Source organism: Nomascus leucogenys, chromosome 18 (genome assembly GCF_006542625.1).
Source record: "Nomascus leucogenys isolate Asia chromosome 18, Asia_NLE_v1, whole genome shotgun sequence".
Lineage (NCBI taxonomy): Eukaryota > Metazoa > Chordata > Mammalia > Primates > Hylobatidae > Nomascus > Nomascus leucogenys.
Window position 1 is genome coordinate 44,258,712 of NC_044398.1, and position 129,558 is coordinate 44,388,269.

The 129,558-nt window shown below is 43.5% G+C and overlaps 3 protein-coding genes, 1 long non-coding RNA gene and 2 pseudogenes across 4 annotated transcripts; 4 read left to right on the top strand and 2 right to left on the bottom strand.

Moving 5' to 3' along the window:
• Positions 1 to 2,020: 2,020 nt before the first annotated feature.
• On the top strand, positions 2,021 to 4,302 carry ADIRF (adipogenesis regulatory factor). The gene is made up of 3 exons (XM_012502931.2): positions 2,021 to 2,210; positions 3,774 to 3,836; positions 4,048 to 4,302. The coding sequence occupies exons 1-3, from the start codon at positions 2,150 to 2,152 to the stop codon at positions 4,152 to 4,154; spliced, it is 231 nt and encodes a 76-aa protein (XP_012358385.1). The 5' UTR covers positions 2,021 to 2,149; the 3' UTR covers positions 4,155 to 4,302.
• A 13,425-nt stretch (positions 4,303 to 17,727) lies between these two features.
• On the top strand, positions 17,728 to 59,337 carry LOC115831158 (annotated as a pseudogene).
• Positions 59,338 to 69,115: 9,778 nt separating this feature from the next.
• Positions 69,116 to 71,859, top strand: LOC100585562 (annotated as a pseudogene).
• Positions 71,860 to 91,475: 19,616 nt separating this feature from the next.
• On the bottom strand, positions 91,476 to 103,319 carry LOC115831159 (NUT family member 2A-like). Its single transcript, XM_030797767.1, is given in 17 exon segments — positions 91,476 to 91,515; positions 92,705 to 92,884; positions 92,961 to 93,070; positions 93,803 to 94,130; positions 94,542 to 95,329; positions 95,661 to 95,777; positions 96,255 to 96,511; positions 96,514 to 96,594; positions 97,035 to 97,150; positions 97,152 to 97,172; positions 98,138 to 98,266; positions 100,224 to 100,279; positions 100,281 to 100,600; positions 100,603 to 100,870; positions 101,822 to 101,840; positions 102,909 to 103,097; positions 103,099 to 103,319. Coding segments are annotated over 17 exon segments (3,240 nt in total).
• A 15,561-nt stretch (positions 103,320 to 118,880) lies between these two features.
• On the bottom strand, positions 118,881 to 123,170 carry GLUD1 (glutamate dehydrogenase 1). Its single transcript, XM_030797768.1, has 5 exons — positions 123,138 to 123,170; positions 122,537 to 122,650; positions 121,209 to 121,384; positions 119,747 to 119,888; positions 118,881 to 119,658 (listed from the first exon to the last, which is right to left on the bottom strand). The coding sequence occupies exons 1-5, from the start codon at positions 123,168 to 123,170 to the stop codon at positions 119,506 to 119,508; spliced, it is 618 nt and encodes a 205-aa protein (XP_030653628.1). The 3' UTR covers positions 118,881 to 119,505.
• Positions 123,171 to 123,985: 815 nt separating this feature from the next.
• Positions 123,986 to 128,282, top strand: LOC100601417. The gene is made up of 4 exons (XR_004026722.1): positions 123,986 to 124,121; positions 125,646 to 125,855; positions 126,746 to 126,936; positions 128,199 to 128,282. It is a non-coding gene; the product is annotated as an uncharacterized LOC100601417 (long non-coding RNA).
• The last annotated feature ends 1,276 nt before the right edge of the window (positions 128,283 to 129,558 follow it).

Here is a 129,558-nt window from a genome sequence, read left to right on the forward strand (position 1 = left end):
TGCACCCCAGCCTGGGCAACAAGAGCAAAACTCTGTCTCCAAAAACAAAAAAAGGAAAAATAAAAAGTGACACCACAGCAAACTGGGGTGGGGGTGGGGGAACGGTAATGCGGTAATAACGCTCCCTCCTTCTGCCTCTCCTTGTCTGAGAAGCCCTGGTGCCCTGCACCCTCTCACAAGGTCCACTGCTGAGTCCTGGGCACCCTTCAGCCAATTTAATCTTCACACACACACACTTTGGGGAGATGCTGTGATGTGATGGGGACGTTGAGGCTCAGAGAGGTGAGGGGCTTGCTCTAAGAGTATCTGAACCCAAGAGGTTTGACTGTAGTGCCTGCCGCTAGGGCCATGCGGAGCTCTCTCTACCATCATCTGCTGGGAGCTGGCTGTCTCTTCCTGTCCAGCTGCTCCCTTCCTGTCCAGCTCACAGCTCATTGCCCATGGGTCCCGGAGCCCAGTGGTACCACCAGCCTGTGATAAACTGGAACACTCAAAGGCCTGCCTGGCTATTGGGCACTACCGGTGGGATTTCAGGAGGGCTGGCAGGGCTGCTGCCAGCCAGGCAGGGCAGGGCTGAGCTGGTCTCCCCAGAGTCCCCCAGGCATCCATATGGCCACTCCCAGGGCAAGGCCTGGCTCTGGGAGAGGAGGGGCAGGGGCTGGGAAGACTGTTGCTGCCGCTTTGTTTTGCCTGAGACCCGCTCCCTCCCCCTTCCGCCACCTAATCTCATCGCCTGCCTCTTCCCTTTGCCCAGGGTTGACCTCATATCCATTAATTCACACCGTGTGTGTGTGTGTGTGTGTGTGTGTGTCCAGACACCTCCCTCTAGGGGCTGACCCCGCAGCACTAGAAGCAGGGTATGTACCAGCAGACCAGGCCTGCGTGGCAGGGGCTTCCCAGCGCTCCAGAATAGAGGAGACACCAGCAGAGGTGCAGGAAACAGCCCCGGACAGGAAGCGTTAGAGATACCCAGAAAGGCAGGGTGGGTGTGCACTGGCCTCCAGGTCCTGAAGGCCGACTCTGGAGTGGGAGTACACCCAGCTGGGTGGGGCCTGACCCACGCCCCTTGTGTGCCAGGGGAATGTATCTCGCAGGCTGTTTTGCTGACCCCAGGGATGACCTTCTCCACTCAGGCCCAGGTTCCTAAGTCCCCTCCTAACAGCCACAAGTCGTACCCTAGTGCCTTGCCCGCCCCATCTCAGGAAAGGTGACCTGAGAGGCCCAAGCTTATTCCTGCCTTCCCATGGCCCAAGCCATGCTTCCTGCCCAACTTCCTAAGGCTTTGGTGACGGACGGCAATCTCCTTGCCTGGGCTGCACAGGCACACTGCCCTCTCCCCCTTGGGGTTGCATGGTCTGCAAGTGCACACACCTATGTCTCGCCCTCTCAGGGGAAGGATTTACCAGGACCTCTCCATCTGCATCCACTGGGTCTCAGTGGCTATAGGCACACAGCCAGTCAGCAGCGCCCCTGCAGGTATTTGGGGCTGGGGGCTCCGACGATGCCAGAGCCCTAGGGTTTACAGGCACCTAGGCAGATTCAAGGATCCAAGTCCCTGCCACGTGAGTCTGGGTGAGACCGACCTCGCTGCCTCAGTTTCCTCCTATACACTGATGCTATTAATAAAAATATCCATTTCAGGAGGTGGTTGTAAAGATCATACAAGAGACTGCAGAGTGTTAGGCAGCATCTGGCACAAGACAAATGCTCAGTAAAAGACCGCTGCTGTCATTAATGTCAACACCAGCCCTGAGCTCCTGCCCTGGAGCTGACCCAGCGCTCACACCCAGGATCAGAAAGGGAGGGCTGGGGCTGATGAGCTAGGAGGAGGTGTGCACCCTTCTCCTGCCCCCAGCTCCTCTCTACACCCCTGTCCTAGCACCTCTTCGGTCCCTGGTTCCGTCTGTCCCTTTCCCACCGCGGCCCGTCTTAGGCCAGGATGTGCTCCCTGGCCTGCGGACTCTGGAGCAGGGCCCGGCCACTCCCCGGAGCCTGTATGACGGGAACCGCCCCGTGCCCTCTCCCCTACGCGGGCCAGGCCGGCCCTGGGGCGCCTTAAAAACCGGAGCTGGAGCTTGGCATCGCCACTCTGGGCAGGATCCAACATCGCTCCGGCTGCTCTTGACGACTCCACAGATACCCCGAAGCCATGGCCAGCAAGGGCTTGCAGGACCTGAAGCAGCAGGTGGAGGGGACCGCCCAGGAAGCCGGTGAGGATAGCGCGTGACCCAGGGCCCAGGCAGAAACGGCGGGTCTGCGCGGTCCGCAAGTTCGCGGACCGGCAGCTTGGCCCGGAAGGCTCGGTCCTCCACTGACACGCAGGGGCGGGCAGAACACCCACCCCGGCCAGCGGAGAGGTGGTGCCCGGAGGGAGGCAGCGAAACAGAGGCTCGGGAGCCGGAGCTGCGCTGCGGGCACTGCGGGAGCCCCTCCAAGGTGGTTATGGGGCGGCCCGCCCAGGCCCTCAGGAGAGGGTGAAGGTCCAGGACCAGGACCGGGCGCGGCCCGCCACCACTTCCACCTGCGCGCCACCAGAGGCTGCCCCAGACCCCAAAGGGCTTTGTTTCCATCCCACCCCCATCGCCGAAAAGTAATCGTCGCCTTACCTTTAAGTCCCCACCTGGCAAAGAAGGTCCTTAGTTCCTCCACCTCCAGCTCTCTCCTCCTTATTCCAGAGGTGACCCAGCTGTGGTGGGGGCATGGGAGATGTGAGGAGACCACTGGGTGGGTTCTTCCTGCACCTAGCCCAGGCTTTGTTAGGACTCCAGCTCCCTATCAGTCCTGCCCATATCCCAGTCAGGAGACAATATCCAGAACAACCCCTTCCTTCACCAGTGCTCCAGGGGAGGCCCACAGTTCTTCCCTTGAGACCGGAATGCTACCAAGGAAGCCTCCGTGTCAGGTCCCTTCCTTCTGGGCTTCACTTTTCCATCTGAGAGCTGGGTGCAAAGGATGGGCTGCTTTCTGATGGGTTAATCGAGATGAGGTTCCCAGGGGCCTCTCAGCAGCACACTTGCCTGACTAACCCTTTCCGGAAGATGGGGTCTGGGTAAGGCAGGCCCTTTCCTGTTCAGCAGCAGGGACGAGTTACAGCTCTGCAGGCCGGAGCCACCTGTCAGCCCACCAGGGGCTGGTGACTCCATTCCCAGCAGGCCGAAACTCTGGTCCAGAGGAGATGGTCCGGCCTTGGAAGTTTTGCCTCCTTCCTTCACTTGTCTCCTAATGTCTTAAGCTGCCTGTCCACAGAGGCACTGGCTTTGCTTGTGTGCCCTCCAGGGCAGGCCACAGGAGGGAGGAGGCAGTAAGAACCTGGCAAAAGTCCAAGCCCCAGGGCCAAGTGCATGGAAGGTGGGAATTCAGGCATCTGGACCAGGCTTCTAGGGGAGAAGCTGTAAATGGGGGCAGGGGTCTTCTGGGCCATGCTCAGCATTAGCCAACAGTCCAGATGCTAGCTGCAGCCTGGCCCTGCCCTGCCCTGCCTTCCTTCTTCTGTCCAACATTTTCTCAGCAGCCCTGGAGATGGAAAGGGAAGCTCCTCCCCTACAGAGAAGGAGCTCAGAGTTAGAAATAAACAAAAACATCCCAGAGGCATGGAAAGGACTCCTGCCCCTCGGGCTGGGGGGCCCTGGGCCAGGGACTTCATCTCCATGGCATCCATCCCTTGGACCTGTACCACCAAATACTCAAGGACAGATAAGAGGCATGGCAATGGTGGGGCACCTGTAGTCGGTGGTGCCTCAACAGGGGCTAAAAGCCACATCTCTCTGTTCCAGTGTCAGCGGCCGGAGCGGCAGCTCAGCAAGTGGCGGACCAGGCCACAGAGGCGGGGCAGAAAGGTCTGGTGGGGCTGGAGGGAGGCGGGCAACCAGGCACACCTCCCACTCCTCGCCCCACCCCGGCCGGGGCCCAGGCACCTGCTCTCCTCTGCAGAGCCCTCTGTCCACAATGCCCCAAGCAGGTCCCCCGGGAGACCCAGGCCAGGCTAAGCCTACGTGCACTGGTTCCCGGGGCCCTGCCTGACCTGCACTCTCTCCCGCCCTTCCCCAGCCCTGGACCAGCTGGCCAAGACCACCCAGGAAACCATCGACAAGACGGCTAACCAGGCCTCTGACACCTTCTCTGGGATCGGGAAAAAATTCGGCCTCCTGAAATGACAGCAGGGAGACTTGGGTCGGCCTCCTGAAATGACAGCAGGGAGACCTGGGTGACCCCCTTCCAGGCGCTATCTAGCAGAGCCTGGCCCTGATCTCCGGGCAGCCACCACCTCCTCGGTCTGCTCCCTCATTAAAATTCACGTTCTCACCCTGTGTCCACTTCATGACTCCTCGCAAGCTGGGCCCAGTTCTCTCATCCCAACAGCAAAGCCACCGTAGCCGGAGTCCTAGCCTCCCAAATCCGGAAATCCAAGCCAACGGTCTCAGGAATGTTTTCCATCCCGCCACGCGCCTCCCGAAGCTCCCAGACCGGAGGCTCAGCCCCCATCTCGGTTAGTGCCCCTCCCCCGCCCGACTCTGGAGCCAGCCCCTGCCCCTCATTCCCTGCCCCAGGATCCCGGCCCCTCCTGGGAGCTAGGCTGGACTCGGTCCTCAGATCCCGGGAAGGCTCAGCTCTGGGCGGGGCAAGGGACCCTGCAAGGGCGGGGGCCTCGGGAACTTCTCTTCGCCAGCTGCGACTGGAGGCTGGGAACAGGGGAGACGACCCAGGGCCACGGCCCCTCAGGACTTCAGGCGGCCGGAGGTTGTGGGGGCGAAGGGGAGTCGGGAGCCGGGCTTCCGGCCCTCGCTACCCCGTCTCGGCTCGCGGGTCGCCTGCGCGCCTGCCCCACCCAGCGGTGAGTCATGGGGCAGGGCCCGCGGGACGCTTTGTTGAGTGGGGCGCTGCCGCCCGGCGGGGTCTCGCCCCGACACTCCCCGGGGAGGGGCTTCGGGGCACGGGGCCGTGCACGTGAGAAGGAAGCACGGGGGCCGCGCACGTGCGCGCTCGCGTGAGGGAGACCCCTCCCTTCCACACCACTTCCCTTCGGGACAAACCGGTAATCTCCCGCCCTGGGCGGTTTTGTCTATCGGGTTCCGGATGGACTGGTGTTCCCAGCACCCCCTCGGCACGTGTCCACGCGCGCGGCCCCGGTACGGAGTATGCCCTGCCAGTAGGTGACTCAACGTGGCAGTGGTTGAGCGCGGGATGAGGCCCGGCCCTGGCACGGGGCGCGGGCTGCTGCGGCCCTTTCCTCCTCACGCCCTAGCGGGCCCCTATGTTCCTGTCCAGCCGCTCCATGTCTTTACCCCGGTACTACCTCCACCCGCAATCGCCTCCTCTCCGGACTGCGCACCCGTGGCCTCTGCGTTTCAGTTCAAAGGTACCGACTACGTGGTGCTTCCCAGTTCTGAGGCGATTTGGTCAGCGGACTCAAGGCGCACTCGCTGCCTTCCCCGGTCTCCCAGCAGGGGACGAAGTCCCCAACCTGGCTGCCAGCCCAGGTGCTGCAGTGCAGGTCTGCGTAGGAGGCCGTTCCCTTCTCCAGTCTGAGATCTCCGGCGCGGGGCACGCGTCTACCACCCTTAACCCAGGGCTGCCCCGGTTCCACGATCGGTTACTTGTTGCTGACTGTCCCCAAAAGGTTTCTTTGTAAAATGTGGGAAAGTTCTTGAAGAGACACCTGGAGCAGTGTCAGGGGCGCTTCCGGGAGCCCTAGCCTCCAGGAGCAGATCCTAGGGTCTGGAGAGCCGGCCTCAGGGCCACTCCAGGAGGCTGGTGGGGCTGGACTGGCAGAGCCCAGCATCCTTCTGGTGTGCATCATTCCCCTTTGACTCGGGGATGAATCCCAAGGGACTTTTCACTTGTTTTTGTGAGTGATCGCCTTAAGCGCGACCGAGGTGCGGCCAAGGAGAGAGGTCAGGCCTGAGGCCAGGAGTCTTCTAGAAAACGCTTTTCTTGTCTTGAAGGCAGGGCATGGTGGCTCAGTCTGTAATCCCAGCACTTTGGGAAGCTGAGGCGGGAGAATGACTTGAGCCCGGGAGGTCGAGGGCCGCTGCACTCAGTCTGGGCAACAGAGTGAGACCCTGTCTCAGAAAGAAAAAAAAAAAAAGCCGCCCTTCATCTTTCTCTGGACATCTTGTAGCCAGAAAGGAACCCTAGAACCAGCCACTTGCAACCACAGGAGGAGCAAGTCTGACGAAAAGCCCACCTGCTGATGAGGGCAGAGCTTCCCAGACCTCCAGCCTGTTGCCACAACACCCCCTCCTTGTCCACCTCAGCTACCTTGACATTCCCATCATGCTCCTGCTGCCTCGGTATCTTCACACCTGCCGCATTTTCTGCCTGGCATACTCTCCATAAATCACCCATGCCTATTGCTCTTCCAAACGTCAGGTCTCAGCGGCCTTGGGTGTGCCGACAGACACACACACACACACACACACACACACACTGCATCAGGCCCCTGGTGACACATTCTCACACCCCCTGTACCTCCTTTTTAGAGTCACAATGAGCCTTCATGTGTGCTTCTCCATAGTGGTGGTTCATGGGGCTGTAACCAGTCCCTTTTTAGTGCATGCCCAGTGTCTTCCGCGGTGCTCGGGCAGCACTGGCTAAATGATTGCATGGAGGGCCATCCTTTTGTTCTCCTGCTGGATGACAGTGAGTTCTCATTTTCAGGTTTACCATGGAGCCATCTCTGCAATGCAGCCCCTTCCACATTGCCCCAGCCCCATGGAGCTGGCGCTCCCGTGGCGCTGTGCAATTGCCTGTTCCTGTGTGCCTCTGCTCCCCCGACACTAGGAGCCCTGGAGGGCAGGGCCAGGTGGGACTTGCCTTTTGGACCATGTCTGGGACACAGAGGGCACAGAGCCACTGTCTCTGTAATAGGTCCCTTGCCTGATTGCAGGGCAAGTCCATACACCCGAAACACCGGGTCGCAGCAGAAGAAAGAGGTTTAATCGCAGGGCTGCCAGACAAGATGGGAGAAAACCTCAAATCTCTCTCCGAGAAGTTTGGGGCTAGGGTTCTTAAGAGTTTTAGAGCAGGCCAAAGTGTGGAGATTGTTGATTGGTTGAAGAGTGCAGAGTAAAGTCATGGGGCCAGGGAGAAGAAAAAACTGTATTCTCATGCTGATTATGTTCTTCTGGGCTGTTCAAACTGGTTGGGGTCACTTGTTTCACTGGAATTTGGAATCTGAAAAACATTTTAGGCTGGGTGCGGTGGCTCATTCCTGTTTTCCCAGTACTCTGAAGGCCAAGGTGGGTGGATCATCTGATGTTAGGAGTTCGAGACCAGCCTGGCCACATAGTGAAACCCCGTCTCTACTAAAAATACAAAAATTAGCCGGGTGTGGTGGCGTGCGCCTGTAATCCCAGCTACTTGGGAGGCTAAGGCAGGAGAATCACTTGAACCTGGGAGGTGGAGGTTGCAGTGAGCTGAGATGGTGCCGCTGCACTCTAGCCTGGGCGACAGAGTGAGACTCTGTCTTGGAAAAAAAAAACTGAAAAAACAAACGAAAAAAACGTTTTAAGCAATTCCTAAACAAAAGCCTGTGATTCTAACAACAGAAAGCCAAACTGTAGGAACAGTGGGGATGCAGATGGTCAGTATCCAGTGCCACGGGAAGTTCTATAGAAGGAATTTAGTCAAAGCACAGCCTCATTAATGCTTAATTATAACTGTTAATGCTTAATTATAACTATATTTCTGTGTAGAATGCTTGTTAACCCTGTGACGACAGCTTCACCAGAGGAGCCCTTGGGAGCTTATACTGCCCAGGCCTGTCTCCGCCAGGTTCATGGAGCAAGTACAGCCCAGACTGGCTGAGGAGGAAGGACTGTGGCCACACTACACCTATTGGGTGTCAGTCAACTCTCCAGAGATCAATTCTTCCATTAGCAATGCCACAAATAATTCCTAATTCTCCAAAATTCCAGTTTCCCATCTAGCCAAACACACAGTCACTAACATTACATTGTGGTTCCACTTACAAATGACTGCATTTTCAGGTGGAGGTGTTCCTTAAACCATTCTCTCTGGATGGCATTCCTTCCTCCCTCCTCTTCTTCATCCCCATTTTCAGTCCGTAGGATGAACTTCTTTGTATGTAATCTCCCAAACATCTACCGCTGGAGTTCTCAGCTTTGACCCCCATCAGACTACGCATGAGGCAGGGTGCAGATTCTTCCACTTGCACCTCCTCTCCCCTTCTCTCCCTCCGCCGCCTTTTAAAAAAGTTACTTGTCCCATTTCTACATTGTGAAAACACGTAGATTTGCATTCCATTCCTTAGCCCTGAACCACACCTTTGTTTTTGTCTTGGATCTGCAATTGAAGATATTAAAAGCTGTTTGCCATTCCTTCTGCTGAATATTTTCTGCTATCTCTTGGTTGGTTAGAATTAGTCCTGCAGAGTCTTCTCTTTTTTTTCTTTTTCTTTGAGACAGAGTATCACTCCTGTTACCCAGGCTGGAGTGCAATGGTGCGGTGTCCGCTCACTGCAACCTCCACCTCCCGGGTTCAAGCAATTCTTCTGCCTCAGCTTCCGGAATAGCTGGGATTACAGGTGCCTGCCACCACGCCTGGCTAATTTTTGTATTTTTAGTAGAGACAGGTTTTCACCATGTTGGCCAGGCTGGTCTCAAATGCCTGATCTTAGGTTATCCACCCGCCTTTGCCTCCCAAAGTGCTGGAATTACAGGCATGAGCCACCGTACCCAGCCCAGAGTCTTCTCAAGAATGAAATAGTTACAGATGATAAGTGTTTACAGAGATAAGACATCTGATATCTGAGTTAATAATTTTTATAGCTGGGTAATATCAGGGTTCATTTTATATTTATGTGTGTATATATATATATATATATATATATTTTTTTTTTTTTTTTTTTTGAGACGGAGTCTTGCTCTGTTGCCCAGGCTGGAGTACACTGGCATGATGTCAGCTCACTGCAGCCTCCGTCTCCTGGGTTCAGGCGATTCTTCTGTCTCAGCCTCCTGTCTCAGCTCATGCCTGTAGCTGGGATTGCAGGCATGCGCCACCATGCCTGGCTAATTTTTGTATTTTTAGTACAGACAGGGTTTCACCATGTTGGCCAGACTGGTCTCGAACTCCTGACCTCAGGTGATCCTCCCACCTCAGCCTCCTGAAGTGCTGGGATTACAGTCGGGAGCCACCGTGCCCGGCCCATGATATTCTATTTTTGTGTATGACATTTTCTATTTTTAAAAAGGTAAAAAAGTTAAAATAAAAATTTTATAAAAAGAAGGGCTATGTGAACAGTATTCTGATTTTTAAATGTTTGGTTGGTATTGTTAGTCTGTAGCCTTTAGACTTTATCCCTGGCTGGGTTTGAGGTTTGTGGCTCCCTCTTCAGCTTCAGTGTCTTCTAGGTGTGGCTGCACTGCCTTCTGGCATAGAAGGTTGAGCAGGCCCTACATGTCTGATGCACATTGGAGTTTCTTTTTTTTATTTTTAATTTTAATTTATTATTTATTTTGAGATGAGGGTCTCACTATGTTGCCCAGGCTGGTCTCAAACTCTTGGCCTCAAGCAGTCCTCCCACCTTGGCCTAACAAAGGGCTGGGATTACAGGTGTGAGCCGCTGCACCAGCCCCCTACTGGAATTTTTTTTTTTGTAGAGACGGAGGGTCTGGCTCTGTCACCCAGACTGGAGTGCAGTGGCCTGATCATGGCTTCCTGCAGCCTCAAACTCCTGGGCTCAAGCAGTCCTCCTACCTCAGCCTCCCCAAGTAGCTGGGATTACAGGTGTGTGCCACCATGCTCAGCTAATTAAAACAAATTTTTTTTGTAGAGATGGAGTCTCACTATGTTGTCCAGGCTGATGTCAAACTCCTGGGCTCAGGTGATCCTCCCACCTCAGCCTCCCCACAGCACTGGGATTACGGGTGTGAGCCACTGTGTCCGGACTCCCACAGGAATTTCTATTAAGCAACATGATATTTCTGGCTTGTTCTCTTTCTTTATGTTTAAAGTACAATAATTTTTCTAGAGTTTGTCTCAGTGATTATGGTTCTGGTTCACTGTTGCCTGGTGTGCAGTTTGCCCTTTGAATACTAATTCAAGGCTGGGCGTGGTAGCTCAGGCCTGTAATCCCAGCACTTTGGGAGGCTGAGGTGGGAGGATAGCTTGAGCTCAGGAGTTTCAGATCAGACTGGGGGACAGTGATACCCCATCTCTACAAAAAAATAGGAGAAGTATCCAGGTGTGGTGGTGCACGCCTGTAGTCCCAGCTACTTAAGAAGGCTGAAGTGGGAGGATCCCTTGAGCCCAGGAGTTGGAGGCTGCAGTGAGCCATGATTGCGCTACTGCACTCCAGCCTGAGTGGCAGAGTGAGATCCTATCTCCAAAAAAAAAAAGTATATATGTATGTGTGTGTGTGTGTATATATGTACCTGTGTATGTGTGGGTATATGTATACATATACATATATACCCAGAAGACAGATTGTTGGATCATAAGTTAGCTCTATATTTAATTTTTTGAGGAATCCCCATAGTGTTTTTCTTTCTTTCTTTCTTTTTTTTTTTTTAGACCGGGTCTCATACTGTTGCCCAGGCTGGAGTGCAATGGCACGATCTCAGCTCACTGCAACCTCTGCCTCCTGGGTTCACGCAATTCTCCTGCCTCAGCCTCCCAAGTAGCTGGGATGACAGGCACACACCACCACACCTGGCTAATTTTTTTTTTTTTTTTTTTTAGTAGAGATGGGGTTTCACTATGTTGGCCAGACTGGTCTTGAACTCCTGACCTCGTGATCTGCCCATCTCGGCCTCCCAAAGTGCTGGGATTACAGATGTGAGCCACCATGCCTGGCCTTCCATAGTGTTTTTCATAATGACTATATCAATTTGCATTCCCACTGATAGTGTACAAGGGTTCTCTTTTCTCCATTCTCACCAACACTTGTTATCTTTTGTCTTTTTTTTTTTTTTTTTTTTTTTTTTTTTTTTTTTAGAGATGAGGTCTCCCTGTGTTGCCCAGGAAGGAGTGCAGTGGTTATTCACAGGTGTGAACATAGCACACTATGGCCTCGAACTCCTGGGCTCAAGTGATCCTCCTGCCTCAGCCTCTGGAGTAGCTAGGCTATAGGCGTGCACCACTGTGCCCAGCTCCTGCATAATTGTATTTTAAAATATTTGCTCTGTTCCATTGCTCAGCTTTCTTCTTTGGGAATTCTAAGTGTGAGTATGAAGTTCTTTTCTTCCTACTTTCCATATCTACTGTTGTCTCCCAAATACTGTGTATCTTTTTCATTCCTTTTTTTCTTTATTTTTTCCATTTCTGTTCTATAGGCATCTACTGTGGTATCTACCTTCTTGTGCTTCTTATCTGCGATGGTTTGTTTAGTCTTTTTTCTTCTATTCATTTCTGAGATATATTTCTCTTCTGCCTGCTCTTGCTGTCTGGCCATCTCCTCTCAGAGTTCTGGCAACTGCTTTACAGTCTTCCTTCATAACAACTGTTGTTTATTAAGTGTCTTCTTTTTTCCTAAAATTCATGTTGGAATGTTGACTGTTCTTTTTCCATATTTAAAAATAGTATGTTTTTACTGTTAACTAGAAAAAAGGGAAGGGCAGAAGTACATATCCTTTCTGTAAGAAAGAGAGGATGGGCTGGGCACAGCAGCTTATGCCTGTAATCCCAGCACTTTGGGAGGCCGAGGCGGGCGGATCACAAAGTCAGGAGTTCAAGACCAGCCTGGTCAACATGGTGAAACCCCATCTCTACTAAAAATACAAAAATTAGCCGGGCATGATGGCACACGCCTGTTGTCCCAGCTACTTGGGAGGCTGAGGCAGGAGAATCGCTTGAACCCAGGAGGCGGAGGTTGCAGTGAGCTGAGACCGTGCCACTGCACTCCAGCCTGGGTGACAGAGTGAGAATCCATCTCCAAAGGAAAAAAAAAGAAAGGATTAAAGAAAATACAGTGTCTCTGTTTATTTGTAGAAAGTGGAGGAAGGCCAGTCACAGTGGCTAACGCCTGTAATCCTAGCACTTTGGGAGGCCGAGGTGGGCGGGTCACTTGAGGCCAGGAGTTTGAGACCAGCCTGGCCAACATGACAAAACACTGTCTCTACTAAAAGTACAAAAATAAGCCAGGTGTGGTGGCACATGCCTGTAATCCCAGCTACTCAGGAGGCTGAGGCATGAATCGCTTGAACCCAGGAGGGAGAGGTTGCAGTGAGTCAAGATTGTGTCACTGCACTGCAGCCTAGGTGACAGAGCAAGACTCTGCCTTAAAAAAAAAAAAAGTGCAAGAAGGATAAACTAGAAAATAAAGGGATCGGGGGATTGATTACCTATAGGGGGCAGGTGGGAAAGGGGTGGAAAGAGGGAGGGAATGGGAACAGGCTAACGGGAATAAGAAGAGAGTGACACTTATCTGAATATATCTTTTTTTTGTGGTTCTCAGAACCATAGTAATGTTCATATACTCAAAATATAGACAAAACAATTAAAACCAACCAGAATATAGGGGAGGGAAGTACCCAAAATGGAATACAAACACTAAAAAGTGAACCTAACTCTACTACAAATGAAAATAACCACACTCCAAAGAAAAAATCCAAGTAACCTTGAAAATCAGTGTGTTGACTGGATTCTGTAGGGTTAAATGCAGCAAGCACTCTCCATAAATTCTGTAATCTAGTCAGTAAATATATTCTTTCTCATAGGATTGTGGGTAAGCAATTCTGAGACAACTTTATATAGTAGAATTGAATGCATAAGTAAGTGTATCATAAATAATAAGAACTGGATTTGTCACTACTGGAGAAAGAAATTAAAAATAAAAAACAGGGAACCCTCTTCCAACACCCCATGTGGTGTTGCATTGGAATCTGAGGTATCAATATAAACTCAGGATTTTTAATTTTTATACTAATAAATGCAGAAATATAGCTGGGCACAGTGACTCATGCCTATAATCCCAGCACTTTGGGAAGCCTGAAGTGGGCGGATTACTTGAGCTCAAGAATTGAAGACCAGCTTGGGCAATATGGTGAAACCCCATCTCCACAGGAGTGGAGGAAAAACCAGGCAGAGGGAACCCCAGGACATTGAGGGGCTCTGGCTGCTGTATGGGACACGCTTCTGGAAACTTGTCCCTAATAGGGCATCAAAGCCAGGCAGGCAGGGGCTCCTGCTCTGTCAGAGGTTGGAAGCCAGGACTGCATCTTCCCATCTTACTCTTGGGATGCAGGTCAGCTGTTTTCCTTCAGATGAGAGTCAGGTTCCAATTTTTTTTTTTTGTTTAGTTTTTGAGACGGAGTCTCACTCTGTCACCTAGGCTAGAGTGCAATGGCGCTATCTTGGCTTAGTGCAACCACTGCCTCCCTGGTTCCAGCAATTCTCCTGCCTCAGTCTTATGAGTAGCTGGGATTACAGGCGCACACCACCACGCCTGGCTAATTTTTGTGTTTTTAGTAGAGATGGGATTTCACCATGTTGGTTAGGCTGGGAGGTTCCAATTTTATAAGATGAGAAGAAGGCCTGAAGTCATGCCCATTCTGCCACTTTGCTGAGTCCAGAGCCATGATGAAGTGAAGAAGAAGGCACAGGGCAGGACAAAGAAGGGGGCTCAGGGACTCAGGAGTTTTCCTTGGCAGAAGTCAACTTGCCCCACCCCTGAGAAAACTCTGACCGTCTCAGCTGCCAGGGAGGAACACAGGGACTGAGGAGGAGGGGACAGGGAGGGGAACAGTCTGCTGCTCTGTGCCCTGGGAGAGAAGTCTGATGACAGCAGTAACTCAGGAAGGGTTAAGAATATTCCTAAAATAGCCAAGCCACAGTCTAAGCCAGTCCATGAATGCCTCTTCCAGAGAGCAGATCTGTAGCAGGAAAAGTCAGCCTGATCTTTGCCCTACTGCCTGCTGCCTAGCCCTGGCTGCTAATTAAGCCTCCCACCCTGCCCACTTCACCAATTCCTCTTGTCCTAGTGGGGATGGGGTAGTAGTAGTCAGAGGAGCCAAATCACCCCAATCAACAGGGAGCGACAGCTGGGACCAGGAGCACTGGGCCCAGTGGCCCCCCATCCACACTCCTGGGCTGAGTCAGGTAGGGGGACATAGGGAGACAGACAGGCAAAGTGCAGGCTTTGTGCATGGGATGGAGGCTGCCAGGAGAGAGCAGCCAAATTCTCCCACCCACACACATGCATCGCCAGCCATGATCAGGTGGGACCTCCAAGATCATCATCAAATACCGCCATCTCCTAGCTCCATGTTCCCCTACACTTAGGGCATCTTGGAGTGAGACAGGCAGGGAGGGGTTGAGGGTGCCCCTACATGAACAAACCATATCTTTGTTTCAGGGGCAGGACCAGGTACATAATTTGCAGGACCCAATGCGAACTGAAAATGTGGAGTCTGTCGTTCAAAAATTGTTAAGAATTTCAAGGCAGTGACAACAGAGCATTAAACCAAGTTCAGGTCCCCTCTGAGTGTGGGGCTTTTGCCACTGCACAGGTGGCACCTTTATGAAGCCATCCTTGTGCAGGGATTTGGTTTAATGAACATTTACTAAGCTCCCACTACTCAGCTCTTCTGGCTCTGTAATGTGGTCTGGCTGTGTGTCCGCACTCAAATGTTAATTTTGAATTGTAATCCCCACGTGCTGGGGGAGGGACCTGTGGAACGTGATTACATCACGGGAGTGGTTCCCACATGCTGTTCTCGTGATAGTGAGTGAGTTCTCCTGAGATCTGATGGTTTTATAAGGGGCCTTTTCCCTCTTCATTCTGTACTTCTCTCTCTTGCTGCCATGTGAAGGACGTGTTTGCTTTCCCTTCCACCGTGATTGTAAGTTTCCTGAGGCCTCCCCAGCCATGTGGAACTGTGAATCAATTAAACTTCTTTCCTTTGATTAACTTCTAATCTATAACTAAGGTCTGAGTCCTGAAGACCTTCCTCTGGAGCCTCAGTACATTTAGTTAATCTAGATGGGTCCAGGTGCTGCAGGTGATTACCCTTATCTTGTCTCCTGCAAAATCATGGAGGTTTGGGGAGTTCTTTAGACCTCCTCTCGTATGGAGGTTTGTTTTCTTCTTTTTTCTTTCCTGCAAGGACAAAGTGAATTCTTTGATGGTTTATGTATCATTTTTTAGTTTATTGCCAAAAATTGAGGCTTAAGTTTGTAGACTACATTTTTAAATAAAATAAAACTTTCTAGACACAGAAATGTAGGTGAAGCTGTTCCTTTGGTATCATTTTCCGAATTTACACAGAGTTGATAGCAAATTTTTCTCTTTATCTTTCCTTGAATTGTATATATGCATATAAATGCTCTTAAATTCTTAGTGCAACAGGGTGGATTGTCATAACAGGGAACGTTCTTAGCATAGAGCACAAATCTTCCCACTGCTGACTAGGCTGTGGTCACATAGCACTCCGAGCTGGCCTTCAACTTCCACTTCTCGGTTCTTTTGCTTACCTTCTCTATTTCTAGAATGGCTTTGTCATTTCACTTGTCTGTCTGGTAATATCCTACTCCTGTAAGAATCAGTGAGTTCTTGTACATACTGATCTAAATTTGCCTCCGGTTTGAACCTTTTTCCAGTTTTCCAGGCAAGGTTGATTTATCTGTCTTCTATGTTTCCATAACAATCTTTCCAAGCATAATACAGTAAAAAGAGAGCTGATTCATCATGTCCTGTCTGTTTCCCTCTGGAGACTTCGGAGCCGACGTGAGGGTATACAGGTGTGCCCCTGTATAAGATCTTTGGTCGCCTTTGTCAAGTTTAGCACAGTTCTCAGTATGTAATTGTTCTCAGGTGCCATTAAACTGGACCTGAATAATTGAAGGATTGAAAGTGTTCAGGAATCACCCAGGATGCTTCAATACTTCATCCTAATTAGGGATATGGGGAAAGTTTGCATGAGAAAGAAGTTTTTTTTTTTTTTTGAACTTTAAGGATAAGTTAAAATTCAGTAGGCAGAATGATAATCTTGATAATTTTTTATTTTTATTTATTTATGTTTTTTTTTTTTGAGATGGAGTCTCGCTCTGTCGCCCAGGCTGGAGTGCAGTGGTGCCATCTCGGCTCACTGCAACCTCTGCCTCATGGGTTCAAGCGATTCTTTTGCCTCAGCCTCCCGAGTAGCTGAGACTACAGGCACCCGCCACCACGCCTGGCTAATTTTTGTATTTTTAGTAGAGATGGTGTTTCACCATATTGGCCAGGCTGGTCTCAAGCTGCTGACCTCATGATCCGCCTGCCTTGGCCTCCCAAAGTGTTGGGATTACAGGCATGAGCCACTACGCCCAGCCATTTTTTATTTTAAAATGTTCATTTTTTACTATTTTGATACAATAACTTATTTTTTAAGAAAAGGCAGAAATCACTGTTTATTAGAAGGCAGATTTTACTGATTTTTATACCCCTAGATTTGTTGCATATCAAACCTATATAAAACATCTATAAATCAAGTCATTAATTGCCCCTAGTGTAATAATTCTATATATGGATGTAATGTTTGAATCTTCAGGAGCTTTAATAACTTGAAGGCCTTTTGATTGCTTTAAAATTAATTCTCATTGTATTTGTTTATATTGTATCATTAAGCAAAAGTACAGAGTAAGCAATTAGTGTGATTAATTCCTCTTCTGTAATACAGTAAAGCACTGCCTCCCTAGACCAATTCTCTGGGATCCCTGGAAGACACCTGGCATCCAGCAAGTCTTTTTTTTTTTTTTTTTTAATTTTTCTTGTATTATTTATTTATTTATTTTTTGAGACAGAGTCTCGCTGTTTTGCCCAGGCCGGACTGCAGTGGCGCTATCTAGGCTCACTGCAAGCTCCGCCTTCCGGGTTCATGCCATTCTCCTGCCTCAGCCTCTCGAGTAGCTGAGACTACAGGCGCCCGCCGCCGCGCCCGGCTAATTTTTTTGTATTTTTAGTAGAGACGGAGTTTCACCATGTTAGCCAGGATGGTCTCGATCTCGTGACCTCGTGATCCGCCCGCCTCGGCCTCCCAAAGTGCTGGGATTACAGGCGTGAGCCACCGCGCCCGGCCTGGCATCCAGCAAGTCTTGACCCCTCTTTAGAAAGCCATGGAGAAACTGGAGGCAATTCTGTTAATTATTCGCCCTCTAGAGGCAATTCCATTAATTACCTTCCCTCACCTATCCATGACACAATTTCTCCAGTTACATGTAGAAGGCTGTTATGTGTCTCTTGGCCAGACCCTTTATTTCATAGATGTGGAAATTGAGGCCATGAAGGATGAGGTGAGTGTTCAGAGTCCACATGACTAGTTAGTGCCCAGAACCTGGCCTGGACTTCTCTCTTGTTCTGGGGCCTTGAGTTCTCTCCCTCTTCTTTAGTACACATGGCCAGGGGTAACATAATCTGCACATCACATTTGCATTTGGAGTGCATCTGTTTTGCATTCATTTAATCTTGTTGAGATGGTTTGCTTGTTGACCTACTCAGTCAGTTATCTTTTCACCTTTGTGAGTTGAGAGCTTTGTGTATTAAGTCTGTAAAACTTTGCATCTTGGAAAGTGACATTATCTGTAGCAGACCCATGGTGTTTTCAGATGCATCTTAATTGTGATAGTGATAGTGATCCAAGAGATCACATGTTTTTCTGTGCTATTTCAGAATACGCCTTCTTAATCCAAATTGAGATGGAGTCAAAAACAACAGAATACTATATTTTTGTTTCTTTTATTTAGGTAAAATACCTGTTTTCTGACAAGACTAGGACTCTCACATAGACTGCCATGAACTACAAGAAGTATAGCATTGCCAGAATAACCTGTGGTAAGTGTGTTTATCACTTACCGAACATTTTACTTGCATTCTTTCTACAAAATGAGTTTATTTTTAGCTATTTAGTCAAATTATCTTGACTTTCTGATGTTTTGAAAGAATATTTATAATAGATTTAGGTATTTCATTAATATTGAATGTTTTTAAAACTAAATGCGTCCCCAAGGAAACTGAACAGTTAAAACATGATTTACTTTTGCAAATATTAACCTAATGAGAAATCCCAGGGAATCTGCACATTTGTGTTTTCTATCTAACCATTATTAATTTCTTAGTGTATGTTTTGATCGGACTTTTTTTAATATATGCTAGCAGATTTTTCTAAGCTTTCTTAAAACTGTCATTATAAAATATTTGTAATACTAAGGTCAATAATTTAATTTAGTATCATAGATCTAACTCATTAACTGTATTTATTTATTTATTATACTTTAAGTTGTAGGTTACATGTGTACAACGTGCAGGTTTGTTACATATGTATACATGTGCCATGTTGGTGTGCTGCACCCATTAACTCATCATTTACATTAGGTATATCTCCTAATGCTATCCCTCCCCCTCCTGCACCCCATGACAGGCCCTGGTGTGTGATGTTCTCCATCCTGTGTCCAAGTGTTCTCTTTGTTCAGTTCCCACCTATGAGTGAGAACATGAGGTGTTAGGTTTTTCTCTCCTTGCGATAGTTTGCTGAGAATGATGGTTTCCAGCTTCATCCATGTCCCTACAAAGGACATGAACTCATCCTTTTTTATGGCTGCATAGTATTTCATGGTGTATATGTGCCATAGTTTTTTAATCCAGTCTATCATGGATTAATCCAGTCTATCAACCCAAATGATGGACATTTGGGTTGGTTCCAAGTCTTTGCTACTGTGAATAGTGCTGCAGTAAACATACGTGTGCATGTGTCTTTATAGCAGCACGATTTATAATCCTTTGGGTATATACCCAGTAGTGGGATGGCTGGGTCAAATAGTATTTCCAGTTCTAGATCCTTGAGGAATCGCCACACCGTCTTCCACAATGGCTGAACTAGTTTGCAGTCCCACCAACAGTGTAAAAGTGTCCCTATTTCTCCACATCCTCTCCAGCACCTGCTGTTTCCTGACTTTTTAATGATTGCCATTCTAACTGATGTGAGATGGTATCTCATTGTGGTTTTGATTTGCATTTCTCTGATGGCCAGTGATGATGAGCATTTTTTCATGTGTCAGACTGTCTTTTGATCACAGTTTTGTGACCACTCTGTTTTCCCTCTCTCTGGCAGTCACTTCCCAGAATTGACAAGGAATTCATCCTCAGGTGATTTCTGCTAAGTAAATCCTAGCACTTCTTGACACTTTAGAAAAGGCTTTGGAATAATTTTATATTAGCATTTCTCACCTGCATATTTTTACATGTAAATACAAGTTGCATATACATTACTTTAAAAGAGAACCAGGATAAAATTTAAAGAAACATGGTTTCAGAAGTCCAATGGTAGTATAAGACGTCACAAAAAACAGACTGCTCTTGATTCAGTACTTCCTACTTACTCCCCAGATGCAGCCAACTTCAACAATTTTTACTTAAAAAAATCAATTTTTATATTTCAAAATAATATGTTTGTGTGTGTGACCTATCTCTCCCCATCCTGCCCCACTCTGGCTTTACCCCCTTTAGAAGCATTTAAAATTTTTTGCATATCCTTAGCAAATACTGTTGCAATTATGGGGTAGGCTTTTTTTTTTTCAATTTGTGCGTTTAATGAACCCCTAGTGGTACATGTCTGTTTTTCTTGTTAATTCTTGGGAATGTCTTTCTGTTGTTTCTATAATAATTTTCTTCCCCTCCAGCTTCCCTGTTTCTTCTGAATCTCTTGTTATCTTGTTAGATATTGAACCTCTTGAGTTGATCTAATTTTTGTCATCTTTGTCTCTCATTTTTTGTATTTTGTGTTTAATTTTCTGGTATCTAATTCACCTTGATTTTCTATCTTTCTGGCGACATTTTCATATGCTCTCACTTTTCAGCTGTCAAAAATGTTCTCTTGACCTTGCCCTTGCATTCTGTTTTCTCTGCCCACCTCTTTGATTCTCCCCATTGCCGTCTGGTGTTTTGGTTTCTTAATTTTATTTTATAGGCTTTCTTCAAAGGCCTGGTGATCATTTGCTGTGTGCTTATATATTTTTAGTTTTTCACTGGGCAAAATACATGTAACATAAAATGTATCATATTAACTATTTTAAGTGTACAATTCAGTTGCTTTAACTATATTCATAATGTTTTGCAATGATTTCCACCATTCTATTCTAGAACTTTTTCATGTGAAGCTCTGTACCTGTTAAACAGTAATTCCTAACTCCAGTCATCTTCCAGTCCCTGTTAACCACCATTCTACTTTCTGCCTCTATGACTTTGCCTATCTTAGGTACCTCAGATAAGTGGAATCATACTGAATTGTCTTTTTGTGTTTGGCTTATTACCCTTAGCATAAGGTATTCAAGGTTTCATTGTTCATCCACATTGTGGAATGTGTCAGAATCTCCTTCCTTTAAAAAGGAATAATATTCTAATAATATTCCATTGTGTGCATATATCACATTTGTTTATCTATTCATCTACCGGTGGGCATGGTGTTGCCTCCACCTTCCAGCTACTGTGAGTAATGCTGCTGTGAACATTGCTATACAAATATCTTTTTGGGTCCCTGCATTTAATTCTTGGGGCTATGTACCTCAAAATGGAATTACTGGGTCATATCATAATTCTGTGTTCAACTTTTTGAGGAACCACCATGCTGCTCTCTAGAGCAGACCACCACTTTACACTACTATTAGTAATGCACAAGGGTTTCATTTTCTCCTTATCCTTGTCAACACTTGTTATGTTCCATCTTTTGTTTGTTTGCATTATAATAGCCATTTTAATGGGTGTGAAGTTGTACCTCATTGTGGTCTTGCTTTCCATTTCCCTTATGACTTGTGATATTGTCTGCACATAGTTTAAGGTTTATACACTAACAAAGCTGATTACTAGCGGTGTGTGTGTATGGGGAACTGTGTGGCTGCCGAGTGGCTTCCCTGTGGGATGATCAGCCAGAACTCGCTATTGTATTAGGGGATCCCCAGACATCAGCATTTATAGGTCTTTTTAGTTTTTACGGGTACATAGTAGGTATACATATTTATGGGGTACATGAGATATTTTGATACAAACATGTAATGCATAATAATCACATCAGGGTAAATGGGATATCCATTATCTCAAACATTTATCATTTCTCTTTATTATAAACAATTCAGTTATACGCAGTTATTTTAAAATGTACAAAAAACTATTGCTGACTATAGTTACCCTGTTATGCTACCAATTAGTAGATCTTATTTATTCTAACTATATTTTGTACCTATTTACTATCCTCACTTCCCCCCACCAACTACATTTCCCAGCCTCAAGTAACAACCATTCTACTCTATCTTTGTGAGTTTGTTTTAATGTTTAGCTCCCCAAAATAAGTGTGAATGTGCAGTTTATCTTTCTGTGGCTGGCTTATTTCACTTAATATCCTCCAGCACCGTTCTGTGTTGTCACTAATGACAGAATCTCATTCTTTGTTATGGCTGAATAGTACTCCATTGTATATATGCACATTTTCTTTGTTCATTCATCTGTTGATGGACACTTAGGTTGCTTCCACATCTTGGATATTGTGAATAGTAATGCAGTAAACATAGGAGTGCAGCTATGTCTTTGATATATTGATTTTCTTTTTCATGTATATATCTAACAATGAGATTTCTGGATCCTATGGTAGCTCTATTTTTAGTTTTTTGAGGAACCTCCAAATTGTTCTCCATAGTGGTTGCACTAATTTACATTCCCACCAACAGTATGCAAGGGTTTGCTTTTTTTCCATATCCTCACCAGCATTTGTTATTGCCTGTCTTTTGAATAAAAGACATTTTAACTGGGATGAGATGATATTTCCTCATAGTTCTGATTTGCATTTCTCTGATAATCAGTGATGTTGATCACCTTTTCCTAAGTCTGTTAGCCTTTTGTATTTTTTCTTTTGAGAAATGTCTATTAAGATCTTTTGCCCATTTTAAAATCAGATTATTAGATTTTTCTCTATACAGTTGTTTGAGCTTTTTATATATTCTGGTTATTAATCCCTTATCAAATGGATAGTTTGGAAATATGTTTCCCCATTTTGTGGATTTTCTCTTTGTTGATTGTTTCTTCTGCTGTGCAGGAAGCTTTTTAACTTAATGGGATCCCATTTGTCCACTTTTGCTTTGGTTGTCTGTGCTTGTAGGGTATTGCTTAAGAAATCTTTTCCCAGTTTAATGTCCTGGAGAATTTCCCCAATGTTTTCTTGTAGTAGTTTCATAGTTTGAGGTCTTAGATTTAAGTCTTTAATTTGTTTTGGTTTGGTTTTTATATATGATGAGAGATAGGAGTCTTGTTTCATTCCTCTGCATATGGATATCCTGTTTTTGCAGTACTATTTATAGAAGAGATTGTCCATTCTCCAATTTATGTTCTTGGCACCTTTATTGAAAATGAGCTCACTGTAGATGGATGGATTTCTTTCGGATTCTTTATTGTGTTTCATTGGTCTCTGTGTCTGTTTTCATGCCAGTAGCATGTCATCTGGGTTACTATAGGTCTATGGTATAATTTGAAGTCAGGTAATCTGATCCTTCCAGTTTATTTCTTTATGCTCAGGATAGCTTTGGCTATTCTGGACCTTTTGTGGTTCCATATAGATTTTAGAATTATTCTATTTTTGTGAAGAATGTCATTGATATTTTGACAGGGGTTGCATTTAACCTGTAGCTTTCTTTGAGTTATATTGACATTTCAACAGTATTGATTCCTCCAGTCCATGAAGGTGGAATATCTTTCCATTTTTGGTGCCCTCTTCAATTTCTTGCACCAGTATTTTACAGTTTTCATTGTAGCAATCATTCATTTCTTTGATTAAGGTTATTCCTCATTTTATTTGTAGCTATTGTAAATGGGATTGCTTTCTTAGTTTTTTTCAAAATGTTTGATGTTCACATATAAAAACGCTACTGATTTTTTTATGTTGATTACGTATCCTGCAAATTTCTTGAATTTGTTTGTCAGTTCTAATAGTTTTTTGGAGTCTTTAGATGTTTCCAATTATAAGAGATTGTCTGCAAATAATTATAATTTGATTTATTTCCAATTTGGATGTGTTTTATTTCCTTCTCTTGTCTGATTGCTGTAGCTACGACTTCCAGTACTTCCAGAAAAAGCTCAATTAATACTGAATTAACAGTGGTGAAAGTGGGCATCTCTTGTTCTAGATCTTAGAGGAAAGGCTCTCATTTTTTTTACCATTCAGTAAGATACTACTTAATGGGTGTGTCTTATATGAGTTTTATTGTTTTGAGGTGTGTTTCTTCTATACCCTGTTTTTTAAGCATTTTTACAATAAAATGTTGAATTTTATCAAATGCTTTTACAGCATCAGTTGACATGATTATATAATTTTTGTCCTTCATTCTGTTGATACGATGATTTGCATATGTTGAACCATCCTTCTATTCCTGGGATAAATTCCACTTGGTCATTATCAATAATTTTTTAATATGTTGTGGAATTTGTTTTGCTTGTAAATTTTCTTGAGGATTTTTGCATAAATTTTCCTTAGGGATATTGACCTGTAGTTTTCTTTTTTAATGTGTCTTTGGTTTAAGTATCAGCCATTGAAATACTCCTCCCTCCTCTATTTTTTGGAATAGTTTGAGTTGGATTGGTATTAGTTCTTCTGTAAATATTCGGTAAAATACAGCAGTGAAGCTATTGCTTTTAGGATTTTCCTTGTTGGTACTTTTTATTAAGGCTTTGATCCCATTATTTGTTATTGGTTGGTTCAGGTTTTGAAGCTTTTCGTGGTTCAATCTTGGTAGGTTGTGTGTATCTAGGAATTTATGTATTTCCTTTAGGTTTTCGTGAGTCTTTTTGGTGAGCTGGTCAGCTTTCTTCTCATGAAAATAACTTAGTTTTCTGCTAAGGGCTACACATTTGACTGCAACTGTTATGGAAGCTGAATGGAAGCAGAGCGTTGATAATTGTGCCTGTCAGTGTATGTAGAACTCACTTTAAAACCCTATTTGGGGAGGATACTGTAGCCTATCCATATGTGTACCTGTGAGCCCCAGTGTCCCTGGGCTCAGGGCTACTGTGGTTTAATTTCTCTAAAAGATAAACCTTCCATTTATTTCTGCTAGTGGAAGGTTTAGTTGTCTGGCTGCATAGGATGAGGGAGGGTTCTTAAAGGTGGAGTGCTCCTCAAATGGACTGGCAACTTGATCTTCTGTCCTTCATAGTGAAGTTTCTGTATCATCTCATGTTATTTTCAAAAGCATTTTCCTACCCTTGCCTTTGCATTGGCTCCGCAGTCTTCCACCTTCCCTGTACCTCACAGTTACCTCATGTGCCTTACAGGTACCTTGTGCTGTAATTTCTTCAGGTTTCACAGGGTTATGTTAGGAGAACAGAAACAGAAGGAGGTAATCTAAGTAAACCTGTACCTATTAAATAAATCAAAAACTGATAATCTTCCAAAACAGAAAGCACTTGACCCAGATGGTTTCACTGGTGAATTTCATCATTTAAGGAAGAGGTGGAACCAACTGTCTGCAATCTCTTTCAGAAAATAAAAGTAGAAGGAACACTCCCTAATGCATTCTATAAGGCTAGCATAACCCTAATACCAAAAGCAGATAAAAACATTACAAGAAAGGAAAACGATAGACTAATATCCCTTATAAACAGAGAAGCAAAATTCTCAACAAAATATTGGCAAATTGATAGCTGGGTGTGGTGGCTCATGCCTGTAATCCCACCACTTTGGGAGGCTGAGGCGGGTGGATCACCTGAGGTCATGAGTTCAAGACCAGCCTGGCCAAGATGGTGAAACCCTGTCTCTATTAAAAATACAAAAAATAGCCAAGCGCAGTGGCGGATGCCTGTAATCCCAGCTACTTGAGAGGCTGAGGCAGGAGAATAACTTGAACCCGGGAGGCAGAGGTCGTAGTGAGCCAAGATCATACCACTGCACTCTAGCCTGGGTGACAGAGCAAGACTCCATCTCAAAAAAAAAAATATATCTCTCTCTATATATATAGATATGGGCAAATTGAATGAAATATTGTATAAAAAGAATTATAAATCACAAGAGAGATTTATTCCAGGTATGTGAAGCTAGTTCAACATTTGAAAATCAATAAATATAATCCATCATATCTAAGAAGAAAAATCACGTGGTCATATCAATAAATAAAGAAAAAGTATGTGATATCTAACACCCATTCATGATGAAAACTCTCAGCAAACTTGGAATAGAGGGGAATTTCCTTAACTTGATAAAGAATACATACAACAGCAACCCTGCAGCTAACATAATACTTCATGGTGAGAAGCTAGACGCCTTTCCCCTAAGATTTAAAACAAGGCAAGAATGTCACCCTCACTACTCCTATTTAATATCATACTGGAAGTTCTAGCAAATGTGATAAGAAAATAAAATGAAAGGTAAGAAGGGAGCAATATAGATGAGAAAGGAACAAATAAAACTGTTGTTGCTCACAGATGACATGATTGTCTATGCAGAAAATCTCAAAGAATCAACGTATACATCATCTCTTCATAATGAAATATATGAAATGTACTGTTTTTCCCTGGGTATTGGCTGGATTGTAAAATGCTTCTCCCACCTTCTTACCCCAGCCTTCTTCCTTGTAGGCTAGAGTTACTTGTTATTGGTAAATAGCCACTGTGGAGACTAAGGACCAAAGGAAACACAGAAAGAAATTTTACAGAAGAAAAACAGTGGGCCCAAAGCTGAAAAGAAAAAGAAGCGGCATCTGCAGGATCTCCAGCTAGGGGACGAAGAAGATGCCCGGAAGAGAAATCTCAAAGCTTTTGCAGTTCAGTCTGCTGTGGGGATGGCTTGATCCTTTCACAGGTATGTATAGCTGCAGTCTGATGCTTCTTCCATTGATTCTTTTTAAATAGTAGGAGCCTCTCACAGGTGACATTTGGATTCACAAGTTTAGTCACACTCCAAAGGACATGGAGATGCATGATGTGTGGCTTTTACTAAAATGTGAGAAGACTTCCCATAGAAGCTGCCTTGCCTCCAGCATCTGCACACTGGTTGGTGTTTCTTGCCCAAGATACAAGAATTTATAGAATTTGTTTATTCCTAAACTTTAAACTGTTTCTGTGGTGATAAGTGTGCTTTTTCCTTCTGGATATGTTTTACAAAGTTGTAATATAAACTACAAAAATTACAGTATGTAATGCTAACATAGCTTTAGTGAATCCTTGTGATGTGCCTAGCAGTGTACTTTAAACATTATTCAACTAAATACTTCCAGCAGCCTTACCAGAGTAGGAATCATTCTTGCCTTCATTTTATGGATAAGAAAACTGAGGTCAAGAAAACAAGTTACCTCCAATCATATAACCAGTAAGTAGGAGAGCCAAATTTAACTCCAGAGCCTCTGCTCTTACCTATTATGATGCACTGCCTCGGTATTTACCTTTTGTTTTTTAAAAAGCTATTAAGATCACTCATAAAACAGATTTAAGGAGTGTTTAATTTTCAACTCTCTGTACTGTTGAAGTCATCTTGTTACATCTTTATTGAACAGCAGTTATTTGGATGGGGGCCAGTAGTTAACAAATTAATAATTGACAAGTTAATTATATTTATATATTGTCTGTTGTACTCTCTATAAAATATACTAAAGTACTCATATCTATAAGTAAACTAAAAAAAGTCTACTTATAAGGTTGATACCTTTTACTCTATTTTGAAAATGAGTTTACTTTTTTTTTTTTTTTAATGAATAGGACTCAGGATTTGAAGACAAAAAAGCATCATATTCCAGTGGTTGATCAAACTCCACTAGAGCCACCACCAATAGTGATAGTGATGATGGGGCCTCCAAAAGTTGGAAAGAACACTTTGATATAATGCCTCATTCGGAACTTCACCCAGCAGAAGTTGACCAAGATCAGAGGCCCTGTGATGATCGTGTCAGGTAGGAGATGCCACCACAGACACAGAGTTGGCGTGGCTGTTGTCATCTGAGGAACATGCATGTGTTTCTTGTTTTCTTGAGTGGAACATGTTGAATTTTGTCATATCATGTTACCTCTCTTATACTTTTACTAAGTTAGCTATAACTTCAGAAAAGGGTAAGTTCCCAGAGATAAGGATGTGATACATATCTTATCCTGACTGCTCTATGGCTTTGCCAGGCATGTTCCTTGGAAGGGCCTAGCAGGCCTGGTCACTGTGAACACATCATTTAACAGACAGCATGTACCTCCTATGTGCCAGGTGCACGTGCTTGCCCTTATGAAGCCACATGCTCGTGGAAGTGTGCGTTTTCTCTTTTTCCTGTGAGAATTTGTCTACTTTGGGAGATGGCGACCTTTCCAAGTTTGAGGGAAAATGAAACAAACTTCCAGTGGTAGAATGGCAATGTACACTCTGAAATCTCTTGCTATTGCAATAATATAGTTGGATTCAGGCTTTTCTTTATCTTTGGAGCATCCATGTTTTCCTTTTGTTGAGACAGAGTCTTACTCTGGCACAGGCTGGAATGCAGTGGCGTGATTAGTTCACTGCAGCCTCAACTTCCCAGGCTCAAGCAATCCTCCTACTTTAGCCTCCTGAGTATGGCTAATTTTTCTTTTTTTTCTTTCTTTTTTTTTTTCTGTAGAGATGGGGTTTCCCCATGTGGCACAGGGTGGTCTCAAAACTCCTGGGCTCAAGGGATCCATCTGCCTTGGCCTCCCAAGGTGCTGGGACTACAGGCATGAGCCACTGTGCCCAGCCCATATTTTCTTGACTGTTTTCTTTTTACCTTAATTTAGAAATAATTATTGTTATGAATATTCTGTTGCATAATATTTGAGGATGTTTTTAGCTATAGTGGGAATATGGGAAGTTTTGATAGAGGCGAAGACATTGGCCTGCAGCTGAACAGCAGGATCATGGTTATCATGGAGCCTGTCCAGTCAGAATTTTCCCTGTTTGAGCACTTGTATTCATCTGGGTAGACTTTTGATATTATTTAAATTTAGAACACAGCAAGAAAAACAGGATGGAATTTATTTTATTTTACCAGTTTTTGCCTATAAAAATGAACTTCTGGCACACTCTTGTATATGGTGTTTTACTGGATGCAGTTAAAAAATGAAAGTTAGTGTTGGGGCTTAGAGTTTTTTCAGGGTCTTTTTAAAGTAAAATTTTTATCTTTTCACTTATAGGTAAAAAACACAGACTCACCATTATTGAATGCGGGTGCGACATTAACATGATGATCTATCTGGCTAAAGTAGCAGATCTGGTAAGTCAGCAGGGGCAGCCTGGGCTGCTGGTGGAGACTTACAGCATTGTGATAGGTTATTTACCCCGTGATGAAGGGAATAGAGTTTTATGATTATTAAAGAAATCATGGTCTTCATCAGAGATACAGTAGATGTGACTGAATTGATGATGACAATAATAATAGTAATAAATGTTGTTATATTAATAATACAAATGGAATGTGCACAGTGAAATGTATTCCAAAATCTAAAAGCAAATCACCTTTAATGAACACAGCTAATAAGAGCACATTAACATGCATACATATATACGTACAAATATATCATAGTAAGCACCATTTCTTCTTGGACCCTTCCTGGCACTGTGCTAACTACTTTCTACAAACTTAGCTTACATAAACCCTTGATATACCCTTGAGGTGAGTAGGTATTATCTGTAGTTTACATAAGATGAAATAGAACCTCCCAGCAGTTAAGTAACTTGTGTGAAGATGGGACCCTTGTTCCTGATAGTTCTAGAACCTTCATCCTTAATGATAATGCTAAAGTAAGTACATGAATTGCCTGAAGAAGTGGTCAGAGTTTATCATAGAAAATCTAGATAGTACTCAGTGTGTGGAAAATGTACACACTCTTGCATTTATGGAAATGATAATGTTCACTATTTCTGATAGTCTATTATTTTTTAAATTAGTAAAAATAAAATACAAATTTGCAAAAAAAAAAAAAAAAAAATAGTCCGGGCACTGTGGCTCACAGCTGTAATCCCAGCACTTTGGCAGGCCAAGTAGGCGGATCACCTGAGGTCGGGAGTTCAAGACCAGCCTGACCAACATGGAGAAACCCCGTCTACTAAAAATACAAAATTGGCCAGGCGAGGTGGCGCATGCCTGTAATCCCAGCTACTTAGGAGGCTGAGGCAGGAGAATTGCTTGAACCTGGGAGGCAGAGATTATGGTGAGCCGAGATTCCGCTATTGCACTCCAGCCTGGGCAATAAGAGCAAAACTCCGTCAAAAAAAAAAAAAATTAGCAAAAAAATAAGCCATCTTGATTAGGAAGTGTGGGGTGACAGATACCTTATTTTTTTTCATTTTTATATATTTTTTGTTTTGTTTTGTTTTTATTGGAGACGGGGTTTCACCATGTTGGCCAGGCTGGTCTTGAACTCCTGACCTCAGGTGATCTGCCCACCTCAGCCTCCCAATGTGCTAGGATTACAGGCCTGAGCCACTGCTCCTGGCCTTTTATCTAGTATTTTCTAGAGCTACAGTTTTTATACTTTGGCCCAGGAAGACCCCTAAAATATAAAGTGAAAAGTAATACAGATTTTAAAGTTGTGCCATTGTAATGTCAGAAAACTAAATAACCTCAAATTTTGAATCTGTAATGCTACTATTAGTAAAAATAAGTGTTATTATTAATATAAAGTTGTGTATAAATCTTGTGTACTTGAAATAGTTCATAGAAGTCATTTGTTTCTCTTTTAAGTGTAGCAAGTTTCTAATTTTAAAGACATACATATTAAGAGATGCCTTTACTTTTTTATTTTTAATTATTATGGATACATAATAGTTATACATATTTATGGGGTACACGTGGTATTTTGATAGAAGCATAAAATGTGTGATCATCAAATCAGGGTAATTAGGATATCCATCACTTCAAACATTGATCATTTCCTTGTTTTAGGAACATTTCAATTTCATTCTTTTAGTTATTCTGAATTATATAATAAATTATAGTCACCCTAGTGTGCTGTTGGACACTAGAATTTATTCTCTCTAACTGTATTTTTGTACCTGTTAACCTTTCCCTCTTTGTCCCTCCCTCCCTGCTCCCCTTCCCAGCCTCTTAACCATCATTGAGAGAGATGCCTATGTAAGTCTTTTTAAGATTTTCAAAAGGAGCACACACATTTAGTAAAGCACTCTAGCTACTGCAGGATACACACAATGCTCATTTTCTTATTCCTTGCTCTAACCGCTGGTCTCTCAGATCCCTGCAGAGCAGTATCCTCCTAGATACATATAAACCCACATGCCACCCTTTAAAAACACAAATGGTAGCTTATTTTACACACTGTTCTGTGCTTTGCTTTTTTTGTGTAATATATCTTGAAGGTATATAATCAGTAAGTACTGTAGCTCTGCCTCCTTCTTTTTAATATAATATTCCATTCTGTGGATGCACCATAATTTATTTAGCCTAGCTTATGTTGATTGCTCTGCTCTGGGTTGTCAAAGCCTCCTGAGTACAGCAAAGGCACAAACTATGTGGATTTGGGTGTGTACATGCGTGTGTGGATTATAGGAGTAATACTGGCTTAGATGACAAAGATTGGCAGCTGAGGGACTGTTTGCTCCCTGTTTTTCCTGACCCTACAACCAGCTGCTTGCCCCTTGGCACTCTGTGGCATCAGATGTGGTGTGAGGATATTCCACCTGTTCTTTGAGCTGGTCCAGTGTTGCTGGAAAGCTCTGCTTGCTGCCTTGGTCCGCAGTGGCAGCTGTGCTTTCCTACAAGCCCACCTTCATACATTCTGTGGTTTCAGATTATGGATGTTTCCTAGTTTAATCAAAGATGGGCATTTCTGTTTCCATTTTTTGTTATTTTTAGTTATCTACGGAAAGATAGGAACAGAAATGTCTTTAATATTAAACCTAGAAGTTTCCAGGAATCAATTCTGAAATTATTTTGCATCTTTGAAGTGTCTTAAAATTATAGAAATTGGTCTTATCTGCTTATATTTTCTTATAGAGTACCATTCATCGTAATCTTACTGTTTTTTGACTTAATTCTAAACTGGTAGCTATTTAAAATAAAATTCTGAGCTATTGAGTTATATAAATTACCATATAAGATAGAGGTGTACACTGCATACTTCCCAGCAAAAAACAGATTGGTTTTTTTTTTCTATGAGGAGATTGAAACAAGAGGTTGATTTTCTGTACATATTTAATATATTTCATTGATTATCACTTTCTTCCCATTCTTTGGATGTCAGAGACCTATTATTTGGCTTAAAAATATCTTACAGAAAACTTCATTCCTTTAAATTAGGATTTCTTAGGTAAGGGCCAGGTTAGACCCAGCTTTTTCTGAGTTACTTCTCATGCATTAGAATTCTTAAAATGGAAGTTTATATCCTAGTGGGCCTTGTCTTATGGTTGCCTTTTAGAGCAAGTCAGAGGGTGGTGGTTTCTCTGGGTGATGCCTGTGTAGTCATTTGATTTAGTCTGGAGAGGGACTTTTCTGTCGAGGGCCAGATAGTAGATATTTTTGGCTTTGTGGATCATATCTTCTGCAGCTACTTAGCTCTACAGTTGTAGTGCACAGGCAGCCATAGAAAATATGTAAATGAATTAATGTGGCTATGTTCCAATAAAACTTTAGTTACAAACACAGGTGATGGGCTGGATTTGGCCCATGGGCCAGTTGCCAACCCCTAGTGTAGGTGGTCTGTTTTGGTAGTTTCTTTGAGAAATGATGTGTTCTGCTTTTAAGTACTGATGCTTATAGATGCCAGCTTTGGGTTCGAAATGGAAACCTTTGAGTTTCTCAACATTGGTCAAGTACATGGCTTTCCTAAAATTATGAGAGTTCTCACTCACCTCTACTCCTTCAAGCATAATAGGCAACTGAAGAAGACAAAGAAGCAGTTAAAACACAGGTTCTGGACAGAAGTTTACCTGGTAGGAAGAGAAATAATTGTTAGATACTAACAGTATAATCCTTTAAAAACAGACTAAAGAGGCCAGGCACAGTGGCTCATGTCTGTAATCCTAGCACTTTGGGAAGTGGAGGCGAGCGGATTGCTTGAGGCCAGGAGTTTCGAGCTCAGGGCAATATGGCCAAACCCCGTCTCTAATAAAAATGCAAAAATTAGTCGGGTGTGGTGGCGGTGCATGTAATCCCAGCTACTCTGGAGGCTGAGATGTGAGAATTACTTGAACCTGCGAGGCAGAGGGTGTAGGGAGCTGAGATTGTGCCACTGCACTCCAGCCTGGGTGACAGAGTGAGACTCCGTCTCAAAAAACAAACAAACAAAAAACTGAAGAGACATTACTTAATGTCTCTCTAGGATTTGCCTCCTGAATTCCCTTTGTGTATGTGTTCACAGTCCCTGACCTCCTGAATTCCCTTTGTGTATGTGTTCCCAGTCTCTGGAAGGTTTCCCTCAAGAGAGTGGTTATTCTGGGCCTCTTGGTGTATCTCATTTGTCTCTGTACCTGCTGCACCAGGCAGTGTCTGGCTGTTTTGGGGTCGGGACTTAATAGAGTACATCAGAAGTTTCTCCCAGTTACAGGACCAGGCACTGCCCCTTCCTTTCCATACTGCTGTGGTCCATCAGCCACAGAACCGTTTCTGTGCTCAGAGGCCTCACCTCCCTCTCCTCACCATACTCAGATGGATGTCCCTGCTCGGCTACAGAGCAGTCTGCCTCTGTGGGGTTCTAATAAGTCCTGAAGGAATCCATCAAGGCTCTGGAAGCCTCAGGACAGTGGCTTTGCTGGAAGTCTCCCTTCTTAGGATTGCTTCTTGTTTGGAGCTTTTATTTTGTTGCAGTATTGACGAGAATTTAATTGAAATTTAATTTTTAATATTCCTTTAATGTTTAGGTTGCCAAGCTGTTCTGCCTCTCTGGAATGGTGCATGGAGAATATCAAAACCAAGAAATCCACAATCTGGGCTGTTATATTACAGTTATGAAGTTTAGGCTTCTCACATGGCAAACTTCTCATCCTTATATCCTGGCAGACAGGTAAAGAGTGATTGTAAACTTTTTATTCCTGGACCATATATTTCAAAGCTAAAAAGGCCAGAAAAAGAACAGTGGTAGGATTTATTTTGTGCCTGTTTGAATAGTGGGGGTAGAAGTGTAGTTGATAATGTCTACTTATATCATTGCTCAAAGATGCTGCGCCTTTGGGAGTAAATTAATTATGAGATGTTTAGGAAAGTGGGAGGACTTGGGAGCATTTAAGGCTACAGAATGTGGCCCCATCCTATGTTCAGCCTCAGTTTTCAATGATGCTGCCTTCGTGCCCAGATGCTTGAGTCCTTTGTGTGTGCCTTGAGTTTCCTTCCTTTGTGCTCTTCTTTGTGCTGTGGTTTTCTCAGCCTGGAATACCCTTTTTCCACCTGCCAGAATCCAAGCCACAGTAAAAATCCCAGAGCACAGGCTCACCCTCTTCCAGAAAGGGATTTTCTGAATATGTTCTTCACTCATCCCTGACCCCAGGTGGACGTCATCTCCCTGTCTGGTGTCTTACGGAATGAATGTCACTTTCAGCCTAGAGACACAGTTGTGTGCCTGCCCCTTTTCCTCTGCTGGATAGTGAATGGTGCTTCCTTATTTCTGCATTTTCTAGTTTTCTAGATGACGTGCTTAGTGGACAAGAGTGTGATGAGTCATTGACACATGAAAGGAGGTATAGGAACTTTGGCATTCATTTCTGCTGTATGATTGAGTTTCTTTTTCTTTATTTTATTATTATAGTTTAGATTTTAGGGTACATGTGCACAATGTGCAGGTTTGTTACATATGTATCCATGTGCCATGTTGTTTTGCTGCACCCATTAACTCGTCATTTAGCATTAGGTATATCTCTTAATGCTGTCCCTCCCCCCTCCCCCCACCCCACAACAGTCCCCGGAGTGTGATGTTCCCCTTCCTGTGTCCATGAGTTCTCATTGTTCAATCCCCACCTATGAGTGAGAACATGCGGTGTTTGGTTTTTTGTCCTTGCTATGGTTTACTGAGAATGATGTTTTCCAGTTTCATCCATGTCCCTACAAAGGACATGAACTCATCATTTTTTATGGCTGCATAGTATTCCATGGTGTATATGTACCACATTTTCTTAATCCAGTCTATCGTTGTTGGGCACTTGAGTTGGTTCCAAGTCTTTGCTATTGTGAATAGTGCCGCAATAAACATATGTGTGCATGTGTCTTTATAGCAGCATGATTTATAGTCCTTTGGGTATATACCCAGTAATGGGATGGCTGGGTCAAGTGGTATTTCTAGTTCTAGGTCCCTGAGGAATTGCCACACTGACTTCCACAATGGTTGAACTAGTTTACAGTCCCACCAACAGTGTAAAAGTGTTCCTATTTCTCCACATCCTCTCCAGCACCTGTTGTTTCCTGACTTTTTAATGATGGCCATTCTAACTGGTGTGAGATGGTATCTCATTGTGGTTTTGATTTGCATTTCTCTGATGGCCAGTGATGATGAGCATTTTTTCATGTGTTTTTTGGCTGCATAAATGTCTTCTTTTGAGAAGTGTCTGTTCATGTCCTTCGCCCACTTTTTGATGGGGTTGTTTGTTTTTTTCTTGTAAATTTGTTTGAGTTCATTGTAGATTCTGGATATTAGCCCTTTGTCAGATGAGTATGTTGCAAAAATTTTCTCCCATTCTGTAGGTTGCCTGTTCACTCTGATGGTAGTTTCTTTTGCTGTGCAGAAGCTCTTTAGTTTAATTAAATCTGAGTTTATTTTTCTAGGATGGAAGATTTGATAAACCCAGAGGATATCCGAACAAAATGTGACTGGTAGGTGTCACTTTATGGTTATTTAAGAGGAGCACACTTGAAAAATAAAAGCCAAATTCACGTGCCAGGTATTCTCTTGTTGTAGAACATACTAGAATTACACATAGGATTTTTGGGATGGCTTCATTTCTCAGGAAAACTGAAAAATGACCAAACAAGGGAAGATGGCCTTGCTGGAGGTTTTAAAAGTAAGCCAGCTATGTGTAGGTCTGTAAAGGTGTTACTGAATCCCCTCTTCTCTGACCTTTTGTCTTGTAGCTAGAGAAGCACTGTTCCAGTGTGGCACAATGTCCTTCTTTAGGGTCATAGTTTAAGCCCTTGGACTGTGCATCTTTTTTTTGTTGTTGTTGTTGTCATTATTGGTGACTGACCCCATGAGTCATGCTCTTTACAAAGCATGCATTTGGATGTTTCTTTCTTTTTATTATTATTATACTTTAAGTTCTAGGGTACATGTGCACAATGTGCAGGTTTGTTACATATGTATACATGTGCCGTGTTGGTGTGCTGCACCCGTCAACTCGACATTTACATTAAGTATATCTCCGAGTGCTATCCATCCCCCCTCCCCCCACCCCACGACAGGCACCAGCGTGTGATGTTCCCGACCCTGTGTCCAAGTGTTCTCATTGTTCAATTCCCACCTATGAGTGAGAACATGTGGTGTTTGGTTTTTGTCCTTGCAATAGTTTGCTCAGAATGGTGGTTTCCAGCTTCATCCATGTCCCTACAAAGGACATGAACTCATGCTTTTTAATGGCTGTATAGTATTCCATGGGGTATATGTGCCACATTTTCTTAATCCAGTCTATCATTGATGGACATTTGGGTTGGTTCCAAGTCTTTGCTATTGTGAATAGTGCCGCAGTAAACATACGTGTGCATGTATCTTTACAGCAGCATGATTTATAATCCTTTGGGTATATACCCAGTAATGGGATGGCTTGGTCAAATGGTATTTCTAGTTCTGGATCCTTGAGGAATCGCCACACTGTCTTCCACAATGGTTGAACTAGTCTGGACTGTGGATCGTTTTTAACCCTAGGTCAACAGTAGATACTTAGTGACTTCTTGTCAGCTGAAGCTGGCTTTTTGGGTCCTGTCTTCCAGGGTAGGAGATTTCGTCGTGAATGACGTCAGTTTCCTCCAAGAACCTTGTGTCCTTCCTGAACGACAAAAGAAGCGCTGTTTAAATAAGAAGGAGCAGCTGGCTTATGCCCCTCTTTCTGGAGTTGGGGGTGTGCTGTATGACAAAGTCTATTTTGACCTTGGTGGAGCCACGGTTTTCAGGCATCGGTGAGGCGGGAGCCATTGCTGTGAACTCTCATTATTCTTTCTAAATCTATTTTTTCATCACAAAAAGTAGTGTACTCAGCTTTTATTTATTGAAGATTTCTCTCTTGTACTTATAATAAAGGCCCAATGCATATTGTACATATGTAGAATAGAAAGAATACCTTGTTTTCATTGTACCAAGCAGAATAGTGCTGTCCTCCATGCCTCCTTGATCCATGGCCCCAGCACGGCCGCTGCTGCCTGTGTGGTGCCTGCACGGCCCATCTCCGTTTGTACAAAATCAGTGTATTTTCCAGCTCTCGTTGGTCTTTTCCTCATTCACAATGGTCTCCTCATTCTGTATTTTAAAGTAGATTTCAAATGTTTATTTCATAGTTCTGAAGTGGAATTTTATTGGGTTAAAATCAGGGTTATTTTAAAATGTTAGAAAAACTAGCATTGTTGTAGCCCTGGAACTGAGGTTTTTCTAGTTAGGTGTTCAGGTTATCAGGTTATATACTCCCTGAACTTTGGAAAAGTTTAATGGAGATGCAGACCCATTTCAAGCTTTGTTTGAAGGATTTTCTTCTCTGCTTCTTTCTTTTTTTTTTCTTTTTTTGAGATGGAGTCTCACTCTGTTGCCCAGGCGGGAGTGCAGTGGTGCCATCTCGGCTCACTGCAAGTTCCGCCTCCTAGGTTCACACCATTCTGCCTCAGCCTCCCGAGTAGCTGAGACTACAGGTGCCCGCCACCATGCCCGGCTAATTTTTTTGTATTTTTAGTAGAGACGGGGTTACAATGTGTTAACCAGTATGGTCTCAAACTCCTGATCTCGTGATCCGCCCACCTCGGCCTCCCAAAGTGCTGGGATTACAGTCGTGAGCCACTGTGCCCAGTCTTTTCTCTGCTTTTTGAGGCATTAAAAAGGTTCTCAGGAAATGTGTCTAAGTTAATTTTGAGAAACAGAGTGAAACCAGTGTCTCTCCAGGATCTTTGTGCTTTCCTCACGTGCCCTTTCTTGATAGTCTTGAGAGGACGAGGTGGGGCCCAGCCATGAGCTGGTCCAGAGTCTCATCTCTACCTACTCCACCATTGATGCCAAGATGGCTTCAAGTCGAGTGACACTGTTTTCTGGTTCCAAGCCACTTGGGTCAGAGGATACAGATAATCAAGGGTAAGTCCGCTTTTTTTCTACTTTTAATTAAAATATATATTACAGAAGATCATATCACCCATAATTCTGCCATCATAACACATTTTGGTGGGATTCATTTGATGTTGTTTTGTTTTTCTTTGTGTGTGCATGTGTCTCTGAGGGCTCTTCACTTACCTGACATTACGAGAGAGTCTTTTCTAGAAATAAAATACAGGATGCATTTTTCCAGAGACCCCAAATGTCCCTCAAATACCATACCATCTTCCATAGGTTGCTTTTTGTTTTTTCAGAGACCTGAGGCCACTTGGCCTTCTTTTGGTGGCCAAAACACTAGAGCAGAGTCAGGGAGTTTGTGGCTGTCCAGAAGCCACATGCCTTGTCTCTGAAAGTTTTATTTAGATTATGTTGTATTATCTCCCATGGGTAGGTTTCCACTGATGTGTGGCTTATGTGAATTATTTTTCAGCCTGGGTTGGGAATTTGTATACCTTTATACATAGTGGATGTTTGCAAAACATTGGTTTTGTTGTATTAGTTTATGACTCCTAGTAAAATTTATCTGAAAATTTTGAGATAGTCTAGTATGTAATTTGTTACAACGTGCATAAACTACCACAGTGCCTAACATAATGAGTGTTATTAGCTATTTTCATTTTTGCATATCCTTCTAGTCATCCTTATCTACAAGAATACTCTCTTCTAATATAGTTACAGGTAAAATACATAATTTTATTTCTATATTCTCAGCATTTCCTTTTTCTTTATTATTATTATTATTATACTTTAAGTTCTAGGGTACATGTGCACAACATGCAGGTTTGTTACATATGTATACATGTGCCATGTTGGTGTGCTGCACCCATTACCTTCGTCATTTAGCATTAGGTATATCTCCTAATGCTATCCCGCCCCCCCTCCCCCCACCCCACAACAGTCCCTGGTGTGTGATGTTCCCCTTCCTGTGTCCATGTGTTCTCATTGTTTAGTTCCCACCTATGAGTGAGAACATGCGGTGTTTGGTTTTTTGTCCTTGCGATAGTATACTGAGAATGATGGTTTCCAGCTTCATCCATGTCCCTACAAAGGACATGAATTCATCCTTTTTATTGCTGCATAGTATTCCATGGTGTATATGTACCACATTTTCTTAATCCAGTGTATCATTGTTGAACATTCGGATTGGTTCCAAGTCTTTGCTATTGTGAATAGTGCCGCAATAAACATACATGTGCATGTGTCTTTATAGCAGCATGATTTATAATCCTTTGGGTATATACCCAGTAATGGGATGGCTGGGTCAAATGGTATTTCTAGTTCTAGATCCCTGAGGAATTGCCACACTGACTTCCACAATGGTTGAACTAGTTTACAGTCCCACCAACAGTGTAAAAGTGTTCCTATTTCTCCACATCCTCTCCAGCACCTGTTGTTTCCTGACTTTTTAATGATTGCCATTCTAACTGATGTGAGATGGTATCTTTGTGGTTTTGATTTGCATTTCTCTGATGGCCAGTGATGATGAGCATTTTTTCATGTGTTTTTTGGCTGCATAAATGTCTTCTTTTGAGAAGTGTCTGTTCATATCCTTCACCCACTTTTTGATGGGGTTGTTTGTTTTTTTCTTGTAAATTTGTTTGAGTCCATTGTAGATTCTAGGGATTCGCCCTTTGTCAGATGAGTAGGTTGCAAGAATTTTCTCCCATTCTGTAGGTTGCCTGTTCGTGCTGATGGCGGTTTCTTTTGCTATGCAGAAGCTCTTTAGTTTAACTAGATCCCATTTGTCAATTTTGACTTTTGTTGCCATTGCTTTTGGTGTTTTAGACATGAAGTCCTTGCCCATGCCTATGTCCTGAATGGTATTGCCTAGGTTTTCTTCTAGGGTTTTTATAGTTTTAGGTCTAACATGTAAGTCTTTAATCCATCTTGAATTAATTTTTCTATAAGGTGTAAGGAAGGGATCCAGTTTTAGCTTTCTACATATGGCTAGCCAGTTTTCCAAGCACCATTTATTAAATTGGGAATCCTTTCCCCATTGCTTGTTTTTGTCAGGTTTGTCAAAGATCAGATAGTTGTAGATATATGGCATTATTTCTGAGGGCTCTGTTCTGTTCCATTGGTCTATATCTCTGTTTTGGTACCAGTACCATGCTGTTTTGGTTACTGTAGCCTTGTAGTATAGTTTGAAGTCAGGTAGTGTGATGCTTCCAGCTTTGTTCTTTTGGCTTAGGATGGACTTGGCAATGCGGGCTCTTTTTTGGTTCCATATGAACTTTAAAGTAGTTTTTTCCAATTCTTTGAAGAAAGTCATTGGTAGCTTGATGGGGATGGCATTGGATCTATAAATTACCTTGGTCAATATGGCCATTTTCATGATATTGATTCTTCCTATCCATAAGCATGGAATGTTCTTCCATTTGTTTGTATCCTCTTTTATTTCATTGAGCAGTGGTTTGTAGTTCTCCTTGAAGAGGTCCTTCACATCCCTTGTAAGTTGGATTCCTAGGTATTTTATTCTCTTTGAAGCAATTGTGAATGGGAATTCACTCATGATTTGGCTCTCTGTTTGTCTGTTATTGGTGTATAAGAATGCTTGTGATTTTTGCACATTGATTTTGTATCCTGAGACTTTGCTGAAGTTGCTTATCAGCTTAAGGAGATTTTGGGCTGAGACGATGGGGTTTTCTAGATATACAATCATGTCATCTGAAAACAGGACAATTTGACTTCCTCTTTTCCTAATTGAATGCCCTTTATTTCCTTCTCCTGCCTAATTGCCCTGGCCAGAACTTCCAACACTATGTTGAATAGGAGTGGTGAGAGAGGGCATTCCTGTCTTGTGCCAGTTTTCAAAGGGAATGCTTCCAGTTTTTGTCCATTCAGAATGATATTGGCTGTGGATTTGTCATAGATAGCTCTTATTTTGAGATACATCCCATCAATACCTAATTTATTGAGAGTTTTTGGCATGAAGGGTTGTTGAATTTTGTCAAAGGCCTTTTCTGCATCTATTGAGATAATCATGTGGTTTTTGTCTTTGGTTCTGTTTATATGCTGGATTACGTTTATTGATTTTTGTATGTTGAACCAGCCTTGCATCCCAGGGATGAAGCCCACTTGATCATGGTGGATAAGCTTTTTGATGTGTTGCTGGATTCGGTTTGCCAGTATTTTATTGAGGATTTTTGCATCAATGTTCATCAAGGATATTGGTCTAAAATTCTCTTTTTTTGTTGTGTTTCTGCCAGGCTTTGGTATCAGGATGATGCTGGCCTCATAAAACGAGTTACGGAGGATTCCCTCTTTTTCTGTTGATTGGAATAGTTTCAGAAGAAATGGTACCAGCTCCTCTTTGTACCTCTGGTAGAATTCGGCTGTGAATCCATCTGGTCCTGGACTTTTTTTGGTTGGTAAGCTATTAATTATTGCCTCAATTTCAGAGCCTGTTATTGGTCTATTCAGAGATTCAACTTCTTCCTGGTTTAGTCCTGGGAGAGTGTATGTGTCGAGAAATTTATCCATTTCTTCTAGATTTTCTAGTTTATTTGCATAGAGGTGTTTATCGTATTCTCTGATAGTAGTTTGTATTTCTGTGGGATCGGTGGTGATATCCCCTTTATCAATTTTTATTGCGTCTATTTGATTCTTCTCTCTTTTCTTCTTTATTAGTCTTGCTAGCGGTCTATCAATTTTGTTGATCTTTTCAAAAAACCAGCTCCTGGATTAATTGATTTTTTGAAGGGTTTTTTGTGTCTCTATTTCCTTCAGTTCTGCTCTGATTTTAGTTATTTCTTGCCTTCTGCTAGCTTTTGATTGTGTTTGCTCTTGCTTCTCTAGTTCTTTTAATTGTGATGTTAGTGTCAATTTTAGATCTTTCCTGCTTTCTCTTGTGGGCATTTAGTGCTATAAATTTCCCTCTACACACTGCTTTGAATGTGTCCCAGAGATTCTGGTATGTTGTGTCTTTGTTCTCATTGGTTTCAAAGAACATCTTTATTTCTGCCTTCATTTCGTTATGTACCCAGTAGTCATTCAGGGGCAGGTTGTTCAGTTTCCATGTAGTTGAACGGTTTTGAGTGAGTTTCTTAATCCTGAGTTCTAGTTTGATTGCACTGTGGTCTGAGAGACAGTTTGTTATAATTTCTGTTCTTTTACATTTGCTGAGGAGTGCTTTACTTCCAACTATGTGGTCAATTTTGGAATAGGTGTGGTGTGGTGCTGAAAAGAATGTATATTCTGTTGATTTGAGGTGGAGAGTTTTGTAGATGTCTATTAGGTCCACTTGGTGCAGAGCTGAGTTCAATTCCTGGATATCCTTGTTAACTTTCTGTCTCGTTGATCTGTCTAATGTTGACAGTGGGGTGTTAAAGTCTCCCATTATTATTGTGTGGGAGTCTAAGTCTCTTTGTAGGTCAATAAGGACTTGCTTTATGAATCTGGGTGCTCCTGTATTGGGTGCATATATATTTAGGATAGTTAGTTCTTCTTGTTGAATTGATCCCTTTACTGTTAAGTAATGGCCTTCTTTGTCTCTTTTGATCTTTGTTGGTTTAAAGTCTGTTTTATCCAAGACTAGGATTGCAACCCCTTCCTTTTTTTGTTTTCCATTTGCTTGGTAGATCTTCCTCCATCCCTTTATTTTTAGCCTATGTGTGCCTCTGCATGTGAGATGGGTTTCCTGAATACAGCGTGCTGATGGGTCTTGACTCTTTATCTAATTTGCCAGTCTGTGCCTTTTAATTGGAGCATTTAGCCCATTTACATTTAAGGTTAGTATTTATGTGTGAATTTGATCCTGTCATTATGATGTTAGCTGGTTATTTTGCTCGTTAGTTGATGCAGTTTCTTCCTAGCCTTGACGGTCTTTACAATTTGGCATGTTTTTGCAGTGGCTGGTACCGGTTGTTCCTTTCCATGTTTAGTGCTTCCTTCAGGAGCTCTTTTAGGGCAGGCCTGGTGGTGACAAAATCTCTCAGCATTTGCTTGTCTGTAAAGTATTTTATTTCTCCTTCACTTATGAAGCTTAGTTTGGCTGGATATGAAATTCTGGGTTGAGAATGTTGAATATTGGCCCCCACTCTCTTATGGCTTGTAGAGTTTCTGCCGAGAGAGCCGCTGTTAGTTTGATGGGCTTCCCTTTCTGGGTAACCTGACCTTTCTCTCTGGCTGCCCTTAACATTTTTTCCTTCATTTCAGCTTTGGTGAATCTGACAATTATGTGTCTTGGAGTTGCTCTTCTCGAGGAGTATCTTTGTGGCGTTCTCTGTATTTCCTGAATTTGAATGTTGGCCTGCCTTGCTAGGTTGGGGAAGTTCTCCTGGATAATATCCTGCAGAGTGTTTTCCAACTTGGTTCCATTCTCCCTGTCACTTTCAGGTACACCAATTAGACATAGATTTGGTCTTTTCACATAGTCCCATATTTCTTGGAGGCTTCATTTGTTTCTTTTTATTCTTTTTTCTCTAAACTTCTCTTCATGCTTCATTTCATTCATTTCACCTTCCATCACTGATACCCTTTCTTCCAGTTGATCGCATCGGTTATTGAGGCTTGTGCATTCGTCACATAGTTCTCGTGCCGTGGTCTTCAGCTCCATCAGCTCCTTTAAGGACTTCTCTGCATTGGTTATTCTAGTTATCCATTCATCTAATTTTTTTTCAAAGTTTTTAACTTCTTTGCCATTGGTTCGAACTTCCTCCTTTTGCTTGGAGTAGTTTGATCTTCTGAAGCCTTCCTCTCTCAACTCGTCAAAGTCATTCTCTGTCCAGCTTTGTTCCGTTGCTGGTGAGGAGCTGCGTTCCTTTGGAGGAGGAGAGGTGCTCTGATTTTTAGAGTTTCCGGTTTTTCTGCTCTGTTTTTTACCCATCTTTGTGGTTTTATCTACCTTTGGTCTTTGATGATGGTGACGTACAGATGGGTTTTTGGTGTGGATGTCCTTTCTGTTTGTTAGTTTTCCTTCTAACAGTAAGGACCCTCAGCTGCAGGTCTGTTGGAGTTTGCTGGAGGTCCACTCCAGACCCTGTTTGCCTGGGTATCAGCAGTGGTGGCTGCAGAACAGCAGATATTGGTGAATCGCAAATGCTGCTGCCTGATCATTCCTCTGGAAGTTTTGTCTCAGAGGAGTACCCAGCCGTGTGAGGTGTCAGTCTGCCCCTCCTGGGGCGTGCCTCCCAGTTAGGCTACTTGGGGGTCAGGGACCCACTTGAGGAGGCAGTCTGCCCATTTTCAGATCTCAAGCTGCGTGCTGGGAGAACCACTACTCTCTTCAAAGCTGTCAGACAGGGACATTTAAGTCTGCAGAGGTTATTGCTGTCTTTTGTTTGTCTGTGCCCTGCCCCCAGAGGTGGAGCCTACAGAGGCAGGCAGGCCTCCTTGAGCTGTGGTGGGCTCCACCCAGTTCGAGCTTCCCAGCTGCTTTGTTTACCTACTCAAGCCTGAGCAATGGCGGGCGCCCCTCCCGCAGCCTCACTGCCGCCTTGCGGTTTGATCTCAGACTGCTGTGCTAGCAATGAGCGAGGCTCCATGGGCGTAGGACCCTCCAAGCCAGGTGCAGGATATAATCTCCTGGTGTGACGTTTGTTAAGCCCGTTGGAAATGCGCAGTATTAGGGTGGGAGTGACCCGATTTTCCAGGTGCCATCTGTCACCCCTTTCTTTGACTAGGAAAGGGAATTCCCTGACCCCTTGTGCTTCCCGGGTGAGGCGATGCCTTGCCCTGCTTCGGCTCATGCACGGTGCACTGTACCCACTGTCCTGTACCCACTGTCTGGCACTCCCCAGTGAGATGAACCCGGTACCTCAGTTGGAAATGCAGAAATCACCCGTCTTCTGCGTCGCTCATGCTGGGAGCTGTTCCTATTCAGCCATCTTGGCTCCCTAGCATTTCCTTTTTCTATACGGTCTTTATGTAGTCATCATTTTGTTTTTATTGGTGTTTTTTTTTTTTTTCTTTTTTTTGAGAGAAGGTCTCACTTTGTCTCCCAGGCTGGAGTGCAGTGGCATGATCTTGGCTCACTGCAGCCTTGAACTCCCAGGCTCAAGTGATCCTCCCGCATCAGCCCCACAAGTAGCTGGGACTACAGGAGTGTGCCACCACTCCAGCTAATTTTTTTCTTTTTTTCTAGAGATTAGTTCTCACTGTGTTGCTCAGGCTGGTCTTGAATGCCTGGGCTCAAGCAATCCTTCTGCCTTGGCCTCTGAAAGTCCTGGGATTACAGATGTGAGCCACTATATCTGGCCTATTATTGCTGTATTCGAACTTATCCATCTCTTATGGTACGATGTTTAGTTTTTTCTAATTTACGTTTTCATAGTTTTGTGTATTGTGCTATGTTAAATAGCTTCATATTGTTTTCTTTCATCCAATGATTTTAGCCTCCTGATCATCTTCTTTATCAGTTATGGCACTGGTGACTTAAAATGGATATTCTTCCTCTGTCCTTCCTCGTATGTTTGTTACCTGGCATTTTTAACAAAGAGCTTTCTCTTCTCCCCTTTATTTCAGTATCACTACTGACTAATGCACTTGCATTTTATTCCATGGGTTATTTTCCACCACTATCATTGTTATTTCTGATGCCTATGCTGTCCCAGATTCGGCCGCAGGAGCCTTCAGCCTGTCTCCTGTGCCCTTTCAACTGTCTGTTAGTCTTTAGCATTTCTTACTTTCTGACAGAACCAGAGGATCCAGGCTCATTTTGTCCTCTTCCTGCCTTGGGCCTGGACTCAGCCATTTCTCTTAAGGATCATGTGTTTTTAGCTTAGAAATTAATCAGCTTTCCAAAAGATCTACAAAACACTAACTTCTCTTTTGAGCAATTTTTTTCTAAAATTAGATTTTTTTAAGGGTTATTCCTTTATTCTTGCTGTAAGTTCTTTTGAAGTGTGGTGTTAGGGAACCATGCCTGAGTTTGCTTATTAACTCTTCCAGTGTTTATCAGATTATTTTTTCCCCTATGCTATGTCATCTTAAACATCTTAAGCAATTCCTTCACATTTTTCTATTTCTTTGTATTTTCATTGACTATATTGCCATTTCTAGATTAGCTGGTTAATGTACAAATTAAATTATTTTGCATTTCCTTGGTAATATAGGCTGTTGATGCTAAAGGAGGAAAAGCAAATGGACTTGAAAACTGGTCGAATGTGTTGGATAGCCATTTTTGGAGATGATTCTGTGCGAACGTCTTCTCTCCTTTCTTGATCTCTTAATTTTTTTTTTTCTTACCCAAGTATATACAGGTTGATTTTGTCTTTCTAGAAGATCCAAGATCTTTCTTTGGTTTAGAGCTATATTCTCTTAATGTTAACTGGTATTAGAATACTCTTTTCTGTATTTTATTTCAATACATTTTGAGAATAGAAATGCTTGTATTTTCTTTTAACTTGTGAAGTAGAGCGTGGCATACAAATGTTGTATTCTCAGTATTTCAAAAAATGACCTTCTTACTGTACAAGTTGTATTCAGCATATAAAGTCTATTCAGCTTTGTTGTGGATGCAGTGTGATTATTACATGTTGATAAGGTATGAATTGGAGATGGGATCCAAAATTACTGTACTTACTGTAATTTTTAAGCTAATTGTAGGGTTGGTGGTGAATATTTTACTTCTGCAAAACAAAAACAGTATTTCATCAGAAGTTGTTTTATGGTCTTTCAGACATTTTGTTGTGTATCTTTGGTGCTTTTTGCCCATAAAGTATCTGTTTTGTTTGTTTGTGTGTGTGTGTGTGTATGTGTATTGATCTGCCTCTAAATTTCGCAGTGCTCTTTGTCAGGGATCATCAGAATCAGGCCTAGACAGAGAGCTGAGCAGTACTCTCAGTACGTCTCTGTGTCCTGGTTGCCACATTATCTCTGTTGTTTATTTATAAATTGGAGAACTGTCTGACCTGTAACAAAGGTTGGCTAGGTCAGAGACAATTGGAAGAGGAATCCTCTGCTCTATTGTCACCTGTGCCCCACTCCAAAATATGCTCTGAAATCCATATTTAAATATTAAAATTGTGTGGTGAATGTATTCTTTTTTAATATTAAAAAATTAAATGATCCGCCCACTTAATATTTACAATGCAGGACTTACTTTGCATATTCTCTGTCTTGTATTTTTCTTTATATAAGGTAGGCTAGCCTCCAAAGCTGGAAGCTGAGTTGACAGTTGAAAAATAATGACATGTATACAAGGTCATGACACATGACATACAATGACATGAGGATTGCAGATGCAGGGGCACCATACTGCTAAAGGAGTGTTGGAAGCTCACTGCAGAAGACGATAAAAGCAGACTGATGTGTATTACTTGCTGAAATATAAGCTGGAGGCACAGGTGAAGATTGCCAAACCTAATGAGCAGTTTGGCCGATAAGACAGGCTGTCAGGCCATGGCAGTTCAGCAGTGGGCGTGATGCCTGTGAACCAAGTCATTTGTTCCAGAGGACTACACTTAAATACCACAAATCAAATCTTCCTTGTCACTGATATTTGGTATCACAATGACATAGATGTTATCTTTCAGATTTCTGGTTGAAATACCAGCCATTAACATCTGGTGATTTGAGTTGTAAAATTAGTTTTGCCTGTTTACATTTCTTCCATAAAGCACAAACAAGATATATTTTCCCACATAAGAATGTAAGCAGTATAAGACTTTAAAACACACAAATGAAATATACATGATTACATGCTTCAATGAACTTAAACTTTCATCTGTGGTCTTTATTTTGCAACACTCTGAAGTAACATTACAGTCTTTTCAGTGTGCTGTGTCATTTATATGCCTTACTTTGCCTTAGGAATCCTGTATTGCCATTGAGCATATGCATATTAAGACATGTGCATAGCTTCTCCCCATTGAGCCCATCAGTGGGGAGGAGCTATGTACCAGGGACATTTGGCAAAGATTTTCTTGAGTCTGTTGGAAGTAATAGCTCCTTAAGGAAACCTCACAGTTTACCTTCCCTGTTTGTTACCATTTGTAAACTAAGGCTCAGTGATGTAAAATATAACACATTCTGTGCTGTGGCATAACTGCAGCTTAGGTTTTTATATTCAAGACAAGCAGAGGTATAGCTGAAAATGTATGAATGCTTATTATGCCTCAAGATCCCTTTGTTGGTTTAGTTGTGGCATTTCCAAACACCTGACCCTGACTTGGGGCTAAAGCAACTTTCTATCTGGCATCAGTATTTCTAAGTTGCCTTTAAGCTGAATAAACATTTGTTTTTTTTTTTTTTTTTTTTTTTTTTTTGAGACGGAGTCTTTCTCTGTCCCCCAGGCTGGAGTGCAGTGGCACGATCTCGGCTCACTGCAAGCTCCGCCTCCCAGGTTCACGCCATTCTCCTGCCTCAGCCTCCCGAGTAGCTGGGACTACAGGCGCCCGCCAACACGCCCGGCTAATTTTTTGTATTTTTAGTAGAGACGGGGTTTCACCGTGTTAGCCAGGATGGTCTCGATCTCCTGACCTTGTGATCCGCCCACCTCGGCCTCCCAAAGTGCTGGGATTACAGGCTTGAGCCACCGCGCCTGGCCAAACATTTGGTTTTTATATTTAATTGCTTCATTGTGAAACACTGTAATTTAAAAAATTACACATATGTAATATAGTATTTTACACTAAATAATAGTGACTGGCAGTCCATTGGCCGAAGAAGTATTATTTTTCAGATATTCTGCTCTGTGTCATCACCTGTAGACACTGACCTGGTATTTATCTGGAAAGGCTTGCTATCAGGGGTTCACAGCGCTGCCTGTGGGTTATCTCTAGACCCTTTACATATGGCATTTTAGGACAGCGTGAGTCACAGGTTGCACTAGAAGTTGCCTTTGAAATTAGACCTAAACTATGTGGAACTGGAACCCTTGTATACAAAGCTCTCTATCGTCCAAATCCTGCTGAACTCTTAGGAAAGAACAGTTTTACAGATTCATTCTTTCCACACACAAGATTTCACCACTGCCCAGTTACTGTCACCTTTTTATTTTCTTGACTGTTATGTTTTACTTGACTCCGGAGTCTTACCTTGTACTCTCACATTTACATGGAAGTATAGCTTATTTCACCAATTATACTGTCTATCAAAAGCAGAAGTAGTTACTTACACCTGAAAATCTGTACTGAGAATGTATCTGTGAATATGTTTAAGAAAGTATACTTAAAGCAAGAAATCCAAGGAAGTATATTTAAATCAAAGCAAGAAATCCCATTTCCGAATGTCAATAAAGCATGTGTTACATAGAATCAGTGCATGAAAGTGTTTCAGTAGCCCAGATTAGATTGTACCCTGGTGAATAAGCAAGAGTTCTTTTTCATTTTCATCTTGCAATTCAACTGGGTATTTGGGTTCTTTTTCTATTCACTCATGTCAGATAGAGACATGCATGTTGTAAATTATTTTGTCAGAATGAAAGCCTGGCAGATTAAATGCTTTCTTCTCTTCTTGCTCTACTTGATATCAATCTCTTGTTTGTTTCTTGATAATATGTTTGGTTATTTTTGTTTTCATTGCTTTTAGTGTCAGAGATGGCTTTGGATTCCCCGTTCTGTGTGCTCCTGTCTGGCTCCTGAACCCAGCTGGAGAGGTGTGTCAATCCCAACTGGTGAAGTACTGAAAGGAAGCTACACAAAAGGCAGCAAAGTATTAGTAAGTGTACCTCTGACATTTTAACCACCTCTGACTTTTCCATGGAATGGACAAGTAGTAGTCTCTGTCAGAGCTACATTTTAAAGGAGAAAAAGAAACGTGAAGTCATAAACTGTTTATTTATGCTGTTATTTTTGTGTTTACTCACCTCATTTATATTGACTTGTAAATTAGTAATTTGTGAACTATTATTTATCAATTCGTTGCCTACATGTCAGCAAACAAATTTTCTTCTTAATAAAGAATCCAGTGGCTGGGCACAATGGTTCACACCTGTAATCTCAGCACGTTTGGAGAGCAAGGCAGGAGGATTCCTTGAGGCCAGGAGTTCAAGACCAGCCTGGGAAATATAGCAAGATTTCATCTCTACAAAAAAATGAAAACATTGGCTGGGCATGGCGGCTCATTCCTGTAGTTCAGGCTACTGAAGAGCCTGATGTAGGAGGATCACGTGAACCCAGTAGTTTGAGGCTGCAGTGAGCTATGATCCTAACACCGCTCTCCAGCCTGGGTGACACACCGAGATGCCGTCTCTTCAAAAAAGGAATCTAGAAGCATCAGTGTGTGCACGAGCATGGCTTGTGAATTTGGAAGTGCATGTGTGCATAGTTGTGCTCGACAATGTGTTGATAATTATACCTTCTCAGAATGAAGGTAATTTTTTTTTCTTTTTTTTTTTTGAGATGGAGTCTTGCTCTGTCACCAGGCTGGAGTGCAGTGGTACTCTCAGCTCACTGCATCCTCTGCCTCCCAGGTTCAAGCAATTCTCCTGCCTCAGCCTCCCAAGTAGCTGGGACTACAGGCACATGCCACCACTCCCGGCTAATTTTTTGTGTTTTAGTAGAGACGGGGTTTTATCATGTTGGCCAGGATGGTCTCGATCCCCTGACCTTGTGATCCGCCCACCTGGGCCTCCCAAAGTGTTGAGATTACAGGTGCGAGCCAGTGTGCCTGGCCTGAAGGTCATTTTTATAAAGATCTCTCCACGTCTTAGATTTGATTCTTCCTTTAAATATTTTTCTCATTGACATTTGAAAGCACCTGACCATATATAAAATGAAAAATTTTGATAACTCCATAACAGAATTATGGCATCATCTACTCTTTCTGTCTCTTGTCTCATAAATCTAAACTATCAACCTGCTTATTTTTCTATACTGTCACACTGTATATTCCCTGCATTGAATGCCTTTGTATTGATATTCTCTGTAAAAATTGTGGGAAGTTTTCTGCACCCTGAAATTTCTGTTTTGGGGATTAAATATCCACTATCCATGTTTTTCCAAGTCTTACAGCAGAAAAGGTAAATATAGCCCTCACAGCAGCCTGTTGTTTGTCCTGCAATTGTGTTTCCATCACATTACACAAAGCCTCTTTGCCTTCATGGTTGTACCCTACTAATAAGTTTTTTTTAAATTATGTAATGTGTGTATATACAAATACCTGTATGTATGTGTGTACACATACAGCTGATATCTACTGAGATTATGTATGCATGAACTATAGAATTAGCTTTTAATTTTAAGAAAATAAATTATTTTGTAAAGATAAATCTCATGTTTAAGAAGGGGAATTACGATTGAATCATTTAGGGATGCCTCAGCCTAAACATATTATGGAAAAAGCCATAACCAAAAGTCATTTTAGAGTACTGCTAGGTTACTCAACCTATCATCACATTTAATTAAAATGTCAGTTTGAACCATGGCCAGTCTGTTTTCGTTAATATGTTATTTAAGTCAACTTGTGAAGTCTTCATTTTAAAAATAGAATTTGTGTTAATGAACTGGAAAATAACATTCTATTGCTTGGAAGATGTGTTAAAAAGATTTATGACTTTGTAAAAGAAGAAAACCAGCTGGTGATCAGTTGGCATTAGTACATGAGGATGTACTCATATTTGGTAATAGCCATTTTTTTCCAACTAGAGTAAGGGAGTTGGGAATGGGAGGCAGAAACAAGGACACAGGTAAAACATCATAGAACAAAACTGTATTGAGTTCTGAGTATGGGTCTGTGATCCGTGGTTCAGTTTGAGAGGTTCCTGTGTCCCTTATGAGAAGGGACAGGAAAGCCAGGAGGACAGGAGTATGTTTGGGCCTGTGCCTGTGCTTCCACCACAGAAGTCAGCAGCTCTACCTTTCTCTTTTCTTCTCTTTATCTAGTAATTGTCTTCTCTTCAAATTTGGGAAATGAGCTTAATCAAAGATTTGTTGTGTTTTTTGTTTGTTTGTTTTTGAAATGTGGCCTCAGTATGTTTGCCCAGGCTGATCTTAAACTCCTGGGCTCAAGTGATCCTCCCTCTCAGCCTCCTGAGTAGCTGGGACTACAGGCATGTGCCACCACACCCAGCTAAGTTAGTGCTAATGTATAGTTTGTCTGCTTCAATTTTGAAGGGCAGGATATATATAGTTACGTGTGTGTGTGTGGTGGGGGGGTAGTGTTTGTGTGTGTGTTTATATATATATTTATATATTACTAGTCCATTGCTGCTACAACAAACTACCACTATGTCAGGGCGTAAAACAAATTTATTACACTCCTGTATGTCAGAGTGTGATGTGGATCTCACTGGGCTAAAATCTAGGTGGTGGAAAGGCTACCTTCATCTCTAGAGGCTCTAGGGGATCTTTTTTCTCACCTTTTCCACATTCTGGAGTCTGCCTGCATTTTTTGGCTTTGGGCTTTTCTCCACTCTCACCATTAGCAGCCTTGCATCTCATGGACCCTTCTTCTATGGCCACATGTCTCTGTGGCTCTTTCCTTCCCCCTTCTCTTCCACTGTTAAGGACTCATGTGCTTACTTAGTCCTGAATGGAGACACCGTCATCATCCACATGAGCCCACTGTCCTAATCCATACAGGCTGCTACAAGGAAATGCATTAGACCAGGTAGCTTATAAACAACAGAACTTTGTTTCTCACAGCTCTGGAGGCTGAGAAGTGCAAGATCCAGGTGGCAGCAGTTTTGGTGTCTGGTGAAGGTCTGCCTTCTCACAGAGGCTTCCTTCTTGCTGTGTCTTCACATGGTGAGAGGAACAAAAAAGCTCCTTTGTGCCTTTAATAAGGGCGCTAATCCCAGTCATGAGGGCAGTCTCCCCTAAGGCTTAACCTCCTAATACCATCACCTTGAGGGTTAGGATTTTAACACATGAACATCGATGGAACACAACGTTCATTCCATAGCATCAGAGTAGTCTCCTCATATCAAGGTCTTTACCTGAATCACATGCATGATGTACCGTTTTCATGTAATGTTCTAGGAATCTGTGGACATCTTTGGGGGGCCATTATTTTGCTGATCACATATTACACATATTTTAATATTCTAGACTAGTATGAAAACAATGCCACTTCCATTGCTTTATATATGTATATATATACACATTGTCTAATGCTATAATTAAAAAAAAGTTGTAGACACAAATATACCCATTTAAAAAAAAACATTTTTTGCTATTTTACTTCATACTGCCAACTCCTTTTTCCTGAAACTGCTTCAACTCTGGAATTCTTTTTTGCTATTAGTTTTATTTTAATGAAATATTCATGAATGAGCATACACTTGTATATGGATTTAAAATTCACAGCAATGTTCTCATGAATTCATCTGTGAATAACATTTTATAGACAAAATGTCTGCACTAGGACAAGAGAAAGATGTATAATTCCCTTGTTCTAAGGTACCGCCATTCATTGTTATTATTTTAAAATAGGAGTGTTGACTGATGTTAAAACACAAAATGGGGCTGGGAGTGGTGGCTCCTGCCTGTAATCCCAACAGTTTGGGAGACTGAGATGGGTGGATCACCTGAGGTCAGGAGTTTGAGACCAGCCTGGCCAACATGGTGAAACCCCGTCTCTACTAAAAATACAAAAATTAGCTGGGCATGTGTTGCGCGCCTGTAATCTTAGCTACCCGAGAGACTGAGTCAGGAGAATCGCTGGAACCTGGGAGGCAGAGGCTGTAGTGAGCCGAGATCACACCAGTGCACTCCAGCCTGGGTGACAGAGCAAGACTCTGTTCTTCCCCCCACCCCCCCAAAAAAAACACAAAAAGGGATAATTGGCCGGGCACAGTGGCTCACGCCTGTAATCCCAGCACTTTGGGAGGCCGAGGTGGACGGATCACCTGAGACCGGGAGTTCAAGACCAGCCTGACCAACATGGAGAAACCCTGTCTCTATTAAAAATGCAAAAATTTGCCGGGCATGGTGAGACATGCCTGTAATCCCAGCTACTCAGGAGGCTGAGGCAGAAGAATTGCTTGACTCTGGGAGGTGGAGGTTGCTGTGAACCAAGATCGCACCACACTGCACTCCAGCCTGGGCAACAACAGCAAAACTCTGTCTCAAAAAAAAAAAAAAAAAAAAAAAAAAAGACGGATTTATAACTGGGCAGTGGAATTGAAAATCATTTAAAAAAATATCCAAAATACCTAAGGAACTTGTATAAATAAATAGGAAAAAAAAAGAGAGAAACATCAAGAAGCCCACAAAAAAGCAGATTTGTAAATGGGCAATGGATTTGAATAGACATTTAGCCAAAGAAGACATCCAGTTGGTGAAAAGGCATATGGAAAGGTGCTCAACATCACTGATTATCAGGAAAATGAAAATCAAAACCGCCACGAGTGCTTTAGACCGTAGCAGCATGCGTGAAAGTTTTCAGGCCTCTAGTTGTTGGGAGTGGCTGAGGAGATTGGGGAGCTTTTGTCTGAGTTGGAAGAGTGGAGTCTCAATAAGAATCAGTGTATTCTGGACATGTGTGGGCCCTGGAGTGTGCATGGCTGGATGCGTTGTCTGCCTGTGCCTTACAGAGTGACACCATTGTGGTGTGGTCGATCAGAGGGGCAGGTGGCTTTCAGAGGGAGTGGGAAGTGGTGGGGCTTGGTTTGTCTGCCCACGGATGACAGCAGAAGTGAGTTGGCTCCCCAAGAACTTTTACCAGTAGCCTGTTTTGCTACAATTCTAGACCCAGACTGGGGTCCCAAGGCATCTTAGCCCACAGCTTCTTAGCAAGTGCATGTTCAGTTGGCTCCCGCAGCTCAGCCTGGGTCATCCCCACCTTCTGCCTCTTGGGCCATAGCTCAGCTCTGCACACTGAGCCATCATCCTATGGTGAGCAAGACCCCATTCTTGGGCTTCAGTCTCTTTCCCTGCAGCAGGCAATCAAGGTGGTGTCTGGAAAGGGCCAAGGAGCCACATCGCACAGTGCCCTGCTGTCTGAACAAGGACCAGAGGCCTGTGGAACACATGGCTCTCAGATTTCTCCCATTTGATGACTCATCAGCTGCCCCCACATGGCTTTCTAGCTCACAGCAGATCTAGCCTTCTCTGAGCAGTGAAGATGGGATGTTTTATGGTCATTTTCCCTGGTGTGCAAAGCCCAAGTGGAGTTCTTCAGCACACCCTAGACCATCCCCTCACTAACACCCCCACCTGTCCAGTCTTACCTGCCTTCATATCAAAAGCACTCAGGTAACCCAGAGGGCTTCAGCCCTGCCCTGCCTGACTTTCTGGGAAACCCCCCTCTCCAACCACCCTAATCAGGACACTGTCTGAAGGTTCCCCCTCATCATTTTAAAAGGAAGAGAAATTTTTCTGACACAGAGGTTCTGGTGAAGTGGCCAGCTCCCACATCACAGGGTGATGGCGGTTTGGGCTGGACCAGGATCAGACAGTGCTGTCCTGGGGCTGGCTGGCTGATAAGGGGCTCCAGAAAGGGCAGTGGTGGACCCCTGGGAGGCTTTCTGCTCTCCTGATCGCAGGTTTTTGGTGAGAGGACCTATTGGCCACGAAGGTATCTGTGTGTGTGTGTGTGTGTGTGTGTGTGTGTGTGTGTGTGTGAGATGTGTGTTTACCTGGATTGACTTCTTTCAGCATGAAGCCCACTGTTTTGCTGAATGTATCTCACTGTTTCCTGAAACTCAGTACATTGAGCTGGCTTAAGGGTCCTGGGACCTCGCTGTGTCATATTTGCACAAGCCTAGTGTCTGTGCAGACTGTACACTGGAGTTCAGTTGTAAGACCCTTTTGATCCCTTATTCTGTTCCTGTAATAGAAAAGCCGTTTCACTCAATGGAATAGAAACCCAGATCTAATGGAGAGATGTTCTAATCTGCCATACACTGGGGCAATGGCCAGTGATTTGGACTTTGTGGCACAGATGGAAATTTCCAGGTTCTCTAGGTGGTAGGCAGACACCTCACTTCTTAAGAAACTCCCCCACTCCACCCCTGCCAATGATGATGTTGCTTAGAGATATTTCTATCAGTGTTGAGTAGAAGAGATCATTTCTTGATGTTGAATTTCAGGTAAGGATGCCAGCTTCTGCATATCAGGGTGGTGATGCTTGGGCTGAGACAGGTCTAGATGGCACTGTCTGAAAGGGGGCTCAAGGAAGTAGCTGTGAAAGGCTCCTGGGATGTTTTCTGCTCCCCTCTCTGCAAATCCCCTGGAGGGAGATCCTGTTAGTCACTATGGGGTGTGTGTGTGTGTGTGTGTTCATCACTTGTTGCCTGGGGGTGGAAAGAGACAACAAAAGCCTACAGAATCTGTAGTTCTCAGTTCATCTCCCATCCTAGTCCAATCATGGCCTAACATCCTTAGCTACCAATCGCAGAGGAGACTCTGCGCATTTGTGGTCATGTGGCCTTGGATGTTGGCAGATTCAGATTGGTGCCCCAGGCATCTGTGCCTGTAACTGCAGTTTCAGCAGGCTCAGGACCAGGCTAAAGGGCCTCCAGGCTTCCTCCAGTTTCCTGGTGCATGCATGTGCAATATACTCCCCTGGCCTGGGTCTTTCCTGCCTCTTCTTGCCAGTTGGGTCAGAACTAGCTTATTAACCCGCTTTTTCTGAGCTTTAATCGAACTGGCTCCAACCAGTTGGAGACTTGAAAAGGGCTACATGATAGTTGTAGATTTTTAAAGATATATTATTATTTTAGAGTAGTTTTGAGTGTACAGCAAAATGGAGTGCAGAGTCCAGAGATCTCATATGGCCTCAATTCCTGTACACTCTCAATTCCTGTCTCATATGGCCTCAATTCCTGTCAGTCCACGAACAACCTCCTACACCAGAGGCACTTTGAAACATTAGAAAATATATTTGAGCATCAGAAATTTATAAACTAGGCAGCCCCAGACTGCAAGCAGCTCAGGGGTCCAACAGAGAGGCTTAGGGAGGGTGGGGGAAGAATTTTATATGGTGAATGTGGAAGAAAAATAAAATACTTGATTGGGTAAAGTGGAGCAGTGGCCTCATTTGGAACATTACAGTGGAAAGTCTCTAGTTAGATGTTAGTTGGTGGTTTCTGATTGGTTAAGCTTAAGTTTCCTTTTATTATTTACACTGAGTCAAATTTTGGTTTATTTAAGGAGGAATTGAGTGCACTGCCGCCACCTCAGCCTCATGGCCACCTGTTTATTTGATTATTTTTAACAGAGAAGATCCTTTTAAAAATATCTGTTGCCCTGGCTGGAGTGCAGTGACGTGATCACGGCTCACTGCAGCCACAACCTTCCAGCTCAGGTGATCCTCCCACCTCAGTGCTCCCCACCCTGAGTAGCTGGGACTACAGGCATGTGCCACTACACCACCATGCTAGGCTAATGGTTTGTATTTGTTTGAGAGATGCAGTTTCCTAAGTTGCTTAGGCTTCTTTCGAACTCTTAGACTGAAGTAATCTGCCTGCATTGGTCTCCCCAAGTGCTGGAATTACAGGCCATCTAAATCTTTTATCTCAGATTTGCGTTGTGACAAAAGGAGGGGTACTTTTTCTGACATGATGAGGCTGAGAAAGGTGAGGTGGGCGCATCCTGTGCATATTATTTTCTCAGGTGATGGGAATATATATTCTCTTTGAGAGAATGGGATATATATTCTCTTTGAATGATTTGGCAAGATATCAGATGAGAGAAGTTGAATAAATGTTAGAAGAACATAGGAAAAATAGATTATACATGTTCGGGTTCTGAAGAAATGATGTCATTGGAGAAACACAACTTTTATTGATTTCTGGAAACATTTAGGGCCAATTTTTTGTGTAAGTAATTTGAATTTATGATGATATCTCTGACCACTTTTTGATATTTTTTCTGGTTCAGCTGAGTGGTGTCATTGAGCAAACACAAAGTGGGGCTCATCGAGGGATGGGATTTTGCCAGAGAAAGGACGAGCAGCAAGTCAGGGAGCTTAAGGTAATTATGAGAAAGTGACTATCTAAAATTCCTTTGGTAGAAGGAGACAGATTGGATTTTTGTGTGTTTGGTATTCGGGGTAAGAGGGTATTTGGTATTTGGGGTAAGAGGGCATTTGTTCATCACTTGTTGCTTGGGGGTGGGTGTGTACGTGAGATGTGTTGTTTATTCTCTCTCTTTTTTTTTTTTTTTTTTTTTTTGAGAGGGGGTCTCGCTCTTTCGCCCAGGCTGGAGTGCTGTGGCACAGTCTTGGCTCACTACAACCTCTGCCTCCCGGGTTCAAGGGATTCTCCTGCCTCAGCCTCCCGAGTAGCTGGGATACATCAAATTCTTTTTTTTTTTTTTTTTTTTTTTTTGAGACGGAGTCTCGCCCTGTCGCCTAGGCTAGAGTGCAGTGGCGCGGTCTCGGCTCACTGCAACCTCCGCCTCCCAGGTTCAAGCAATTCTCCTGCCTCAGCCTCCTGAGTAGCTGGGATTACAGGCGCCCGCCACCATGCCCAGCTAATTTTTGTATTTTTAGTAGAGACGGGATTTCACCATGTTGGTCAGGCTGGTCTTGAACTCCTGACCTCGTGATCCACCCGCCTTGGTCTCCCAAAGTGCTGGGATTACAGGCATGAGCCACCGCGACCGGCCCAAATTCACTTTTGATGGCAGAAGTGATGATATATTTTTTTAAAGTAACCTAGCCTAAAGTACGTCCTTAACCACTATCATTTAGACAATTTTTTACAAGCCCTTGAGTTGTGTACAGTAGCAAGCTCATAAGTGGAAACTTATTCGGCATTCAGAAGTAAACTGGTGATACGGAATTTGATTCTCTTTTTTTCTGTTTTTATTCTAAACAAAATTTTACTTCTACCTCCTACTAAGAAAGATCTGCTTATATTCATTTCCTGTATGGTTTGCTATATGAATAAAGTGTGATAACAAATATAAACTAAAAGATGGGTAAATTTTTACATACACTGCCATAGCATTTATAGGGTAAGAAAAATAAAAGCAAAAAAAACTACAAACAAAACAACTGAGAAGTGAAAAGTCAAGGGCTTTGACTCAGAGGAGCAGAATGCTGGGGTGAGAATCCTCATGACATATGAGAAGAAGGAACCCAGGACACACAGTAGACAATTGGCAATTGAGAAAAGGAGAAACATCTCCATGGAAACAGTACAGAATGATTCTTTCCTTGACCTTACAAGAAAGAAATCTACCTTAATTTTGTCAGATTAAGTAAGGATTTCTGTGGCCATATAAAAATGTGTAATGCAATATAAGAAAGTACTTTCCTCACATGTAGTTAAAGATGGATGATTATTCTGATAAAAAATATGCTCACAGCTAAACTTGCTGCCAGAGTTTAGGAAAATAAATGCCAGCCACTAGACTAAACCAAGGTGCTCATGCTATCACTGGCAAATAGTAAGCTCACAGTCATCTCAAATAACTGCAAGATTAATAGATGTTTCAGGAAACAATAGATAAGTAAATTAGAGAAATGGATAAACGTGTAAAGCTTCTGTGCTAGTTTATGAGTGTTTTAGCTTAGAGAGAGTTAGGTCAGGTCAGTCTGTCAGGTACTTATCACAACTGAAACTGTATAAAATGAAAATACTCAGATTTCAGATTTCAGAAAATGTGTACAGTGAGATGCGATGTACAGAATAAGATCCTTCTGTTTGAAGGAATATATAATGGGAATACCTAGAAAATGGTCTGGAAAGAATGATAATAAATTGATGCTACTCTTTTATTTGACTACTCCAGGTCAGGGAGCATGGATCATCCGTGAGCATGTCTACAAGGAGGACAAAGCGGGTAGTACTATGGGGTCTCTTGCATGTACCATGCACACTATAGTCTATGTGAATGCTGCTCCCCGGAATCATGTAGTGTACAATCTTCCCTTCCGCAATGGGATGGGTAATGGTTATGATGTGAAGCAAACTTTTTCTTTATACCCTATACATTTTTTTTTCTTTTTTGCAGCAAGATTTTTTTCAGATACCTGAGTGAGAATGATAATGAGGGACAGAACTACCAGGTAAATATTCCCCCACTTCTTGTTGTTGTATTACCTAGACATCCTGAATTAGTTTTAAAAAGAATGATGATTTTTTTTCTTCTCACAATGCTATTATTTTAAGGAGGAAGGCATGTGAAGACTTCGTATATAGAGTCAATAAGAAGATTTTAAACATGTGCGTGTAAACTTGGCCAACAAGAGGCACTCGGATCTGGAGAGACTGGCAGCATATAGCAGAACTTTAGCATCGCTTAGAGCTCTGTTACAGAAATTATGAGCTGGGAGAAGAGACAATGGTGAGCTGATGGAAGTCAGAGCAGCCAGGTTAATTAATTAGGACTCTCAATAAACACTAGAACAAAAATAAAGAAGACAGTAATCCACTAGAACAAAATAGAAACCAAGGAGTCACTACCCACCCATAGACCCAATAACAATAGATGACAATTTTTGATAAGAAAATTAGAAGCAAGAGAGAAATTAGCATTTTATGAAAGAGCTTGTAGTCAGTTGGACAGATGGATCTTTAATTCTTGAATCCTCTATTTACACATGCTAGTGTATCTTCCTCTCTGCATCTGTTTCCATATAAGGGATATAATAATTATTTCATACAGACATTTTGTTGTGTTGTTGATACATTTGTGTGAGTTACATGAATAATGTATCTAAGTGCCTTGTACATTTCCTGGCACATAGATGTTCATTAAATGATGGGTCTCTACCAACATCTAATATGAAAAAATATTTCCATTTCCCAGGGGCTTCAGAAGATGAGTATGAACTCATCTTAGAGTTGAAGAATGTATCAGACAGGAACAGGTCAGAAAAAGATCCCAATCTATGTATATCATGTATTTAATATAGGGACTAAGAAGAGACTTATCTCATGATTAGATGGTGTGCATGGGCAAAGAAAGGAAAAAAATGCTGCTATTTTCATAAAGGCTGAAAACGCAATAATTATGGGAAAGTTGCTAACAATGATTTTAGATGCTGGTCAAACCTAAACAGGAGGTCACCAGAAAAATGCTCTAAACCTCTTCACTGTGACATCCACATCTTACACTCATGCCCTTATTTAGCATAATTTCACCTGGAGCTCTATTGTCCTGAGATCCTAGGAAATGTAGTGTCTAGGTTTCTCCCTTGTAATTTAAACAATACTTCAGAAGTTAGAAGACGTGAGTGACTAACAGGAAACCTGTTACAGGATACAACTTGATTAATTTAGATATAATAAATAATGGTGCTTCCTAACCACAGTTAGGATAATAGATAACACATGTTGCAGTTAAATAATAAATGTTGTAGTCTTTATTGCTTGAATTTCTTATAAGACATTAAAATTTCACGAAGACAGATAGTAGATCTGTGTATTTTAATCATTTTTAAGCGTCCAGAACTTCAGTTAATCAAATCAATAAATATTTCTTTTCTTAAAATGAAACAATCTGCACATATACAACTCCACTCTGAAGAAAGGCAATTATTTTCATAATTATAGGAATTTCTGTATAATTATGTAAATAATTGCCTTTCTTGAGAGTGGAATTGTATATGTGCAGATTGTTTCATTAAAAAATATGTATTTATTGTAATTAAAAAAGGCTTTATGTATATATGAAGCCTTTAAGGCCTTTTGTTTTTTTTTAAAAAGGAGACTATCCCTCCAAAAGTGGCACACAGTTCTACCTGTTGTATAATCAACACTTTACTAATTTATGGATTTAATCCACTGTTTATCCCCAAGATTTCTGAGATCCCAAGTCCAATATAGTCAAGGCTCAAGATCAAAGTACTTACACTTTACCCTCACTATACCCCTTGCCTTTTATACTGCACCAAATACCACCTCCCAGAAGTTGCTGTAAAAAGAATAATTTACCTACATACATGACCATTAGGATTCAGCCTTGAGCAGACATGCAGGAAAATATAATATTCCATCCTATGGCAACTTTACTTGTTTTAATATTTTTCTGTACCCTAAGAAATAGTCATTTTAATATATTTTCAGTTATAGACTAATATTTATCAGGGATTCATTATAAAATATGCTATTAATTCCCTTGATGGTGGGAGCGGATAGAGAGGATTATATGGTTCCATCTTTTGAACCTCCTCTATGCTCTCTTATCTCAAGTTTATTTCATCAGTCAATTAATCTGCTTCTGTTACTGTGTCTCTTGGTCTCCCTGCCTTTCCCTGTCTCTCAATCACTGTGGTTTATTATTCCTTATCATTCTAATAATAAATGCCAGAAGCTATGTTTCCTCATTAAGACATATCCTGGGAAGTCAATAAATACACGTTAAGAAGACAAGATTTCTCAACTTTGTTAAGATACAGATTTCTATCATTAACAATTCTGATTTAGCAAACATCTATTCACCCCCAATCTTTCTAACTTAGTTTATCTCACTGAATTCTGCATCCACAATTTGGTGTGTGAATAACTTTTGAACTTGCAACAGGTGGTGAATCATTAATGGCAATGTCAAGGCTTAAATCTTGCTCCACTGGTTCACCCATGGCTGCTCTCACATACCGAGCTAGAGTTCAATTAGAAAGTTGCAGATCAGTAACTCCAGAACACTGGCCAGAGGGTCAGAAGAGCTGACTCATGGACATTCTCATTGTAGATAAAGGATTCATTGCGTTTAATAGTAGCTCTTATGTCTTTCTTTTCTAAAAATTAGCAGTACCAGTAGTCTCATGATTTAGGTAAATTTGCTGTTGATTGGGGTAGAATAGTAGAAGTATATTAATAAAAACGCCTTTTTAAAATTACAAAGTATTCTTTGCACTGCTGAAGTGATTCATGAACAAGAAATTTTGAATTACTACACATTAATATTTTTTTCTAGCTCTCATACCTGTATGAGTCTCAGAAAGGACAGAAGTGAACAGAGATGAGAATGCAACCCTCTCTTAGCAAATGATCAGGCGATTGTATATTGTTCAATGATTAATTGATATTTTAAAATGTTTCCAGGAAGACTAAAACACTTTTTGTGAATTATGTTCTTAATTTTATACTCACAGCTACTAAAGCAAGAGGGCTTCTTAGTAACAAATTATTTTTACAGTAATCAAAGAAAGGTTAAAATAAGAGAGTAAGATACCTAAGGCCACGTGGAGAGTAAATGTCATAGCTGGAAATTTGGCAATGGTTTTTTGAGTCTCATCATTTTGTATCTTGTTTTATTTTGTCTTGTAATACAGACTTCTCTGAATTATTTTATTTCTGACAGAGTAATATTAGACTAGGCCTTTATTTTTACAAAGCATATGATTCGTATTGTTTAATAAATAGGTAGATAAATATGGACCAAACTAATGAGCAGTTATCGTAAATGTTTACATATATAGAAAATTGTTTTTTAATGGATAACCTATATAAAATAATTTTTTAATAAACATGTATGGTTCAAGAAGGGCATTTTAAATTAAATGTTCAATGCCATTTTAAGAATTTGATTCTCTAAATTAAAGAATATCCACAAAATTTGATACCACATTAAAAAAATAGATGCCAAATAAATATATCTAGAATCCTCCGGAATTTATTTATTGATGAAATCATAAGGAAAAGAATTTTCATATGTAATTTATTAAATGATAAGTGACTTGTCATTTCATTTACTTGGGAAATAGCATAATAAAGTTTTTAGGAGGTTTTCCTCTAGCCGGTAATTTTTGACAATTAAAAAACTTGACCCAGTTTTGAAAAATATTTGAAAATACTTGACCCTGCCCAAAAGCCACCTGCAAATAGCTTATTTGCATGAACATTAAACACAAGGGCTTTCATGTTCCTTTTACTTATTACTGAGATAACAAACCTCCATTCATTAAGCACAGCATCATTTTTGTTGTGAATAAAAAAATCAGCCAACTTTCTGCCACATCTGGCTGCTAATCTATAAGCTTTGAATAAACAGTAGACAGTCAATTGCCGGCATCCATTCTCTTAAACCACGTGAAGTTTTTTTTTCCTCCCCAGTCAAAATGCCACTTAATACAATTTCATTTCATTTTTCAGAACAACCAAAACTTTAAAAATAGATCAGGTTTTATGGTGCAGGGTGCAAAGCATGTATTAGATAATCTAAGGATAAATGTGTTCATATACTAAATCTCTCAGTGTCCAATTGCTGATAAAAGTTCAAATAGTCACTACAGACAGAATAATTTCACTGTATCAAAAACTGGCATTTGCATTGAAAAGTCATTTCTACTCCTTTTTGAGAAACCAGTAGCAAAGTTTTAATTTTATAAAAAACCTAGAATCAATCTCAGTGAAGATCTTAATGGGTTTTTTGCTGGGCAAAAAGATGAGGACAGTTTAACTGCAATAGCTACAAAACATGGCATATAAAACATTTATTTAATTGAAAAATAACAGCTACAGCATCCATAAAATTCAAAGCCCAGCATTAGCATTTTTTCCCACTGCTTCCAAATGAACCCCAACCTCCTTATTTTAAACCTTCAGAACAGTTGCCTATATATAGAGTTATTAGTCAGACATTTGGGAATATCTTTCAGTGTAGCCATATGAAAATCTACCAGAGCACACATAAGAAAACTCGTTCGGTAATGGAACAGACAGCTATGCCTCATTAAAATACTTCACCAGATAAACTATAATAAGACTATTTGTTCTCATAATTTGTTACTTTTATTAATGAAGCCTCCCAATATGATGCCCCTCCCTTTTTTATTAGCAGCAATATCAAATTTTGTCCTCAGATTTATGCATATTTGGGTTCATTTCTTATCTTTCTTAAACTTCAAGTTTATTTAACCCCCTGTTTCAACTAATATTTTGCTGAATCCTTATACATATTTGTGCTATGTATTATTCCCAGCTTTAAAATTCCCATTTTTAAATTGATATTAACTCCTCTTCTAAACCATTTTTTCTATATGTAATTTATATATATATATATATATATAATGGATACAGAATTTCCTTATGTCTCAAATTTTTGTTTATTCCCTATTAAATGATGAGTATCCCTAAATTATAGAAGAACAGTTAAGTCTTTGCAGGTTTTAATAAAAGTAGCCAGACCAATTCTGTAACTAAAACCTTCACTGACCTCAATTACCTGTACTCTTATGTAAAGAGAGGACTAGACATTCTAAGAATTATCATATAGAAAGTGAATTAGTTACCTAAGTGAGAGTGCTTTTAATTATTTTCTCTTTTGTAAGGAGAACTAAACTCGCTTTAGTTCTCCCTCCAAATAGAGAGCTCAAAAAGACTGGGAGCAATTTCAAGAAGGAAAGAATGGGATATCTCTCTCCTGCTGGCACTCAGCATTGCACCTGTCCTGCAGTGGAACCATACATGACAAGACAGTTTTGGGAAAGTTCGATAGGTGTCCTCAAGAGTTTCAAGATGAAGCTAAACATGGCCAGTTGTTACCTGCTTCTTGCTTTCAAAATTCTGAAGGCAATATGCTCATTGAGGCAGCTTTTGATGGCAAGATGGGGAAAGAGAAAAGATGCCAGATTCTTCTTCCCACTTTAGATGAGTGAATATGCTAAATACAGGCAAGTCCATGCCACAGAAGATGTGAGAGGCTTCAGGTACCCACTGGCAAGTGTTTGCAAGAAGTCAGCAGGAGAACAAATTACACAGGTTAACAAATAGGTAGCACAGAGTTACAAAGAATTTACAGATTCACTCCCCGACAGAAGCAGCATTTGGATGCCTGCCTCTCAATAGAAATAAAGATCGGATTATTAAAAAAAAAATCTTTTCTCTTTTCTTTTCTTTTTTTTTTTTTTTTTTTTTTTGAGACGGAGTCTTGCTCTTTCACCCAGGCTGGAGTGCAGTGGCGCAATCTCGGCTCACTGTAGGCTCTGCCCCCTGGCGTTCACGCCATTCTCCTGCCTCAGCCTCCCGAGTAGCTGGGACTACAGACAGCCGCCACCTCGCCCGGCTAATTTTTTGTATTTTTACTAGAGACGGGGTTTCACCGTGTTATCCAGGATGGTCTCGATCTCCTGACCTCGTGATCCGCCCACCTCGGCCTCCCAAAGTGCTGGGATTACAGGCACAAGCCACCATGCCCAGCCTTCTCTTTTAATTCTTCCTGCTACAATTCTTGTTTTCCCCATTACAATCCGAAGGGACCCATAAACAGCACTTCAAATGTGTCATGTCACCCTCTCCTGGCTGTAAGGTTTCCACAGAAAAGTCTGCTGCCAGATATACTGAAGCTCCATTGTATGTTATGTGTTTGTTTGTTTGTTCTCTTGGTGCTTTTGGGATACTCTCTTTTTCCTTGAACTTTGGGAGTTTGATTATCAAATGCCTCAATGCCTATTGGCTCTGAGATGAATACTTGTTTTCTGGGACGCACTTATAAGGAAGCAAAGAAGGGAGGTCTGGGCATACCGACATGCTTACCTACCATGCAGATGCAACTAAGGAAAAGCTCCCAGATTTACCAGGTAAAAGTACAAGTTGCCCAGTTGAATTTACATTTCAGATAAATCATGAATAATGTTTAGTATATGTAATTCCTAAATACTTCATGGGGCATACCCATAGTAAACAATGTAAATTCAGCTGGGCATGGTGTACTTTGACAACTTGGAACTGAGTCTTCAGCCAGTCCTACTGGGCCTCTTTCAGAGTTGTCCCGAATTGATGCAAAGCAGTTGCATGTTTGTATCACTACATTAGCCAGCCATGGGTCAATGGCTGCTCTCTGAGAGGAGGCACCATTTTGGGTTAGTTCATTTTAGTCTTAGGGCAATAGTTAGTGAAAGGTACAGGTGTGAATGGTCAGCTGCTGATATTCCCTATGAGTGTGGGATTGATGTGTTCCCACGAAGATGGGGTCTGGATGATGAACCACAGTGTCTAGTACAATAATTTCTCTTATGTCAGCTTCAAGAGTGATATTTAGTTAATGTTTCTATATCCTACTTTTTTGTTTTGTTGTTTTGTTATGACTTTGTTCTCTTAACAATTAATTTTCCACCTTAGTGTTTCTTATACTGAGGAATTGTAGCTACTTATACTACAGAGGAATACTGAAGAATTGTAGCTACACATGACGATTGCAATTTCAAGGAAAGGGAATTTACGCTGAAATATTTTAATAACTTCCCCTCTTAGTTTTTACTATGTCAAAAAAATTCATATAAATGCATCCCTTTACACAATTGGTCTACTGAAATTTTTGGTGAAACTAAAACACAGTATTGCCTTTTTACTGTGAAAGAGAAAAAATTAAATAGATTTATGTACAGAGACATCTATTACAAAAAATATTTTTAAATGACTATACACTGTATTTGCATAAAAGACTTAATTTGTCATTTCCTTAGAAATGAGAGGTTAGGGGCCAGGCTCGGTGGCTCATGCCTGTAATCCCAGCACTTTGGGAGGCTGAGGCAGGCGGATCACCTGAGGTCAGGAGTTCGAGACCAGCCTGACCAACATGGAGAAACCCCGTCTCTACTAAAAATACAAAATTAGCTGGACGTGGTGGCGCATACCCGTAATCCCAGCTACTCGGGAGGCTAGGGCAGGAGAATCACTTGAACCCGGGAGGCAGAGGTTGCGATGAGCCGAGATCATGCCATTGCACTCCAGCCTGGGCAACAAGAGTGCAACTCCGTCTCAAAAAAAAAGAAAAAAGAAAAAAAGTAAAGAAAAGAAATGAGAGGATAAGTCTGAAGAAATAAGGAGAAATAAGATAGCTTGCTTGAGAAAGAAACACACACACACAAACTTGATAGCTATGGAGTATACTAGATAATCCATAATATGAACACTCAGGTTTGAGGAGATTCTATATAGCAGAAAAGGCCTATCTTCAAAAAACTGCTAATTTGATAGAAAGTCTAACCTTATCTTTATATGGTTATTAATGTTAAAGCATGGAACTTTCAAAAGACCTTTTATTTTGTCATTTACTTAAGCAAAGCACATTGCGCAGTGCCTGGCAATTTAAAATACTCAACAAATACTGCTTTTATTGTTCTTATTTTTTTATACTTATGGGAAAACTGCTATTTTAAATAATCTGTAATTGTTTACTATGTATTTTCAAGTTAAAGTATCTAAATGTAGATAGATTTTGATAATTGAAGATAAAATAATAGCCCTAAAACAGGAAAAGTGAATGTAAAGTTGGTATCTTCCAGGGCTAGAGAGGTATGATGTAAGACAGTAGGGGCTGTGTAAAAGTGGAGACTGTGTATTCAACATAAAGATACTCAAATTCAATTTTAAAAAATAATCAAATTTTCAGGTAGCCGGACTTGAGTTGAGACAATCAGTGGATCTGAAAGGCCATGAGAGACGTGTGGAAATGTTATAGTGTAAAACAAGGGTCCCAATCCCCGGGCCACAAACTGGTACCGGGCCTTTTAGGAACTGGGCCACACAGCAGAATGGGAGAGGTGGAGTGAGCATTACTCCTGAGCTCTGCCTCCTATCAGATCATTGGCAGAATTTGATTCTCATAGAAGCACCAGCTCTACTGTGAACTGCGCATTCAAGTGATCTAGGTTGATCCTATGAGAATCTAATGGTTGATGATCTGAGTAGTGGAACAGTTTCATCCCGAAACCTTCCCCCCAACCCTGTCCATGGAAATATTGTCTTCCACAAAATGAATCCCTGGTACCAAAGAGGTTGGGGACCACTGTTGTAAATGAAATTAAAGCAGTATTAAATACGAAGATGTCTTAGATGTTATTTTCTTGCAAGAGACAGAATCTTATTTAAATTTCCTTAGTAAAATGGGTTTAACTGAAAGGATACAAGAATATCTTGGGCTCAGAGTAAATAAGGAATCATTAGATAGCTGTTTGTTTTATATCTAGTTCCAAGTCTGCATGGTTTCTAGTTCCCATTCATCTGTTTATCATCTTCTCCAATACAGATTAATTTGGAAGGCTGTTAGTATTTGTTCCCTTTAACTTAAGTTTATCCATGGCTTTGGACTGCTGCGACAATTCTGGCCCAATGCTATTAGACTTCTCAGTTGAAATGCCTATAATTAACATACTAGAATACTTCATTTTCTAAATCAAAATTTTGAGAAGCAGCCTCGTGTATTATATGCTTCTCCTTGAGTTACGCATCCATTCCTGTCTTTCTGAACTGTAACCAGAAAGAACAGTCATGGGACACAAATAGGATTGGGTTTAAACTCTCTGCTTTATCACAATGCCAGACTGATATTTAGAGCCTCTACATGTGGAAAAGCTTATGACACTCCTTCATTGTACAGTTCAAAACAAAATTATTTTGAATCTGTAAAAAAAATACATACTGAAGCTAAATTACAGCCAATTCTAGTTTACAAAGTTCTGGATAAGACCACTGTCTTAGTCCATTTTCTGTTGCTTATAGCAGTATACCTAAAACTGAGTAATTTACAAAGAACTGAATTTATTTTCTACAGCTAAGGAGGCTTGGAAATCCAAGGTCGATGGGGCATATCTTCTGAGAGCCTTCTTGCTTGTGGGGACTCTCAGAAGAGTCCCAAGGTAGCACAGGGTATCATATGGCAAGAGGGCTGAGTATGCTAACATGCTAGCTCAGGTCTATCTTCCCCTTCTTATAAATCCAACAGTTTCCCTCCCAAGATAACCTAGTAATCCACTGACTTATCAATGGATTAATCCACTCATGAGGGAAGAACTTTCATGGTCCAATCCCCTCTTTAAAAAGCTCGTTCTCTATTTTGTCATATTTTGGATTAAGTTTCAACATGAGTTTTGGAGGGAACATTCAAACCATAACGGGTAACACCTGTAATACTAGCACTTTGGGAGGCCGAGGCAGGCGGATCACAAAGTCAGGAGATCGAGACCATCCTGGCTAACATGGTGAAACCCCGTCTCTACTAAAAAAAAAATACAAAAAGTTAGCGTGGTGGCAGGCGCCTGTAGTTCCAGCTACTCAGGAGGCTGAGGCAGGAGAATGGCGTGAACCTGGGAGGCAGAGCTTGCAGTGAGCCGAGATTGTGCCACTGCACTCCAGCCTGGGTGACAGAGCGAGACTCCGTCTCAAAAAAAAAAAAAAAAAGAAATGAAGAGCATCAGTTACATGTTTGTCTTTAGAATGAAGAAGGATGGAGGAGAGCAGTGTGAGAGAAGAACATGAAGATGACTGCGCAGCACAATCAGGAATACAGCCAAAGGAAACACAGCTTCACAATGGCCATGAACTGCCTTTGGAGACATGGTAAGTATGCTGTGGGCTGCCCAACTCCGTGCTTCCCCTCCTCAGTTCTTTACCAAATTAATCTCTTGCTTCTTAACATTTTATTTACTTTTCTTTGAAGACCAATGAAGAATTCAGGCAGGTGATGAATGGTTTTCAATACCAGAAGCACAGGAAGGGGAAAGAGTTCCAGGAACGCCTGCTTCTTGAGATCCCCACATCTGTGGACTGGAGAGAGAAAGGCTACATGGCTCCTGTGAAGGATCAGGGGAGACTGTTAGGTTCAGACCTCCCATCACCCCAGGAAAGCCAAGAAGTAATTGACATTTGTGCTATGGTAGACTGTGCAGCAACATGCAGTTCACTTTTTAAAGGAGTATTTAGCTACATGAGCTGTTGTTAAAAGTCTTGCTGTGTGTATGTGTGTGTGTGTGTGTGTGTGTGTGTGGATATCAGCTTTTTTATTCTCTTTTCAGGGTCAGTGTGGCTCTTGTTGGGCTTTTAGTGCAACTGGTGCTCTGGAAGGGCAGATGTTCTGGAAAACAGGCAAACTTATCTCACTGAGTGAGCAGAATCTGGTAGACTGCTCTGGGCCTCAGGCAGTGAGGGCTGCAATGGTGGCTTCATGGATAATTCCTTCCGGTATGTTCAGGAGAATGGAGGCCTGGACTCTGAGGCATCCTATCCATATGAAGGAAAGGTAAATGGAGCTCCTTTTCTTGCTGCCATTCCTGCTTTGTTTTACTGGAACACTTTCAGAGATAACAGACACTTTTCAGAATTCCCATTTTAGATGGTGGAATCTCTATCTGCAAACTGTCAGTGTTGTCATTATAAATTACAGCCTTTGCACAGTTCTGTGATTACATGGTTAACATGCAGCTGTTCTTGCTTCTGTGTAACATGGAGGATATACAAACCATTCTACATAGAATACAGATGTCTCCATTGTGAAAAATGTCTTGCGGAAAGTAAACCTAGAGGTCTCGCTGAAGAGAACTGAGCTAATTTTCAGTTTCAAATTAACTATTAGTAATAACATTTCACTCCCTTGGATGATTTGTAACAGTGTTGACTTGGAAATTCTATGCCGCAAACTGCTGAGTGTTGTGGTTCCGACTCAGGTTCCCCAGGAGAAGGATGGTAGTAATCAAATCGCCTCCCTCTTTACCTTCAAAAGGTTAAAACCTATAGGTACAATCCCAAGTATTCTGCTGGTAATGACACTGGCTTTGTGGACATCCCTTCATGGGAAAAGGACCTGGCGAAGGCAGTGGCAACTGTGGGGCCCATCTCTGTTGCTGTTGATGCAAGCCATGTCTCCTTCCAGTTCTATAAAAAAAAGGTAAGCATCTTTCTTCATAGAAATTATTGCAGAAAAAAAGTAAACCACCATGACACACCAGAATGATGGACTCTATACACGCAATAATCATACCCGATGCTTCTATTTGATATAACGTTGAATGTATCTCCATGAGTACCTGTACTGCATAACTTTTTATAAATAGCTACGTTATTTATAGTATAGTTTAATTTACTTAAATATTCTCTAATTGTTGTATTCTTAGAATTTTTCCAAAGATTTTTACTTATGTGATTAAATCTGAAAAGAGCCTTTTGAGTCAAGGATTTTGGGGTTCTGTGCTATTTTTAAGATTGATATTCTAGAGTAGAATTACAAGCTTAAAAATGAGTGGTCTTTTATGCCTGTAGGAAAGTTTTTTTATGAAGGACTTATGCTAATTTCTATTTCTGCTGGTTGTGCATGAGAGCCTAATTCCCTAGCCTTGATAACAATAGATCTTGTTAAGCCTGATCTGGACTGTGTGTCATTTCACTGATTTTAGAGATGCCTCCCTCCCTGTGGGTGACAGGGTGGGTTACTGTCAGGTGTCCTCGAGAACTTCTCACCCAGCCTTCATTTTATTCTCTCAGGAATTTATTTTGAGCCACGCTGTGACCCTGAAGGCCTGGATCATGCTATGCTGGTGGTTGGCTACAGCTATGAAGGAGCAGACTTGGATAACAATAAATGTTGGCTGGTGAAGAACAGGTATAAATTGCCAGAAAGACTTATAGTTGAAATTCAAAAGGGAATCCTTTTTTGCAATCAGTATTTACATACCATAAGCCCTTAATCACATTTCTGAAATCCCAGAAGTCTTTATCCCCCTTAGGCAGAACACAGAATATTAATGTTTGATTGTAACGTCAAGATACTGTCACGAGCATGCTGGGGATATTAATATGGTATTTGTCCCATTGCATGTCTAAATTCTGAACATTTTCTTAATTCTGAAGCATATCTGGCTGGAAAGACATCCTATCTTTTTTCTGTTTCTGATTTTGCAGTTCTGTGAAAGGTCACAGTTTTGGGTCTGGGATTGAAGTGATATGCAGGTTTTGACTCAAGAATTTATAAGGGATGAACAGGAATATCAGCATCTCCTGATTCTTTATGTTAAGCCTGTGGCTTCTGGCACACTGTTTAAGTTAATAACCCAATGTGCTTCCTCTGAAATGGAAAACCTGCTCTCCTTTCAGCTGGGGTAAAAAGTGGGGCATGGATGGCTACATAAAGATGGCCAAAGACCGGAGGAACAACTGTGGAATTGCCACAGCAGCCAGCTACCCCACTGTGTGAGCTGATGGATGGTGATGAGGAAGAACTTGACTAAGGATGGCGCATCTGGAGGAGGAATTTATCTTCAATCTACCAGCCCCTGCTGTGTGGAATGCACACTTCAATCATTGAAGATCCAAGTGTGATTGGAATTCTGATATTTTCACACTGGTAAGTGTTACCTCTATTTTAATTACTGCTATAAACATGTTCGTATTATTGATTCACTTACTTTGTATTTTCATTTTAAAAGGATATATACAATTTTACCTGTTTAAATAAAATGTAATTTCAAATGTACTGGTGGGGCTTCTTTCTGTTTTGATGCACTGACTTTTTTTGTGTAGTTGTATTAGTCTGTTTTCACGCTGCTGATAAAGACATACCCAAGACTGGGCAATTTACAAAAGAAAGAGGTTTAATGGACTCGCAGTTCCACGTGGTTGGGGAGGCCTCACAATCATGACAGAAGGTGAAAGGCACGTCTCACATGGCAGCAGAAAAGAAAAGAAAATGAGAGTCAAGCGAAAGGGGTTTCCCCTTATAAAACCATCAGATCTCGTGAGACTTATTCACTATTATGAGAACAGCATGGGAAAGACCTGCCCCCATGATTGAATTACCTCCCATCAGGTCCCTCTCACAACATATGGGAATTGTGGGAGCTAAAATTCAAGATGAGATTTGGGTGGAACACAGCCAAACCATATCAGTAGTCAAGCATGAAACTGGGCTCTAAGCCATACCTGCTCTACCAGTGGTTCACTAGGAGAAACAGTGGGTGGCCTTCTGGCTCCTTCTAGTAACAAATGTGCAGATCTCACATCAGCTGCCCAGTGGTTGTGTCTGACCCAACTCTTGATTGAAGCAAAATATGACAAACGATCTATAAGGACAAAGGAAAATTGTTTTAATAAAGAAAAAATTCACATTTTTCTTTAAAGTGATCAGACATACATGTAATTTCAATACTGAAAAAGAGCCTTAGAGATCATGTTTATCTCACTCACAATGTTTGCAACCCAGTCAAGTTACAGGGCAAAGCTATCAGGGCCAGTTTCTGGAGCATCTTCCCCAGCTGCTGGTGAAGACCCCACGGCCACTCTGCAGTTGAGGTGAGACAAGGCACTAGTGCGTTGGCAAGGCTGTTTGTCTTTGGGTCCTCAAGGGATGAGGGATAAACTCCAGGGTGTGAGGCTGGGCTTCAGGAATGGTGTGCTGGCCTTCGAAGGTGGAAGACAGATAAGAGGACCCAAACTGAGAGTCTATGGCCACATTTACACCAAGCTACCTGTAAGCACCTGAATTATTTTAACCAACAGAAAAACTTCCCACATTGTATTGGCTAAAAGAGCACATAGTTTCATCACCTGCGTTTTTTCAAAAGTCTCATGTTCCCACTGAAAAAAATATAAAAGATAGTTAGAAGTGTTTAGTGAATAGACTCCATAATCTTTCAGGAAGAAAACTAGGAGGACAATAGGGTCTCATCCCACAAAGCCTGCAGCAGGCTGCATTTAAGTTCATCTGAACTGGATCATGTGCCATGCTGGACTCTTACGTGCCCTTCCCTAGTTATTGCTAAAACCATCTTTTTGACATAAAATGACAAAAGTGGCAACTGTGAAATTTTATAATAAAAGTAGCCCGTGTTAGCAAGAAGATTGGGAAGATTCCCAAGGTAAATCCCTTAACTGTGCAGGTTGGGTCCTAAATTTGATACAGTTAGAATTTATGCAGCACCCAACATGTGCAGGTTATCACCATGGTGGAAAAGACAGGCCCTGACCTCAAGGCGCTGGAACTGTTAGGCAAAGGGAGGTAATGAGGGAGGGTTTCCGGGAGGAAGGGAAAGCCGACATCAACCAGAGCAACCAGTCACTAAGGGAAGGTGAAGAGGTGAGCATCTTAGCAGAGACTAGCACGTCAGTATCCCTGAGAAATGACTCTGCAGTGAGAGACCCTGCGGAGTGATTAGGTCCAGGTGTTGGGTGATGAGGCTTGCTAAGTCGAGTGTTTGAACATAGGGGACCACTGGAGAGTGCAGGAACAGACCGTTCTGGTTCTTCTCTATTACTGTAAAACAAACCACCCAGAAACTCAGTGGCTTGGTAGAAACATCTTTCACATTTTCCGCCTGGACTTGGCTGTGTAATTTCATGGGGAGACATCTGTAGGCTCTATCTGTGCTGGAGACATCTGTAGGGCTTGACGGGACTAGACATCTACAAAGGCTCACTCACACAGCTGGCTGCAGATGCTGGTGTTGGCTGGGCATTTAGCTTGGGCTGTTGACCAGAGCACCTGCCTGGGGCCTCTCCATGGCTTGGGCTTCTCACAGCATCAATGCTGGGAAAAATATATACATATACCTTGGCAAACTTTAAACACTGAATTGCACAAATGTTTATGTTCATCTTTATTATTAAATAATAAAGAAAAGTATTATGAGGAGATTTGGTCTCTTTTCTCCAGTAATACAGTTTTAAAATCTCATAATTAACAAAGTTTTTTATACTTATACTTTCAATAAGTACCTATTAGTCATTTTTATTTATTTATTTACTTTTTTTGAGATGGAGTTTGGCTCTTGTTGCCCAGGCTGGTGTGCAATGGCGTGATCTTGGCTCACTGCAACCTCTGTCTTCCGGGTTCAAACAATTCTCCTGCCTCAGCCTCCCGAGTAACTGGGATTACAGGCATGCACCACCATGCCCGGCTAATTTTGTATTTTTAGTAGAGATGCGGTTTCTCCATGTTGGTCAGGCTGGTCTTGAACTCCCAACCTCAGGTGATCCACCTGCCTTGGTTATAATCTAACCTAATTAAAATCTTTTTAAAAGCAGGACAAAAAATTCAACATTTTGTATGATTATAGCTACATTAAAATATGTCTAGAAAATACAGCCAGAGGAAATAAAAACTTTCATTGCTTCAAATTGCCGCAAAGCCAAGGGGGCACTGCCCATGGCCAGGGAGGGTGAGCCCTGGAAGCACAGAGTTTGCTGACTCCTAGCCCAGCAGCAGCTGGACCCTCAGCCCCCAGTGCCTGGTTTCTCCTTGCACGTGAATCCAGGTCCCAGCATCTTGTCATTGACAGGAGCAGCCCTGGCTCACCCTCTTGGAAAACAGAAAGATGCTCATGGATGCTGGCTGTGAGGCAACCTGAGGGCTCTGAAGACCTCCTGTGGGGCTCACATTGGGGCCAGAGCCTCAGCCTCTGACACCCGAGAATGGAGTGGGCAGGAGGGCTGGGGCAGAGAAGAAGAAAGTTCTCCGGTTGTCCTGGTTAGTCACCCTGATCCTGGGAAATGCACACTCACAGCTGAATCAGGGAGAATCAAGTCACTCGGCCAGAAAAACAAGCCATTATGGCCAGCGAAGTGCTCACTAAGCACACACAAATATGCATGTATGTGCACCCACAAACACATAGAATTACACACATGCCCAATACAGACATATGTACATGCACACTAACTTATTACCCACATATGAACATATATGCACACAACACACCTATACACATACACTTACGTACCGATGCCCAAATGCACACATACACCCTTACGCAATGCACATGTATATACATGTACTCCTGACACATTCACACACGTGCACACATACCTACATACATACCACAGTATAATACACTTAGTAGAGTAGTATCGGGGGGCCTCAGTTGTGGTCAGATGGCCTGACACTTAGTCTGAATTGTTAATAATTGAACTGTGTAATTCTGTCTAAATCTTTTCATCTCTGCTTCCAGCCCCCAAACGAGTGCGGTTGACTCAAACCATCTGGAAGTTCTCTTTAGTTGTAAAATTCTGTGATTTCAATAGGAAAAGACTGTATCATTCACCCAGAGCTCATCTGAGCTCCTTCTCTGTACCCTGAGGAGGATCCTGGGGGCTGGAGTCACAGCATAGGGTGCTTGTGAGGCCATCCTCACCCAGCGCCAGCCCCAAGAGTGTTGCCACCAGGGATAGCCCAGCGCCCCCGTAGACCTGTGCTGTGGACATTCCTGTGACTTCTTCCCTGCCCCGCCTCCCCATGTCCACGCACCTCTTCCCTCCTTTCTGATCAAGAATATGCCTTGGGAGCAAGTAGCAGGAACCAGCAACCTTCTGAGGCCCAGCGCTTCCAGAAAGAGGTCAGCAGCTGTCTGTCCTGGGGACGTTTCCTGGTAGAGGTGGAAGGGGGCTCACTGCTCCTTAACACCCTCTTTCTAGAGTGCCCCCCTGGTTTACTCTTTCTGGCCAGGGCATTCATTTGGAGCAGACAAGCCCATTCCCTGTCCCAGCTCAACATCTGGAAGTTGCTGGGTCATGGACTCCAGGTGTTGTTTGGAGCCTCTCATCAGCATGTGACTTTTGGTTGTGATGATAAAGTCTGACCGCACCTCAGATTGCCACCCAAAGCCCAGCTACAATCTCTACAAATTACCCCTGAAAGCAAATTTCTCAGGCAGCTGAGCCTGTGGCCTGGTAGGTGAGCCAGGATGTGGCCCTCCCTGGGCGTTTCATCCCTGTTGCCAGCACGGGGCTGGCACCACAATGGTACCCAACAGCCCCTTGTTGGAAGGATGAATTTGAGCACCCTGCTCCTCATGAACAGCTTGGCCTGATTAAGTTCTCAAGAATCCAAAGGCCTGCAAAGACTATGACATCCTCCCACATATGAATTCGAACTGAACAAAAACCCTCAAAAATAAAAAAAAAAAAAAAGAAAATGAGCCAAGGAACAATCGCTTCTTGCCATTAGGAAGACCACTTTATAGGTGGTTATTTTGGAAATAACAACCTTTCACTTTTCTTATCCCCCGTTTCTCTAGGGGCCTCTGCTTAGCTGGGCTGCTCTAAATACAATGGGTAGTCCTGTACTTCACTCTGCCAGCTTTATTGTTACCTGGACATTTTTAGGTTCCAGCTTTATCTTTTTATTTTTATTTTCAAAATGTGGTAAAACATAACATAAGATTGATAATTTTAACCATCTTGAACAGATTGGTGGCATTAAATACATTCACATTTTTATGCAACCAACACCACCATCCATCCATGAATACTTTCATCATGCAAAACAGAAACCATCTTTTTACTCCCCTAGCAATCATGCCCTCCTCTCTAGCTTATATTTATTTTATAGTACATAGAATATCCTAGAAGCAGAGAATCTGAGCAATGGAGGGCACCTGGTAAGGTTATCTCTTCCAAACACCTGCCCTTCAGCAAAACCACACCTGGGGTATACTGAGCCAGACAGAATCAACCTTGTTTTAAATGTACAAAGCTAGGCCTTCTTTGGAAGTCACGTATTTGAAATATCAAGTCAGAAAATTCTTTTTCTAAAGTAAAAATTTTCTTTGTCATTTCCTCAGTTACTCTTTTTCTTTTCCAGATTGAAAATAACCAGTTACTGTCCTCAGGGAATCAACAATTTCATGAGCAATCACTTCCTGGGAGGCCGTGGTTCTCAAACGTTAGCCGGCCTCAGTGTCAGCTGGAGGGGTTATGAAAGCACAGATCGCTGTACCTACCCCCAGAGTTTTAGATCCCAGAGGTCCAAGGAGGGCTCCAGAAGTTGCATTTCTAGCAAATTCCCATGTGATGCTGATGCTGTTGGACTGGGGACCCCATTTTAAGAAATGCTGCTATAAGGCCCAGTGCTAGGAAATCTGAAGGATGGAAACATGCAGGTACCTAAGAGGTGGGAACAAATGGAATTAAAAAGGTAAATGGGTTAAACTTCACGTGGAAAGTGCCAAAAGCCCTTCACGTAAGCCCTTTGCTGTCACAGAGCTTACAAGCTCAGGGTGCGGTGCAGGAGGCTGATGTGAACAGTAGTTTGGGATGTCAGTCATTCACACCGGGAACTGTGTGGACACTGCAGGGGAGCACAGTGCTCAGGCTGGGTGAGGAAGGGGCTGGGGATGGCTTCCTGCAGACCTGGAAGCATCAGGAGACATTCCAGGTGGATTCTTAAAGAAAAGAAAGTGTCCAGACAAAGAGGCGGGGCGAGGCACATGCTCTTCCAGCAGAGGAACAACGTGGAACCGAAAAGGGGACGTGGAGCATTCACGGGGCAGCAAGCTGTGCAAGTGTCCCCAAGGGGAGCGTGGAAGTGAGGCAGTGAGGACAGAGTGCAGAGGCGGGCAGGGCGAGACCCAGAGGGCATGGTAACACAGGAGGAGGAGCCCAGGTGATATTCTGAAGGCTCCTTTGACATCGAGGACAGAGAAAGCTTTGCTAAGACTCCATGTAAGGGGGCATCAGAGAGGAAAGGAGAAGCGGGAACACAGCCCCCTCCAGTCCTCTAGGTCCTCCACTGTAGGATAGCCTAGGTGCAGACAAAATTTCCTTTCCTTTTCGTTTTGTTGGAAGATTTTGAAATTGCATGGAGGGAAACTTGTAAAGACACTGGACAAGCCTAGAACCAAAATGAACACAAAGAGAATACAGAAGGTGGGTCTGGAGGTGAACAGAGGAGGCTTCCAGCTCCATCTTGTGCAGGCTGTGCAGCCTTGAGCATGTTACTTCTCGTGCCGCAGTCTCTGTATTTAAATAGAGACCTAATTCCCTCACAAGACCCACACGACCTCACAGGGGCTGGCCTCCCTGCTGTTTTCAGCCCGAGCTCACAGCCGCTGGCCCTCACTCTTCCTGCTCCCGCTCCATAAGCCTCTTTCACACCGGGTTTGCCAGGCTGTCTTCTGCCCCAACCCTTTCCCCAGGTGGTTTCCTTCATCTGGAGTAGTCTTGCCCTCGCCTGACTAATTAACTACATTAAATCTAAGACCCACTCCCTCGGGGCAATCTGATCTACCTACGTAGGTTCAATCTCTACTCTTAGAGGGTTTTAAGCATTGGGAACTTTTACTTGATAGCACTTAGTGGTTGTTATTTGTATAATTAGTTGTTGAATGTCTCTTCTGCTAGAACAGGGGTCAGCAAACCATAGCCAGCTCTGGCCTGAAGCCCGATTTTGTAAATAAAATATTAATGGAGGAGATCAGGTGCCTACAGGGTCATATTGCTGGAGACGTGGAGTGACCCATCAAGATCAACATATTTTGGTTCATTTGGATGATCGACTTAACAAACAGCTTCCATATTTTTATCTATTTAACATTTCTTTGGTGCCAGGGAATGACATTTCCTTTGTTATAGAGAAATACTGAAAAAAAGAATGCACAGGGAGTTAATATGAAATATTGTGTTCTCAACAAGTGAAGGCCAAAAGACTTCATTACAGGATGTACAAAGGAAGCCTCTGTGTAACTTACATAGGGACAAGTGGCGGAAGCATCCAGTTACTGCAAAGCATGCTGCCAACAGGCGGATCTCAGGAGAGTCTGCATGTGGGCAGGGGGCGCCACTTCCTCATGGCCGAGGGGAGTGACTGTTCTGCTTTTGTTCCATTATATTAAAATTGTCATTTGAATTTTATGAGGTCCCTACATTTGTTGATCTGCAAGTTTCTTTAGTTTTATGGTTGCAAGGTATCTATATGCCTACCTTCTTTATATCTAGTTTTAAGGTTACATATAATTAATATATATAATATTTAATTAAAAATTAAAATATATAAGATTTATATTATAAAATATATAGACACGAGCAGAGGCAGAGCAACAAGAATAAGGTTTTAATGCACAATCAGGAGGGAAGGGCCCATCAAAGTAAACAGGCAAGGGGAAGAGGGGCACCTGTAAATAGCAGTGGGCATCCTGCCAGTTCAAAGAATAGAGACCTGGCTGGGGGGGCTTTGGTCAGCCAGATGAACAGCCAAGCCAGGGAGGGCACAGCTGATGATGACACATGCTGGCTGCTGCTTCTGTCCACAGGGGAGTGCCTCAAATACACTGTGGTTCTGATTGGGCTCATCAGCCCCACATCCTCCAACACACACACACACGCGCACGCACACACACTTTGAGGTTTGGGGCCTCTGGCCTGTATAAGGAGAGAGCAGCTTAAATTTAACTTCAAGGGACTGAGCCCCTTCCTCCAGGAGAAATGTCCATTCATGGGGACCATATGTGGAGGGAGACTTGCTTCTTATTTGTTCCCCATCATAGCACCTGTGTGTACCAGGTGGGCCTTGGGTGCTCTTTCTGAATGGGGACCCTAACTGTGTTCAGTCGCAGCAGTTGTGGTGCCATCCCCCATCACACTATCTGTTCTGGAGGGGGATGTTGCAGAGGCGCTGCTCCCTAAACTGGAGATGCCTGGAGGAGCCCTGATGGGAAGGCTTGGAAAAACAGGGGCACTGGGGACAGAGGCTTTTCATGCTGCCCATCAGGGGGCCCCAAGTGTGGGCTGAGGAGTGGGCCTGGAGAATATGAATGTAGCCAGGCAGACGTAGGCCAATGTCTTTCCAGGGTGCCTCTACTGTGCACTGAATTTGGGAAATTAAGAGGGCGCTCACTCTGGAGCTTGGTGAAGATTTGAAAACCACAGCGTTAGTAGTGGGAGTTGTGTCCATAGCAAAGATCTGAGGGCTCAAGGAGGCTGCAAGGTCAGGTGGGCAGATGCCCTTGCTGTGATGGTGGAAATGGCTGCTGTGGAATTCATCTGCTGATGGGTGACAGCAGGGATCCTGGTGGAAGGTGCTGGAAGAAGAGTTGGGGAGGAAAGAGGAGGAGAGGAAAACACACATATGGGTATAGGAGGCTCCCTTCTGAAGGGAAGCTGGAAGGAGAAAGATGCGGGGCTAGGAGGTATGGGGCAAGAGTGAGAGGTCAGAGGTGCTGAAGCTGCAACTGAATGAGGGCAGCCTCCTTTCTCATGAGGTGGAACCCCCAAAATGGGGGCAAGGTCAGCAGGAAGACCCAGGGGAGAGTTAGGAATTACGGATATCAATTTTTACTCAATTCTTGGTGTGGGCGAAGGTGGAGGGACAGGCAGGGTGAGGGGCCCAGTAGCCACGTGGGCCAAGTCAGAGGTAGGAGGAGGAGCTGGGATCTATGAAGTGTAGGTGGCCGGGGCAGGGAGTCTCAGCAGGTGTGGAGACAGCAGGGGCAGGCTGAGTGGCACTGCAGTTTGCCATGTCTTCTTCTTTTTTGAGACGGAATCTCACTCTGTTGCCAGGTTGGAGTGCAGTGGTGCGATCTCCACTCACTGCAACCTCCGCCTCCCGAGTTCAAGCCATTCTCCTGCCTCAGCCTCCTGAGTAGCTGGGACTACAGGCACGAGCCACCATGCCCAGCTAATTTTTGTATTTTCAGTAGAGACGGGGTTTCACCGTGTAGGCCAGGATGGTCTGGATCTCTCGACATCTGCCCGCCCGCCTCAGCTTCCCAAAGTGCTGGGATTATGGGTGTGAGCCACCGTGCCTGCCCTGCCATGTCTTCTTTATCTTCCCAAGCAGCTGTTTTAGTCTCCTGGATTCTGATGTTCTACTTGTGTTCTTATCCATGTTGCCCAGGAATCCCTCAGGAGTTAGGCAGGGAAGCTTAGCAGGTGGGGGCAGGTCGTTTCTATTCCACCTCTATTGTGGGGGAGGGGTTGGTGGCAGCAGCAGTGGTGGTCCTGACAGTTTTCTTTCACTGGACCCGTGGCCGGCAGCTCTGGGTGGAGAATAGCTACTTGATGCAAGAGCTTCAGGATCCTTGGGCTGCATCTCCTTCCCCCACATTAGCAAGCCTGGAGAGTTGGGCAGGTGGTCTTTACCCAACACCTTCAAGGCTGCCTTCTCTGGCCACAGGGAGCAGCCCAGAACTGGGGCAGGGATTATTATCCTTAATATTATCCATAATATTCCAAAAGTTCTCAAAAATTGGTAAGAAAAGGCACAACATCCCAATGGGAAAGTGGCACCACACACCCTGGACTGTTTCCGCCTCTCAGTGGCCTGAGTATAAGTGCAGCCCGTGCTTGTCTGCCTCTCCTCTCCCCTGCCTGTGATGCCCCCTCAGAGGGTGTCTCCCCATTTTTTCTGTCAGTGCTTCGCTGATAGAAAAATGCCGCACTTCCCACACAAGGCTCTAGTTCCAGACATGCTTCCAGAATTCTCGGGAAACCCCCTCCTCTCCCCTGAAAACCCTGCCCTTGCACATTAGATATCCTGGTTTTCCTGTTGGGGTCCCATTATGGCATCATCAGCAGATGGGGCACAGTCTCCTGAGGCCTGGGAGGAATCTGTCCCAGAAATCAGGGTGTGGGGACTTCTGACTAAATCAAGGGAAGGTTTTCATGGAGAAAGTCAACAAAAAGTGAACATTCTAATTTCAAAAATAGTCTCCTCATTGCACTTCAAATTAAGGGACTTGGAAAAAGGGGAGCAGGGAGCTGGGTGTTTAATGGGTTCAGAGTCTGATATTGAGATGATGAGAAAGTTCTTGAGATGGATTGGCGGTGGCGGTGAGAAAACAATGTGAATAAACTTAACGCCAATAAACCCTGTACTCAAAAATGATTAAAATGGTAGTTTATGTTAAATCTGTTTTACCTCAATAAAAAGTAAATAAAGTTTTGTTCCCAGTGGGCAGGTAAGTAGGGGAAACTCTCTTGCCACCTCTTGGCAAGAGCCTGAGAAACAGTTGGGCACCCCAGCAGTGTGGGCTCTTCTGAGGGCAGTGGTGACAGCCTGAGAGACAGTTGAGTGTAGCAAGGCCAGGTGCAGGTCTCTGGTCCCAGAATGTGAGTGTGGCAAGCCAGCCTCGACTTCTGCCTGCCTAGGAGGTATCCTAGGAGGTGAGCCTGAGTGAGCAGGGGTGAGCTCTGTGTGTCCTGTGTGCAGCAGCAGATTATCTGTCCGCCTGTGCAGAGAGGGGAGAAAGCCATGATGATGGGACCTGGTTTGGCTGAGAATCCCCAAAGGCCCAGGAGCTCCTTAACCTTACATTAAAACACAAAAGATAGCTCAGCAGAGGCCACCACACCCGGCTAATTTTTGTATGTTTAGTAAAGACAGGGTTTCACCATGTTGGCCAGACTGGTCCTGAACTCCTGACCTCAGGTGATCCACCTGCCTCCGCCTCCCAAAGTGCTGGGATTACAAGCATGAGCCACCATGCCCAGCCTTCATTACCCTTTATTATTCATTTTTTTATTATTTTTTTCTCTGCCTATCAACCATTGTGCTTATCACTCACCTGACAAATATCACGTCTTGAGTAGATACTTGTAGAATGAATGAATATGATTTCACTTCAAGACCTAAGGAGTGGAGGCAATGGTGGACTACTAGAACAGGTGTCTCTAAGCGTGTTTGTATAAGGCATTCTAGACCTCTAGAATGTCTCTTCTACTAGAACTCAGCCTTGATGACCTTACGCCCAGCGATGGAGAGCATTCATGAAGGCTTGCAGGAGGCTGGCCTGCAGGGAAGCAGTCTTGGACAAGTTCAACCTGCCCCCATGCCACTTCAAAAATTAAAATTTTTATCACTCCTCCTTGCTTCCTTTACTCCTTCCAAAAGCATAGAGTTTTTCATGGGGTTGCACATCATTCATTTTACAAACACTATTAACATCATTTCATTAAAAATGACATCCTAACCCCAATTAACTAAGAAGTACATAATGCAGAATAAGTAGCAGCTTGCCCTAAGACCATTAGCAACATTCAGGGACATATACGTTTTCCTCAATTTCTTCATTGTGCTAATGGGCAGTGAAGAGTTGGTGTTTGAGAACTCCTCAGATAATTGGTGTGCTGTCAGGGGCATTGCTGAAAGCAGGAATCTTAGAGGCTGGGAGTCACCGTGTGGGCAGAGGAGGAGAGGAGACGGAGACTGTGTGGAGAGGTGAGGCTCTGTGCTGTCAGTGAGGGCTGTTCTCTGCCCCCATCTCTTCCAGTCCCTTTTTATCTCTGCCATCCCAGGAATGATGGAAGTGCCTGAGGAAGACTGCCTGGGCTTCCTGATGAGTTACTGGCAGACTGCCTCTGTGGGACAAGAGGGTCACCTGCAAGCCAGACAGTCCAAATCCTCCCTGAAACATATTACTCTCCACCCACTGCTTACCAGTTCCCTTCAAGGCTGCTCCAGCTGCACATTTTTAAAAGTTGTTCTATTCAATGAGAAGACATAGACACAGGGAGGGGAACATCACACACCGGGGCCTGTCGGGGGGTCAGGGGCAAGGGGAGGGAGAGCATTAGGACAAATACCTAATGCAGGCAGGGCTTAAAACCTAGATGATGGGTTGATAGGTGCAACAAACCACCATGGCCCATGTGTACCTATGTAATGAACCTGCACATTCTGCACATGTATCCTGGAACTTAGAGTAAAATAAAAACTTTTTTAAAAGTTGTTCTATTAAGATATCGTCTGTGGTTTGGGAAAATGGTGACTCGTTGTCCTGTTCTTGGAGAAATATGTCATTTTGTAGGGATGACTGGCCCTGGGGCCAAAAATCTCACTGTTAGTCTGCTCTGGTTCCTCAGCAACTGCTTTGAATCAGGGTTGATGGTGGCAGAGATGGATAGTCAACACCTCACCATGGTGGTCCTTCCCTGGCATCACTGGCCAAGCTTCACTCTGGTGAATTCCACATATAAGGCTTGCCCAGCCCTGTCTCATTCTCTTGGATGAGCCACAGCCACGCTACCCACCAGGACTAGGCACTTCTTCTGCACACTTTGTGGATAGCAGTCATTTCCCTGAATCCATGAAAGCATCATCCGCTTAAACCACTATTTCTTAGTGTTGTTTTTTGCAACTTTCAATTCCACAATTTCTGTTTCATTCTCTGTATAAATTGAAGGACACTTGGGAAAATTCCTCATCTCACAGTCCATTTTCTGTAACATTAGTCTTAGCCCTTTTAAAATCCTAGGCCTTGCTCTCTTGAAGTTTTTCTGGGATTGAGGCCAGTGGGATGGCAAAGCTGCTGTCACTGAGGTATGGCCTGGAGAGTCCTTGGGTGTCTGGGGGAGAAGGCAGGGCCACCAGCATGGCAGCCAGGAAAATAGGGGACGACTCCAGGGGATGAAGCCCAAGGAAGACTCAGCATGTCAGGTGCAGATCAGTGCAGGATGAGGCCCTGAAGTGTGGGTGACTAGCCACTCACAGGGGGAATGAGGCTTTTTGGCCCTATTTCTCATGGGGCTGGTATGTGGGGCCCCAAGTGTCCTGTGCTCAGAGCGTCAGCCTGCAGGGAGCCCCTGTCAGCCCCTCCATGGGAGTTGGGAGTTAAAGGGGGCCATGAGCAGCTCTCCTGGGGGAAGTTCCTTGTCCTGGGATGGGGGCATCCGTCCCTCAGGCCCCACCTGTCCTTTTGGGCTCCAAGTGAAGAAAGCTGCAATCTTGGTCTTCACATGGAGACCAAATGTGTCCCAAACCAGGCTGCAGCACACACATGAAGGCTTAGGTAAACAGGCCAAAGCCCACTGCTCCCCCTGACAAGGGCAACTGTAACAGAAGAGGAAGTGGACAGACTTTAGAGAATGTTGGGGAGCTGCCCCAGAGATGGAAGCCAGGAATGCGGGATAGCTGGTGCCTGACCGAGGGTGCCCATCACCACAGCCCACATCCTCGTGCATTTCTGCAGGGTCAGTCTGGCTCCAGCATGTGCTCTGGAATAATAGGGCCCCACAGCATTGATGATCATGACCACCTGTCTGCCAGAGAGATGCGAGAGAGACTGAGGAGAGGAGTGCCCTGTGTGATGCTCCCTGGGCCAACTGACAGGACAGGTCCTGTCAGGCACACAGGCCCCAGACTCAGTATTTATTTCTGGCTCATGAGCCCGATGACTCTGGGCAGCCCAGTAGCACACGGTGGACGCATGCTCTATATTGAGTTAGGCAGGCCAGGAGCTGACTGCTGACAATCGGCCTGGCCACATCCTTGCACTTCACTGTACAAGAGTCTCCGGGTGGAGTGAGGTGAGCTCTGAGACCACACCACAAAAAACTCATTGCTGGGAATACCAAGCATGCCCAGGACAGCTGTATAGAATGTGGTTGTTGGGTCCCTCACACCATCTAAAGCAGAGGCTCTTAAATAGCTGGTATTAGGACACCCCCCAAATCTTCACTGAAATTTCCAAGCCCATCACAGACTCCAAATTTTGCTAGATTGCCTGAGGGTCCATGGACTCCTGGACAAGAACAGCCTGTACTGGTCAGCAAAGTTGCCATGACAGAGCCTGGAGGGTCTTGCCTTCAGGACCCTGCCTGTTACCTCCTCCAGAGAACCATCTTCCAGCCCCTAACATATTTTCCCATCCCTGTAATCATGCTAAATGGCACTGGGAGACACTGTATTAGGGTTCACCAGAGGGACAGAACCAATAGGATATATGAGGGGAATTAGCTTACATGATCACAAAGGCAAAGTCCCATGAGCTGGAGAATGACAGCGTGGCTCCCAGGGGAGCCAGTAGCATGGTTCAATAGTTTGAAAGCCTCAGAACCAGGGAAGCCAACAGTGCAGCCCCCAGTCTGAGGCCGAAGGCCTAAGAGCCCCCAGGAGGCTGCTGGTACAAGTCCTAGTGTCCAAAAGCCAAAGAACCTAGAGTCTGATGTCCAAGGGCAGAAGGAGAAAAAGGCATCCTGTTCTGGAATGAAGAGACGGGGCAGGGCGTGGGGGTGGGGGGTGGGATGGGGAGAGAAAGAGGGAGAGAAAGAGAAAGAGAGAGACAGGGAGCACTGACTATCCCCTTTCTTCTACCTGCTTTGTCCTAGCCACGCCCCCAGCTGATTGTATGGTGCCACCCACATTGAGCAGGGATCTTCCTCTCTCCATTCACTGACTCACATGTCAATCTCCTCTGGAAACACCCTCACAGACACAACCAGGAACAATGCTTCACTAGCCATCCAGGCATCCCTCAATCCAGTCAAATTGATATCTACTATTAACCATCACAGACATACAGCATCAAAGGAGGCAAATGTGGAAAAATAAAATTCACTCTGTGTTTTCTCCTCCAGCTGAGGCTACAAGTGCTCAAGACCACCCTCCTTTCACTACACTCACCCCAAATCCTCCACCTGTTTCCAGGAGCACAGATACCACATAGGCCATCGGATACACCCTAGCAACGTTCTCCCGAGGTGGGACTCAGAGGGCCCCCTGGGGCTTGATAGGTGTCAACAGTTTGCCTCATTGTAGCTTATGCCACAGAATGATTTTGAATAGGGATTATAGTGCCAGTTAATTTGCAGTGTAACTTTTGAGTCCAATCATTTCTCTTTCTTCCTTCCTTTCTTCCTTTTCTTTTCTTTCTCTTTCTTTCTTTCTTTCTTTCTTTCTTTCTTTCTTTCTTTCTTTCTTTCTTCTTTCCTTTTCTTTCCTCTCTTTCTTTCTTCCTTCCTTTTCTTTCTTTCTTTTTCTTTCTTTTTCTTTCGCTCTTTCTTTCTCTCTTTCTCCCTCTCCCTCTTTTTTTTTTTTTTTTTTTTTTTTGAGACAGAGTCTCGCTCTGTCTCCCAGCCTGGAGTGCAGTGGAGCGATCTTGGCTCACTACAACCTCCGCCTCCTGGGTTCAAGCAGTTCTCCCCGCCTCAGCCTCCCAAGTAGCTGGGATCACAGGCACGTGCCACCACGCCTGGCTAATTTTTGTATTTTTAGTAGAGATGGGGTTTTGCCATGCTGGCCAGGCTGGTCTTGAACGCCTGACCTCAGGTGATTGGCCCGCCTTGGCCTCCGTGGACTCTGTCCTGGTATCCTTCTCCTGTTTGGTTGCCAAGTGTCCTCTGGCCTAGGGTTAACTATGCAAGATGCTTGTGAGTATTCAGAGTGTTGTTCCTAATAAATGCACTTCATTTAAAAAAAAGTTCTTGATGAAATAGTAAAAATTATTAAAGTTATTAAATCTCAATCTTCTTAATAATGTGTGATGAAATTGAACATGCAGGCATCACACTTATGCATATCAAAGTGAGTGGGAAAAGAGTAGATTAGACACAGATAAAGAGGAAATCGATGACATGGATGATTGATAAATGTAAAAAGTCAGTTAGAATGTAGCACAGAAAATATGAAAGAGGAGTTTATGAACACAGAGTCTACTAGCACCTGAATCTTGGACTTCCTAGCCTCCAGCTCCAGAACTGAAAGAAGTAAACATCTGTTGCTTAAACCACTCAGTCTATAGTATTTTATTATAGCACCATAAGCTTGAAGAAAGAGCTCAAATCAATAACCTAACACCTCAAGGAACTAGAAAAAGAACAAACTAAACCAAAAATTAGCAGAAGGAAGGAAATAATAAAGATCAGAAAGAAAAACAAAATAGAGAATAGAAAAGCAATAGAAAAAATCAACAAAATCAAGAATTAGATTTTTTAGGCCGGGCGCGGTGGCTCACGCTTGTAATCCCAGCACTTTGGGAGGCCAAGGCGGGCGGATCATGAGGTCAGGAGATCGAGACCACGATGAAACCCCGTCTCTACTAAAAATACAAAAAAAATTAGCCGGGCATGGTGGCGGGCGCCTGTAGTCCCAGCTACTTGGAGAGGCTGAGGCAGGAGAATGGCGTGAACCCGGGAGGCGGAGCTTGCAGTGAGCCGAGATTGCATCACTGCACTCTAGCCTGGGCAACAGAGCGAGACTCCGTCTCAAAAAAAAAAAAAAAAAAAAAAAAAAGAATTAGATTTTTTAAAATATCAACAAAATTACAAACCCTTAACTGGACTACCTAAGAAAAAAAGAAAGAAAACTAAGATAACTCAAATTAAAAATGAAAGAAGGGACATTACAACTGATGCCACAGAAACAAAAAGAATTATGAGAGAATGCTACTAATATTTAAATGCCAACATATTGAATAACCTAGAAGAAATGGATAAATTTGTAGAAACAAACAACCTACCAAGACTGAATCACAAATAAATTTTACAAATCGGAACAGACCTATAACTAGTAAGTAGATTGAAGCAGTAATCAAAAACCTCCCAAAAAGAAAAACCCAGCCCTGGGAAATTCTACCAAAGAATCAATTCAATTCTTCCAAAGAATTAAAGAAAGGAAATGCTCTCAAACTCATATGAGGCCAAAATTACCTTGATTCCACAACCAAAGCCCCAAGAAAAGAAAACTAAAGACCACTGTATCAGGTGAATATTGATGCAAAAATCCTAAAAATATTTTAGTGAACAGAATTAAACAGCACATTAAAAGGATTATAGGCTGGGCGCAGTGGCTCATGCCTGTAATCCCAGCACTTTGGAAGGCCGAAGCGGGTGGATCACGAGGTCAGGAATTCAAGATGAGCCTGGCCAAGATGGTGAAACCCCGTCTCTACTAAAAATACAAAAATTAGCCAGGCGTAGTGGCAGGTGCCTGTAATCCCAGTTACTCAGGAGGCTGAGGCAGGAGAATCACTTGAACCTGGGAGGCAGAGGTTGCAGTTAGCCGAGATTGCGCCACTGCACTGCAGCCTGGGTGACAGAGTGAGTGAGACTCCATCTCAAAGAGATGACCAAGTTGGATTTATACTTGGAATGCAAGGATGAGTCAAGATACAAAAATCAATCAAGTCATACACCACATTAATATAATGAAAGACAGAAACCACATGATTCAAACAAAGCATTCAACAAAATTCAACACCATTTCATGATTAAAAACAATCAACAAACTAGGAATAAAAGGAAAATACTACCACATAATAAAGGCCTTACATGAAATGCCCACAACTAACATTATGTTTACTAGTGGAAGACAAAGCTATTCCTCAAAGTACAGGAGAAAGTCAAGGATGCCCACTCTTGCCACTTCTATTCAACGTAGTACTGGGCCAGAGCAATTAGACAAGGAAAGATATATAAAAGGCATTCCAACTGGAAATGAAGAAGTAAAATTATTTCTATTTACAGATTATATGGTTTTATATGTAGAAAACCCTAAAAATTCCACCAAAAAACCTGTAAGAAATAATAAATGATTTCAGCAAAGTTACAAAATGCAAAATTAACACACAAAAATCCTTTGCAGTTCCATACATTAGCAATGACCAATATGGAAAGGAAATTAAGAAGAAAATTTCAGACCAGGTGCGTCAGCTTACACTTGTAATCCCAACATGTTGGGAGGCTGAGGCAGGCGGATCACTTGAGGCCAGGAGTTTGAGACTAGCCTGGCCAACATAGTGAAATCCTGTCTCTACTAGAACAACAAACAAACAAAACAAACAAAAACCCACAATTTTATTTATAATAGCATGAAAACGAATAAAATGCTTAGAAATAAACTTAACCAAGAAGGCAAACAACTTGGACACTAAAAATTACAAAACAACAATGCTACAAGAAACCAAAGAGTATATAAATAAATGAAAAGACATCTCCATGCATATGGATTTGAAGACTTAATATTGTTAAAATGTCCATATTACCTAAAACAATTTACAAATTCAGTACAATCCCTATTACAGCATTATTCACAGTAGCCAAGAGATCCCATCCAAATATCCCTTGGTGGATGAAAGGATAAAATACGGTATATACATACAATGGAAGACTAAGCAGCCTATGGAAAGAAGGAAATCATGTCACATGCTAGAACATGGATCAATCTCAAGAACATTATGCTAAGTGAAATAAGCCAATCACAAAAGGACAAATACTCTTCTTCATATGAAGTATTTAAGGTAGTCAAAATCACAGAAACATAAAGTAGTGGTTGCCAAGGGCTGAGGGTGGGAGTAGGGGGGAAATTAGTATTTAATGTGTACAAAATTTCAGTTGTGAAAGATAAAAAATGTCTAAAGATCTAAATTTCACAATGACGTGAATATACATAACATTACTAAATTGTACACTTTAAAAGGTTTAAGATGGTTTTTAAAAAAGGAAAAAGCATAGGAATAAATTTCATGACCTAAGACTAGTTAATGGTTTCTTAAACATGACATCGAAACCACAGGTAACAAAAGAAAAAATAGATAAATTGGACTTCATCCAAAGTAAAAACTTTTGTGCTTCAAAGAGTACCATCAAGAAAGTAAAGGACAACCCATAGAATGGGAGAATATTTCTGCAAATTATATCTTGTAAAGCATTTTTATCTAGAATATATAAAGAATTCTTATAACTCAATGACAAAACACAAACCAGTTAAAAATTACTAAATGTTGAGTACACATTGCTCCAAAGAAGATATACAAGTGGCGAATAGGTACATGAAAGAGGTTCAACGTCAGGGAAACACAAATGCAAACTACGATGAGATGCAACCTCAGAACCACTAGGATGACTTTATCAAAAAGAGAGTTGATAATAAATGTTGGCTAGAATATGGAGAGACGCTGGGACCCTCACACAGCTAGTGGGTATATAAAATGGTTCATGTACACTGGAAACAGTCTGGCACCTTCTGAAATGGTTAAACATAGAGTTTCCATATGGCCCATCAATTTCACTCTTAGGTATGTAGCCATGAGAAATGGAAACATACATCCCCAGAAAACCTTGTACACAAGTGTTCTTAGAAGTATTATTCACAATAGCCAAAAAGTGAAAAAAACCCAAATGTTCTTAACTGATAAATGGATAAATTTTAGTATATCCATTAAGGGAATATTATTCAGCAACAAAAAGGTCTGATGTAATGATACATACTAAAAACTTAGATGACCTTGGAAATATTATTCTAAGTGAAAGAAGACAGATGTGAAAGACACACATTGTATATTCCATGCACAGGGCATCATGCGATGCTGAAGTTAGAATCAAAGCGGGCTACAAAGGGCAGCCACTTGGATCAAGTCCATCCTGGTAGCTGTCAGAAAGCACAGCATGTTCACTAACAGGGGCCGGCCTTACTCAGGTTGTCAGATGGAGTTTCCCAGGAGGCTGTGGCTTCTTCAGGGATCTGTCATCCAGTGGTGAAGGGAGGGGTCTCTGGAGGCAAACCTGCCTGGGGCCGCCCCAGCCGCACTGGATCCCACCTGGGTGCGTGAGCAGGGAGGCCAAGCCAACCAAGAGCCTCAGCACACCCCCAGCACCTGCTGTGAGCAAGCTGCATGGCTTCCCCAAGCATGGACGGGACGACATCATGGGTATTTACAGATTTCTTTTCACTGCGTCCCAGGCTCTCCTGGTTCATGTGTGATACACTGCACTTGGGGTGGAGGTGTGCTGACAGTTGCAAAGGGCCAAGGCTTTCTTTCCCGTGGCTCTGATGCACGGTTTCCAGATACCAGTCATGAAGGAAGTTCTTCAGACTATGGACCTTGTCCTAGTCACATAGGGATGCTAGGACAAAGTGCCATAGACTTGGGGGTGGTGGCACGTATTAAAAAAGGAAATGTATTTGTCACAATCTGGAGGCTGGAAGTCCGAGGTTAGCATCCCAGTGGACGAGGTTCTGGTGAGGGCTCTCTTTCTGGCTTGCAGATGGCTGCCTTCTCACTGTGTCCTCGTGTCAGGGAGAGAGAGAGCTCTGGGGTCTCTGCTTCTTACCAGGGCCCTAATCCCATCATTAAGGCCCCACCCTCATGGTCTCTTCTAACTCTGAATAACTCCCAAAGGCCTCATCTCCAAATACCATCATGTTGGGGCTTAGGGCTTCAGCACAGGAACTGGGGGTGGGGGGAACGTGTGTTCAGTCTACTAGAGCCCCCCAGTCAGCCCTACTGTGCCCTTTTAGGGGCAGATTGTAGGGCTCAGGTGGGACACAGAGGTGGAGGAAGCACAGGTTCTGCCTCCTAGGAATGGCTCAGCCAAAACAAGGACAGGGACAGTGGGATAGACAACAGCCAGGGGGGTAACCAGCAGGAGCCCCAAGGTGTCGCTTTCACCCTTTGGTGAGGAAGTTGGCTGGGCACCCACACACGCTAGAGTATGGATCATCCCTTCAAACACGGCTCACTTAACATTCCTAAACCCTGCAAAGGGGCAGTGCTACCTTATCTCCTGAGGATGGCCCTGAATGTAGAGGAGTCACAGGAGCTGCCCACATCACCCACCAGTGACTCTTCACTCCCCACATTTTCCCTGAGGGCCTGATGTCCACTGAGCTGGGGAAGCCCTGCCAAGATAAACTCTCCTTCCCAAAGGCCACAGAAGACGGCAGGCCTCCGACACTGCCCACATCGAGCAGAAGGGATGGGGTAGAGGGGCATCTGTCCGGCTGACTGCTGTGTTCTCTAAGCAGATGGGGCCAGAGAGGACTCAAACATGGCTCCCTTTGTCACTTGGCTGAGGGGCCAGGCCACTGTGTACCGGACAGCTTTGCCCCACCAGCCTCTGCTGCTGGGCCAGCCCCCAGCGCCATGACCACAGCTCTGCATGCAGGCAGTGCTGGGACCAGTGCCCTGGCAGTCACAGGGGTCCTGAGCCAATAAGGGCCCTGGAATCACAACTCAGACCGTGGAGAAGAAGGTGTTGGCCAGGAGGGAACCAGGGTGGGTGCCGGGTCCTGTCCATGCTGGGATCTGCGATTCTAAGAGGTGGGTTAGGGGTAAGGGGGGCAGAAGTTGGCCCATGGGGTGAGGGGAGTTCAGCAGAGATTGGGAGGACAGGGCAACCTGGGAAAGAGCAGAGCATCCTCCCCAGCCTCGGTCCCTCTCCTGATGCAGTCCTCATCTCACTCACAGACTCTGGAAGTCTCCCTTCGGTGAACACCTAGCCCCCGACTCCCAGGGCACTTCCCAGACAGCCAATGCCACATCCCAGGCAGCCCCTGCTCTGCCCTTGGGGTCTGTGCCTGCAGAAGGGCGGCTGACCCTCGGCCCCTCTCGGCCTGGGGCCCAGCTCCCCCTGGCCCTGGAACAAGCAGACACACCCACCCTGCGCCTGGTGGGCTGGTCATGCTTGTTCCCATTGGTGATGGTGTGTTGGGAGGGAACTGTTTTAGAAGCCAATGTAAATCTGTGTCTACATCAATTCCACATGAGTTCAGTCATCATATGGGAAGGGAATCATAGCTGTGAGGGGCTCCATGCAGGACCTTGAGGGCCCCGAGGCCAGTCCCTGTGGCCACAGCAAGGAGCATCTGCTTCAGCTAGTTGGACAAGACTCTCTCCTGCCCAGAAACAGGCAGAGCGACTTCCCCTGCTCCCCACCCATCGTCGTATCCCAAACACACTTGTGTGGACGGTCATCTCAACGTCTCCCTTCAGCCCAGTGCCCGTGCTCTTCCTGATGAGGGTTAAGCAGGAGCAGCCTCGTCTCCCCATGTCCATGTTGCAGGCGGCTGCCTTCTGCTCACCTCCACTGAGCACAGCAAGAGCCAGCCAGCTGTCTCCAATCCCAGGATTTTCCAGGGATGCTGATAATGATGGGAGGCCCCAAGAAGCCTCCCTAAAGCAGGCAGGGCCTTGTGAGTGGGTGGTGGGAGGGATCAGGGTTTCCTCAGCATCTGTCAGTCCCTGGAGCATCTGAAGGGGCTCCCTACACCAGGAGGAAAGAGTGGGGCCGTTCCCTGTGGGTTCCCAGTGCCTGGCATCTGCCAGTTCCTCTGCCCTCCCTCACAGACACCCTCCACGGAGCAGCACAGCGCCAAGGGCAGAGGCAGCAGCCCCGAGAGCATTTTCCAACACAATTACATTCATTCACATTTACACACGAGGCCCCCAATGCACTGCTTCCCACCCCCACTCCCCAGCCCCTTCCCCCCAGCCCCTCCCTTCCTGCCCTCCCCGTTCAGCCACCCTCTTCCTCCCTCCCTCCCCTCCCCTCCAAAGCTAAGGCCCAGCAAGATCAGCACTGGGGGAGAAGAAGCTTTTGACTGCTTTGGGGCATCGGATGCCAGAGCCCCACCCTTGGGGATTGGCCCCAGAGAGCCTGCCCAGAAGCCCCTACTGGGGGCCACAATGCTGCTTCTTCTCCTTCCTGGCGACCAAGGGGTCACCTTTTCTCTTTTGAGACCGTGAGGGGCCACCCAGCCCCCAAGCCAGGGATTGCTCCCCAGAGACCCTGAGCCCAGGCCCTGGGTGGGGTGTCTCTTCAGCAGGGGATGGGCTTCCCAAGAGAGGTCGCTTCTTGGACTTGGTGGCAGGAGATGGTGCTAGGCTGAGGTCTCTTCTCTTAGCAGATGGGGGCTGAAGAGCTCCCTGGGGTCCACACTTTTCTGGGCTGAGAAGGCCCGAGGCAGGGACAGGGCTCTGGGATAGCCACCAGGGCAGCAGCTTGTGCTGGGAACCCAAGAGGAAGGCCAGGCTGGGAAGCTCCTCCTCCTCCTCACTTGACCCCTGAGCCAGCCCATGTGACTCCCTGACAGGAGACCCTCCAGGCAGATCCAAGGCATCCTTGGTACCCAGGCCAGGGCAGGTGGGTCTGTGGTCCTGGGGAGGAGAGGTTGGCCGGGCAGCCCTCAGCCCAGGGGGATCCTGACACCCCAAAAGCACAGCAGAGTGTTTGGACCTGGCCATGCCAGTGTGTGCTCTGCCTCGTCCCTGAGGGTCCCAGGCAGCCATCTGGGGTGGGCAGGTTTCCATGCCAACCCCTTGTTGGGGGTCAGGGACGTCTCTCTCTGCTCCTTGGCCAGCTGCAAACTCGGAAGAACTAGAGTCCAACCGGGCCACGCCATGACCAGGGGCTGCCCTCACATGCTGTTTCTCCTTCCAGGGTAGGAGGTGCTTCTCCACTAGCTGCGGGAGGAAAGGGGGCACTTACTGGCGCTGCCCCAGGTGAGCAGGGCCCAGGGTGGTGGAGACCAGGGCACTTGGGCGGGAGGCAGGGAAGCCTGAGGCAGCTGGGCTTTAAGTCAAAGAGAAAGGGTGTGGCTCTGCTGGGCATCCCGTTGGGCCTCACGACAGCTTGCATGCTGACTCCCTTCCCTGGCTCCTTTCCATCCTACTCCCTCTGAACCTGCATCTTCCCACCCTGGAGTGGCTCCCCAAGAAGCTCGGCATCCCTAGCCGGGGGGATTAGACAATCAGGTGGGCCTTGTGTGCCGGGTCCCTCCTGCCCCTGGGGTACCTGGGCAAGGGTGAGTCCTTCCTCCTGCTCCAGCTCCTGGCTTAGGGCAAAGAAATCCATCTGTGGATCTGGGGAAAGCAATTCTTCCAGGAATCGGGGGTGAAGGACGGCCTCCACCTGGAAACAGAAGGAAGAAGGCATGAGCCTCCTGGGAAGGGAGTAGCCTGGAGCCAAGGACACCTGGAGGAGATGCAGAAAGCTGCCAGTGCCCCATCCCCACCCTCCTGGGGCTGTCTCATATCATGGCGACCACCAGCTACAGACACAGACCACAGACCTGGTAGCATACACACACACAGACAGAGACATACAAACCACACACAGACACACAAACAGATGCACATATGACACAGGAAAAGACACAGACATAGGTAACATACACACTCCACACTCACACCCACACAGACACACAAAGACACACAGTAACCACAGACACAAACACACAGCAACACACAGCAACACACAGACACACACAATCACATACACAGACACTCAAATCCATGGAAATACACACACTGCTGAATAGCTAAGGAACAGAGCTTAATTCCAAGGACCTGGGAGTGCCACCCCCTGGATCACCCAGTCCAGCCCCACCTTGGTGGCAAAGTCTTTCTGGGAACACAGTTTGTCAATGTAGCTCAGGAGGCCCTGGTCTGGGGGCGTCCAGTCCTCTTCCTGTGGCTGCTTCACTTCGCCCTCTTCCCATTGTTTCTCAGGCTCCCCCGTGGCCCCGAGGGGAGGCCCCAGCAGCTCCTCCATGATGTCCACATGCTCCTGCACCAGTTCTGGGGGAATCTCATCAGGGACCTCGGTCTCTGCTGGTCTCTGGGGCCTGGGTGGTGGCAGGCGGCCTTGGTCTCCACTGGCCTCTGGGGTCTGGGTGGTGGCAGGCAGGCAGTCGGGGCCTTGGGGCCGGCCTTGCTGGGAAGGTACACTGAGGCAGAGAGGGAGGAGGACGGGCGTGGTGAGGGCCGCTCCTCCTGCTTGCACCACACAGGGGAGGGCAGGCTTGGGGATGTGAAGTGGGTCCCAGCCGGGTAGGACCACCTGAACCACAGCGCCCCTGGAGGAGGCAGGAGGGGCACATCTGAGACAGCATTGCTTGGGAAGAAGTTTGGAGCCACCAATATGCCGTGTTCTCTCCCCGCTCATCCCTACTTCCTGGGCAGAGCATATGTGGAGTTTTGGACAGGCGAGGGGAGAGAGTAGCTAGGAAACTTGACCAGGTCGATACCCAACATGTGCTCCCAGAAGCTGTCCTGTTGGAGGGAGCAAATCCCCTTCTTGAAGGGAAGCATGGGGTGTGGGGACAGTGGCCTCCCTTGGCCCCTTTGGCCTTTGCCGTGGCTCCCGTGGGAATGTGGGAAGCCATACCTGGCTGCTTGACCACCTCAGGGGCCAGAGGTCCTTGGGGTTCAAGCCTCGGTGTGGCTGGAGGAGGCAGGCACTGGGTCCCCTTCATCCATTGCGATTTCTGAATCTGCATCTCTCTCAGCCTCAAACTCCAGGAACCTGGGGGTGAAGGAGGCCCAGGCTGTGCTGAGAGGGTCCAGGCCCCCTCCCCCCAGGACCAGGCAGCGGCCGAGGGCAGGGATGGGAGGGAGTGCTTTGGGTGGGCTGTCCAGGCCCTCACTGGGTCCCATCCCCCAGTCCCAGGAGGGAGCTGCTTCCAGAGTTCTGGGCTCACCCTCCCCCACCTGGCCCCTGCAGAGCCCATGGCATCAATGGGGCTTCCTGACTAAAGTCAGGGCCACGAGGTCCAGGAGGGTCCCGGAGGACCCCTCATCTGGGTTTCAGCTGTCCAGGGGTGGGGTGTATGGCAAAAAGCATCAGGGATGATGCCCAGATGCAGGAGTCCTGAGGCTGGGACTGTGGGCCCCTGAAAGATAACCCAGGGGCACGAGGCCTGGGAGACCCCTGGTCAGGAGGAAGCAAAAGCTGAGCCCAGAGGACAGGGCCCCTTTCCCCTGAGGCTGCTGTCTGTCTGTCTTCATGGAGGGGACTGCCCAGGAGCAAAGGTGGTCAGGCCAGAGATGAGTCTCATGGTGTCACGGGCGCAGGTCTCCCCAACCCAACTCCCTGGCCAGGCTGGGATGGGAGAAAACTGACTTCTGGCCACTGCTGTCAGGAGCCTGCATCCCACTCTGTTTTAGTCACTAGCGCCCCTTCTCCCCATCCCCACAGCTGGAGGTGACCCACTTTGGGCTGTGATGCTGGCTGCTCCCACCATGACCTCCCATGTCAAGGCAGGGGTTGGCCCCAGGCCAGGCAGGGGGTGCTTCCCAATACGGCAGGACAGAGACCCCAGAGCACTCTAGGTGCCAGAAGCAGCTTCCTGAGGGGCCAGGGCCCAGAGCGTCCTGTGTTTGTCCACACCCTCCTCATGCTCTACGTTGAGAAGCCACCACAGCCACCGGGCCTCTGTCATTCACTGTCACCCTGCCATGTGGGCCCTGCTCCCAAGACCCCAGACTCACTTTTCCACTATCTTGTAGAAGATCATCCGGTCAAAGTTGCTCGTGTGCTGCCATTCCCCCATGGCCCGCCACAGTCCCTCCTCCAGGGTCATGGTGGGCTTCCACCGGGCCAGGGATCGGAGAACTGGGCTGTAAACCAGTGCAGTCAGTCCCAGTCTATAAGCCCACCCTTCACCCCAAGCCCACCTGGTCCCAACACCTGGCCCCTGTCCTCCCCACACCTGTCCTGCCATCTATCCCTGTCCTGTTCTCTGCCATGTGGGCCCCTCAGGCCCCAGAACATGCACCCCAAGATCAAACATCAACACAAGCTACTGAGTGGCCTCTCCGACTGCCCCTCGAGTCCTCGGTGTTGAGAAGCGAACCCAGTACTATGGGTGGAACATGTGTGTCCCCAACATGCCTGTGCTGAAGCCCTCAGCACCAGTGTGTCAGTATTTGGAGGCAATCAGGGTCAGAGCAGGTCATGAGCGTGGGTCCCAGGCATGGAATCCAAGCCCCGATAAGGGCAGGAAGAGACACCAGGGCTCTTGCTCTCAGCCACAAGGAGACACAGCCAGAGACAGCTCTCTCCAGCCAGGAGGAGGGCCCTGACCAGACACCCAATCTGCTGTCACCTTGATCTGGGACTTCTGGCCTCTGGAACTGGGAGACATGAATGTGTCTTGATAAAGCACCCAGTCTACGGGATTTGTTACGGCAGAGCCTGAGCTGACTGAGACAGCGTGCACACAGAATGACCTGGGGGCGAGGGTTAAAGTGCAGGTTCCAGGGCCCCAAGACTGAGCATTTAACCAGCTTCCTGGGGACTCTGGAGCAAGGCAGCCCCTAGGGACGTAGCCTCAGGGCCCTGGAGCATGAGGAGCAGGAGCACATGTCCAGAACCAAAGCAGAGCGGTGTCCAAGCCACTGCAAGCAGCAGGTGCAGCTCCCCACATTCCCACAGGAGCCATGGCAAAGGCCTGGGAGCCTGGGCAGCTCCACTCCAAGAATCAGGGTCCCCAGTGCACCCGGACTCCGCTCCAAGGGGGAATGCAACCAGTTCCAGTGTGTGGGGACAGTGAGATTATTGGGGATGAAGATGGGGCCGCCTTCCACCTACACCCCAGGCAGGGGACTTCCCTAGGGGAACAGCCAGTGTGCTGCACGGTGGATGTGCTCAAGCTCCCGTTTGCTCATCAGTGGGAAACACAGGGTCACAGAGGCGCCGCAGGGTGGAGAGAGGCCGGGACTGGGAATGAAACCACAAACTCTCCCAGATGCTGACGTTGCTGCCTCACAGTCACCACAGTCCACGGCCCTGCGCTGCTGGGCTTGAGGTGCACTCAGAGCTATCACTGGAGCCTGTGGCTTTGGGGAGTGCTCTCCTAGATGGCCTAGTCCTGATAATGATAGTAATGGGGACAGTAATCATAATTGCTGTCATGTAATGTGTCATAGCATGTGCCAGGCACTGTGCTATGCCTGTCATATGTGAGTTCAAGTTATCTCTTCGCCATCTTCTGAATGAAGCATCATTGTCCCTTTTTCTAGGTGGGACTGAGGGTGAAGATGCAAACACCTGCCCAGCATCGACCCCAGTGCAGAGCCCAAGACCATCCCCCTGTGCAGGCTCCACCGCCTCTGTGCTAACTGGACCTCAGCAGAACTGCGGGTATGTGCCAGGTTCCTGCTGGGCCCTGCAGCTCCTCCATCCAGCCCCATGTGATGGGCTCCTGGCCATCAATACTGGGTTAAAGGGGAGGCACTGGGGTGTGTACTCAAAGACCTAAACCCAAACCGTAGCTCACATCACACCAGGAACCCTCTCTGACCTGGGTCTTCTGTAAACATTGTTGTGAAAATTATTGAAAGTAAAGATTGGCTGGACTCACGGGACAGTGACGGGAAGTTGAGATGAGGCCCCTGACAGTCTGTCCTGAGCCGCAGCCAGATTAATGTTGTTGAAAATGTACCTTCCCTAGTGCAACCCATCACCCTCACAACCGCCCTGCAAGCTCCCCTGAACAGCGTGACCTCCTGTCCATCCAGCAGCCTCTTTACATGTGAGCTGCAGGACCACCTCTGGTGCCCCTAGGACACTCACATGAGGAAGGAGGAAAGCGCTTCGGTGTCAGGACTCTGGGGAAGGTGCCTTCGGGACCAGGGGCTTGTAGTGCTGCCAGAGTCGGAAGTTCTCATAGACACTCTTGGGGTTACAGGAGTCACCTGGTTGGGCCTTGGCCTGGGAGGAAGCCAGGCTGCCCTCTCCACCAGCCCCTTGTGGCCATGGCCCAGCATTCCCTTGGGACACGATGGGGAGCAACTGGGCAGCCGGTGGTGGTGGTGGTGGTGGAAGAGGAAGGCCCTGGGACCAGCCTCCCTCACAGGCCTGGGTGCCTCCAACCACCTGGGCAGCCATAACAGGCACCACAGGAGCAGCTGCCAGGAGTAGGGGAGGTGGACACGCGACACCTCTGCAGAGGGCGCCTGCCAGATGAGGGGGGCCTGAGTTAGGACCAAGGTCTGTGCCTCAGGGGCCTTCACAGGCCCCACCTCTGTCCTCATCTGGACAAAGACGTTGGAAGCCCCAGCCCCACTCAGGCCGCGGCCATCCTGTCCTGCCACCAGAGGTGTGCTGGGGAAGGCAGACAGCACCAGAGGGCCGCCTGGAGGAACCCCTGCAGTCACAAGGGGTGGCCTGTGTGCTGGGGCAGGAGCAGGTGTGGTGAAGGGCAGAGCTGTGAACACAGACTGGGTATGCTGCGGAGACAAAGGAAAGAGGTGAATGGGCTGGGGTCTCCAGGTCCACACTAGTCACTGGGGAATCAGAGGGGAGTCCCAACAGTTGAGGGCGTATGACAGGGAAACTCTGCAGCTTGCAAGTGTCCCTGAGTGTGCATCGGATGTTCTGTTCCTCCACGGAGAGTCGCTCCACTAGAGAGCCTGGCCCCGGTCACCAAGACTCCCTGACCCCTGTCTCCCAAGAAGTAATAGCCAAGCCTTCGCTGCCTGAGGGTCTCCGTCAGGTGTCCCTGGCAGACGCTGTCAGCCTCACAGGCATCTCCCAAGCCATGGGTCAGGGATGAGTCTCTCAGCGGCTTGGTGGTCCTCCGCGTGCTCAGCAACAGGTGAGGGGCCTACCCCAGGGCAGTGCTCAGCACTCAGAAGGCCGATAGGAAGCCAGAAGCTTCCGAATATTATGGTCCCATCTCCTCTTCAATCATCCTTTTCCTGAAGCTCTTGTAAACCCCTTTCTTTCCTAGCTCAAACACAACAAAAGAAAACCACTGGATGGAAATCTTTCCCAAGCCAGCGCCCTAGGAACCCTGAAGATAATCCATAACTCATCACGCCCAGCATGTAAGTGATTGTCCTGGCACCACCCACAGCAAGTGCTAAATAGGGGTCGGATTCAGGCCACCCTTTCCTCAGTACTCGATGGTCCCGGCTGCCACTCAGGAAGCTCTGTTCCCAGGAAGAAAGTCTGAGAGGCAGTGGTGGAGTCCCCTGGGATAGAGTCACTGCATAGCTAGCAACAGCTGCACACGATTAGAACACAGCCAGCAAATGGCATGCAGCAGGGCTATCAGGGGAGGTGTCTAGGGATTTTCACAGCTGCTGGTCATGTTACAATAGGTAGTGGGACAAGGAGCCCATCTCTGGGCCTTCTCCTTTGAGCTCCCAATAACTGAATATAGTGACCAACCAAGAACCAGGGGTTCTTGGGCCATGGGCCAGGTGAGGCAAAGTTGTCTGGAACTCATCCCTGTTCACTAGGACCTCATGCAGTCTCTAGTCAAGGGGAATAAGGAATACAGCACATGCACCGCATCATTCAGGACACATATCCTAACTTAAATAATAATTATAATAATAATAAGAGAACCATCTTCCTATTTGTGCGCTACTCTCCTTCCTCTACTGAAAAGGAAACCAGCCTTTCCAGACCCTTCCACTGAGAACCAGCAAGAATCCACCTGTCCCCTGTTCATGAGGTAGTATAAATGGAACAGGAGCAAATTCTTCATCTCCACAGTAACACAAAGTGCAGAGGACAGGCCATGAGCTAGCAGACAAGAGGAAGTGGGTCTGAAGACCTGAGTTTCCACAAAAGGGCAAACAATTCAGAACAACTCAGGAAACCCAGGCCCTGTGTAGCCTGAACTTCCCCATCTGCCCCCACCCCTATTAAATCAAAGCCAACAGCTACCTGAACTGACAGAGAAGCCATCTCTGGGGAGAGAGCTGAGGGGCTCTGGGCTGTGGCAGTTACAGTAGCCCCCAGCCTCGCCCACCCAGAGGCTGTCACTACTTGCTCTGTCGCAGCCCACCCACCCAACAGTTTCCTGGCTGAGACCACTTCTCCCCACTCCTCCCTAAGATCTAGAAAACTCCAGTCCAAATCCCTCTGAACACCATGGAAGGGCACCTTCCAGGTGCCTGAAGACACGGCACAGGGTTCAGGCTTGCTGTCATCCTCCTGGGGCCACCAGCACAACACCATCCCACCACTCCCTACAAACACACAATGACGTGACCTGTCTCCTTCTAGAAAGGAGCAACCCATCCACTCTGTCCTTTCCCCTACACGGTGTATTCCCCCAGGCATCTTGGTCCACCTCTAAGGAGCCGTCCTCCCTAAACACAGACTCAGGGTGCCATGGCCATCCCCAGGTGTGATGTCTTTGGGGACATCCAGTTGCTCCCTCCCTCCTCAACATCAGCCCTATCAACTGTCCCCAGGGGCAGTGTCAAATTTGAATTCCCAAGGAGTTGAGGCATGGCAGACTCGGATAATGCCCTCATCCCTACGGGCTCACCTCCATTTGAAGCCATCCCCTCAGGCTGGGCACTGACAACCGCTGTCTGGCAGTTTCCGCAATGAGAAAAGTCAAGGGTAAGACCCAGAGAGTGACCTGGCTCAGCAGATGCTCCTGAGTCCAACTGGAGCAGGTAAAATTTGAAAGTAAACAGGTTTGGAACATAGGACCCCAGACATTCTGCAGAGGGGGAGGGGCAGTGGGCAGCTGGTAGGGGTGGGGGACATTCTGTGAAGGGCTTCGGCCATTAGGCAAGAACCTGAGTTTCCTTTCCAACTGGAAGGCAGCAACAGAGATGGTGTGTGCCTCTTTAGGCAACTTTTAAATTGTCCTTCTGACTCACAGCAAAAGCTTCTACCTGATGTCCCCTTTACTTCCATTCTTTATCGACAGACCTACTTTTATGCCAATCAACCCATGCTCCTTCCCATTTTGGCTCTTTCCCATTCTTGATGAATTTCAACAGGGGCTGCACTTCGTGAACAAAATTCAAAATATGTTTTCAGTCTGAGAAATACAGGGGTTCTTAGGAAGGCAAGGGGACTGGGTGTTTGAAATCAGGATGGTCTCAGCCGATCCAGGCTATTAGGTGGCTGTGTGCTCATCATTGTTTAGGAAGCAATCCTTGTGCCCCCAGGTCATGTGTGTTGCTGGAATCTCTGTCCACACCAGCAGGCCAGCCTTACTTCCCAGCCCCTTTGCTGGAAAGCCTCAGTCCAGGAAAGAGTGGCTACACGACCTACAGCACTGAGACCAGAAATCCTTTCATTTTGTTTCCCAGCATATTGTGATGATGTTAAATGTTTATTTTTTATCTTTTGAATGATTTTAATTTAACCAAGCAATACTTTTCATGGCTCCAAATTCAAATGTGCACAGTGGAATAGGCAATGACCAGCCTTCCTCCCATCTCTTTTCCCTGGCCACCACATTTTCTTTCCTGGAGGAAACAGGTGTTATCTGATTGTTTCTCATCTTCACTGAAACACACCCTGGCTGGCCTCTCTCAGCTCACTGTTGGCCTCATCTTCACCATACATTCTTGCTGTTTGGAATCCAGTGTCATCGTATGTGGTTCTCTGCGTGGGAATTATTGTAGCCTGTCTTTAAAAAAAACTTCGTTCTCATTTCCACACTGAGAATCACTGTCCGTTTATTAGTGTCAAAATGACAGGAAAGAGCACTCATGTTCTGTGTTGCGAACATGGGGAGTGTTAGGAAACTGGTCAAAGGAGATAAGGAGTGAGTACGCAGAGCACAGCAGCAAAATCTTCTGAGACACACATGTCACTCCCTGCTGGGCAGGGTAATTTTGCATGATGGGAGGGTGTCGGGGAAGGGAAGAGGCCTTCAGCCAGACCGGTGCACACTGCGAACATTCACTGAAGCACATCCTGTTGGCACTTACAAAGCATTTGCCCCTTTCGAAGACATTTGGACTCAAGAAGGCAGAGTTGCAGGAAAATGTAACAGGGGCCACACTGCAGGGGTAGGTGGCGGATTGCAAGTCTCAAGCCCAGGGTTCTCCCCTCCTTGCCCCAGTTGTGTGAGAAAGTCATTTCCTAACTCCCGTCCAATATCCTCATGAGTTCTCGGTTTTGTCCCAACTCTAAACCTGAATGGTCCAGCAAGCATTTCTATGAAATGTCTCCACAGTGGCCACTGGGAGGGGAGTGACCTCCACGCAGTGCCTGCCTGTCTGGGTGCTCTCAGGCCTTTTGTCCTCTGAGACAGAATTGCCTTCTTACATGCAGCCCTCTTCTGCTGTGCAACTCTACCTCAATCGTAGCTGAGAAGATCAACAGAGAGCAATTCAAGCAAAATCATGGTAAACTTACCAAAACAAAACAAAACCAAACAAACTGTAAACGCTTTGGAGATCTTTCTGAGGACTTGATCTTTTATCACGGGGCAAACTTAAATGATTTTCAATCACTAACTTCATCTAAGAGGGATGTTGAAGCAAAATGTCATACTCAGATACTGAAGAAGAGCAGAATTATTGGTTGCTTCCTCCCTTGTCAAGTCAGTCAACCGATGCTTTCTCAAGATTCTCACACATGGCTTTGATACAGGATTTGAATGAGTCTTTTTCTGAGCCAGTGATACAAAAAATATACTGTGGAACATTGTCTTGTCTTAATTCTGCAATCGCATCTGTGCATGTTTGAAGTCCTAGACCCCAGGAGGAGAGACAATCAAATTAGACAAAGGTAATTTGTGAAGACTGGCCATGGGAGGTGGTGGCTAAAAGTCCTCCGGCCCCTGCTCTCTGAGCATCCCCACAGAAAGTCCTGGGCCGCACTGACTGCTGAGAAAGAACATCTCAGGGCTTGGATCCCCTGTTCAGAGGACACATGCTCTTCCACCCAGTAGAGGAATGGCGGCTCCATGCTGTGTCCTGCAGAGCTCTCAGTCTCTGCACTTGAGGCCCTGGGCCTGCACATACGTGAAGGCTCTTCGGTGTTATCACGTGGAGATAGATGATAGGAATCCTGCAAATGAGCAGAAAGGATGTGACAATTAAAGTTTTTTCTGAAGCTATTACAAACTCAAGTCAGTGAGTTGCTTCTCTACTAGTTTTTTATTGCCAACTGGAATTCTGCACTGTGTTGAAGAGTCAGGGGTGGGGGAGCCTGGAATTGTTCCCTTACTATCTGCTGCTTTATCAACTGAAATTGATGAAGGCTACAACAAAAACATTTCTAGAAATCATTTGAATGCGGTAGCAAAAACTCTGGGAATGGAGTCAGAAGAAAGTATATTTTGGAGTGTGTTTTCAGGTCTAAAATTCTTTGCCAGAAATATTCTTTAATGGACTCTCCAGACTGAGTAGGAAAACAGGGCATACTATTTTTTGAAAGGCATGAGCAGGAATGAAATAAATGCCGTCCAAAGGGAATGCTAAGACATGCAATTCGAGGATACTTTGCTTTAGGATAAACCCTCCAAAGGTAAACCTTTCAGCAAGGGTGTTACCTAAGTGCATGGACTGCAGGTTTGTATTACCGAAAATTAGGAGAGGTCGTTGGGGACGCGCTGGTTTCTCAGAGGCACGGTCATGGAGTTTCCAATGAGGAGGCGTTGTCTGGCCCCAGGAAGCGCCCAGGTGCCGCCTCCCTCCATTTCCCCATCTCCACCTGGGCCCTCCCAGGGCGGGCTCCTGGCCTGCCCCGTGCGCCTGCGCGCGAGCCTTGAGGCGGGTGGGGTTCCAGCGCGAGGCCGGCGGCATTCAACCGCTCCCAGCACGGGTTGCCGGCGGTTCATGGCAGGGAGACGCGCAGCGCGAGAGCAAAGGGCGGTTACCCAACGGCCTTCGCTCTCATGGCGTCCTACTTCGTGTTACCTAAAGCCAAGGGCGATTAGAAGGTAATCGCCTCCTGGTCATGCTCCCACTGGTCACCAGTGTCCGCGGGGCGACCCCACATTGTGACCAGAGCAGGCCTGTGGCTGAGCTCAAGGCGGGAGCGTTCATAGCTTTCCTAGCGGGGGCCCTGCGGGACGCCCAGGCCGCGCTCCTTTCCCTTGCTCACCTGGCCCTGAAGTGAAGGGGGAGGTGTAACAATGCAGTGGGAACCCCAAAGTGTGTCTTGGCCGTGCCTTTCACATTCCAAACAATGCAAAAGCTTGAGGAAAACCTCAGCAGTTGAAACCGTGATGCAGTTCAGCAAAGAAGTAGCTCCTGTCCTCGTAAAATCAGTGAAGTTCTCACGGATGACCTCATTGAGTAAGTTGTGAAGCTTGTTGACTTGATCAGAATGATCAGCCAGCATGCATGTTTTAATACTCTCATTTGTCAATAATATGAGCAGCTGCAAAGTGGAAGAACAGGCCTTTAGTCATAGTTTGTTCACGGTAGCACAAGTTGGTTGTGGTTCCAAGAGTGTGGCCAAAGTCAAGAAAAGCTTCCATGAGAATCACTTACTTATGTGGAATTTACAAATTAAAAGTAGTGGTATATTATTTGTAAATTGTAGGCTACATATGTATCTAAAATTTACTGCACACACGTATGTATCTTGGGTGGTTGGGTTAGTGTGTACTTGAGAATGTCAGGAAGATTTATTTTGGATTTTGGAGGGTGTGAGATTTGTGGGGGTGGTTTTGTGTATGTGAAAATATGCTTATATGAATTCTTAGTTTGGAATTTGATATGTATTTAATTGGTGAGAATCTAATATGTATTCACATGTGTGGGTTGGTGGTGTCTGTGTGGAGATTGCAGATTAAAGAAGGTCGTAACTGGGCCAGGCACGGTGGCTCACACCTATAATCCCAGCACTTTGGGCGGCTGAGGTGGGCGGATCACCTGAGGTCAGGAGTTTGAGACCAGCCTGGCCAACATGGTGAAACCCTGTCTCTACTAAAAATACAAAAATTAGCTGGGTGTGGTGGTGCATGCCTGTAGTCCCAGCTACTCGGGAGGCTGAGGCAGAAGAATCACTTGAACCCAAGAGGCGGAGGTTGCAATGAGCCCAGATCGTGCCACTGAACTCCAGCTTGGGTGACAGAGTGAGACTCCGTTCCCCGCCTCCTAAAAAAGAAGGTCATAACTGTTTTTGTGAGAGTGTGTAGGAGTGAGAGTTTATATTTGGAGGATATGAGATGTAAGATATGTATACCAGAAGAATTGGGGTTATATATTTGTGATTTGGGTTGTGAAGATGTATTTTCCATGTGTTTTCTCAGATGAATGTTGGGGATTTGTATTTGTCTAATGTTTGGCAGATTTGGAAGAATTATCTTATGCACATGGGCAGTAACAGAGAAAGTGCTTGTGTCTATTTTTGTGGATGTACACTCTGTTTGGTTTACGTATTTGGGAAATGTAGGAAGACCATTTGTGTACTCAGGGCATGTTGCATGGTGATGCATGTTTCTTTTCATGATTTTCAGGGGGTGTGTATGGCTATTTCAATGTGTGAGGGCAGATCCATGTCTATTGGGGGACTGGTAGGATGAATGTGTGCAGTTGTGAGGTGGAGTTTGTATGATTCTGTGTCTTGGAAGATGGAGGAGTTATTTCTCTGTGAGCATTTGGAAGTGTGATTACATATGTGCAGGTATTGTGGAATTGTATGTGTATTTGGGGATATGAGGTGGCATGTTTGCATATTTGTGGCATGTTAGTTAATCGCGGGTATATTTAGGGCATGTAGAGAACTACATGAGTATTGAGTTTGTGTGTGTGTTCAAGGGCATGGCGGTTTAGATGAATGTTTTGTGGAGCTATGTGCTTGTATTTTTCAGTAAGTGGTTATTAGGGTTATATATTCTGGGAATTTAGTATGTGTGTGTCTGATAGAGAGATGGGGTTCTCTTTTTATACAGGAGAGTGAGAGAGTTGAATTTCTATGTATTAGAGGTATGTGATATGGTTATTGGTTAGTACTTGGCAATGTGGGAGCTGGTTCATACTAGACTGGGATAATTTGGGATTGGGAAGTGTTTTTATGGGTATTTATAAATGATATGCTGGAGATATTTCCATGCATCTTGGATGTGTTTACTGGTTTGTGTGTATATTTATCAGCAGATAGATGAATTATCTAAGTCTATTTATAGAATATGGGATTGTTAGTATTTAAAGTGTATTTCTTTGGAGAATGCTAGGATGTTCATACATGTGTTTGGGCATGTTTAGGGGATGAGGTGAGGAGGTTATATTCCGGAGATGTAGCATATTGATTGGATAGTGTTTCAGGGGATTTATACACTCAGAGATTGGGGATATTTGCGTGAGTGTGTATGTGCCCATAGGTATATGAAAGTTGTGTGCGTATATTAGAGTATTATTGGTGTTTTTGTGTTTTTTTTTTGTATTGTATGGGTTTTATCTGGGAGGGTGGGGTGTATATTCATGGGTGGTTTGTGAGTGTGTATATGAGGGGTTTTGGGTATATTAAGACTTAGTGGTCCTCTGTGTCTGTTGTGAAATGTAATACTCGCAGAATTTGGTGTTGCCACTTGTATGTGTGTTCCCAGAGTTTGTGAGGTGGACTTATATGTATTTGATAAAAATAGTTTGTGATTTTGTGTGTATTTGAGTTTATGTGGTTTCTGTATTTTGTATTCTGGGAGATGTGGGAGGTTCAGTGCATGTATTTGGAAACAGAGAGGCTGTGTAGGTTGTGTTTGCATTCAAGAATCATGGATTCCTGTAGTTTAGAGCTGTGGGATTGTATGTGATTCTTTTCTGGGTGATGTATGACACAAGTGTCGTATACCTTGTGATTTTTTTTTTTTGAGCCTATGCCTATAGGATTCTCATTATGTACTGTTAACAAATCTACTGAAAAGGATTTTCTTAAAAAAACAACAAAAGAAAAAAATAGAAATTTGATTCCAGTGAGCTGTTTGCAAATCAAGGAGTCCCAGCCTTTAGTGCAAAACAAAGGTACACTCTGAAAGAACAAAGAGAGGTATTATCTTTTATAGAGAAAGTTCGTTCTCAGATTCCCAATCTGGTTCACTCTGCAAATGAGGGACACAAGCTTGTTTATTTCTGATTGGCTGATGAAAGTCACAGTCTATTTCTTAAGTCCATATGACAAAATGGTACCCCTTGATTCAGGTGACATAAACAGGAACAGACAGCTGTGAAAGTCCCAAAGTGACACAAGTACGTGGTTTTTGCAGGAAGCAGGGTACATGTGTGAGACTTGCAGTCAGCAAATGGCTGCTTGGCTCCATTTTGAGTTTAGGCCCAGTCAGCCACTCATGATCCGTCTGGAAGGATTAGCCCTTTCAAGGTTCACAGTATATATGGGTACTGTGTTCATTGTACATGTTTGTATTTGGGCACATATATATGTACATATATGGTTTTAGCAGTGATATGAGCATTTGGGGCGGGTAGACTTTTGTCTGCAAATTTAAGTAATAATTGGGCAGGCCATCTGTGTATTTAGGGTACAGGTAGCAGTTGTGTTGCTGGTGGGCTGGTTCAGGTTCTTGACTTTGCTGCACAAAGAAGTCTTACTTTGTGAGTCCAACGTAAAAGTAAGCAAGAGAGGTTATTGCAAAGCGAATGTACACTCTGACAGCTGATCAGAGTGGGCTGCTCAAAGGTGAGACAGCATTGACTGATACTGGGGAAACCTCCTTTATGGAAGCCTTACATGACTGTTCATGAAGGGGTGGGAAGGGGTGTCACTGTTAAGCACTCTCTGGGCTGTTCTCTGGATGCGCATGCACTATTGCTGCACATGCTAGTGCCTATATCAGGTGAATCATTAATATCTTCAATCTCTACCCAAGGGTGTGTTTTTCACTGTTATAATGAGCACTGGTCAACCCAGGGACACTAATCATTCTTATTAAGCATCCAACCTCTCTTAGGTTTAGTGCATCTTCTTTCGTTTCAAGATTGTTTTTATTGACAGGAAATACAAGTTCAAAATGCCAGAGATCTGTATTCTTTGTTGTTGACTGCCAGCAGCAAGTGTATCCTTTCTTTGATTTTCTTGTATCATATATGACTTTTAAAAGTATCCCCACCCTGCTTTTTGCTGCCCTTGACATGTGTACACAATATTTCATTTATTCAACAAACATTTATTAAATTCCTTTCTTTATAACAGGGACTTCATTAGGAGTTTAAGACATAAAAACACATTATCTTCTCTTATGGAGATCGCAATCTAGTGGAGGAGACACCCCAATGGATCTCTGTCAGTGGAAATAATAGCATCTCTATAGACTACAGAAGATGTCCCCAAATCCAAGCTGCGCCCTCCCAGGAAGATGAGTTCTGGGATGCTAATTTGAGGCTTTCTCCTTGCTAACATCATTCTTATCATACCATGTCAGTCTTCTGTATTTGCCCTGGGTTCTATGACTTTTTTCAGTCTTTGCTTCATGTCCTCTTGCAAAAATCCAAGTTTACCATTGCAGTCTTTGCGCAGTTACATTGCTTTCTTTGGGAAACTAATCCTTCTCTCACCCATCAGAATTATTTTCAATTGTACAATCAGAATCACATTTGTGATAACATTCTCATCATTTAGAAGCCACATGACCCATTCTGATTCATAATTCTTGTGTTTGTTTTGTTGACCAAAAAAAAAAAAAATCAGAAAACGCGTACTCTCTCTTCCTTCTAACTGCCCTATTCCTTTCTATAATGTGTTCCTGTGTAATAATAGTAAGCATCACCCTCAGATAAGTGGTACATTGGCATATAATGAGTGAACAGACGAGGAGAGTATGTTGGCAAGGAATTAGGAAGCAACTAACCACAAAATTGTTATCAAGAATGTACTATTTTTCCCAATGTGAAAAGAAAATATAAAGAGTGAAAAATAATTCATGATTTCTCATCAATGTCTTCAAGTATTGATCACCATTGGTCAAGGATCTAATAATCTAGTAATATATTAAGATTTGCATTGACTTATTTTTATCCATTTAAACCTTGAGTAATATGACTTCGTCTTTTTTTCACATAACACATTTGCAGCTCAAGCTTCCAGACAAGTACATAGCCTTCTGTATCCTGTGGCTCTGGCTATGCCATCTGACATCTCTTTAATATGGAAGGGTCTATTATGCTATATTTGATGAAGAAAAAACCTCCACTAGAAGTCTTACCATCATCTTCTTTTATATGTCACAACAATTTAAGTTTCAGAGAAAAATGTAGCTTTTCATTCAGATAATAATAGCGTATAGCAATCTGGCTCCATCTACTTACTGTCTTCCAAATAACTAAAAGAGCTTTCATGAATATCATCTCATCTCAAAGATATGGAAGCATAGCTTTTAGGGTTACCATTTTTTTCTCTTGAAATGTTCCTTTAACATTCCTATTCTCATTGTTTCTAAACTAGGCAACTGTCTTATCTACCACAACCAGAAATGACATAATATTTTGCTTTTATCTTTTTCCTTTCCAAACATGTTGTTATCCAATATCATCATCTTCCTTTTACAATAGTCCTCAGACTATATCATCGTCACCATTTTGTCAAAATCCTTTTACAGGAATAAATCTCCTTTAAAGAATCAGCTTTCAGCACTCTGCATTCTATATTTTTCCCATTAGCTATTTCAAGCTGTACAATCTTATAAAAGTCACTGAATGATATAAAACAATTTGCTTATTGTATGTTGACTACATAAGATAGTTTTCTATATTTTTTTTAAAAAATTAAAAAACATAATCAGGTTTGTTTTTTCATACTGCAGAAAAAACACAAAATCAAATTTATTTTATTTGGTTCAATCTCTCATGACAGCATATCCTTACTCTTAAATGTGTTAAGCATACATGTGATACCTGGGAAAGGGTAAATTTCTATCCACCTTCCTACCTTAACGGAACCTAGCTAAGGTGTGTAGGCTTCCATTTCTAAGTAAATTGTGGGTCAGTTGTCAAGTAACCCAGAAAAAGAAGTTATCTTCTGAGTCTAAAAGCTTATAACTTTTCCAAATCTCAATAGAATGTATTCTGTTTGTGAGCCGGCAAAGAATGGGTGAATGATGACAAAATAAGCTCCAAAAAGGAAGACACTAAGCAAGCAATCTGCTGTCATTAATGTGAGAGCTGTCAGGAATGTAGCTTATAATAACAGGAACAGATAGCGCTTTTTTCAAAGCCTGAACTTAAAGCTTCAACAGTAAGCAGGGAAATGACATTTACCTTGAGATGTAAATTGCAGCCAATGACACTGTTCATTTATGTAAGATGGGTCTATTTTGGTTTTCAGAAATACAAATTGAAACCCTGTGTTTTCTCTTAGAAAGTCTGACTGCATACAAAGTAAAACTTCAGCCTATTCCTGACATGTCAGGAAAATGTAAAGGCCATTTCACTGCCTAAATATGAATATTAATACAGTGCAAAGGTAAGCCTGTTTAACAGGATTATTTCTAAGTTCCCTGAAAAAGGGCATTGCTTTAGGGGCAATGGAAAGTCTATAGGACAGGAAAGCTTTCCACACAGAAATAGGCAGACACTCCCCTCTTATCCCTGAACATTAGATAAACAGTTTCAGGATCACATACCCTAGGGGCAAGTGATGCATTTCATAAAACTAAAACACTGAAAGAGCATCTGGGATGTCATTTTATTTTATTTTATTTCTCTTGGAACAAACAGATTATGGTTTCATCTTTTTCATACAAGCTCCTAGAGTAGACGATTCTTCAATCCCTGTGGTATTACTTGAAAGTAGTCACTGCCATTATCATAAAGAAGTTTGAAAGACCAACCCCTTAAACATAAATCCTTCTATCCATTTAATACATTGACAAGAAACTTTCCTCAGTGGAAACTCAAAGCAGAGATCAATCACCACACACTCTACATTTGGATTTGCTCCTTTAATACGCTGTCTAATACTCTCTTAGCTCCAATGATATTGGACAAAAGTTATTCCTTGTCTCTCTCACCCACTGGATGGGGCACTCTTTGATGGCAGATGGGGTGTCCTCCCAGTGCCTACATCAATATCTGGAACACAACAGACATTCAATAAAGCTCAAATTGTTGTGTTAAATGTGTTATGTTATGTACACTATATTTAATATAAATACTTTCAAGTATTTCAGATATCGAGAGAAGTTATTTCAAACTCTTTCTGGAATTCAGCAGCATGCTTTGCCAACAGGACCCAAATAAATGTTTTGTGATTATACTAATAATGTGAAATAGAGTTGGTGAGTTGCTGCGCCGTTCTTTTCAACACCCGTCAAGTTGTCATGTTATATTCTGCACATACAACAGTCTTTGTGACTGACTAAAATACAGGCTATGATTGGGATAATTTTAAGGGGAATTAAGTGTACATACTATACAATACAAACTATACAGTACAAACCACAGTATTTTTGTGAACCAATCCCCATCTCCAATTATAAGCCCCAGATATCTTAGGATAAAAGTGATCAAGGCAACTTTATTTAACATTAAGAGAATGCAAATTTAGTAACAGCAGTAGTTAAAGAAATCCTTCTTTAAAGTAGTAAGAAAGTCTTCTTTAAAAAGCTTTTACTAAAGTTGTCTCCAGAAAGTGTCTTTTGGCTTTAAAGACTGCAGCAATTCTCCCTTTATAGCTGATCAGACCACCTCCATCACCTGTCCCACTTTGGCTCTCTGAGTGGCTTGGACACGTCTCACTCTTGCCTTAAGCATGAAACTCTCCCAGCTGTAGCTCTACCATGCTCGAAATGGTTAGTTCATCCATTCAACTAATATTTTTTGAGATTTTTTCTTGTATCAGACATATTTATAGACATTGAACAATGAATTAAAAAGACAGATTATTTTCTGTGGAGCTTACATATGGCAAAGACAGACAATAAATGCATCTGCAATAAATATACAGTATATTAGATGGTGACAAGTATTATGGAGGGAAAATACACAGGGTAATATAGGGTGACCATAAAAATTGTTGTGTAAAATGGGAGACTTTTGAACATAAGAGAAAAAAGGAGTGTTTAACACCATACAATGAAGTTATAACATGGAGTAATAACACCTTGACAGTAAGCAAGAACCAGAACTGTCCCAGGTAAATATGAACATAATATAGTCACGGCAGATGAGGGAGATGAGAAAAGTACTGGAATGCAAGGAAATGCCTTAATTTCTGGGGTCTACAGACCTGAATATTAGGTAGCCAGCCAACAGATATTGCACAGCAGGGTCTATTTAGAGGATATTGTCCATAGTAACTCATTTAATACTTATCACAACATTTTGAAGTAGGTGCTGGAAACATATGCAGAGACTTGGAAGCAGGGTTTTTCTAGGAATCCTCTCTTGCTTCCCGTGGTTCTCTTGCCTCCTCTGGATCCATTTCTCTATTAGCCTGAAGTGCTCATGCCATCCTTCCCTCTCAAGGAGGCCTCTTCATGTGACTCAATAAGGAACCATGCTTGGTATGTTAAATTAAAATAAATATGTTGAATTCTGACCATAATTATTGTGCTTGTGTATTGTGGGAGAATACCATTTTAATGGATCTTCCTTTGTGATTAAAGTCTTTGGAAGAAACCTCTGGTGCTTTGGCCACAAAACTATGTTTATATTTTCCCAATATCCCTCTGTATTGAGATTCTGCATTATACTCAATATTGTATACATAATTTTTTTCATATTTACATATTTTTTAAAAAGAAATATAGTGAGTTGCCAGATAGGTTTATTTACATAATCAAGTCTGTACCTTTTTCTAGAGTTATTTGCAAGCAGCAATGTTCCCTAGACTATTTCTTCTAAATATAAATGATTTGGGAAAGTTATTTTCCTAAGTAAATAAGAATAAGAATATAATTTACCTATATGAGTCAGTGGATATTTGCTTATGTACTATAATTAAATCAATAAAAACACAATATGCCAATAATTAAATATTGAATTATTTATAGTATGTTTAAGTAATAAATATTTTGATAATATCCAGTGTTGCAATACTATTTTCACATGGGTACAGGAATATTCTGTTAGTGTCAGTATAACTAGTTATATTTATTTTAGAAAGCAATTTGATGATACTTTTCAGAGATAGAAAAAAGTAAAGAGTTTATAATCCTAGCATAAGTAGCTAAACACAGAGAAATTATCTGGAGGAAAATAAACAAATGATAGCTAATTGTATTGGCATAAATAAGCAAAAGCTGCAACAAATTAAATGTTCCAAACAAAAAGATCAATTAATTCATTGAGTACATAAACTCTATGGTATATTATGGTATATTTTGTGAAAATAAAAAATGATATTTCAGAAGGCTATGTGCCATCAAAGAAAGGAAGCCTGACATGGAAATATTACATTTAAAAAGAAGAAAATACAAAGTTTTATTTGTTATATAAGTATCTTATGTAAACCATAAGAATTAGTGGAAATTGGAAGAAAACATGGCAAAATGAAAATGCAGTAGATTTATTAGAATCAGGGGCTTATGCATTATTTTAAATGAATTATTATTATTAGAAGATTGTGCAATGAATAGCTTTTTTAAAGAAGAAGTCATCGAGTACAAGACTTGTTCATGCGTTCTCAGGATCACCAGAAAGGTGATTTATGCTCCTTAATTTTCTAGGGGCCATGTAAATGAAACGATTCTCTTTATATTATACTTGGATTGGTATATGGTCTTGTTTTGTAGTTAACCACTTCAAACTTACACAGAATGAATTGGAGAAAGGGAACAAAATTGAGTAGAAAGATTCGTTATAGGCCTTGGAAGAAATTTGTAACAAGTGTAGATGCTGATAAAGTGGTTTAATGAAAACATTTTTCAAGTAGAATTCTATGAATTGACATCCAGTCCATTTGTGTATTTTGAGGGATGTCTGAAAAATCTGTTGGTGCCCTGATGAGAGATAGATCCATGACACTGAAATAAATGCCTGTGATAGTTCTTTACTGATAAAATTTGAAGGTTATTTGTGCCCTACAGCTCTGTTCTAAGTTAATCATACTGAAGCTATGATACCCTTTACTATAATTCTTCAAGTTGAAACTATATAAATATGTGTGTGTATAAAATTGCCAATTCTTTGCAATGAAAATATTTTTTTATAAAAAGCAAGATTAACTAGAGAATTTAAGTAAGGAAGTTAATAAATTTTAAATGTATTATCTTTTTATAAAGACTATATTTTGTCATTCAATATGTAGAAAAAATCAACACTTTGGCTTTGATGTTGGAAAAATTCACTGTATGCATATATTCTTTTAAGAAATGCTGCCTTATTAATATTGTGCAGGAAGCTGAAAAGATACTCTTTGCATTTATTCAAAGGTAATAGATAAATAGATAAAGATAGATGTTAACCTGTGAGTAGAAAGTTTACTTCAAGATGTAAGTATGTATGTATGTAGGTGTTTTGAGAAAAATATATTGGATATGTTTACATGTAGATATTATTTCTTTCAAAATGTTTGTTAAATTTTAACAAATTTCATAGGCCTTGTGATATAGCCTTTAGAGTGTCTTATTTTCCAAAGGTTACCAAAGTGTCAACTTCAGCAAAGCCTCAGCAAGATTGGTAATGATTAAGCACTCATCTGCTCCAGTCTTTGAGACTTTATGAAGGTAGGAGACAGAGGGAATGAACCGTTTCTATGTTGTTAAAGTCTTGAGTGAAACAGACAAGTCTAACTCAATCAGTTCTTATTCATCTGGCCATGAACCTAAAGAGAAGTTATCTAAGGGGACTTCTTCGTTAAGATAATCTCAGTTATCTTGAAGCAAATCTCAGTTAATTTGAAGCGAATTTGTAATTAACGACTCTCTCCTTCTATTAAGAAACCTAATCTAGTCAAGCTTTGGTTCTGAAAAGGTTATTAATACCATGTGTGCATTTGTTGCTGATCCCTTAATCAATGTTTTATATGTCCAGACTTGGGGTTGGAAAATTGGCAAGGTTGGGGGAATTGGTTAAATGAGTTCCATTTTTATGTTTTCATTTTTTGCATGCAGCCTTTTTTCAATAGTTAGTAGTAGTAGTTCAATCAGGACAATGTTACAATGCTTAGCACCCCATCATCTCAAAAACAATAATCATATGTTTAGCATTCCTACTAGAGTGAAGATCATCATGACAATAATCATGAGAATTAACTCCGTAGAAACTGGTTAGAGTGCCACTATATGCCACTGGATGTATGTGTATCAGGAAATGATTTAATACATGTATCACTGTGTTATAAGACATTTTGCTATAAAATTAACAGCAATGTTTATGTACAATTTGAGAAAAATAAGTAGTAAGCAAGCACAATCAGAAGTTCAAAGTCAATCAATACTTTTGATGTAATAGGAATAACAGCTTTCCAATACGTTTAACATACGCACATAAGCTTTACTAACAAGAACATTTACTTAGTCTTTTCTATTAGGTTTTATTGCTACATTCATTGTAAAACAATAATAAAACCTTGTTGAGACTTTATGACCAAATAAAATGTACTGATAAATGAATCACCTAACAATAACGCATGATGGGTGATGGCAATCACATTTTAAGGATCTCAGCAAATATATCTGATAGATAAATAGACAGCTGTTTCCTAAACACTACGTTAGGTACAATGGCATCATAAAAGGTATAACTATATTAAACACAATCTAACATATTGAGGGCATACTATAAAAATACACGTAATATCTCAAAGATTATGTTGTAAGTGACATATGATATTATAGATAATAAATTACAAAGGAGTTCATAATACTTGAGTAGTAAAACATGTTTAATAAGAAAGAATGTTTTGGGTTAGGCATTAGTGAATGATGAAAATTTGGAGAGGTAAAAGGGGGAAAAAAGGGCATGTAGTGGGGTGCAGTGACTCACACCTGTAATCCCAGCACTTTGGGAGGCCAAAGAGGGCAGATCACCTGAGGTCAGGAGTTTGAGAACAGCCTGGCCAACATGGTGAAACACAGTCTCTACTAAAATTACAAAAATTAGCTGGGCGTGGTGGCGCATGCCTGTAATCCCAGTTACTCCAGAGGCTGAGCGGGGAGAATCACTTGAATTCGGGAGGTGGGGTTTGCAGTGAGCCTAGATGGCATCACTGCACTCCAGCCTGGGTGACAGTGCAAGACTGGGTCTCAAAAAAAAAGGGGGGGGAGGGGGGCATTAAGGTGTACTATGGGCAAAGTCCACAGACAGTTGACAGACTGGGAGGAGATTTTTGCAGTAGAAAACCCAAAAAAACCTGAGCATGTGTTCCTCATATTAGTTTTCTGAGTAAAGCCGGAAGGGGCACTTGAAATGCATAAGGTTAGGAATCATACAGAAAATCTTAGAGCTTAAGTTAGAATAGTGTTTCTAACACAGTACACATTTATATAACCAGACTCTTAGAAGGTTAAGACATTCAGTAAAGAGCCTGAAATTGGAATAAATGTTTAGCTCAAAGTGAAAAGTAACAGGCTTAGAATTAACCATGCTTCTACTATATTTTCTCAAAAGTGAAATAAAGATGAATTCACTAGAGCTTGGGAGACTAATAATTCCTCTCTTCCTCCAAATTCCTTGCAAAAGACAATTATGATCCTAAGTACATATAAAGCCTAATAAATACAGATGACTTACTGGAATAACCATAATGTTTCTCTCTAGGAAGATCTTGTCAACTTCTGGAGTTGTTGGCCCATTGGCACCTTCAGCAATGATCTGCAAGAGAGTCAGGAACATAGAGAAATGCCAACACCACCATCAAATCCCCTCCACTGAGGGCAAGAGATGTGCATATATGAACAGGGGGCTGTGGGGAGAAGCACAGTTTCAGTTAAAATTAAATTAACAGAGGTTATTTTGCTCTGCAAAGTGTATAAAACTACCTTTCACTTTTCTATTTATCTAGGTTTTTGTTTTGTTTTGTTTTTACAGGAGTGTCAGGCAGATGCGTTTGCTTTGGTAGTGGTTGCACAACTCTGTGCAGGTAGCTAAAAGCTGTTAAATTATTTACTTTAAATGGGGGAACTGTATGGTATGTGCAATATGTGCCAATAAAGCTGCTAAAAAGAAAGAGAAAACTCAATCAGACTCTTCTATGACCCCCCTAACGTCATTCACATTGATAATGTTGGTTCCGGTTTCTATAATGTTGTCACCTTGGCTTTGACTCTGGGTGCGTCGGATTTGGTCAACTGCTTCTCACTGGCAGCTGGGATCAGTATGTCACAGTCGGCTTCCAAGATGCTTCCTTCATAGGGCTTTGCCTTGGGGAAGCCCAGAATGGACCCATGTTGCTGCCATTGATTGAAAATCACAATTAATAGCTGCACCAGAGTTTAAATGTTTATATTTAGTGTCTATGCCATAAAAATGTATTAATACCAATTTGAAGTCTTCCAGTTCCTTTGGGTTAATACCATCTGGATTCCATATACTCCCATCAGACTCACCAACAGCAATACATTTAGCACCAAAACTGTGTAAATTTCTCATAGAGTGTAGGCCCACATTACCAAATCCCTGTGAAGAACAATTACCCATAACACAAAAATTAAAGTCCTGGTATAGACAGCAAGAGTCATATTCTGACCAATGTAAATCCACATTCTGTTCATTTAGAAGCAATTCTCAAAATTCTTTTGCCAAAAGAAACAATGTGCTAAGTGGTTTCTCTTCAACAATAAAATTCTCTGTTTAAGAATGTGATGACCAGATATGGTGGCTCGCGCTTGTAATTCCAGCACTTTGGGAAGCTGAGGCAGGTGGATCACTTGAGGTCAGCAGTTCGAGACCAGCCATGGCCAACATGGTGAAACCCTGTCTCTACTGAAAATACAAAAATTAGTCAGGCATGGTGTCCCATGCCTGTAATCCCAGCTACTTGGGAGGATGAGGCAGGAGAATTGCTTGAACCTGGGAGGTGGAGGCTGCAGTAAGCCGAGATCACATCACTGCATGCCAGCCTGGGCAATAGAGTGAGACTCCATCTCAATCAATCAATCAATCAATAAACAGACAAATGGCAGTGGTGTTAAGTACACCACCAGGTCCTAAGTCCTTGATGATCAGATGTCCTATGTTGTAAAAAGGGATGTCACTAATTTGGAAAAATACAACTTTTTTTTTTTTTTTTTTTTTTTTTGGAGATTGAGTCTCACTCTGTTGCCGAGGCTGGAGTGCAATGGCACAATCTTGGCTCACTGCAGCCTCCACCTCCCGGGTTCAAGTGATTCTCCTGCCTTAGCCTCCCGAGTAAGTTGGGATTACAGGTGCTGCCATCATGCCAGGCTAATTTTTCTACTTTTAGTAGAGATGGCGTTTCACCATGTTGGCCAGGCTGGTCTCGAACTCCTGGCCTCAAGTGATCCACCTGCCTTGACCTACCAAAATGCTGGGATTACAAGCCTGAGACACCATGCCCAGCTACAACTTCTGTTTTAAAGTTATTTCAACTTAATTAAGATTCTCCTAAGTAAAATACATGTTAACACATCAAACAAATTTGGGTCAATGTGTAAACCTTTCTATATACTTACAAAACTTAGAAAATTATGTTAAGAGTCTTGCCCTTCTAGCTACAATTTCAAGTTTTAATACTGACCAATATTTTGGTTGAATTTGGTGATGGTAATAGTTTCACATGTACTTGAGAGATGCTTAAATCAGTTCTAGTGACATGAATCATACCAAGGTTCAAAAAAGAAAAGATCTATTACTCTGAAAACCACCACTCTAAAATTTAAGAGATTTAAGATAACTGAATTTCAAAATTACAATTCTAAAAACATTAAAAAATTTAATGTCTATCGGTTATTAAGGAAACTTTTTTTTTTTTTTTTACCTGACAACAAATGTTTTATCTCCAAACCCTGGTGTCATTCCTAAAATGCTCATGTAAGAAGCTTCATTGATGAAGTTTTCAATCCCATGGAAGACACCACAGCTAGTAGCAGAGATGCGTCCATGGATGCCCCCTTGGCCGATGGGTTTACCAGTAACATAGGCGTGTGCATTAATATCCTGTAAGAGGGGGTAATTGAAAGAATGAAATGTCAAGTCCAGTTTCTCTGTTGAACAAATATAATGAATTAAAGTCAAAGCACATTCTCATTTAATGCTAATTAGGAGTGTGTGTGTATGAATGTATTTAAGGTACACTTTCACCAATAGAGACGAGACTCACTTTTTCAGCTTTCTGTTCCTAGAAAATACAATAAAGTGGACTACGTTTTCTTTTTTTCTTTTTCGAGATGGAGTTTCGCTCTTGTTGCCCACGCTGGAGTGCAATGGCGCGATCTCGGCTCACCGCAACATCTGCCTCCCGGGTTCAAGCGATTCTCCTGCCTCAGCCTCCCGAGTAGCTGGATTGCAGGCATGTGCCACCACGCCTGGCTAATTTTGTAGTTTTAGTATGGACAGGGTTTCTCCATGTTCCTCAGGCTGGTCTCGAACTCCCAACCTCAGGTGATCCACCCACCTCGGCCTCCCAAAGTGCTGGGATTACAGGCATGAGCTACCACGCCCAGCAAATTAGACTATATTTTCTGACGGAAAAAAAAGAGTGTAGGGATTGAATATCAAGTAAGTACAAATAACATCACAAAAGTGGAGCTAGCTCAGCCTAAAGCTATCATTCCTTCAACAAGTATTTAAGCACTACTAAATCAAGGTACATACGCATCCCATTCACGAGTGTCTTAAAATCTACTATAAGACTTGAATATGTCACCAAAACAGAGCCTGAGACATGAAGAGGCTTTACAATTTTCTTGGATGGGAAGACTCAATGTTGTATTGTGCCACTTTTTAAAAAGGAAGTTTTTAATATAACTTGATACTTAATATAACATGATATTCAAGTTCATCTAAGAGTAGACTAACGAAAGTATTTAATGAAGTATTTTAAAAATGGTATATTTGGTTGAGAGTCCTGTGCTTCTCTGTGAGCAGAGTATCTTTGGTAGCAGTGGTTAGGTCTGCAAAGTGGAGATGGGGGTTAGCAGTCTTCACCACCCATCTTTCTGTCCTCTTTCAACTGAAGATGTGCATATATTCTTGTTCAGAAACAGGTGTAATTAGAAAAAAAGAAGAATGGGCCTCAGGAGGGCTTCCCTTCCAAGACATCAACTATACTATAAACACGGCCACGAGAACACTGCAGAATAAACTCACCGGTAGACCAGGAGTAACTAGAGACAGTCTTATTTTGTATAGACACCGCCGGAAACGGAAATTCACAGTGGCGCCGACTCGCCGGAGGGAAACAAAAAGGCAGAAAAAAAGAGACTGGCAAAATTTTCATTTCAATATAAAATGAAAATCTATATAAAATTTTAAGTCAGTGGCAAAAGTACGAAATATTCAATAAACTTGTTGAAGCAATTTGCTATCCATGTAAACAAAATAAAATGCCTTACTTTACACCAAACCCCTAACTCCCAACATATCCCTAACGTTCCAGCTGGCTGAATTAAAAAGTGATCTGTTCTTTATCTGTATTGTTTAAATATTTTTACAGACAGAACTTAGAATTATATTATTTGTATAAGTACCAAGAAAAAGGATGAAAGCAAGGAAGAAAAACGGTCTAGTAAAGGTGATTTAAAGAATTAGTTTTCCCACAGTTTGCTTTCATGAATAATTAACACTTATGAATACAGAAATGCAAACCGAGTGCCAAAGGCTTTTAAACAGTGAGAATTCAAATGCTGGAGCTGAAGGAAATACTGTCTGGGGTCAGGCCTGGCGCCAACTGCCAGGCTCCCCAGCATACGTAATGGTCCTGAAAGCAGAGAGAAGAATACATTCTCCCACCAACACTGCACTTCTAGGTGGGGCTAGGACAAAGAGGGCGGCACGTTCCAGCTGACATCTAGAAATGAGTAACAAAAACAATTGCGTCCCACCCTTAGGCCTTGATTTGAGATTTGTTATCACTTAAAGGAAAATTGCGCACCAGTATAGTTCAAGGGGCTGTGCTTCACAAGACTTTCTCTTGCTGTTAGCACTGAGAATGAGCTACAAATAACAACATAATGCCCACTGGTTTGCATATTCAATGTAGTGTCTTGCTTAAAAAGAACAAGAGACCAGCTGGGCAGGGTGACTCACGCCTGTAATCCCAGCGCTTTGGGAGGCCGAGGCGGGTGGATCACCTGAGACCAGCCTGGCCAACATGGTGAAACCCCATCTCTACTAAAAATACAAAAAAATTAGCCGGGATAATGGCAGGCGCCTGTATTCCCAGCTACTTGGGAGTCTGAGGCAGGAGAATCTCTTGAACTCGGGAGGCAGAGGTTGTGGTGAGCCGAAATTGCGCCACTGCACTCCAGCCTGGGTGACCGAGTGAGACTCCGTCTCAAAAAAAAAAAAAGAGACCACACCCAGAGCTCATTGCCAAATGAGTCTGGTTCTGGCTTTTTGCACCGCACCAAGTAACCCGCGCCAGGCCGCGCAGCTGCCCTAGCTTTCCGCGAGGACTCGGGCGAGCTTGGTGTACGGGGCTCGGGAGTCCCACCGCGAGAGATGAGACAACGGATTCCGAGGGCGGGTGTGGCGCGGAATCGGGAGGGACGCCGACGCGGTGGAACGCACGGCGCACAGGCGCCGGCGCCCGCTCTGAGCTTTCCCCTGAAAGTTCTCCAGGCGGCGGTCTCTTTTTTCTGCCTTTTTGTTTCCCTCTGGCGAGTCGGCGCCACTGTGAATTTCCGTTTCCGGCGGTGTCCAAGCGGACCTGAGAACTCGCAGTTGTGAGCAGGTTCGGTGGTGCAGCGGGCTGGGGTAGGCGGCGGTGGGGTCCCTGGCTCTGGGGCACTGGGAAGATCGTGAGTCGTGCGCGTGGGAAGGTCCTCCCCCGGTCCTCTTGTTCATCTTTGCTCCCGAGGAGCAGCATATTTCGCATCTGCCTGAGGTGTGCCCGGGGGTCGTTGGGAGAGTGACGGGATGAATCCCTGCAGAGAGCCCGGACGGGGAGGGAAGGTGTCGGGGAGACGTCGTTTCCTGGCGACGTGGTCCCGGCCGGCGACTTAGACTTGAGCCGAATCTGTTGACCCTTAATTCTGCCTTTCCCACCAAGAGCAAAAGGAAGAGAAACGTTAGTACAAGTTCGGAACTAAAATATAGTAGAGAAGCAACATAATCTCTGAAATCACACAGCTACTCAGTTTCAAAGCGTTCCTAGTGCCCAGCTCTCCTAACTCCCGGCCGGTGTTCCTTGACATTATGGTGATATATAAAGACTTTCTGTTTCCGCTCCTGTGTGTGTCTGTGGGAAGTCTCTGACTCACCTCTGTGCTCCAGTAGCACCCTGTGCAGCCTTGCAATGTAGCCCTTATTGCATGGCACGAAAGATACTAGTTTGGATTCTCTGCAAGTGAGATCATAGGTATATCCATTTACTGGCACAGCGGCTAGCACATCATAGACAGACACAAACATTTATTAAACGGAATTAATACAGGACCTTAATTGAATGAAATGGCACCCTGCCCCGCTTTTTTTCAATCAAGCTGTCAGATTTTATGCAGCACGATATCCTAAAAAGACTCACTAATTCAGTGATTACCAGTTTATTGGCACAGATTCCCAGGTACCTCAGAAATCACTGGAAGGCTCTCTGTAAGTCCATGGGGTCTCCAGGCATCATTTAGAACCAGTCGTATCTCACACATACAGATATTGCTATTTTTCAAATGTATGTAGATGAGTTGTAATTTAGGAGTTTTACAGAGTCAACAGGTACTAAAAGTAATACTGCGATTCTATTGGAAGTTTATAAAAGCGTTTTAAATTTTTTATTACAATTTTTTAGTTTAAGTTAGGAAACCACTTCATTAGTCCCGTTGATATCTAGGTCTGAGCTGTCCAGTATGGTAGCCACATGTGACTATTTAGAGTTAGAAGGAAATTAATTAAAAATTCATTTTTTCAGTTTCTCTAAGTACATTTTAAGTAACCACATGTGGCTAAAGGCTAAATGGCCGAAAAGTACAGATATAGAATATTTCCATCCTTGCAGAAGTAGATACTGGTGATGTGACACTTAAGATGAATAAAAAGTAACTTAACCATAAAATGTACCCTTGCAGAGGTAACTCATCTAATTTATAGCATAACAGAGAGAAATGAAATTGGGAATGGTTAAGCAGTTTCTACCCTTGTTCAGTGAGCAAATATAACATCATCTCTTCATAAATAAATGAAATTTAATGTTTTTCCCTGGGTATTGCCTGGATTGTAAAATGCTTCTCCCATCTCCTTACCCCAACCTTCTTCCTTGTAGGTTAGAGTTACTCGTTATTGGTAAATAGCCAACTATGGAGACTAAGGACCAGAAGAAACACAGAAAGAAAAACAGTGGACCCAAAGATGAAAAGAAAAAGAGGTGGCATCTGCAGGATCTTCAGCTAGGAGATGAAGAAGATGCCCAGAAGAGAAATCCCAACGCTTTTGCAGTTCAGTCTGCTGTGTGGATGGCTCGATCCTTTCACAGGTATGTTTAACTACAGTCTGATGCTTCTTCCGTTGATTCTTTTTAAATAGTAGGAGCCTCTCACAGGTGACATTTGGATTCACAAGTCTAGTCCAGCTCCAAAGGACATGGAGATGCATGCTGTGTGGCTTTTACCAAAACGTGAGAAGCTTTACCATAGAGTCTGCCTTGCCTCCAGCATCTGCACACTGGTTGGTGTTTCTTGCCCAAGATACAAGAATTTATAGAATTTGTTTCTTCCTAAACTTTAAACTGTTTCTATGGTGATAAGTGTGCTTTTTCCCTCTGGATATGTTTTACGAGGTTGTAATATAAAATACAAAAATTACAATATTTAATACTAACATAGCTTTATTTAGTGAGTCCTTATGATATTCTTAGCAGTGTACTTTAAACATTATTCAACTAAATGCTTCCAGCAGCCTTACCAGAGTAGGAATCATTCTTGCCCTCTTTTTATGGACAAGAAAACTGAGGTCAAGAAAACAGGTTCCCTCCAATCATATAACCAGTAAGTAGGAGAGCCAAATTTAACTCCAGAGCCTCTGCTCTTATCCATTATGATGCACTGCCTCGGTATTTACCTTTTGGTTTTTAAAAAACTATTAAAATCACCCATAAAACAGTCAGATTTAAGGAGTGTTTAATTTTCAACTCTCTATACTATTGAAGTCATCTTGTTACATCTTTATTGAACAGCAGTTATTTGGATGGGGGCCAGAAGTTAATAATTGACAAGTTAATTATATTTATATATTGTCTGTTGTACTCTCTATAAAATATACTAAAGTACTCACATCTGTAAGTATACTAAAAAAGTCTACTTATAAGGTTGATACCTTTTACTCTATTTTGAAAGCGTGTTTCCTTTTTTTTTTTTTAATGAATAGAACTCAGGATTTGAAGACCAAAAAAGCATCATATTCCCGTGGTTGAACGAACTCCACTAGAGCCCCCACCAATAGTGGTAGTGGTGATGGGGCCTCCAAAGTTGGAAAGAGCACTTTGATATAATGCCTCATTCGGAACTTCACCTGGCAGAAGTTGACCGAGATCAGAGGCCCTGTGACAATCGTGTCAGGTAGGAGATGCTACTGCAGACACAGAGTTGGCGTGGCTGTTGTCATCTGAGGGACATGCATATGTTTGTTGTTTTCTTGAGTGGAACATGTTAAATATTGTCATATCATGTTACTTCTGTTATACTTTTACTAAGTTAGCTTTAACTTCAGAAAAGGGTAAGTTCCCAGAGATAAGGATGTGATACATATCTTATCCTGAGTGCTCTATGGCTTTGCCAAGCATGTTCCTTGGAAGGGCCTAGCAGGCCTGGTCACTGTGAACACATCATTTAACAGACAGCACGTACCTCCTATGTGCCAGGTGCACGTGCTTGCCCTTGTGAAGCCACATGCTGGTGGAAGTGAGCGTTTTCTCTTTTTCCTAGGAGAATTTGTCTACTTTGGGAGATGGCGACCTTTCCAAGTTTGAGGGAAGATGAAACAAACTTCCAGTGGTAGAATGGCAATGTACACTCTGAAATCTCTTGCTATTGCAATAATATAGTTGGATTGAGGTTTTTCTTTATATTTGGAGCATCCATATTTTCTTTTCCTTTTGTTGAGACAGAGTCTTACTCTGTGGCACAGGCTGGAAAGCAGGGGTGTGATTACTGCTCACTGCAGCCTCAACCTCTCAGGCTCAAGCAATCCTCCTACCTTAGCCTCCTGAGTAATGTATGCCACCATGGCTAATTTTTCTTTTTTTTTCTTTCTTTTTTGGTTTTGTAGAGATGGGATTTCCCCATGTGGCCCAGGCTGGTCTCAAAACTCCTGAGCTCAAGGGATCCACCTAACGGCCTCCCAAGGTGCTGGGACTACAGGTGTGAGCCACTGTGCCCAGCCCATATTTTCTTGACCGTTTTCTTACTACCTTAATTTAGACATAATTATCGTTATGAATATTCTGTTGCATTATGTTTGAGGATGTTTTTAGCGATAGTGGGAACATGGGAAGTTTTGATAGAGGCAAAGACATTGACCTGCAGCCGAACAGCAGGATCATGGTTATCATGGAGCCTGTCCAGTCAGAATTTTCCCTGTTTGAGCACTTGTATTCATCTGGGTAGACTTTTGATATTATTTAAATTTAGAACACAGCAAGAAAAACAGGATGGAATTTATTTTATTTTACCAGTTTTTGCCTATAAAAATGAACTTCTGGTACACTCCGTAAATGTATATGGTGTTTTACTGGATGCAATTAAAAAATGAAAATTAGAGTTGATGCTTAGAGTTTTTTCAGGGTCTTTTTAAAGTAAAATTTTTATCTTTTCACTTATAGGTAAAAAACACAGACTCACCATTATTGAATGCGGGTGCGACATTAACATGATGATCTATCTGGCTAAAGTAGCAGATCTGGTAAGTCAGCAGGGGCAGCCTGGGCTGCTGGTGGAGACTTACAGCATTGTGATAGGTTATTTACCCCGTGATGAAGGGAATAGAGTTTTATGATTATTAAAGAAATCATGGTCTTCATCAGAGATACAGTAGATGTGACTGAATTGATGATGACAATAATAATAGTAATAAATGTTGTTATATTAATAATACAAATGGAATGTGCACAATGAAATGTATTCCAAAATCTAAAAGCAAATCACAGGATGGAGAAAACCTTTAATGAACACAGCTAATAAGAGCTCATTAACATGCATACATATATACGTATAAATATATCATAGTAAGTACCATTTCTTCTTGGACCCTTTCTGGCACTGTGCTAACTGCTTTCTACAAATTTAGCTTACATAAACCCTTGATACACCCTTGAGGTGAGTAGGTATTATCTGTAGTTTACATAAGATGAAATAGAGCCTCCCAGCAGTTAAGTAACTTGTGTGAAGATGGGACCCTTGTTCCTGATGGTTCTAGAACCTTCATCCTTAATGATAATGCTAAAATAAGTACATGAATTGCCTGAAGAAGTGGTCAGAATTTATCAATAGAAAATGTAGCAGTACTCAGTGTATGGAAAATGTACACGCTCTTGCATTTATGGAAATGATAACGTTCACTATTTCTGATATTCTATTAACTATCTTTTAAATTAGCAAAAACAAAATAAAAAAAAAAAAAAAAAAAAGCCAGACACAGTGGCTCATGCCTGTAATCTCAACACTTTGGGAGACTGAAGTGGGCGGATCACCTGGGGTCGGGAGTTCGAGACCAGCCCGACCAACATGCAGAAACCCCATCTCTACTAAAAATACAAATTAGCCAGGTGAGGTGGTACATCCCTATAATCCTAGTTACTTAGGAGGCTGAGGCAGAGAATCACTTCAACCTGGTAGGCAGAGGTTGTGGTGAGCCAAGATTGTGCCATTGCACTCCATCCTGGGCAACAAGAGCGAAATTCCATCTCAAAAAAAAAAAGAAAAAATTAGCAAAAAAATAAGCCGTATTGATTAGGAAGTGTGGGGTGACAGATAACTTGGTTTTTTCATTTTTACTTAGTTTTTTCTAGAGCTACAAGTTTATAGTTTGGCCCAGGAAGACTCCTAAAATATGAAAGAAAAAGTAATACAGATTTTAAAGTTGTGCCATTGTAATGTCATAAAACTAAATAACATTCAAATTTTGATCATGTAATGCTACTACTAGTAAAAATAAGTATAATCAATATAAAGTTGTGTAAAGAT

What these genes read in the sequence shown, in the direction of transcription:
- ADIRF (XM_012502931.2), top strand. Translation starts at nt 2,150, where the DNA reads ATGGCCAGCAAGGGCTTGCAGGACCTGAAGCAGCAGGTGGAGGGGACC. An exon ending in GGGGACCGCCCAGGAAGCCG is followed by an intron (nt 2,211 to 3,773) that starts GTGAGGATAGCG and finishes TCTCTGTTCCAG; the next exon opens with TGTCAGCGGCCGGAGCGGCA. An exon ending in CACAGAGGCGGGGCAGAAAG is followed by an intron (nt 3,837 to 4,047) that starts GTCTGGTGGGGC and finishes GCCCTTCCCCAG; the next exon opens with CCCTGGACCAGCTGGCCAAG.
- GLUD1 (XM_030797768.1), bottom strand. Translation starts at nt 123,170, where the DNA reads ATGTATTCTTCTCTCTGCTTTCAGGACCATTAC. An exon ending in TAGTTACTCCTGGTCTACCG is followed by an intron (nt 121,385 to 122,536) that starts GTGAGTTTATTC and finishes CCCCTCTTACAG; the next exon opens with GATATTAATGCACACGCCTA. An exon ending in AACTGGAAGACTTCAAATTG is followed by an intron (nt 119,659 to 119,746) that starts GTATTAATACAT and finishes AATCAATGGCAG; the next exon opens with CAACATGGGTCCATTCTGGG.